This window comes from Camellia sinensis, chromosome 6 (genome assembly GCF_055761805.1).
Source record: "Camellia sinensis isolate YWXY chromosome 6, ASM5576180v1, whole genome shotgun sequence".
Classification (NCBI taxonomy): domain Eukaryota; kingdom Viridiplantae; phylum Streptophyta; class Magnoliopsida; order Ericales; family Theaceae; genus Camellia; species Camellia sinensis.
In genome coordinates, this window is record NC_138966.1 from 204,162,439 (window position 1) to 204,305,698 (window position 143,260).

General features: G+C 34.6%; 10 protein-coding genes, 2 long non-coding RNA genes and 1 other non-coding gene across 25 annotated transcripts in view; 5 read left to right on the forward strand and 8 right to left on the reverse strand.

Moving 5' to 3' along the window:
- LOC114317887 (uncharacterized) overlaps window positions 1-1,461 on the forward strand; it is a 2,552-nt gene extending 1,091 nt beyond the window's left edge. Inside the window, exon 3 of the long non-coding RNA XR_014331606.1 lies at window positions 1,145-1,461. This is a non-coding gene — a long non-coding RNA (uncharacterized LOC114317887). The remainder of the gene's footprint in view (window positions 1-1,144) is intronic.
- Window positions 1,462-4,474: 3,013 nt separating this feature from the next.
- LOC114317886 (ubiquitin-ribosomal protein eS31 fusion protein) lies at window positions 4,475-5,354 on the reverse strand. The gene has a single exon (XM_028264678.2). The coding sequence runs from the start codon at window positions 5,194-5,196 to the stop codon at window positions 4,726-4,728; it is 471 nt and encodes a 156-aa protein (XP_028120479.1). The 5' UTR covers window positions 5,197-5,354; the 3' UTR covers window positions 4,475-4,725.
- A 993-nt stretch (window positions 5,355-6,347) lies between these two features.
- On the reverse strand, window positions 6,348-17,772 carry LOC114317884 (ARM repeat superfamily protein). Its single transcript, XM_028264676.2, has 21 exons — window positions 17,350-17,772; window positions 16,681-16,841; window positions 16,403-16,573; window positions 15,884-15,994; window positions 15,701-15,778; window positions 14,817-15,013; window positions 14,657-14,717; window positions 14,158-14,232; window positions 13,883-13,960; window positions 13,512-13,574; window positions 13,353-13,436; window positions 13,096-13,271; window positions 12,600-12,639; window positions 12,375-12,518; window positions 12,050-12,169; window positions 11,741-11,956; window positions 10,908-11,084; window positions 9,060-9,744; window positions 7,627-7,826; window positions 7,234-7,369; window positions 6,348-6,740 (listed from the first exon to the last, which is right to left on the reverse strand). Exons 1-21 carry the CDS (start codon window positions 17,486-17,488, stop codon window positions 6,583-6,585), a joined length of 3,270 nt encoding a protein of 1,089 aa, XP_028120477.2. The 5' UTR covers window positions 17,489-17,772; the 3' UTR covers window positions 6,348-6,582.
- Window positions 17,699-17,771, reverse strand: TRNAA-UGC (transfer RNA alanine (anticodon UGC)). Its single transcript has one exon. It is a non-coding gene; the product is annotated as a tRNA-Ala (tRNA).
- A 952-nt stretch (window positions 17,773-18,724) lies between the features above and the next one.
- On the forward strand, window positions 18,725-21,099 carry LOC114317885 (wall-associated receptor kinase carboxy-terminal protein). Its single transcript, XM_028264677.2, has 2 exons — window positions 18,725-19,570; window positions 20,940-21,099. The coding sequence occupies exons 1-2, from the start codon at window positions 18,817-18,819 to the stop codon at window positions 21,038-21,040; spliced, it is 855 nt and encodes a 284-aa protein (XP_028120478.2). The 5' UTR covers window positions 18,725-18,816; the 3' UTR covers window positions 21,041-21,099.
- Window positions 21,100-29,593: 8,494 nt separating this feature from the next.
- Window positions 29,594-30,693, reverse strand: LOC145792218 (uncharacterized). Its single transcript, XR_014331607.1, has 2 exons — window positions 30,552-30,693; window positions 29,594-29,785 (listed from the first exon to the last, which is right to left on the reverse strand). It is a non-coding gene; the product is annotated as an uncharacterized LOC145792218 (long non-coding RNA).
- Window positions 30,694-36,303: 5,610 nt separating this feature from the next.
- Window positions 36,304-51,934, forward strand: POK1 (phragmoplast orienting kinesin 1). Of its 8 annotated transcripts, none has more exons than XM_082873000.1 (35): window positions 36,304-37,090; window positions 37,176-37,331; window positions 37,479-37,562; window positions 37,648-37,767; window positions 37,873-37,986; window positions 38,073-38,165; window positions 38,246-38,410; window positions 38,531-38,605; window positions 40,246-40,333; window positions 40,441-40,499; window positions 40,595-40,658; window positions 40,755-40,820; window positions 40,896-41,051; window positions 41,133-41,237; window positions 41,385-41,632; window positions 41,719-41,788; window positions 41,892-41,954; window positions 42,040-42,098; window positions 42,430-42,490; window positions 42,582-42,641; window positions 43,623-45,764; window positions 45,973-47,241; window positions 47,322-47,429; window positions 48,071-48,237; window positions 48,323-48,410; window positions 48,531-48,605; window positions 48,980-49,219; window positions 49,445-49,543; window positions 49,620-49,694; window positions 49,771-49,829; window positions 50,476-50,587; window positions 50,697-50,807; window positions 50,980-51,150; window positions 51,246-51,400; window positions 51,702-51,934. In XM_082873000.1, the coding sequence occupies exons 6-34, from the start codon at window positions 38,140-38,142 to the stop codon at window positions 51,255-51,257; spliced, it is 6,093 nt and encodes a 2,030-aa protein (XP_082729126.1). In that variant the 5' UTR covers window positions 36,304-37,090; window positions 37,176-37,331; window positions 37,479-37,562; window positions 37,648-37,767; window positions 37,873-37,986; window positions 38,073-38,139; the 3' UTR covers window positions 51,258-51,400; window positions 51,702-51,934. The 8 variants fall into 8 exon arrangements, with proteins under 8 accessions (XP_082729126.1, XP_082729119.1, XP_082729120.1 ...); XM_082872993.1 differs by having other exon boundaries at window positions 38,250-38,410; XM_082872994.1 differs by having other exon boundaries at window positions 38,250-38,410; window positions 51,707-51,934.
- A 1,308-nt stretch (window positions 51,935-53,242) lies between these two features.
- Window positions 53,243-57,823, reverse strand: LOC114264480 (S-adenosyl-L-methionine-dependent methyltransferases superfamily protein). 3 transcript variants are annotated; one of them, XM_028205101.2, is made up of 9 exons: window positions 56,432-57,823; window positions 55,577-55,690; window positions 55,083-55,151; window positions 54,936-54,955; window positions 54,809-54,861; window positions 54,677-54,707; window positions 54,446-54,524; window positions 53,733-53,872; window positions 53,243-53,569 (listed from the first exon to the last, which is right to left on the reverse strand). In XM_028205101.2, exons 1-9 carry the CDS (start codon window positions 56,607-56,609, stop codon window positions 53,522-53,524), a joined length of 732 nt encoding a protein of 243 aa, XP_028060902.1. In that variant the 5' UTR covers window positions 56,610-57,823; the 3' UTR covers window positions 53,243-53,521. The 3 variants fall into 3 exon arrangements, with proteins under 3 accessions (XP_028060902.1, XP_028060900.1, XP_028060901.1); XM_028205099.2 differs by having other exon boundaries at window positions 54,425-54,524; XM_028205100.2 differs by having other exon boundaries at window positions 54,425-54,524; window positions 56,441-56,731.
- A 127-nt stretch (window positions 57,824-57,950) lies between these two features.
- LOC114264479 (putative E3 ubiquitin-protein ligase RHA4A) lies at window positions 57,951-61,643 on the reverse strand. 2 transcript variants are annotated; one of them, XM_028205097.2, is made up of 4 exons: window positions 60,839-61,574; window positions 60,663-60,722; window positions 60,334-60,419; window positions 57,951-58,465 (listed from the first exon to the last, which is right to left on the reverse strand). In XM_028205097.2, the coding sequence occupies exons 1-4, from the start codon at window positions 61,064-61,066 to the stop codon at window positions 58,159-58,161; spliced, it is 681 nt and encodes a 226-aa protein (XP_028060898.2). In that variant the 5' UTR covers window positions 61,067-61,574; the 3' UTR covers window positions 57,951-58,158. The 2 variants fall into 2 exon arrangements, with proteins under 2 accessions (XP_028060898.2, XP_028060899.2); XM_028205098.2 differs by lacking the exon at window positions 60,663-60,722 and having other exon boundaries at window positions 60,839-61,643.
- Window positions 61,644-63,359: 1,716 nt separating this feature from the next.
- Window positions 63,360-70,268, reverse strand: LOC114264477 (signal recognition particle 19 kDa protein). Of its 3 annotated transcripts, XM_082873002.1 has the most exons (5): window positions 70,050-70,252; window positions 67,693-68,094; window positions 64,602-64,785; window positions 64,344-64,443; window positions 63,360-63,738 (listed from the first exon to the last, which is right to left on the reverse strand). In XM_082873002.1, the coding sequence occupies exons 3-5, from the start codon at window positions 64,776-64,778 to the stop codon at window positions 63,602-63,604; spliced, it is 414 nt and encodes a 137-aa protein (XP_082729128.1). In that variant the 5' UTR covers window positions 64,779-64,785; window positions 67,693-68,094; window positions 70,050-70,252; the 3' UTR covers window positions 63,360-63,601. The 3 variants fall into 3 exon arrangements, with proteins under 3 accessions (XP_082729128.1, XP_082729127.1, XP_082729129.1); XM_082873001.1 differs by lacking the exon at window positions 67,693-68,094 and having other exon boundaries at window positions 70,050-70,268; XM_082873003.1 differs by lacking the exon at window positions 67,693-68,094 and having other exon boundaries at window positions 64,602-66,135; window positions 70,050-70,132.
- Window positions 70,269-102,761: 32,493 nt separating this feature from the next.
- MTO3 (S-adenosylmethionine synthetase family protein) lies at window positions 102,762-105,863 on the forward strand. Its single transcript, XM_028205092.2, has 2 exons — window positions 102,762-103,165; window positions 104,374-105,863. Exon 2 carries the CDS (start codon window positions 104,384-104,386, stop codon window positions 105,563-105,565), a length of 1,182 nt encoding a protein of 393 aa, XP_028060893.2. The 5' UTR covers window positions 102,762-103,165; window positions 104,374-104,383; the 3' UTR covers window positions 105,566-105,863.
- Window positions 105,864-106,326: 463 nt separating this feature from the next.
- LOC114264475 (major pollen allergen Ole e 10) lies at window positions 106,327-108,093 on the reverse strand. The gene is made up of 6 exons (XM_028205093.2): window positions 107,776-108,093; window positions 107,547-107,578; window positions 107,197-107,282; window positions 107,022-107,082; window positions 106,685-106,943; window positions 106,327-106,584 (listed from the first exon to the last, which is right to left on the reverse strand). The coding sequence occupies exons 1-6, from the start codon at window positions 107,849-107,851 to the stop codon at window positions 106,550-106,552; spliced, it is 549 nt and encodes a 182-aa protein (XP_028060894.2). The 5' UTR covers window positions 107,852-108,093; the 3' UTR covers window positions 106,327-106,549.
- A 16,383-nt stretch (window positions 108,094-124,476) lies between these two features.
- On the forward strand, window positions 124,477-133,331 carry LOC145792219 (uncharacterized). Its single transcript, XM_082873004.1, has 14 exons — window positions 124,477-125,034; window positions 125,220-125,290; window positions 125,397-125,481; window positions 126,571-126,686; window positions 126,764-126,946; window positions 127,228-127,524; window positions 128,354-128,606; window positions 128,996-129,066; window positions 129,172-129,253; window positions 130,342-130,457; window positions 130,535-130,717; window positions 130,997-131,293; window positions 132,305-132,382; window positions 133,017-133,331. The coding sequence occupies exons 1-14, from the start codon at window positions 124,689-124,691 to the stop codon at window positions 133,071-133,073; spliced, it is 2,235 nt and encodes a 744-aa protein (XP_082729130.1). The 5' UTR covers window positions 124,477-124,688; the 3' UTR covers window positions 133,074-133,331.
- The last annotated feature ends 9,929 nt before the right edge of the window (window positions 133,332-143,260 follow it).

Genomic DNA, 143,260 nt, shown 5'->3' on the forward strand with positions numbered 1-143,260 from the left:
CCGGATAATGATATATATTTCTATTGTACAATTCAAGATGTTTAGATTTTTTTTTTCAATCCAGAGGAGGAAAGAAAATGAACAAATGGCTTTTATTTCATTCCCACAACTCACAATTATACTTCACATTGTCTATGCATCATATACTTAGATATTGATTACAAAGCAACTAAATTGATGGCAATATTTTTTAATTATGCAGGTGTGTAATTGGCTCTTCGCATTTATTATGTAAATGTTGGTAATTATGCCTTCTCTGCATGTATGTATGTTAGAGCATCTCCAACGGTAGTAGGCATTTTACCTATCTAAATATTACTATAAAGTATATATTTTATTTTGCTTATCAACTGTTTTATGTTTTTACTCCAACCATGCTCTTTATTTTAACTATTTATCCAAATACTATTAATTTTATAGAATGCCACGTCAACAACAAAAATGGAGGGAAATGATCTTAATGATTGAATACATTTTGCCTAGCGTTGAAAGCTAGCTACATGTAGCTAGTGAATATGAGTTGAGCCAAAATGCCTAATCATATGCCTAGTGCATTGGAATTGAAAAAAATGAATCACACTAGGCATTTTAACTAACAAGTATTATATGCCTAGTGCATTGGAGATGCTCTTAGTAATTATACAGACGTGTTCAATTGTTTTTGAATCTGAATCAAATCTTTTCAGCTGAATGAGTCGGCTAGGATAGACTTGGATATGGCGAAAGCGGTTGGAGAGGGGCATGCCATTGAAGGGAGGGGATGAGATTGGAGTACTTTAACCCATGGATTTGGAGAATTGTTGGGGTTAGCGAGAATGGGACTAGGGTTCAACTTTTCATGATTGTGTAGAGAGAGGGTGGGGTGAGGGAGGTGGCAGTGGTTGGTGGCCAGTGGCCAGCCATTACGGGAAATGGGAAGAGCACGTAGTAATGAGGAGAGGGTGGGGAGGGTGGGATGTGTTTAGATGAGAAAGGTTCTATATACTTGAGTGATAAATTTTTGTTAAGGCACACAATTGAGATGAGTTGGTCAAATTTAATTGTTTATACCGCAGATGAGGAGTTCTAAGGAACATCCTGTTTACAATTTAATCTCTTGTTGGTTAACTGTATATATGGAATTTTCTCATGTTTTGTAGCGCAGGTTTGACAGATTTGGTAAAATGAGAGAAGCTATTAAAAAAACAGCGTTGTGTCTGCTTGATTCCAAAATTCATGTGTGCAGATTGCAGATTGGGTTGCTGAAGAAAGAAGCTTGCTAGTAATGAATTGGTAGCTTAAACTTCATGAATCTATAAAGCATGTGGAGTTTTGTTTTCTTGATGGCTTTGGTACTCTGAATTTTGTACATTGTCATGGTTGTTATTATGTCCACCTTTCCAGTTGGTTTGCTTTGTATTGAATATTACTCACTCCTTCTGTTTTACAATTCTTTTTTAACATGTCCCATCTTTTCTGGTATCTGCAAGCAGGAAGGTTAACCAGCATTCTGGGGACTCTGTTTTGTATGCTTTTGTGAACACTTTCACTACCATCAGATTATTTAGATTCATTTCATAGTCACAAGTACAAAAGATTTGGAAATGAGCACAAAAACTAAAAGAAAAACTATTCATCTTTCTATTAACGCAAGTTGCTCCTTTTGTTCTTCCCATCATGGGAGTATTCTGTTCCAAAATTCTTCCCCAAGTTATTTGCCCCCATTCACTACCCCCAATCAATATAAATTTATATTTCTCATTTATTATTATTTTTTTTAAAGGAGAAATATTGAATTGACAAGGTTGAGGACAGATGGCGTGTCTTAGATGGATGGAGTCGATCGTTCATATCCTCTGCTGATTGTGGATGACTCAGCACCTTATCTTCATTGTCCTGTAATGGACAACGGTATGATTTAGGCTGGATGGTTGACAAAGCATCTCCTTTTGTTGAAAGAATAAAAAGTAAATATTCTGGATTTGTCGTTTTCTGCCGACGCTGTTGTAAAGTGAATTGAGTGGAGGACAAAGAGTCATTCCTCTTTTCCTTTTCCTTTCCTGTCTTTATCCTGGCTAATCTTTTCTGAAATGAAACTGGTCAAAAAGTCCTCAAAATCGCCAATGTTTGGTTCATTGTCGGCAGAGTCTTGGGATTCGCCAGCTAAGACTGCGAATTCATTTTCATCTAGCTCTAGATCTAGATGCTCTTCTGGACCTTGACTGCTAGTGCCTGACTACATGTTGACATCATCTCTAGATAGGGATTGCAGAAATTGTTCTTTCATAAGATTCATACTGACAAAAGGATTTTGAATTACTAGAGTGGTAGGGAGTAATTTTGGAACAGACTCCCAACAGGCCTTAGTGTGAGCCTGAATTTTTTGTAATATTTCTTGCTACTGTTTAAGGGTATCAAGCCCCTTAGTCCACCATTTGGTAAAGAAAACTCCGGAAAATTTTATTCTGAAAATCGCATTGGAAATCTCACTTTCAAATCCATAGAATTCCAAAGCTGTAGATTTGGACATTGATATATTGGGTATCAAGCCCCCCTTAGTCCACTATTTAGTAAAGAAAATTCTTTTTAAACGGGAATTTTATTCTGAAAATCGCATTGGAAATCCCACTTCCAAGGACATTGATATATCCCTATAAGCTGGAAGACGGCTATAGGTAATTTGCCATTCATTGAAAGCCTGCCTAATTAGTTCTGGAAAAACATCTAACTGTATAGGATTTGAAAAAATTAATTTTTAAAAATATATTCTTAAAAGGAAGAAATATTGAGTTGTTGGAAAAACATCTAACTGTATAGGATTTGAAAAAAATAATTTTTAAAAATATATTCTTAAAAGGAAGAAATATTGAGTTGACAAAAGGAAGAGAATTCACTACCCGCACATTTTGGCCTTGTTTGGTTTGTTTTTTTAAAAAAAATTTAGAAAAAATTCTCTACAAACAAATTTTTTCAAAAAAAATCTTAAAATTTTGTTTGGTTACCTACTTTTCAAAATCACTCTCTCTCATATATATCAAATCAATCACTTTTTTTAAAACTCTCTTCCCAAAATAATTTTTCAAAACCATTTCAAAAAAAAGACAAACCAAACAAGTTTCGTACTTTTTATCTCAAAAACTACTCTACAAACACAAATCAAACACACCCTTTATTTTTGTTTATTAAAATTATGTTTAAAAGAAACAAAAAAATATAAAACAAATTTTGTAGCACACAAATAGGTTTTGAAAACAAAAACAATGTGTCACTTCTGGAAACTCAAAATTTGTTTTGTATTGTTTTTCTATTTTTATAATTTTAAGTATTTATTTCTTCTATCTTCTCCATCATTTAGCCTAGAAATCTCCATTAAGGGTTACTCGACTTGTTCTATTATTGACAGATTTGCAGAATAAAAAGAACTTGGAGCTCATACATTCTTCCACCCACCCGTCCTCTGTTGTAGTATGCATCATCAACAATATGACTAGTGTATTATGAAATGGAGAATTTCCCATCACAAACATTCTCAAAATCAACAAAATCTGACCAAGAAAATGATTGTGTATTATGAAATGGAGGTTCTGTCACACAATTTCCCATCACAAACATTCTCAAAATCAGCAAAATCTGATCAAAAAAATGAATAGAGATCAGCAAAAACAAAAATAGAATTGGTTGAAAAGCAATGTGTTAAAACCACAACAGCATAAATCATTATACAAGTGAGCTTCTTTGAGAGCCGTTTTGGGTGAGATTCATAAATGAAAGGTTCTTCCATTCCAGGTTTACCAAAGAAACCCAACAAAAGGATGTAACCAACTAATTCAAACACTCAACATGAGTCCCCAAAGACAAGAAAATGAAACACTCTACACAAGAAAATGAATGATCACAAATAAGACTCATCTATAGGTAAAAAAGAGACAATCTTGGATTGGGACCATCTCTCTCTCTCTTTGGGGCATTCCGCATTAACATAGTAGAGACCATTTTTATACTTTGAACAAGCATAGCTGCAGGGCACATACCAGTTGATTAATGCCTCTAATTGAGCCAAGCTCAATCTTCCACTAATCCTAACAGTCTTGCTCATCAGAGACTAGACATACATTTACATAAGAAAAGAATCAAAGATACCTGCCTTCATCCTTACAAAGAGCTGGATGACTTTTCATCTTGGCAATGGCATTGTCTCTCTTATGATGGATATGAATCTAAAACCAGGTTTGACTCTTTCAATTACTAACTGATGGAATGGTATTTCTAAGTTCTCAGAAAATCAGGACCCCATAAAAAGAAGATATATCAAACCTAGAAAGTATCAAAAATTTCACAGAATTGCCATTCATTTGAACAACAAAACTACATCCATTCTAATCACCAACCATGTCCAAAGTTTAAACAAAAATTATAAGTGGTTACTCACACAGCTGCCGTATATATCTCTATACCTCTGCATATGCACATGCATATATATAATAAATCACACAGATAGAGGCAGAGAACATGTATATAACTGCAAAAATGAACCGAGAAATAATTTGTTCCAAAAACAGATAAAATTATAAGATTGTGATTAAGCTCATAACCTAACCTTGAAGCAAAGCAGAATTCAAACATTCAGACAAGACGCAAAATCGATCAAACCATATAAAATCCATTCCATTAAAGTCAAAATAAAACCTAAATTGACGATGAGAATCTTAAAAACTACCGCGATCGCGATATCATCATCACCAGCTTTCAATCACCACCAGCCTTCTGGTAAACGTAGGTGAGACCACACTTGCCACAGTAGTGACGGTCGAAGTGATTGGCCATGAACGTTCCAGCACCGCACTCGGCGTTAGGGCACTCCTTCCTCAGCCTCTGGACCTTGCCGGAGTCATCGACCTTGTAGAACTGCAAGACGGCGAGCTTGACCTTCTTCTTCTTGTGCTTGATCTTCTTGGGCTTGGTGTAGGTCTTCTTCTTGCGCTTCTTAGCGCCGCCGCGGAGGCGGAGGACCAGATGGAGGGTGGACTCCTTCTGGATGTTGTAGTCGGCTAGGGTTCTGCCGTCTTCGAGCTGCTTTCCGGCGAAGATGAGACGTTGCTGGTCCGGAGGTATGCCTTCCTTATCCTGGATCTTTGCCTTCACATTGTCGATGGTGTCCGATGATTCCACCTCTAGGGTTATGGTCTTGCCAGTTAGGGTTTTCACGAAGATCTGCATCTTTACAGATCGATGGAGGCACGAACTAGGGTTAGGGTTTCAGAGCTCCAATTCAACACACTTCGGTTACGATATATATCCTCGCATACATATCATATGTCTCGTTGGGAAATGCTAGATAAAGCCCACTAGCCCATGCAGGTCGGGTTAGCCCTGAAGGCCCACTTAAACCTTATTTGCTTTATTTAGCACTGCTGCAAGCCTTATTTTCATTATAAAAATTTAAAAATTTAAATTAGTCAAATTTTGCTTGTGCTAAAAAATCATTAACAAGGTCAAAAAAAGCTAAGATATACCAAATAACCATAATACCATTAAATTTTTACAAGTTTATTTTTAACCAATAATAAATTAACAATTGAAGTACCTTCTTAAAAAAAAAAAACTATAACAATTGCAAAAAATAACAAACGTTGCGTTCTCTTTTAGAGGAGATTTCAGAAATTGAAGTTAACAGTCAGCGATAACATTCTGAGAGATGTTTTGAAAAATTAGTTAAAAAATAATTTTTTAACTTTTATTTATTATTTTATATGAAAAGTGATGTAACTCAAAATAAATTAAAACTGACTTTTAACTTTTAACCCATATTCTCAAATTACAACCAATCCTTTAGCATTAAACTTCATGAGTTTGGTAGTGCTTTGTCATTTTTATTTCTGTATTCATCGGAATTCTATATAATACTCCCTCACTTTAAGTTTCTTCACATTTTAAATTCTTGCTCAAGACAATTAAAAGGAGTACAAATGTGGTCACATTTCTTTTTCCAAAAAAAAAACTGGCAGTGCCGAGTACTTGACCAAAAAATTTACTTTCTGTTTCAAAATATTAATTATTTATTCTATTTTTTATTATTTTATAATATTAATCCTCTTTCAAAAATCAAAAATTAAAATAATATAAATTTTCTATTTTCTCCTTATTTTAAATTCATTAACACTACAAAAGTACAATCACGACAATTCATATTTCTAAAAAAATGTATTATCAAAGAGTAATTTTGAAAAATTAATATTTTTAAAGTGCCATATTATACTATCAAAAAAAATTAAATTCTCTAAAAAGAACCATTATTTTGAGACAGAGAGAGTAATTTTTATTTGTAGTGGTCCAACTTAAAAAATGTAAGGGCCTTGCACACGAATAAATGATGCCAAGAAAGAAAATCCAAAAAAATAGCGACTCCAATGGGTCTAAATTACAAAAACAAGTAAATAACTAATACAACAATTCCTTCTCTTAGCAGAAAAAAAAAATTAAAAATCACTCTTATATTTTTTTTTTTGGGGGGGGGGGGGGGGGGGGGGGGGGGGGGTTTAAGAACTCTTATACTTCCATACAAAAATGTTTACAGAACATGAAGCACACCCAATGAACCCCCAATCAGCAATGTTGCTGGAAGTAAAAATTACATTCAGGGAAGGTGTTCAGGAAACTGGAGATGACTTGTGGTGGCAATGATTGTCCATGTAGGAGAACTTGGTGGTATCTCTTTATCAATGATAGTACGACACTCTCCTGATCAACCTCTTCCAAACCACCTAATTAATCACATTGCGACAACAGTAGAAACCAAAGATTTAGCAAAAAGTTGTCTTTACGATGTCCATTAGACAATAAGTAATCATTATGCATCTGTTAATCAAGTGTGAGCAGTTACATCAGTTTTTAGCAGTGTTCAAAAAGTCCGAGAATCTGATGGCTTAGATTAGATTAGATTAGATGTGCTAGACTAAATATACCTTTGGTTTGTGCTGGTTATGTTTAAAAGTTGTTTGAAGCATGGTTAATCTACCTAATAAGATGCTAGTAATTACATTTAACTAGATGATTCTGTGACCAAAATAATTTCTCTCATCTAGTTGTTGATAATACTCAAATGAACTTTGGAAAATGATAAGAGAATTCAATATACTTTCATCTGTTTATTAATTTATTTCAACAAACTAAACAGCTAATCTCAAGAAAATCAAAATTGCATTCTTAGCCATCCAAGTTCCAACAGACCACATGATAAAATATGAACGGGCTTACCCAATTCAAGCTCTTGCTCCTGATCTTCCACATCCCCCTCTTCCACAACAGTCCCATTTTCCAAGGCAATAGCTGCTTTGGCATACCGATCCAGGAATTCTTCTTCAGTTTCTTCACGTTCATCATCATCTGAGTCCTAAGACCAAGAAAGAAAAAGGAATCTGTCACCACCATTCTCTTGATGCATACGAGTGTAGTTACAATGACACCAAACAAAAAAGAAAAAAGAAAAAAAGAAGAGAAAGGGTAATGCATGAGAAGCCGGACCACCAAATATTTCAAGTTTTAGCCTTAAATTTCCATTTTAATTATGACAATTAGGGAGACTTGGACCAGATTTGGTGCAAACCTTATAAAACAGTTAAACATAACAATATACTATAATAGCCAAACCTCATCATTGTCGTCATCTTCAGTGTCTTCATCACCTGCATCCTGATCATCTCTGCTCTCCTCATCATCGTCCTCTTCTCCCTGAGCTTCTTTCAAGCTTACAGATGCCTCCATCAGAGAAGTAAAGCATTTTTGTAACAAACCAGCTTTCTGATTTTCCAGTGTTAGCAGCCGCTCAACCACTTTTGCCAATGTCATAACTGAAATTCATGCAACAAGCATTCCTCACGCCGTCTATTAGTCAAATGAATATTTTCAAAGGTCATAGGCTACATCTTTGTTATCGGAATATTACGATTCGCGATTCGATTCACGATTTTTGCAAAATCGATACGAATCTATGGGTGAATCTCTCTTTTATCAGAATCTTACGATTCGCGATTCGATTCAAATTTTTAAAAAAATCGATACAAATCTATAGGTGAATCTATTTTGGAAGTAAATCTCTAGTGAATCGCACGATTCACAATCGATTCACGATTCAATTTACTTTTTATGATTCATGTAATTTTTTAAATTATTGTGTCATGCATATTTTCGACTATTTTTTTCTCCATGTTTTTAGTGAAAATGACATAATACAACTTTTAATAGCGTTTAATACCAAAATAACCAACATATATACATAATTTGTTGTTATTTTAGTGATTATGAAGTTTTTAATAGAATCCAATCAGATTCAGCCAGACTCAACATATTTTTAACCTTTCTTCTCATTTTTTTTCCCTTTAAAAAATCATAATATATCTTCTAAAAATGTTTAAGATTAAAGTTACACTATGAATTATCTATTGTTATTTTATTAAATTGAATATAATTGAATATTACATATGTGAGGTCAGTTATACCTTTGAAAATGTTTTAGGTTTTAAAATAAAATATTCTAAATAATTCTTTCTTATTATTTGCTCACTGTTACTTAGAAAAGTACGTATGCTTATTGTCCAAATATCAATATCGTTGTTAATTATTGTTATTTTGGAAATTGATAATTTGTCTATTTGGTTATCATCTTTATTAAGAATGATTGATAAGAAATATCTAAAAAGAAAAAAAGTACGATAGTGATCTTGCATAAGAATCTTTGTTAACTTCTTACCTATTAAACTACGTGATTATCACTCAAAATAATATTTTCATTGATTTAAGTCTAAATATTTCATATTCATAAGATATATTTAACATCTAAATGTGTAAATATATATTTTTATGTAATTTTAAAAAAGTGACCGAATCTTTACAATTCGCGATTCGGTACAAGGTCATTTCGATTCACGATACGAATCTCGATTTGACAATTATGGTCTACATACATAATATACAAATGACTTCCGACAAGAAGCTATATTGATCACTCTATATAATGGCCATTCTGGAAACAAAAACGAGGATTTTATATAAGTTCCATAAGAGCCAGAAGGCAAAACACTAACCGCTTAACTTAATCTCAGACTCTGATGACAGACCATGTTCAAATGTGCTGGAGGAGATTAAACCAACAGCAGATGCCCAGACTGCAAAGCCTTCATGTTCATCCTTCTCCAAAATTTTCTCCACAACATCAGGATAACACAAATAACAAGATGACACAGCAAGCAACAAAGGTTTCCAAAGTGAACTAGGCTTGTTTCTAATATCTCTGAAACGAGAAAATGCAGAATGACTGAAAGCAATCACCAATGACTGCTTAATACCTTCTGCTTCAAATGTGTAACTTGGGACATGTAATAGTAAATGTACACATGAGGAAGCCCTCCATGTCGCAGACGGATACTGTGAAAAGGCCTCACTAACAAAAGTGGCAATCCCTTCTATAATAGAGCGTCGTGGCACGGGTGGAGCTGGGGGAGGTGGCATTTCCCCCATCATGAAATTTTGTAGCATAAATTTTTGGTGTAGATTAACAATGTCCTTAATGCAATTGAAGATTGATAAATCCTCCGTTTCTTCCCAAGCATTCCAGTTTGCAATTAGATCAGCCCAAACCAGTAATAATTCTGAAACTTTAAGCTTTAAAACCTCATTTCCTTCAGTAACAGATTGCATGATGAATCTGAGCAACGCGGATGAATCATCTATGCACGATGGAGGGGGCAAAAAAGGAGCAGCCTCTATTTCCTGGCCATACATTCCAGGGAAAAAGGCATAAATGAAGTAGAGGCTAAAAAGGTGGCAATGCACATAATTTAAGCCCAGCAAAAGGGCATGAAGATTTCCTTGTGAAGGGGGAAAATGGAAATTTACTAGGAAAAATGAATAACAAATTTACTAAACACCAAAATTTTTGTCTCCTAGGTTTCTGAGGTTGATTCTTGACTATAGTGGTTAATTCTGGATTTGGCTGGTTCAGGCAGAAAAAGTAGAGTTTCCCTTCCCCCAAACAGAGCCACAACTGGCAAGACAAGGTTCCTGTCATTTTTGGCCCCATTCTGCAAAAATTGGCTCTACAAATCCAGCAGAAGGTTGAGCAAAAAAATGCTACCCACACATTCATGAACAGGCTAAACACTTGTGCACATACTGGCATGTGCGCACACACAGACGGAGAGAGAAAAAGGGAGATGAAAACTGAATACAGAAAACAGGGGGTTGGGGCAGCACTTCTACTTTGTACAAAGATGGAAATCAAAAGGGCATTTAGAGAAAATGCGGTATGACATTAAAGAGATCATCATGGGTATTTTCAAAAAGAAGACTGGATATAACACGGTACATAAGCTTTGTTAATTTGGCCTTGATACCATTCACTCTTGTAGTATTGAAATTCAAAAACAAAATACCTAATAAAACCTATAACGATTGCACTCTAGTGAAAAACACAGCACCAAAAAATAAACATGTTCCAAAACCTGATAGGTGAAATGAAAATTGAAAATCTAAGAACCATAAAATTTCAGAGAGCTTAACTGCTGGCAAAATTTAGATTACTTGAGCAAGTTTAGAGAAACAATTAATTTCCAATATAGTCATGAGAAAAAGTAATAGCAAGAGCTGGAAGCTACATTTTATTTTACAATGCTAGAAAATTCAGACGGCTTACACTCTTTATTTCTTGTCTGACAGGCATACTTAAAAAGAAATTGTTGAGCATGTAACTTGCTATGGTGAGAAAGCAAGTGATTTATTGAATTTTCATTAACTGCAGTGATTATTCTTGAAAGAGCCTAAAAACATGTATAATTTCACAGGTACAGATATACACTAAGACCAAGGAAAATATTATTAAAATCTTGTATAGCCATGTTCACAAAGACTACAATTAACTACATTTATAGACTAACCATTTGCTGTGCAGGTCTAAGCCAACCCTGTTGTAGAAGATTAGACAAAGCTCTAGCAATGGTAGCCCGACCAGACACCCACACTTCACTTGATTCGTTGTGGTCATCTTCTTCAGGCATAGAGTCTTCCCAACATTGAGCCATTACTGCTAATGCTGCAAAGCCCTGTTCAACCATCTATTGTGAACCAGTGTCAGTTCATTGCTAAAATTCATTATTTATAGAAGCACGGTTAAGAGAAAACTATAAATGTCTTAACTATCAGGAAGAAGGACAAAAATACGCACAGAGTTAAATGACCAACTCTATAAATTGCAACCATTTCTGATATTCTCCATTTACCAACATAAAGTCGGGAAGCATGAATTGCAGCATTTTAGAAGCCAAAGAAGGTTAGTGTCAAAACATACTAGAGGAAAAATATATCATTTTTGTGTGTATACCACAACTAGCCAATTCTTTGGCTACATGCAAATAAAAACCATATTTATGATTACAACCCACCATTTGATCATACTAGATGTTGGATCCAGTGGTGCAAAACTAACCAACTGACTCTCTACAGCATTCAATCCATGAAACTTTCTGAAGTACAAGAGATTAAAAAAAATGCAATGGTTTGTAAGAACTACTTGAATCTGGTTTCTTTCTCCACGTTGGTTGAAACAAGCTCAGCCAAATAGTGAACCACAGTAAATTTTGCCATGTCACGGTATTGTTTTAGTAGTCCATTGAATGTGCAAGATTGAAATAATTACAAGTTTTTTTTGGAGAGAGATAGAGAAACAACAGAGAAACTTTAGCATGAAGATTATTAGCAGATAAACACATACTTGAGGCCATGGCTCTGGATTAGGAGGAATGCACTTTGAGATTGTACCAACCAAAGACGAAATAATATATGGGATATGAAGGGAAACATGTTCATTTCCAGCCTCAACCAAAGTACCAAGAAGCTGAAATAAAATGGAGGTCTCTTCACCTTCATCAGCAATCCGACTAACCACAATTTGAAGAAGGGGTAACCATTCAGGTGGCAAGTAGTCATTCTGCAAAAAATAGACCAAAAATCTTATCACAACTCAAACTTAGATTGCAGGCCAATTATAAAATTAAATATGTGATTTGGGAAACATACAAACCTCGACAAGTTCGGTAATTGCACCTGCAGCAGACACCCGAACAGGATAACAAGAAATATCTCCCATATCTGGCATACTCAATGCTTTCACCAGTGAAGAATAGATATCAGCACTCATCTCCTGAATAATTAAAAATGAACCTGTTAAGGACATGTTTAAATGTGCATGCTGTAATAACTATTCAGGTGGTTAGAGGATATATGGAAACATTCAAGAAAAGAAATGAAATGAAACATACAGAAGCAGCAAGTAAATAATTTTATAAAGACTACATTTGTACGAAAACAGCAAACAAGGAGATAAGCATGAACAAAAACAATCTCACTTCAGGAAGACAGGATGCAAGCTCCCCAAGCACCCAGTTCGCAGAGGCAATCAAATATGGTAAACATGTGGAGATCGTATACAGTGGTAAGACCCGCATACGAACAAGAGTTGCTGTGTATTCAGCTCTTTGCTCGCTTAGAAACTGCATAAGCAATGATAGCTTTGTAAACTCTCAATTCCTAGACTCTAAATAAACAAAATTAATAAGGTAATAGTTCCTTACATCTTGAAGGCTTCCATATGCCATCAAAACACCATAGTACCTGCAACAGTTGATATGGAAACCAAATTTAGGAGAGAAATGAGTAGCGTGTACACCTGAGGTTTATAATGATGAGGAAGAAAAGGATAAGGGTTGACACTCCGTAACATAATGACATTTATTTATTTAATAAGCCATTTATGAACAAAACTGCCTCAGAAGCACCAAAATTTAAAATAATAGAAATAATCTTTTTAATAAGAAATGATTAGATTCCAGAACAACGTATACTAATATATTTTTTCACCCATGTGTTTAAAGTGCCACAAAAGTTACATGTAAATGTCTTTATCCAAGGTTCCTAATTCTCTCTCTCAGACAGTAAGCAACTTCCTTAAAACTAATTTTGTCAAAGCTACATAAACAGTCATTCACACTGATGAAGTGATGAAATATACTGTAAGGCACACATCAATTTTCCACCATGGCCTAAATTACTGGATATATGTGAACTCACTCATTCAGAATCCTAGTTTCACATGCATTAATGTCTGAAGGGATAGGAAACTTCGACAAAAATGGAAGCACTAACAGCTCCCCCATCGAACTGCGATCCTTCCCTTTGGTCTTGTCACCTTTTTTACGCTTCGATGAAAGTGAAGAATTGTAACCAGAACCCACCACTGGAGGCCCCTGCAAGCATTAAAAAACAACAACAAACACTAAGATATAATGAAATATGGAAGGAGACATCGTTTTTCTTGGAATACCAACCTTTGACATTGATATAACACCAAGTAAATTTAATGCACTTTTTCTTGCTGTGAACAGATCCTCTTTCCATCCAGAAATTTCTTCCTGCAATACAAATCAAAATCAATATAATAAAACTGGAAAGTAGACTACTTAATATATCACGATTTACTTTCGTACAATTTCTGATGGCAGATTTTTCCGCATGTACTCCTCTGGATCTTCTTCCCACTCTGTAGTGTCCTACTTGCAAACAAAATAGAAAATCAAAGAAGTGCTTAATTTTCGACAGTGTGCTGTGCGAAATGTGACATCAAAGACAAACTCCTTAAAACCTGCAGAAGTATATAAAATTATAAGCACAAAAAAAATGACAATAAAATACATAAAACAAAGTTTGAATGCCTAAGAATGCTGATTGGTGCAACTATATGAACAAATGATTCTTTTTTTAATTGCAGACCACATTTAGAGGTGAAGGTGGAAGACCAGATACTTCCAAGACAACTTAGACAAGACCTATTCACAAGTGACGACGTCAGATATCATACCTTCTCATTCATTACTAATGCTGGGAAGATTGCAGAGTTCAGTAAAGACGAAAAGTGGGGTGAAACTAGCCTCCATCCCTGTTACCATATATTATCAAAAAACTTGCAAATTATACCAATAAAAAAATATAAAATAAATAAAAACACAATCAAAATAGCAGAGTAGCATTGGTAAAGTTTTTATGAGCTACCATAAAATCATGCATGCAGGAGCCAAGAACCCAAATCACTGGAGTGATAGAAACCATGAAAACAAAAAAGTTAATAGAACTCACAGGGCCTGTCTCTAGAACACGTGAGATTACATCAAAAGCTAATGACACTATTCTCTCAGATAGAAAATCCATCTTCTGCATTGTACATTTATTTTTATATTAGAAGACAATTTAAAAATAAAGAGTATAACAAAACAGAATAAAGGCAAACGAACAATTACAAGTACGGCTAATCTCAATGTAAGCAAATGAAACACAGATGGAGAATCATCAGAATCATATCAAGGCACCAAAAGCTTAAAAGTTCAAAGAAATGGGAAAAAATGCAAGTTTGTGTGAGAAGGCTACAAAAGTAAGTTTGGTGCTAATCCGCACAGTACCATACTATTGTGTGTACATAGACGTGGCATACAAAAAGTGCACCCAACAAACGTATAGGTGTAAGTAGAATTCATGACAACTGCTGTCAAGTTTTAAATGTGTTCAAATTAAAAACATCACAAACATGTATGGTACATCTTTCTCCTCTTTAGAGTATAAGAAATCATACAAAACTTACGCTGATATTTGTGCTATGCTTGACTATCTTTGAGACACAATTAATAATGTTGGGCATCAGCCTGGGAACAAAATATGCAACAAAATATGAGCAGCAAATCAAGCATATCTTATCAAACTCAAACTCAAACTCAAACTCACTACATATTTTACTGCATTACTTGTCGGATAACTTTCTATGTCGGGTGACTAAAGCACAAAAAATGAGCAAACTTCTCTTCCCAGTCTTCAGCCTCAACAAGTGTCCATCTTCCAAAGTAATGGCACCATCAAAACTTAATGAATCTAGAATCCCAAACAGGTCCCGACAAAATGAAGAAAGATGAGGAGCTAAAGCAGATGGCATATGTGACCTCACCTACAAAACTGACTCCAATAAGTATTCCTAGAAGAAGCATTAGTAACAAAAGAAACAATTAAGGATGGGTGTAGCCAATATGCAAATGATGGAATGGATGTTATGGTGAGACAATTGAGGGTAAAATTTAAAACGGACAAATGCAGAGATAGTAGAAAATAATTAAAACAATGAGGCAGAGTGTTATGGTTTACAATAAGAAATATGCTAACGTTATGGTTCACATAAAAGTAATTTCTTATACAATGAGGTACCGTCTGCAACTAGAGACAATTCATTCCTGTAAATAATTGTAACCCCGGTCTTTGCAGCCTTAGTAGCAAGGTATACGAATTCGTCCTTCCACCAATTCCAACATGCCTCATTGCTTTATGAAGAATTTTCAATATATCTCTTATCTTTCACAAGTTTTAAAAATATATATACAACTGAGGCTTGATGTGGTATCATAGCCACTAGCCAGTGCATCCCATTATCTTGCTCAATCTACAGATGCAAGTATAGAACTTGTCGGTAAAAGTCCATGCAACTGAAGCTTCAAACAGACTGCTGATGCAGTCTGACAAGTTTTATGCTCAAATTTCACCGAGCTATTTTTGTGCTGATTAAATTTCTAGAAGAATCAAACTTAAAAGTAAAATCTTAAATCCATTCATAATCGTAGTCAGAACAAGAACAAATACTTACAGAAAAGTACATACACTTGCATAAAATAAGGAGGAGCTTTTCAATTTCCTCTTCTCCTTCACCACTGAAGGTCAAAGCCTGTTTCATGCAGCACAACATCCATTGAAAGGAGACACTTCAAACATGGATAACCTGGCAGTAAATGTCAAAAGCATAACAATGTATTTGGAAGGAAGATCTAACCTTTTGAACACACTGATGAAACACATCAAATAAAGGTACAAGAATTTCTTGTGCAATAAGCTCCAGCTGTGGGGGAACGGGCTCCTTTGCAACTTTCGGGTTCAAGAAATACTGCAAAAGACATTATAACTTAAGAGGCACCAAGCACAGTGGATTCTGAAAGTACAGTACCAGGGAGGAGAAAAAAAGTAGGTATTAATTTCCAAGCTCTCTGTTTGGTACTGAGAATCTCCAGAAAATATGCAGATGTCACTTGATGACTTGTCGCGAAAAGAGAAACTAACTAGTCTAATTTTTGGAAAACAAGTAACCTAAAATTAAGAAAACAAAAACAAAACAAATTAAGAAACCTAGGATATCCCATATTACAATTACAAGCTTCCTAATAAAATACTATATCAAAAGTATCAAAAATAAAAATATAAAAACTTCTAAAATATTGTCATACATTGGTTTCTCCCCCAACTATTGCCGATGCTTCCTCCAATAGATGATCATAATGAGTCGAATTATAAATACCTGAAATGGTCTAATCAGTGATTGAAGAACCGTTAAGGCATTAATGGTCTTCCATTCACAATTTCCACTTCTATTAATCATGTCACTATTTTGAACAACTGCACGCAGTTCGGGTACAAGATCAGGCCATGAATTCTCCTTCACAAACTCAGCAGCAACAATCACCCGAAACTGAAAACCAACCAAATTTATACTTACAGCAATTTTATCAAAACACAAATGAAATTATTGCAAAAAAAATTCGTAGTTGCAGACAGATAATGCTCAGACACGCATACCACTTCAACCAAAACTTTCAGAACTGCAGAATCCACTTGAAGCAAAGCACGCAAAAGTGCATCTCTGAACTCCTTGCTGACTTTTGAAGACGGTATGTTTCGCCTGGTGAAGTTCTTTAGGTATGTAGCAGCAGCAATTCTCTGACCTGGATCATCACTTCCTGTATATAATAAACTGGTTAATGACTCGAATTTCAACAAGCGAATTTTTTATTTCTTATTTTTTAAATCATGCAAATTCAAAGGTAGCAACTAAGGGCATCTCCAATTCTTGACTGAAACATATATCAAATTTAAATTTGAGTAAAAATCACTCAAAACACTCTTCCTCTCCTTGACACAAACTTATACCAAATTGAGTTTTACTCGAATTTTTAACAAAACAATACTCAAATGTTTACTCAAAATTTTCAATGCTATTTTGTGGCTATAAAATTGATCACTCTACCATTATCGAAGGCTTTACTCAAATTATGCTTAAATCTGAGTTTTGGATTCACATAAAACAAAGTTTGAACTCAAATTTGAGGAAAATATTGGAGATGGCCAAGTAGATCAAAAATCCAAAGAAAATTAGTAAAGCAGTATCAAATATGTGTATACATACAATACAATACAATACAATACAATCCAATGAAATAGAAGAAGTTGAAGGGGGGGGCGGTTTACCGGTAGAAATGGAGAGGAGAGAGAAAGGGAAAGTGGGGAGGAGAGAGAGGCGGTCGAGGGCGTCGGTGGCGCTATGTACGATGTGGCCGTCGGGGCTGAGGGTTTGGCTCAGCAGCTGAGCGATCTGGTGAGCTTCCATACTCTGATTCGATGCAAACCCTAGTTTCTACAGAGTGAGGCAAACAAAAATTATGAGTGGATATGAACAAGGTACGGCGTAAAAATAAAAATATTGCGCGGGAAAATTGACTTCAATATCGTTGTTAGCTGCAATTTTGGCCAGCTGATTTTGAGAGTTCAATGTCGCAGAAGTGTAACACAACACAGAAAATCAGCGAACGGCCAAAAATGGAGATGCGGGGTATCGAACCCCGTGCCTCTCGCATGCAAAGCGAGCGCTCTACCGTTTGAGCTACATCCCCTGCTGTTTGTTGTTTCTAATATGTTATTTATTACTTCCTTTTGTTTTTTTAAGATTATTGTTTGGTAATAATGTGATTTTTTTAATATTTATTTTGGTTTTACATGTTTCAATTCATCTTTTAAGTTGAGAGTAATACTATTCGAATCAAAAAATGAGACTTATTAGTTTTTTAGATCAATGATCAACTAATTAATCACACTCATATTATTTCTCTCTCTTATATATTTTAATTATATATCATTAAATTTAAAAAATAAATCACAAGATTATTAGCCTAATGGGTGACGATTGAAATCTGGAGAATCTCCTGACCAATAATACATACCTTGGGTTTCGAAAAGCTTATTCGGACCGTAAAGACCTAATCTAATGCACGTGAGTTAGGCCAAGTTTGGCATTCTTAAAAAAATTTTAAAAGTCACTATCTTACTTAGGGATTGTTTGGGATGACCTAAATAAGTGTACTTTTTGTCTTTTTACGAAAAGATGTCCAGAAAAGTCGAGAGGTGATGTGATGAAAAAAGATAAAAAGATGGATTATTTTTAGGTTACCAAACTTAGCATTAAATCACATCATCTTATTTAAGTCACATCACCTCTCTATCATATCACTTCAACCTAACCTATATTTCATAAAAAATTAAAAAATACACTTATTTAAAATATCTCATACTTATACTTTACATAAGGGAAAAAAAATAAAAAATAGAATTGTATATAATTTTTCTTAATGGAAATAAAAATGGATAGAGAATTCGGTCATGAGAGAGAGGATCCAATAGCAGATGGATGGTGGTGCCCACTTCTGTTTTTAACTTTACTCTTTTTCAACTTCTGGATCCCACACCAGCCTGTCCAACCCACCAACAGTCAAAAAGCACCGTAAAACGCGAGAAAATTGCGGACATTTTGCTTTGTTTGTTTGAAAACCCAAGAATCAAACGGCGCGCCAAAAGCAAACTCCCCCTTCATTCCAAAAAAAAAAAAAAAAAACATATCAGAAGATCAAAAGTAGATCCTCTTTCCACCACCAACCAAAAACAATGACGAAGAAGTTTCACCACTTAACTCTGCTACTCCTCCTCCTCCCTACTCTCAGTCTCTCCCTCTGCCGCAACTTCTGCGGCAACATGGGCATCAAGTACCCATTCGGCATCGACGACGGTTGCGGCGCCCCACAGTTCTCGAAAATGCTCAACTGCTCCACCGACCTCTTCTTCCAAACCCCCTCCGGCAACTACAAAGTCCAATCCATTGACTACGACAAAAAATCTCTTATCATCTACGACCCCGCCATGTCCACTTGCTCCATCCTCCAGCCTCACCACGACTTCGTCATGACGGAGATTCAGTACGCCCTCATTCCCCCCTCTCCCGACACCGTCTTTGCTCTCCTCAACTGCTCCATCGACTCGCCTGTGCTCAACCACTACAAGTCTCTCTGCTTCAACTTCTCTGGCCACTCCTGCGACGAGCTCTACGGTGCCTGCACTGCGTTTCGTCTCTTCCACCTCTTGTCCAACACTACGCCTCCGTGTTGTTTTACGGGGTATAACACTGTCAAGTATATGACCATGGATATATTGGACTGTTCGCATTATACTAGTATGTATAATGTGGATGCTTTGAAAGGTGTTGGACCGTTGGATTGGTTGTATGGGATGAAGTTGTCCTACAGTGTTCCTGATACTGGCTGTGACCAGTGTTCAAAGTCTGGTGGGACCTGTGGGTTTGATGTCGAGACCAAAGGAATGCTTTGTATTTGCTCCACCACTGTCAATTCTACCAGAGAATGTGGTAAGTTTAACCAACAAACAATGCACCCTTTTGGAGTTGGCTAACAAATTATACTATGAGCAATGTTGTAAATAATTTTTTTTTTTTTTTTTTTTCCACCTATACTTAAGATAATGAAACTCACATTAACAAATATATCTACAATTGAGAAAATACGGCAAAAAATGATGTTGTAATTAATATTTTCTTTAGAATATTGGCTAAAATACAAAATATTAATGCTAACAAATTTAGCTTATTTGATATATTCACAACTTTTTGACTTCTCAAAAAAATAAAAAATAATTTGGAGCATAGGCGTGTTTTGGCAGCCTTATTAGTGTTTGGCTTTGTTTTTGTGTAAAATGACCAACTTGCCCTTAATTAATGCATTATAAAATGAAGATGGTATGCCAAATTAGAAAAATCATAGAAGTGAGTTTTTTATGTGAGAAAAATGTATATATAATCTTATTTCTTATCTCCTAAATACAGTCCAAGGATCCTTTGTCCCCAGATAACTCTGTCCCTCTATCCTAAATCACTCACAATCATTGATATGTCTGCAAATTTTTACATTTTTAGATTCTCATATGATTTAATGATTGTAAGTGATTTGAGACAAGATTATTTGGGGACATAAAAACCTTTGTCCTAAATACAAATGAATGGGTCTCGTGTGCATTTATTGATGCGAGTCTCATTGTTTTGTAACTTGGAGTGAAAATTAAGTAAAAAATTGAATTATATATAGCATTAGAGCATCTCCAACGGTGTACCAAATATTTCACCAAATCTGTGTAAAAAATGGGTCATTTCCTTAATTTGATACTTCGCGCTCCAACGGTTCAACATCAAATCCGTTTCATCAAATTTGCGCTGGTCAACCGGTTGGTTGACCGGCCGGTCAACCGGTAATGGCAAAAAAAAATTTTTTTTTTTTTTTTTACCCGTTTGAACCTTTTTTTTTTGAACTTTTTGAACTTTTGGTGGTCGACCGGGTGGTCAACCGGCCGGTCGACCGGGTGGTCGACCACCTAGGCAAAATTTTTTTTTTTTTTTTTTTGACTGGTTTGAACCTTTTTGTGAACGGCCTGAACTTTCTCCGGGGCGACCGGTTGGTCAACCGGATGGTCGACCTGTTTGTCTCATCCCAACGGTTAGGAACAGTGATTTGCTGAAATGCTTCGCCTGCACTCAATTTGGTACCATTTTTGCTGAATTCTGGATTTGATATCGATTTGGTGAAACCGTTGGAGCGTGAAAAAATGGGTTTTTCATCAAAATTTAAATCTGATGCTGGGTTTGGTTCACCGTTGGAGATGTCTTAGTAATGGTGGGATATGCTTAAGTTTGAGACTAATTTGATAGATAAATGGTTTGTGTTCAGCTGCAGGTAGTGTTACAGCCACAGGGGAGGCCCACATGCTATCTACGTTGCAACAAACTCTTGTTTTGCTTTTTGTGGCAACATACTGTATGATTCTATGACATGACTTTTATAATATGGATTGAGAGCGCTGAGTCTGTTTTCTCGTCTTTCGGTGATATATGATTTTTTTTTCTTTTTTTTGAGCTGGCAAGGAAGGCACTAATTTTTGGTGTACACTAGACTACTGATACGTACTAATCCTCCATTTATTTTGGTGACAAACATTTTCTGTGATTTTTTTTTTTTTCCTTCATAAAATTTTTTTGGTGATATAATAGAGGTGGGATGATGATAATGATGATGATGGGGTAACGGTATGATATTTTGGAAAACGCTTTTCACTTTTTAAAAATAAAAAATATTATTTTAAGATAAATTTGTTATTTATTGACTTTCGTTTTTTTATCATATTAAACGGACAAAAAATGTCGAAGACATTTAAAGAGTTGGAAGAAAAACTTTCCTTTCAAAAATATTTATAACATTTTATCGGCGGGTGATCCCATCATCACTGGCTTACACTCAATATTTATTCCCCCTCGACCTCACAAAACTATTTATTGTTATCCAATCTTTGAGCATGTATTCAAAAACAAAAAAACTTTGTATGGTACATATTGTATTCACAATTAATTCCATTTTTATAAATATTTTTTTAGATTTGTAAAGAAAAATTATGCCATGTAATATTGATAGTTTTAATATATAGCTTGTGTTAGCATTTAAATCAATATTTAATCGTACAATTTGTTGTCGGACGTGCAATCTATTAAGTATCGTACTTTTTCATTTTAAAAAAATGACACGTCTCTTTGTTCTAAATTATTATTATTATTATTTTATTTTAAAATATTCATAATCATTTGTGATAATATTTGTATATCTCGAGATTCTTACATAATTTATTAATTATGAGTATTTTATAATACGACTTTGTTACGTAGCTCGAAAACGAGCCCCCTGAATCGCCCGAAATTGAAAAAGGTGATTTTTGAATGTTTGGCCCAATTGCAACATTGGTCAATTGACACCACACGCGAGAAATAGAAGAAAATGGAGGAGAGGAGAGAGAGAGAGGAACCAGTCGAAGAAGAATAGGTGAGAGTGACCACCATTGAGATCGACTGGTGCTGACACTACCAACCTAGGTGACCACCGACGACTAGCGAAAAACTCTGCCGAGCTCGCCATCCGGAAATCTCTGCCTACCGTCAGTGGGAAAACTTGAAAGCCTGTCACTGTTCTTTCTAACCACCTCAGTGTCTCAATTTTATTTTTGAACAAACTAGATGAGCTAATCAAAGCATCATCAAAATATCTCATTTCTTTTGGAAAAGTTGCGGAGAGATGATATTGAGAACAAATAGATGTTCATTTCAATTTGGCCTTCATGAATATCTAAAATGTCTGCAGCTGAGTTCTGGAGTTTTGATTGTATAGGTGGAATTGCATTAGGATTATGTTAAAGTTAGTTTAATTATGTCCTTTAATTTTTATTTTTAAGCTCTTTGATTTGTAACATTTTTTATTCCTGATTCTGTCTACAAATCTTCTTTTCACTTGCATTTCTTTTTAATTGTAGAGGACTTGTGCAATATGCCTAACAACCATGAAACCAAGCCACGACCATGCCATTTTCACTGCAAAATGCTCCCACTCATTCCACTTCTATTGCATTACTTCTAATGTAAAACATGGAAACCAAATTTGCCCTGTTTGCAAAGCAAAAAGGAAGGAAATACCCTTTCAGAATACTTCCGATATTTCAAAAGAAAATGAGCTAATATTATACCCACATTCACATCTGTTGTTAGGGAAAATATGTGATTCCCCACAAGTAAATCAATCAATGAGAATAAAAACTAATGCGGAAAAATTAAATCAAAAGCAACACAAGAATTTTTACGTGATTCCCTCAATATGAGGTACGTCCACGGGATCGACATCCGATTCCACTATCAACCAAAGAGTTTTCAAACGATTACAAAGGAGACACCAATGGTCTCACAAAACCACCCTTAGGTGAATTCCAAATAATCACAAATAAATAAAGAGGAAAGACCTCACTAAATAGATGAACCAAAATCTTCCGAAACCAAAAGTGAAGAAGACCCACAAAAACGAACCCAAATCAGCCGAAACAGAGCAACTAGCCGAAGATCCACACCTTAACCAATTTGCTGCCACTGAATTGATTACCCAAGCCGAAACAGAGCACTAAATTGATGTTTCCACAAGGACTATCTCACCAAAAAAATATGAATAAACTTTGTTAACCCACCAAATTGATTTTTTAATCAATACAACTTGTAGCAGCCGCAGCACCTCGGAAGAGCAACAAAACAATATATATATATATATATTATTGAATCTTAGGTTTTGTAATCAAACCCTAATTGTATCCAAATTGAATTGGGTCTCCACAAAATTAGATATAATATATAAAAATATATTATACCTAAACCAAACCAAATTAAAACTCTTTTAATAAACCAATTGGGTCCCATACTCCAATAAGGAGGTATACCCAACAATTCTCCCCCTACCGACTTAGATGGAGAGATCAACCACACCCGTCAAAGTTCGACACTTTAAATGTTTGTCCCTCGACAAAGTCTTAGTCAACATATCCGAAATATTATCATCTGTGTAAACCTTTTCGAGTTACAACAGTTTCGAATCTAACACATCACGAATCCAATGGTATCTTGCATCAATATGCTTTGATCTCGAATGAAGAGTAGAATTTTTACTCAAGTGAATAGCACTTTGACTATCATAATAAAGCACATACTTTTCTTGCTTCAAACACCCAACTCTTGCAAAAATTTCTTCAACCATAACTCTTCTTTGCAAGCTTCTGTAATAGCAATAAATTCAGCTTCGGTAGTTGAGAGAGCAACACGTTTTTTATAATTTAGATTGCCATGCCACAGCTCCCCCTGCAAAAGTCATCAAATACCCCGAAGTAGATTTCCTAGAATCAACATCACCAGCCATGTCAGAATCTGTGAACCCATCAAGCATCGGCTTACCATCCCCAAAACACAAACATACCTTCGAAGTCCCTCGAAGATACCTTAGAATCCATTTTACCGCTGCCCAATGTTCTTTACCCGGATTAGAGTGAAAACGACTCACCACACCAACGGCGTGAGCAACATCCGGCCTTGTACGAACCATGGCGTACATCAAAGAACCAACTGCTGAAGCATAAGGAATTTTCAACATCTCTTCCTTGTCTTTCTCACTTGTCGGACATTGATTCGAACTAAGCTTGAAGTGACCTGCAAGTGGACAACCAACCGGCTTTGCTTTATCCATGTTGAACCTCTCAAGAACTTTCTCAATATAGCTTTCCTGAGACAACCAAATCAGCCCCTCTTTGCGATCACGAATAATTTTCATACCAAGTATTTGCTTTGCCGATCCCAAATCTTTCATTGCAAAAGACTTGTTCAACTCCAATTTCAACCTGTTAATCATGGTAGAATCTTGAACCACAATTAACATGTCATCAACATAAAGCAAAAGAATAATAAATTTGCCATTCGGGAAGTTTTTCACAAACACACAATGGTCCGAAGTGGTTTTAGAAAAACCATTATTCATCATGAAAGAGTCAAATTTTTTGTACCATTGCCGCGGGGCTTGCTTGAGGCCATACAAACTTTTCTTCAATTTGCAAACAAATTTCTCTTTCCCTTTCTCTACAAAACCTTCGATTGCTCCATGTAAATTTCTTCTTCAAGATCACCATGAAGAAATGCGGTCTTCACATCAAGTTGCTCAACGTCAAGGTTCATACTTGCAGCCATGCCAAGTACAACCCGAATAGAAGACATCTTCACAACTGGCTAGAAAATTTCATCAAAATCAATACATTTCTTTTGCCCAAAGCTTTTCACAACAAGACGTGCTTTGTACCTTAGATTCTTGCCATCATTCTTCAATTTGAAAACCAACTTATTTTTCAAAATTTTATTCCATTAGGCAACTTCACTAAATCATAAGTGTAATTTTCAAGTAAGGAATACATCTCCTCTTCCATGGCCTTTTTCCAATCACCTTTCTTTGCATGCTCAATTGCTTCTTGGTAGCTCTCGGTCTCCCCTTGATCAGAAATCAACACAAACTCATTAGGAAGATACTTTTTTGAAGGTTGTCGGTCCCTTGTAGATTTTCTCAACTCAAGTTGTGGTGGCGATTCTTGAGTTGGATGCTCTTCCTCAATTTCTGGCACAATTTCATTAGAATTAGCACCACCCTCTACATCTTCAATGGGTGGCTGCACATCTCCCCCATTTTCATCATCCACCGAAGATGAAGGAGATGGATCCATGTCAATGAGATCACTAGTTTTTGGCTCCGATTGATCACCTTTGCCAAACTCTTCAATTGTTTGGTCTTTAAGAACACAACATCATGGCTTCGAATGATTTTCTTGTCGACCGGATCCCACAATCTATACCCGAATTCATCACACCCATAGCCAAGAAAAATACATTGTCTTGACTTGCTATCAAGCTTGGACCTCTCATCTTTTGGAATGTGAACAAAAGCTCGGCAACCAAACATTCTCAAGTGCTCATAAGATACATCTTTGCCGGTCCAAACTCTTTCTGGAACATCACCATTCAAAGGATAGGAATGAGACAAATTGATCACATCAACTGCTGTCTTCATTGCGTCACCCCAAAAAGATCTTGGTAATTTAGCTTGTGAAAGCAAACACCTTGTTCTTTCCACAATGGTGCGGTTCATCCTCTCGGCAACGCCATTTTGTTGAGGAGTCTTCTTAACTATCTTTTGGTACCGAATACCTTGGCTGTGACAATACTCATCAAATGGCCCAATGTATTCACCACCATTGTCTGATCAGATGCACTTCAATTTCTGCCATGTTTCTCTTTCAACCATGGCCTGAAAATGCTTAAATACTTCTAAAACTTGATCTTTAGTTTTTAGTAGAAAAGCCCAAACTTTCCTTGAATAATCATCAATGAAAGTAACAAAATAAAGTGCACCACTATGTGTTAAAACTTTCAAAGGACCACAAACATCCGAATGAATCAATTCCAAAACATTTTCTTTTCTAGAAGCAACATTTTTATGAAAAGAAACTCTATGTTGTTTACCCGCCAAACAATGAACACAAGTTTTAAGATGTGTACCTTCCAAATCGGGTAGAAGCTCTTTCTTGAACAAAACTTGCAGCCCATTTTCACTCATGTGCGCAAGTCGCTTGTGCCACAATTCAGTAGAAGTATCATCTTCAAGTGCACTGATAACACCTTTACAAATTTTTCCTTATATCGAATAAAGTGTATGAGTCTTCTTGCACTTAGCCACCACCAAAGAACCCTTTGTGAGCTTCCATATTTCATTACCAAATTTGTTGTTGAAGCTTTCATCATCTAGCTTCCCGATAGAGATCAAATTGAGGCGAATGTCAGGTACATGCTTCACATCTTTAAGCAACAACTTGCAGCCCAAATTTATTTCCAAGCAAACATCACCCATGCCGATAATCTTGGACAAACCTTCATTACCCATTCGAACAGAACCATAATCTCCTTTGGTGTAGGTAGTGAAGAAATCAACTCGAGAAGTCACATGAAAATAAGCACCGGAATCAATCATCCAATTGCTCTCTTGGCCCACAAAATTGATGCAATCATCTTCACAAACGACCATGAGATCATCGGTAGTAACTGCCGTTGTGTCTTCTTACTTCTTATCCACACTTTTGTCACACATTTTCTCCTTGTTCTTGAGCTTTCGGCATCTTGCTTCATGTGCCCTTTCTCATGGTAGTAATAGCACTCAATGTCTTTCTTTGAAAAAGAACCATCTTTTGATTTGTCACGGCTTTGATCACGATCATGAGGAGTCTTACTCATCCCCTTTATTTTGCTTCGGCCTCTCACAACGAATGCTTCTGAATGAGAGGAACCCGCTGATTTTCTTCTACTTTCTTTATTCAACAGGTTACTAGTGACTTGGCCCATTGTGACAACTCCATCGGGCGCTGAATTACTAACGGTCATAACCAAAGTCTCCAAACTTTCGGGCAAAGAACTAAGTAGCATCAAAGCCTGTAACTCATCATCAAAAATAATTTTCATATAAGCAAGTTGGTTAACAATACTTTTTATTTCATTCAAATGTTCTGGAATGAGGCTGTCATCTGTATATTTTAAATTAACCAACTTACGAAATAGAAAGGCTTTATTTGTGGCTGATTTTCTATCATAAACACTCTTTAATTTTTTTTATAAATCATGTGCCGAAGTTTCAGTAGCAACATGATGAAATACACTGTCATCGATCCATTGACGGATAACACCAACGGCTTTTCGATTAAGCCTATTCCATTCATCATCTTTCATACCATCGGGTTTGCCACTATCACCCTCAGTGGGTCCATGCAAATCTTTACAAAATAATAGGTCCTCAATTTTAGTTTTCCAAGTTACCCAATTGCTTTCATTGAAGCTAGACATACGACTCACATTCCCCTCAATTGATTTATACAAATAAATAAACTCAAATAAACCGTAAGCTCTGATACCAGTTGTTAGGGAAAATATGTGATTCCCCACAAGTAAATCAATCAATGAGAATAAAAACTAATGCGGAAAAATTAAATCAAAAGCAACACAAGAATTTTTACGTGGTTCCCTCAATGTAAGGTACGTCCACGGGATCGAAATCCGATTCCACTATCAACCAAAGAGTTTTCAAACGATTACAAACGAGACACCAATAGTCTCACAAAACCACCCTTAGGTGAATTCCAAATAATCACAAATAAACAAAGAGGAAAGATCTCACAAAATAGATGAACCAAAATCTTCTGAAACCAAAAATGAAGAAGACCTAAAAAAAAGAACCAAAATCAGCCGAAACAGAGCAACTAACCGAAGATCCACACCTTAACCAATTTGCTGCCACTGAATTGATTACCCAAGCCGAAACAGAGCGCTGAATTGATGTTTCCACAAGGACTATCTCACCAAAAAAAATATGAATAAACTCTGTTAACCCACCAAATTGATTTTTTAATCAATACAACTTGTAGCAGCCGCAGCACCTTGGAAGAGCAACAAAATAATATATATATATATATATATATATATATTATTATTGAATCTTAGGTTTTGTAATCAAACCCTAATTGTATCTAAATTGAATTGGGTCTCCACAAAATTAGATATAATTTATAAAAATATATTATACCTAAACCAAACCAAATTAAAACTCTTTTAATAAACCAATTGGGTCCTACACTCCAATAAGGAGGTATACCCAACAACATCAATAACATATTCCTTGAATCGTAGCTTCGAATGAGAGATGGGTTTCATAGACAAGTTGAATCGCGGTTCTACTGTTGAATCGCTTCTCCAAATGATATGGGTTTGTAAACAGTTAATCGTGACTATGGAGGATTTGAAGAGTTGAGAGATGAGAGAGAGTGTTGAGGATGAGATGAGATTGAAAATGATTTTTTTTTGGGATTCAGGCTGTTCGGGGGGACAAAATTCGAGTTGAAAACCGTTTTCCTTTGTAATAAATGAACAAAAATTTAAATATAAAGGGTGCTTGGCCGTTAAGCTCTACCTCTTTAATTAAAGCATTCGTTTTAGACGTGTGTTGATTTTTTGACATTTTCATTTTTTTGTTATTTTAGCTTGGAGCTAAAGAGTCTAGCTTATGATAGACTTTTTGATTTTTTTGACTTTTGTGAGAGAAAAACTGAAATGATTATGGTTTGGATATGACATTTTGTTTCATTGGCTTTTTAACTTATTTTGTCTTTTTATGACTATTTAATCCAAATAGTCTATGCCAAACATAGCCTGAAGTTGTTAATTATTAATTTGAACTTGTTGGCCCCCCACATTTGTTTGGATTCTTTTGGAAATTAGGTTGACTTTTTAGCTATTTTAGTCTATAGCTAAAAAGTCTTATTTATGAAGGACTTTTTAACTTTTTTTGACTTTTTGTAAGAGAAATAATGTAATGATTATGGGTTGGATGTGATATTTTGACTTATTGGGCTAAAAAGCCTATTATGACTAAAATAGTCCCAAACCTAGGAGTGTATAAATGGTCTGCTACTCGAGGTAAGCCCAATCTGTTTAGGCCTGTTCGGGCCCCAGCTCGAGCCCTTGGGCCATCATTTTGAAGCCCGGTTTGGCTTGTGGGCCGCCCCGTTGCCCAGTCCATCGGCCTGCTTAAGGTCCACTTTAAGGCTCGTCCCAAAGCCCGTCCGGGTCGGCCGAGGTCTAGTGTCTTTTTTAATAGAAAATAATAAATTTTTTGTAGAAACAAAAAATTAAAAAAAAAAGATTAGGCTAGCCCAAGCCCGAGGCCCAAATATCCCCCCGGACTTGGGCCTGGACCTAATTTTTTGGCTCGTGAGCCGACCCGATGTCACACCCCAAATCCGGGCATGACCGGCCGTGGCCCACAGGGACTTAGCCCAAGGCACACGTAAGCCTAAACACGAATCCAATCACATTGAACAACTGAACAATAGTCTAATAATAAATAACCAAAACTCAATCCAGACATGCCACAATTATAAACGGCAAAATCAACCGTAATCAAAAGCCATCCAAACTTATGGGATATAAATAACCCACATATAAAAAATAATCCTAAATGAACTTCGATAAGAATAAATATAAATATGCGCAAACTTGACATAACACTCTAAACTAAAGGAATGCCCTAGAGGTCCATGCAATTGAGTCCCCGCTATGCCATGAGTCCACTCTAAGTCCTTCTAACACCTGGAAATGGTAAACAACTAAGTCAGCTGATAGCTCAGTGAGTAGCAACATGGATAGTAAATACAGTTTTGAAAACAGGGTTCAATTCCAAAATAAGATATATATCACAGAAACTAGATTGGCATACAGTTTGGTAAATACAATCTGTTTCAAAAAGAAGGTTCCACAATTCAACACTTAAAATACTCATGTCTCGCAAGAACATGATAAACGACATTTTTCATTTAAAACAGATTATAACATGAACACCAATAATTTTTTGGGTACCAATAAAAACAAATAATCTGCCACACATTTCTCAGGCTATAAGCCCCGTTGGATCCAATACCGAACTAAGAGTCATCCTCAGGGTGGCACCTGTGCCTTTTCTCAAAGACGATCCGATTGAAGGTCACCTAGTTGTTTTTAAAGGTCTGTTCCTTACAATCATTGAGCACTAGAGTCATCACGGCCCAACCCGGATCTGTTCCCTAGTGGCCAGAGTCACCACACACAGTGGAATAATTTCCCTAGACTAAATACACACATGGTCCCAATAATCAATACACATCAGTTTCGCAAAACATGGTAGTTCATCATTATAAACATGAGACCAAAACAAATAGTTTACAGTATGCCAAGTTCACACATGTTTTAGAAATAATTTGATTCAATTGATAATATAATAATTTATCAAAACAGTTTAATCATGAAACAACAATTTAATTTTTCCAACAGTTCAGGGTAGGGGAACATTTATAAAAATATGTAGCATGAAACTACTCACCTGAAACGCAATAATATAATCCTCGAATAGAGTGTAAAAGTCCAACTAGTGGCCTGAACCAAGTATAAAAACTACGCGTCACAACTAATTTAAAAATACTAAAAAAAATAGGAACTAAGTAACCTCAAACTAAAACGCACTAACACGGCTCAACTCAACTCACCGTTACTCTTCAATATTACCTAAGTTCATATTCTTCAAGGTCTAAAATCACCCAAGACATAGATTCTGATCGAAACTTAACTAAAAATAACTTTAAGATGAAACAGTGTTTTAAACAAGTTTTCTCAATCTATTCGCTAACTTTGAAAATTACAAAACCCACTCCACGCTATTCGAAAAATTCCAATAACCTCCAGATATGATCTAATATATCCTAAGTTTCAAACCCAATTGGTTTCACTTGATTTGCTTATCAAAATAATTTTCTACAATTTATTATATCCAAACAGGTTGTTTTCTGCAGCACTTTAAAGAAATTGACGGTTCTCTTAATATACACGAGCAATCAATGCAAGGAAAAAAACATACGAAACTAGTCTCGTAACCGGTTCTAATGACACTAATTTGATAATTTTTGGATTTATACCCAAAGAGAACAACAATCCCGAATTTACTGTTTCGGACTGGTTTCCTGGACAGATTTGAATACCTCAATTTATATCGATTTTGACTCCCAAAAATTATGAAAAAAATCAGATATGCAATTCAATATGTAATTGATCTACTGTAAAAATTTCAGATTAAAATTCATCCGTTTGATTTGGTTTCTTGATTTTTAAAGTTTGCGATTCGGTGCAGAATTTTTGAACTAAGAATTACACTCATTCTTTATACATCAATTTAACTCCTCAGATTTCTTAACAGCATATATATATACACAAAATACATACACCTACAATCTCTCCATCAATGAATTAAATAACAATATTATTAGGATAAAGAACAAAGAAAGAAGAGAAGAAAACCTAGGAGGCCACACAGCACAACACACCCAAAGCTCTCATTCTTGGCTACAACAATAATCTTGATGATTGAAAAACCCCTCTCTTTCCTTCATAAACCCATGGTTGCTAGGGCTGCTAGTGTTGTGGAAAACAATTATAACAAGAGTTAGGGTTTGTGTTTATTTTATTTTATACTAGTGGTAGGCACACTTAGGTCAAATAGATAGATAAATATACAAAATACATATATAAGTTACATGCAATTCAAATGGTAAGAGTCTAACTTATTAATTTTGTGGTCTAGAGTTCAAGTCACACCCTCTTCTCCATTTTTTTTTAATAATAAATCTTGCTTCTAAATCAATGACTTTCACCATAAATTTATTTTTGGTTTAAAATTAATTAAAATATCCTCCAATAATATTTAATTTGCACCTTAGAATTCACCACCAAAATATTTGAGATTGAAATATTATTATTATCTAATTATTTACTTAATTTTTATATTCGGGTTCTCACACCCGAAGTTTGGTAGGAGCTCGCAAGACCCGATACAAGCCGAACCGAACCAAATTTACACCCTTACCCAAACCCAACCCAACCCAACCCAACCCGTTTTTTCCAAACCAAGCCTTAAGGATTCGTTTGGGAAGTGAGTTGGTTTTTTAGCTATTTTAGCCTGGAGCTAAAAAACATTGTTTGGGAAGGATTTTTTTGACTTTTTTTTTAGAAAAATAATATAATAATTATAAATTGGATATGGTGTTTCATCTTATTGGATTAAAAAACTTATTTTATTTTTTTGTGACTATTTTAACAAAACAAAAACCTAAATCTCAACTTCCCAAACGTGCTCTAAAGAAAAACTTAAGTTAAGCTTGCAAAACAATTTCTTTATAGAATTTACCTAAGATATTGAATTTTTTAAAGAGTAACAAAATATTTGCACAAAATTATTATAAAAGAATGACGTCGTTGTTTTTATGACTCGATATAAAATGCACAGTCATATGATAATTTAAGCAAGTGTATTTTTTAATTTTTTATAAAAAAAAATGTATAAAAAAAATAGGGAGATGACATGATTAAAAAAAGATAAAAAAATAAACACTCCAAACAACTTTTAAACAAGTTTCTATACAAAAATTTTATTTGTGAAACATTTTGTTTTTTAAAAAAATGTGTATTTAAATTCTCACCATATTCTCTGTTGGTGGTGGTGTTTGTTTTGAGGGATTGAGGGGTGAGATTGAATTACGAGTCCATCTGGACTAATAGTTCGTTGTTTGGTTCAAAATTTTGGCATCAGACTATTAGTCTCAAATCCATTGAACTATTGTGTCCCATGGGGGGATGTGACATAAATGGAGGGATAAGGGAGATATTAGATTAGGTGGCGAAATGACTATTTTGATCTTCTACTATTTAATTATGTGTTATGTTTAGTAAAATTCAATAAAATTTAAATGAATCAATTTAAAATTAAAATAATTTTATATAATTTTATTGATGTTTTATTTATTTAATTTTTTAAAATAATTTTTTTATAAATTTTTTATTGATGTTTTATTTTAAAATATTGTTTATATTTTATTTTATTTATTATTTAATAATTATTATTTTTTAAATAAAATTATTTAAAATTTTAATTAAAAAAATAACATATATTTTTATTGATATTTAATTTATTTAATTTTCAATTTTTTTAAAAATTGTGTAAAAAATAAAATAAAATAAAATTTTATTTAATCTAATTAAAAATAATTAAAATATTAAAAATATGTTTAATATTGCTATTACAGTAAATAATTGAAAAGGGTAAAATAGTCATTTAAATATTTATCATTCTCCGTAATATTCCAGACAAACATAGGATTCATATCCTATCCAATCAAATAGTCATTTCTTGACATATAATCTCATTATTAAATAAATATGGGATACAAATCCAATCCAACCACCGAACTAACAGTCCAGAGATAATGTATTCCATGACTAATAGTCTGATGGATTCCAATCCCCCATTATCTATTTTGTCCAAACAAACACACCCTCGACTAGGGGTGTTCGTGGTTCAAATTTGGACAGTTTGAGGATCAGTTTGGACAAGCCCGTATCTATGCGGTTTGGAAAAAAGTCAAGCCGCAACCGCCTGCAGTGCGGTTTGTGCGGATAGGGTTCGCGGATATGCTGGCGGTTTGCGGATTGGATTTTTTTCTTCAAAAAATTATTTTTAAGTTTTTTTTTTTTTTTTCCTTCCCATTTTATAAATATTTATTTTAGGTCATTTTCCCCCCATATTCTAACATGCTCTAACATTAATAATTAATGAATTAAAACTTATCAAATTAAAAACACAACAAAATCGATTCGTAACACAAACAAATCATTTAAATCTTAAATTAAATCATAAACTAACACAAGCACATATTTCAAAATCCTAAACTAGAACTCTATATTTATTAAGAAATTTAAAATTCCAAATCACACTTCATCCATGACAAGTTTAGTTATGAAACAATAATAATATGATCAGAATTTATTCAGTTTCTGTTAATATAATACTATTAGCAAATGTAATGTTAAAGTAAGTTCAAAGAACAAAGGGTGTTTTGTTTTTGGCAAAAATATCTAGATAGGATATAGGAATGAAATCAACAGCTAAGATTAATAATAAAAATAAAAAGTGCGGACGAGTTCTTGCGGGTGCGTGCGGGTTAAACCCGCAACTCACCTGCAACCCGCAAACATGCCATATTCCAAACTGTATCCGCCCTCATTGTGTTTGCGAAACCGTCCATTTGTATGTGGTTTGGGCGGGTTGGGAGGGTTTTGCAGATCGGATAAACCGTTGCCCACCCCTACCCCCGACTATTTGGTTAAACTAAATTTGTATCCTATTTTTGTTTAGTCATGTGATTAAATGTTAGAAAATGACTATTTGGTTAGGTAAGTTATGAATTCTATGTCTATTTGGAATATTATGGAGAAAGATAAATGTTCAAATGACTATTTTATCCTTTTTAATTATTTACTAAGTAATAGCAATATTAAACATATCTTTAATATTTCAATTATTTTTAATTAGATTAAATAAAAAATTATTTTATTTTATTTTTTGCACAATTAAATAAATTTATTTTTAAAAAATTAAATAAATAAAATATCAATAAACAATATATGTTATTTTTTTAATTACAATTTTAAATAAATTTATTTTAAAAACTAATAATAATTAAATAATGAAATTAAGTAAAACATCTATTAAAATTTAAATAATGGAATTAAATAAAATATAAACAAAATTTTAAGATAAACAAAATTTTAAGATAAAAATCAATAAAATATCTAAAAAAAAATATTTAAAAAAATTAAATAAATAAAACATCAATAAAAATTAAATAAAATTATTTTATTTTTCAATTGAGACATTTAAAGTTTATTAAATTTTACTAAATATAATACATAATTAAATAGTAGAGAATCAAAATAGTCATTTCACCACTAATCCCATATCTCCACTTATCCCTCCATTTGTGTGCCACCTTCCTCCATGGGACACAATTGTCCAATGAATTTGAGGTTAATAGTCCGGGGTCAAAAGTTTGAACAAAACAATGGACTATTAGTCCAAATAGACTAATAATCCAATCCCAGCACCTCTGTGTTCAGAGCCAACATAACATGATTATATTCATACTTTTAATTACCAACTATTCTTCATGTGTGGGGACTATCTGTGGCTGGCTCCACTTGCAAAACCAGTTGCATTTTGAATTCATTTATTTAAGTGCTATGATTGTTGTTTAAGATTTTGGTTCCCCATTTCGATGTGTTGCTTTCTCTTTTGATCATCCTCGCTCTTCATTCACAATTTTAGTTTGAATTCAAATTCCTACCATTTCCTCAACTCCTTTATCATTGGATACTCTGGCAACGGATAACAATGTCATCAATGATTTTGTTTTTATTAAAAACTTTAGTATAACAGTGATACAACATTATTATCAACTTGCGAATTTTTGTTTTAAATTGTGTTTGGTTCAATAATTTAAGAGGAGATTTAGGGAGAAAAATTAAAAAATAAAGGGAAAAGTCAATGAAGATACAATTTATAATTTTGTCATGTTTCCATCGATTTTTTTATTCCTTCCACAATTTCTTGCTAAATTTTTTAATCAAAATTTAATCTTAATGACACTTGTTTTTTAATATAACCATGGCAATGATTTTCTAAAGGTGTCAATTTGCTTGCTTTTGTTCAATATCTTAAATAAACTGTAATTAGTTTTGAATAACTAAGCAAAGCTATAACAATTCTAATAACTGTTTGGGAAGTGTTAAATAAGTATATTTTTTGAATTTTCATGAAAATATATATAAAAAAGTAAAGAGATGATGTGATAAAAAAAGACAAAAAAAAAAAATTAAAGTACACTTTTGTAGGAGTTACCAAACAACCTTTCAAATTATAATAAGAATAGTTCATTTATTAGTAACTTAATTAAAAGATAATGTCATGAAAAAATTAGAATGATACAAAGAAACTTAGCATGACTCTTATGTAAGGATGACTAGCACAAATCGATAAATAATTTAAATTTTGTCTTTTATACCGATTATAAGTATAAATAAATAACAAAAAGGGAAACAAATATCTAGGGGATAAAATATACGTGTCAATAAAATTTGGGGTCATTTTAAGAATTAGAAAGAGATCAGGGGTATCCGTCCAATTATCTTCTGCAGTTCAATTTGAAAACGGGCGGGCTTATATTATCGTCCACTATTCTAATCTGACACTCACAGCTACAGCCTTTCTCTATCTATCTCTCTAGATTCCTCAAATCTCGACAATGTCTGCCATGGCAAAAACCAATCATTCATCATAACCATCATCATTATCATAATCATTATCTCATTGATTGGTCTCAAACCCTAATTTCATCAAAACCTCCTTGACTCGTTTCTGTAATGTTAGGGTTACTCCATTTATGAGTGACACCCAGCTTCTTCTTCTGAAATCACAGCTCATCGATGTCGAAGGAAGCCTCTTCTGTTCGATTCCTCGCTCGAAACGATTCGAAGAACACACCAACGGAAGGAAACGAGAATGAGTTCGAAAACGAATCAAATTTAATTAATTTTCCACCTCCGAGAACACCTCTGAACGCAATTCCAGATCCTTCTCAATACCAGAGAGAACCTCAAGAGCTCGATTTTGAAGGTAGCCGAGTAAATCGATCATCAGATAAGAAAATCGAACAAGTTTCTGATATTCAGTTGGCGCTGAACAAAGCAATCGGAAATGTGGGTGGTTCGAATTACGCAACTCCTAGGGTTTCTGGTCGAGGAAAAGCACATTCTGAGCCAAACTCAGCGCAAAGTACTCCTGCGAGGAGGGTTTCGAATATTGGAGCATCATCAGTGGTTTGTGCTGGGCTTAGGCCTCCTCAGCACTCTGGAGCTAGAGGGGGGAGCTCTTCTAGGGTATATAGAGGGATTCCACTAGTGAATTCTGAGCAGTTCATTGAAGTCCCATACTTTGAGCTTGTGGAAGATCCTTCATTCTGGAAGGACCACAATGTGCAGGTATGTTTCATATATTATATCTTAATTGGCATTTGTTTCACTATTGTTGGTGTCTATGTTGATGTGCTGAATGTTGATTATACAGGTTTTGATACGACTTAGACCTCTAAGTAATACAGAGATGGTATTTCAAGGATATGGCCGATGCCTGAGGCAGGAGAGTGCCCAGACCTTGGCGTGGCTTGGCCATCCTGAAATTAGATTTACGTTTGATCATATAGCTTGTGAAATGATATCACAGGTGATATTTCAATCAATGTCCATGAAGCATCCATAATTTATTTTGATAGAGATGCATGCAAGCACATAAATAGACACATACGTTATGATGCATTGATTGAAGGTTTATATGGGTTCTTACCTGAATTATTGTATGAGTTTTGTGTAGGAAGAGCTCTTCAGGGTTGCTGGATTGCCTATGGTTGATAATTGCATGTCTGGATATAATAGCTGCATGTTTGCTTATGGCCAGGTATTAATTGTCAGAAATGTTTGGTCATTTTTTGGTAATGATGTGTAATGCCATAGATTTTGAGGTCTTTAATGTTTTCTTGCAGACGGGTAGTGGGAAAACATACACCATGATGGGTGAGATATGTCAGATGTATGGCAAGCTTAATGAAGATTGTGGGATTACTCCCCGTGTTTTTGAATATTTATTCACAAGGATTAGAGAGGTTAAATACATAGCTTTTCCATAAGTTCTATGTCTAGATTATTTGCAGGCATTTGATATGATCTTTCATACTCCTATAAGTTATTTATGAAAATCACTTGTCCAGGAAGAGGAGAACAAAAGAGATGAAAGACTGAAGTACAGCTGCAAATGTTCCTTTCTAGAGATATACAATGAGCAGATAACAGACCTCCTAGAACCTTCATCGACCAATCTGCAAGTAATTTTAGCTATATGCGATTCATTTCTGGGAGTTTCATTTTGTGTTATCATATCATGAGTTATATAATTGCTTTCATTCTATAGCTCAGAGAAGACTTAAAGAAAGGGGTGTATGTTGAAAACCTTACAGAACATAGCGTGAAAACCGTTAATGACGTTCTCAACCTTCTATTACAGGTGTGACTCAATAGTGAACGTTTGTGTTCTATTATTACTTGTTAGAGCATAAATTTTACTTGGACATTCTTTTATCCTAGACAGGGTGCTGCAAATAGGAAAATGGCAGCAACCAATATGAATAGCGAGAGCAGCCGGTCTCATAGTGTCTTCACATGCACGATTGAAAGCCACTGGGAGAAAGATTCCATGACCCACCTTAGGTTTGGAAGGTTAAATTTAGTAGATCTAGCTGGTTCAGAAAGGTAAGTACAGATTTTATAGTCTGGCTATGTCAGTTCATTGTGCTTATTTGCTGTACTCCTTTTTTTTTTTTTTTAATGATTTCGGTTTCTATGCTGAACTCATGGTGTTGATTTAATTAGGCAGAAAAGTTCTGGTGCAGAAGGAGACCGTTTGAAAGAAGCGGCAAATATAAACAGATCTTTGTCAACTCTTGGGTAATTAGATCATAAACGGTTTTTCTGTTAGGTTGCACTGAACAAAATGCATTAAATTTGTGTGTTTGGTTTGAGTTTTTTGAATTAAGTTTTTTGAAAATTAAGTTTTTTGGTTTTCGTGTTTTTTTGTTTTTAGTGAATATTTTTAAAATTTTAAACATTTTTTTTAGTTTTTTAGATGCACCTTACTTAGATGTATCTAAAAAGTAAAAAATTTGTGAAAAAATATTTTTTAAAATTAATAAATACATAAAAATATAAAAAATGTACTGAATTCTTGTATTTTTTTTTTTGTATTTTTGGTATTTAGTGAATTTTTAAAAGGTTTTTTTTCAATTTTTTTTACTTTTTAAGTATATTTATGTTAGGTATGTCTCAAAATTAAAAAAATTGCTCAAAATATTAAAAAAATTCAGTAAAAACAAAAAAACACGGAAAATAAGAAAGTAGAATTTTTTAAAAAGTGTTTTTGAAAAATGATAACCAAGCATATACTTTTCATAATTATGCATGTGTTTTTATATGCTATTATGGGCCCAGTGGATGTCATACCTTCCTGACTTGAGGCACTATGTTCTGAAGGAATAACTCAACTCCACTCAACAAGTCTTAATCCAACTTACTTGTGGTAGCTACATGAGGACTATATTCTAAAGGACTATTCTTCTTAATTATTTAGTTGATGAAACATGTTATACTTGACTATGTCTTCCAAAACATTGAGAGAGAAGTCGAGAACTCTTGATGAAGAATTAGAAGTGATACCTTTAAATTAAGGATTCTACATTGGTTAGTTTTTAGAAGAGGATTGAAGGATTGACTCAAGAACTATAATGTTCTATGAAATAAAAATCAATGAATGAATAAGTAAAATACTTCTATAGACATTCAAGGTAGAAACTTTCAATAATCGAACATATATACAGAATGAAAAAAAAGTATGACACATATAATTATAATCTTTAAGTTCAAATGCAGCTTAAAGGGTAGAGTACTTACTTTCTAGTTGAAATCTCTCAGTTGAAAGTTGTGTGCATACATACAGATCACAGTTTGAATCCGTTCATCTTCATGTATCTAACTTGTGGCTTCTAAGGTCAGGGCAATGTCAATTTGATACATATTTGCTCCAGGAAAATAAATAAGTTAATTATGGGTTGCAATGTGGAAATCTATGATTCTATTCATTCTGCGGACTAGGCAAGTCAAACTAAAATAGTTAATATTCAGATCTTATGATCCATTGCTCTTCTTCAAAATGATGGCAAGACACATTTTCCCTTGTCTCTGCCATGTTGAGGCGGTTTGGAAACTGCTTTATTAAAGGAGTGCCTCCATGAAGATCCAACGAGCCAAATAAGAAGCCTCCCTGAATTAATTTCCTTGCGATTTTTTTCCCAAACAAGCTGTAAAAAGTGCTCTTAGCAGGTTTGCTGTTTAATGGATCCTTGGAAAACTCAGCCTTATCTGAAACTTCTCAAACACAATCATAAAGGACAGCTTGATCGGAAATTTGATTCTGCATTCACTAACTTCAGCACAAAGTTGAATCATGATTCATGAATGTAGTGTTGGAGGCATGAGGTTTTTTGGTCTTCTAATCTGTTTCACTGTATCATTTCATTATTCTATGCTTGTAGCCTGGTGATAATGTCCCTGGTGGATTTAGCACATGGGAAACATAGACATGTACCGTACAGGGACTCTAGACTTACATTTCTACTTCAGGTCAGAGAATTAAAGCTACTACAAGGTGACTTCTAAATAATCATCGTAGGTACCTTTTGTTATGAGATATATCTCAAACTGGAGATGGCATTCATCTTTGGATGCAGGATTCTCTTGGTGGGAATTCGAAGACAACCATTATTGCAAATGTTAGCCCATCTATTTGGTCTGTGTTAAGCATAAGTCTTCTTTGTGTGAATAATTTTTTTAATTTGTTTTTTCTCTGTATTTTTTGTTGATTTCTTTTCATCATACCCGCAGCTCTGCAAATGAGACACTGAGCACTCTGAAGTTTGCTCAACGTGCCAAACTTATACAGAACAATGTACTGACTTTTACTCATATATTTCTGTTCCAATGGATCCTATATATAAATGCAACCTCTTTTGGCTTGTTTTTAATTTTTCTTCTAATTTTTTAGGCTAAAATAAATGAAGATGCTTCAGGTAATGTAACAGCATTGCAGCGGCAAATCCAACAGTTACAGGTATGGATTAGTCACAGCTTTTTTGCATGACATCAACATGTTAATGACACTAAGGTATTTATCTATTTGAAACAGGGCCAGTTGTCTTTCTTGATGAAACATTATGACATTTCAAGGTCTGTGCCAAGTTATCAGCAATCTAGATTGGCTGGTTTATCAGAGGAATATGAATCATCAGGGGAAAGAAATACATGTGATGATCATAACACACTAAGCATCCCCAAAAGGAAGGTAATCTTTATGTGTACATCGATAAGTTATTTGTTCCTGTCCAAAGCTTTGCATAGCATTCTGCTAATTTATATGTGGCAGGCAAAATGTTTGGAAGCTTCTTTACTTGGTGCCCTCAGAAGAGAGAAATTGGCTGAGACTGCAGTGAGGAGATTAGAGGCTGAAATCGAACAAATGAACCGCTTAGTATGTCTAGCTACAAAAATGAGCTCAACTTTCTTTTAACTTGAGAAATTTTAGAAAATTCTACTAGCCATTATTAGTTACTGCTGTGTTTCTAGTTTTGTATCAGAACCAGCAGTGGGATCTTGAAGGTTTAACTTACAGTTGTAGATTCTGTTGCAGGCTCAACAAAGGGAAGAAGATGCTCAGCGTGCCAAAATGGTGCTAAGGTTCCGCGAGGAAAAAATTAAAAGACTTGAATTGTTCGCAGACGGTTTAGTCTCTGCCGACAAGTATCTCATGGGGGAAAATAATAATCTAAAAGAAGAGATTCAGCTTCTTCAAGAAAGGATTGATAGAAACCCAGAAGTGACCCGGTTTGCATTAGAGAACATTAGGCTCCTCGACCAGCTAAGATTGTAATTCTCATGAATATGTTGCCTAATGTTTTAAAAGGGTGCTATCCATTTCCTTTGTCAGTGTCACTTATTGCTTTTACTGCCAGGTTTCAAGAATTCTATGAACAAGGAGAGCGAGAAAAATTGCTTGCCGAAATTTCAGAGTTGCGAGATCAGGTATTGGGAGATTATTTTCTTCTTATTTTTAGTTTCTTAATTGAACACCAAAATAAGTTCATCTAGCCAAGGGCAGCGTTTTAAAACATAATCTGTTCTGCAGCTTCTGGAAAGTCTTGAAGGAAACTGTGGCAAGCATAAATTTCCTTTGAGAACAGAAAAGCAGGTTTGGAATGCAATGTGTGATCAATTCCATTTGTTTGTTTCTGAACAGTTGCCATCTTTAATCTCTAAAGCTCCAAAAATGTCAGGATAATGATGCTGTGAAGGAGCTGGAAGACTACAAGAATATCAACTCCAAACTGATAAGGTATATTTTGCTTTATTTGATTATCTTATTCATGTTTATGAGCCTACATCTTCCCATTTGGCTGTGGGGCAGCTCACAAAACATATTGATATTTCAATTTACATGGACAATGCCTGGCTGGACTGATCATCTGAACACTCTAACAAGAACTTACTGTTTTGCACATGTTCTTCCGTAAAATGGAAAAGTGAAAACTGTTCTGTTTATTTGAACTTTATTATTCTATTGAGTTGAATTTGAGTACAAGGATTATAATACTGACCAGTGCCATTGACACATTCTTTTAACTTTTAAGTTGCTCCTTTATCCTTTTCCTTTCTTATTTATGCAGGGAAGTTGATGAATTACAAGCAGAACTGAGAAAATACAGTAACCAAGTTGTATGTGATTCGGTAAAGATAGCTTATAAGCTATTCAAAAATGGTAACTGAGATGGATTAAACTTTGTCATTTGGTGGTTTATGCTTTTTGCTTCCTTTGCAGGTTACAGATTCCGTAGTCAAGGATCTGGAGGAATTCAAGCAAACAGACAAATACTCATTGGTTAGAAGGCAGACTACTCTTGCATTTTGTGATACTATTATCTTTTGCAGTTCTTAGTTGCTGTTGCATCTCTGCTTATTTTCTGTTGAGTTTGTATACCAAAGTGGATTTTTTTTTTTATTGTGATATATTTCTTAACATCAAGTTGCTTCAATAGTTCATGCAAAAATTCACGAAACTTAAAATTGTCATAGCTTGATTTTCTTGTGTTCTATTCTGTAATCTATCTCAATTGCTATACGAACCAGATATACTTGTTTTTGCAGCAACTTATATGTATGTGCGTATGTACAATACAAATTATCAAATACACTTGGAATATGAAGCACCGGCACTTCAAACAAGTGCCATAGCGGTGTCGGCCACGGGGACATGGCGGGGACGCGTATGGGACATGCCACGTGGTGTGTCCCTTTATTTAATTAATTTGTTTTCAAGGGACATATGGGGGACACTTCCGGGACATGCCAACTGGTTTTTTCCCCTTTATCTTTAGTACTTTTGATGGATATTGAATGTTTATTACTTTCTTTTTTAGATTTAAATATTTAATTGATCATTCATAAAAAAGATATAAACGATAAGTGTTAACTTTAAAGTGATTTTTTTAATATCGAATTAGTATTAATTTTAGTTAATTTTGATTGTTTGTGGATATAATAATAATATGCATAGCAAATAAAAATATATGAAAAATATTTTATGCCCGTGTCCCCGACATGTTCGTACCCCAATTTATTTGAAATCACTGTATCCTGTGTCTGCATTTGTGTCTTTGCTACTTAGTTGGAAAATATGTTCCTTTTCTTTTACGACATCATATCAATTTCAATTACAAAGTCTTCTAAATCATGCCTGAAATTTTTGATCAAGTGTCTGATAAAGAAAACAAATAATTCCATGTGAATCTCCGAATATTTTACCCTTTCAATTTGAAATTTCTTGGTGATTTCAATTAATAATTAGTCTCCTCTGTTCCAGGATGAAACCATATCAATCAGAAGTGATTCAGGAGATGATATGACATCTTACAATCAGCCAGAGGATGAAATTCTGCAGAATAAAAATGACGAGAAGATTAGTGATGGTTTAGCTATGCAGTCTAGTTACCCTTATGAAGAGCTGATGCTTGCAAGATCCTTAATTAAAACAATGGAATCTGAGCAGGTCCGCTTAATCAAAGAGCTGCAGTTTATGCAGAAGGAGAATCATAGATACATGGAAATCCTAAGCAATAAGGACGTGGTAGACAGAGAATCTGTGCTTAAGCTTGAAAGCCACTGTAAAGAAACAAGTAATTTAGAAAATCAAAAGCAGGCTTTGGTGATGGGAAGCAGCAAAGACATCAGCACAGCAGCTTTGCAAGCTAAGTTGGACAGGGTGACCAAGGAACTTGAGGAGGCTCAATTACTTAATTGCCAATATCAAGAGGATCAGGCATTGCAGCTATCTCAGAAGCACCAAAGTGAATTAGTCTGCGAGCAAGTTGAGATGGAAACAGCAAAAACAATTCTTCATTTACAGGAAGAGGTGGCTGCTATTCAGTCAGAACTTGAGGGGAGATTATGTTACACAGCTGAAGAAAATATGAGACTGAGAGACACAGTAGCAGCTAAAGAGGATGAAATAAGGGCATTGTGCATGGAGTGGGAAAGGGCAACTTTGGAGTTAACAAGCTTCCTAATAGAAGGCTCTAAATCCCTCAGGGATGCCTCTGGCCAGATAGAAAGTATTGCTTATTCATTTCCTCATGTTAATGATTGGCTTGGTGAACATGTTGAAAGAGCTGCTAAAGTTTGTGTCGAGAAGGAAGAAACAATTCTACTGTTACAAAAAAGCCTGGAAGATGCACAAAATATGGTATTGGACATGGAACAGAAGTTAAATTCCTTGAAGGGAGCAACAGTGGCTTTAACTGAAGTTCAGCAGAGAGAAAATGATGCAAGCACTACGGAGACAATTCAGTTGTCTGCGCTGTTAAATTCTAAACTCAATAAGATAGATATGCCAGAGAACAGACTCATGTACACGGATGATCAGATCACTGAACCAGAAAGTAGTGCCAATGCTGTATTCCTAGGGGAGAAGAGAATATCTGATAGTGTGGAGGTTTCTCTCAGAAATACTACTGAAGGACATATTCCCATGTCAAAATCTGCTACACCATCTGAAATGGGAAGCCAACAGATTTCTGAGATGAAGGTTCATGGAAATGCTTTGTCACTAGAAGATATCAAAAGTCAGGTTGAGCTGGCAAGGCTGGTACTGTTGGAAACTGAGAATGATATTTACACATCGTGTGCCGATGCAGAAATGTATATATCATCACTTCAAAGTGACATCCACGAAGCTTCTTCTCTTTATAGGGAGTTGGTTCGGGGTTTTGTGGAAAACATTCATGAGATGAGAAAGAACTTTGTGGTGTTGAAGGAGAACTGTAGAAATCGTCAAGTTCAGACAGTGAAAATTCCATCACTGGAAGCCCGTGAGATTCCAAAGCATGAAAACCAGTATTTTCTGCTACATCAAATAAGAGATGAACTAGCTGAGACAAATGACAGACTGAATACAATAAATGCTTGCATCAAAAAAATATTGAATATGTATGATTGCCCAGTTAGAGCTGAAGATTTAGTAATAATAGATAAATGGAGTGCAATTTGTTCGGGCTCTGATTTTTCAGCTGAATTTGTCGCTCCAGAATTGAGTTTGGATGGGTCTTCATCTACCTGCTGCTATGGTACCCCTGGAGAAATAACTGAACAAACTTTGGACCAAGAGTTCAGAGGAGGCTCAATTTTGTCCACTGATGATCAAGAATCAGAGAAGTCAGAAGGACTTGTCCAAAGTTCAATTTGCGACGAAACAATAATCTTGTGCTTGAGAAAGGAACTCAAGAAGGCCAATGATGCTTTCAATAAGTTAAATGTTCAGTTAGCTGCCCTTTTCCATGAGAAGGAAATTAGAAATTACAGAGAATCACTTGGTTTTGTGAATATTAATGAACAACAGATATGTAGGAATGGGCTTAATCAGCACAAAAACTTGGAATTGACTCCAGCGCTTCAACCTTCTGAGTTGATACTGCTGGAAGCTGAAGCGGACTACTGTAATATGAGAGAGGTAATAATTTGGGTTCAACTAACACTGCAAATCATCTTCCCAAATATTATTTACAATGAACTAATAGTTGCATTTCCTTTACTTTTATATTTTTGAAATATGTCAAACTCCTTTAAATAGCATGAGAAAATCACTGATCTTTTCTTTTCTTTGTTTTGTTAATGCAATTTTTTGTTGTGCATTCGTCACTAATGAGAAAAATATTCAGGCCAGTGGCTTCTTCACCAAATTGGAGGAGGCTGGTGCAACCATGAAAGAAGCTGATGTTATGTTAAATACATTGCTGAAGGCAAATGAAAGTGCAAAACAATTGACTGGTATGTGGAAACAAACAGGAGAGGAATTGATGACGGAGAAAGCAAGCTTGATTAATGAAATCGAACGACTCCAATTGTTAATCCGTTTGAAAGATGGACAGAACGAAATGCTGCTGGATCAGATTCATTACAGTTTGCAAGAAACTGCGGATTCAATATCCTTACTCGAAGGGTCTTTTCTGCGCATGCAAACAGATGTGGATGAAATGTTCAAGGTAATATACGGTGATGCATTGACAATGGCACAGGTCATATTGAATTGCTTTTGCAAGTCAAGATCATCTTTGGAAGACATTTTCTGTGAGACAATGGGGCAAGGATTTGCCTCATTTGTGCTGTACCAGTGCCATGTTGGAGGATCTTTCCGCAAATTCCCCAGCTTCACAGTAGATCCCGGTTTCCATCAAGCCAGACCCCAAGAAGGCTGTTTATTAATGAACAGCTCAGGAAGTGAAAATGATACTCTGGTTAATGGTGTGAATGGTGGAGAGAAAGCGGATCAAAGTGCAGTTTTCAAAAGATTGGATGAGAGGGAGTTGGCACATGATAATCTGTTGGATGAAAATGTGTTGCTAAAGAAAGAATTGGAGAGGAAAGAAGTTGTATTGAAGGGTTTGCTTTTTGATTTTAGCTTGTTGCAAGAATCTGCTTCCACCATAAAGGACATGAAAGATGAAACTGAAAAATTAATAGTGGTTTTGAGCCAAGTACAGCAAGAGCTACAGATGAAAACAAATCAGCTCAATGATGTGTTGGTTCAGCATACAAAACTTGAAGATCAGTTGGCTGATACTGAAACTGCTTTGTTTGTCTCAAATTCTTATCTTGAGCAGGCTAAGGGAACAGTAGACATTTTATCAAACCAAATTGCTGAGTTGAGAGTGCTCTTGAAAGATCTTTACCTCAGAAAATCAGAAGTTGAAGAGCAATTGGAGGAACAGCAGGAGGTTGTCAAAAGTTTAGAAGAAGAAATTCTCCGTATGAATTCTTCGATAGAGAAAAAATTAATCTCTTCAATTGAAGATATGGAGGATGATTTGAGGAGGGTTACCATTGAGAGAGACCAACTCCGAGAACAAGTTGGCACCCTCCAAGATAAGCTTGAAATGGCCTATGCAATAGCTGATGAAAATGAAGCTAATGCTGTTGAAGCCCGGCAGGTATGCACAAATGAAGAACTTTTACAGTTGCAGCTAATTTCTGTTTTTCCCATTTATTAAATTTGGCATAATTTTTCTAGGACTCGGAGGCAAGTAAAGTATATGCTGAGCAAAAGGAAGAGGAGGTTAAGATTTTAGAACATTCAGTCCAGGAGCTTGAGTGCACCATTAATGTATTGGAGAAGAAGGTTAGATTATCCTACATAACTATCGTCTTATTTTTGCGGAACAGTGACAAAAAAGATAGTTTTCAGAACATTGTGCTAATATATAATTTCAAATTTTGGATGCCTACATTTAGGTGGTTTTTAATGAATTGCATGGCTTGGTTATTATTTTTCAAAAACACTTTTAAGAAAATTCTACTTTCTTATTTTCCGTGTTTTTTTGTTTTTACTGAATTTTTTTAATATTTTGAGTAATTTTTTTAATTTTTAGACATACCTAACATAAATATACCTAAAAAGTAAAAAAAAATTGAAAAAAACCTTTTAAAAATTCACTAAATACCAAAAATACAGAAAAAAAATACGAGAATTCAGTACATTTTTTATATTTTTATATATTTATTAATTTTTAAAAATATTTTTTCACAAATTTTTTACTTTTTAGATACATTTAAGTAAGGTGCATCTAAAAAAATAAAAAAAATGTTTAAAATTTTAAAAATATTCACTAAAAACAAAAAAATACGAAAACAAAAAATTCTCAGTTTTCAAAAAACTTAATTAAAAAAACTCATCTTTACTTTTGGATTTTCTGGATACTGATTTCTTACATTTTTCCTGTTTGTTTTTCAACCAACTGAATTACACACATTCTGTCTTAGGTGTATGAAATGGAAGAGGATGTAGAAAAACATGAGTTGATAAGAGAGTCCCTAGAATTGGAACACCAAGCGCTGAAAAGTAGAATGCTAACAGTTGAAAACTTCACTGAAAGTATGGGTTCTGAAAACTCAAATGTCGAACAACAACCTGAAGATCAACTGTCTAGGTCAGAAGTGATGCTTGCTTTCTTTGTACAAATTGTTGGTTCCTGTTCTGACTATTATTTGGTGTCAATGAAATTATTGCTGCAGACAGCTGCATAATAGATCCCTGGAACTTCACGAGGCACGCAAGCGGATAAGACTTCTTGAAGAAGAAGGAGCAGAGCAGGCTAAAGAGGTGCAGCTGTTATTTCTAGCACATTTGAATCTCAATGGGAAAAATTATCCTAGTTTACGATTGCTTGTTTATAACCTGATTTTTTGCTGTTCTAATGGGAATTGTTACCTTTATATGTAGATGAAACAATGCAAAGAGTACATCTCTGAACTAGTTTTGCATGCTGAAGCACAGGCATCACAGTATCAACAGAAGGTACAAAATCAGATAAGCAGGCTGAAGCTGTTTTTTTATTCTTTTTTCTTTCTTCTTCTTCTCTTTGTTCCACCAAGCTACCATTTGTATAAATTGCTGGCCAATAATGAGGATACCTTTGTCACAGTATTTGAGCTTTTCTCACTGAACAGAAATGTGGCATATTACCACTATTTTCTTGGACCTGAATATTGCCAAGATTCAGAATTGTTTGTATACAAGCTTTTTCATAAAAGCCACTCATGGTGGGACCTAACCTCACTGAACCATTGCTCATGTTAGACATAGGATATGGTTAGATTGGTCTGTTCACCTCAACCAAAATGTGCTGTGTGTTTGAACTTGTGCATATCTGATCCATGTCCTTTGAACAGTACAAAACCTTGGAGGCAATGGTTCGTGAAGTGAGAAGCGATTCATCAACGTTGATACCTGCAACATTGACATCCGATAAAACAGAGAAAAGCTCAATGAGGCCAAGGGGTTCTAGCTCACCATTCAAATGCATTTCAAGTTTGGTTCAGCAGATGAATTTGGAGAAGGATCAGGAGTTGTCAGTGGCCAGGTTTCGTATAGAAGAGCTAGAGGCATTGGCAGCTAGTAGGCAGAAAGAGGTAAAGTAGCTGTCTTACTGTCTTACGTAATTGTCCCGCCTGTACAAGTCCTTTGCTTGCATTGCAATGATCATATAATTTAAGTTTTGCACCCTTCTGAAAGCCAATAGTTACCTGACTGGAGAATTCATTTATTGTTTGATTCCAGAGTTTTCTTTTTGTTGTTTATTTAAAAGATATTTGATAGTTTGTTGCATTGTATTGATCCATTGTGTGCCACCACAGTTATGTATGTTGAATACTAGATTGGCTGCAGCTGAGAGCATGACACATGACGTCATTCGTGATTTACTTGGTGTTAAGTTGGACATAACTAATTATGCAGTAAGTTTCAGACTTGCACCTTGAAACAGGATTATTTGAAATTGCATTTCTCATTTGTGTGCATATTGCTTTCTAGAACTTGATAGACCAATATCAGCTTCAAAAATTAGTGGTGGACGCTCAGCAACAAGCACAAGAGTCCATTGCAATGGTACATTGTCTAACATTTGTATTTCAATATTTATTGGTTTAACTTGGCCTTACATATGTACTTTTTATTGTGTTAGGAGCAAGAAATTCTCAATCTTAGGAGGAAGATCAATGATTTAGTTGAGGAAAGAGAGGGGTGAGTTGATCCCTATCATCTTTTGATACGGAACTCTTTCATCTGCTTTCCCAATAAATTGAAAATCAGAACTGCACTCTGGTACTTGTATACGAAGTTGGGGTCCTCATATGCCTTTTGATAAAGTTGTAGACGTATATTTTGAGGTGCTTAACTATAAAGTCTCCTACCCTTGACCCTCTAATATGAAACCATTTCACTTCGCATAACAATAGAAATAAGATAATTTTTGGAGCAATAAACTCGGTTCTATTGCCAACAATAGACAATTACGTGAAACAACAATGAAGTCATATTTTCTTACTATATATTAAAATGGAATCTGCATAGAACACAAGAAAATTTGATATATGTTTGCATATGCCATGATTTGGCCAGTGATTCTTGGACCTTTCTTTTATTTCATACATATATAAAAAAAAGGAATTCTCCAGCAATCTAATACTTAGCGTCTATATTAATATTAATAATTGATTAATTGTGGACACTAATGCTTTTAATTGTTTCCCTAGAGTAAACCTAACACTTCATTCTATTAAGCTTACTGTCTTCATTCTATTAATTAGTGGAGAATTGGCCATTCACTGCCCTAAGGTATACCCTTGAATTCCATGTAATATGATAGTTTGCATGGATTTCTATGTAGAAGCATATCAGAAGTAAATAGAAGACATGCAGATATGCTTGATGCTCAGATCACTATTGAACAACTACAAGAAAGAGATCAGTTGCTCACTGCACAAAATGAAATGTTGAAGGTAATACATCCGTAGACACTTCATTCCAACAACAGTAGTAACTTAATCTGAAATGTTATTAATTTAGCCGTCAAAAAGTTCCTTCAATTTGCTGCTACCTCTTCATTAGGTGGACAATAGCAATTTGAAGAGGAGGATTGTGGAATTGGATGAGATAGTGAAGAAACTATTTGCAGCACAAAATGCCCCGCTGCGCTTCCAACAGCAGATGAAGATCAAGGCAGGATTTTAATCTATTTTCTCTTCTGTCTTTCTTCAAACCCCTGAACCCTTTCATCCAATCCCAAACAACCCCCCCCCCCCCCCCCCCCCCCCCCCCCCCCCCTCTCTCTCTCTCCCTTGGAATGTTGGTTTTCTATTTCTTATGTGCCAAAGTTTTCTTGGTCCAATAGGAGAACAACTTGTTGAAGCAGCAAGGTGATGCTGATCTTAACAGGCGGCTATCAAAGTCTGAAAAAATTCTTTCACGAGTGAACAATGAACTGGCTCAGTATCGTAAATCTGATGGCAGAGATGCACACGACAAATTGGACGGGCCTGTGATAGAAAGAAGAATCAGGCAAGTAAAACGTCAAATATGCTGACTGAAATTTGTGCAGAAAAGCTCGCTTATCAAAGTATATGTTTGATGATCTGGTCAATTTTATGAAACAGGAAGCAGAAGACCTAGTTTTGATTATATTCTTCAAAGGAACTGCGTAAGGCTCATTTTGGTTGAATTGCAAATTCGTATGGCATGCCACCATGTTTTTTCATTCATGAGTGATAGAGGAGAGGGGACTGTTTAGGCTTGCTCTTCCATACAAATAGAAGGTAATTATATTACAGTTTCTTCAATATTTTCCTGCTAATTGTTTTTAGTGCTGTTCAGAACATCAATTCCGTACTCAAAACCAAGTGGATGGTTACAAAAGATAATTGTTACGACCGAATTATCAGCTTCTGGCACAGGATAACAATACAATAAGATTGCTCCATGACGAACTCCCATGTTCTATTTAAGTTAACCTTTTTGTTTTTCATTATTTATATATGTAGTTTTTTTTTCCCTTCTTCTAAAGATTCCAGTGATTTTACCGAGCAACTATTAATTACCTTTATCATTTTGATGCAGATTAGACGATTTTATACTATAAGGTGTCACCTGTACATATGATTCCACAGCTTGTGATTTTTTTATTTTTTTAAACTTTTAATCTTACCCATTTTTGAATGTGTGAGAGTGGAAATGTGGTGATTTTGTGTGCTATTGTATTCAAATATGGTTTTGGGCAAACGTCACATTATGCTTGTTTAGTTTTAAACTTTGTTTGATCGCATTGAATGACCAATTCTGATTATCTACAATGTCCACACGGAAATTCTGAAAGTAATTCTTTTCCACTTTGATGGTCATGGTGTCAAAAAGGAATGAGCTACTTAGGTGATCTACACTTTTAATGCCGCCTCTGAAGAATTGAGTTTGTGAAGGAAAAAGAAGAAAAAAAATTCTGGGGAAAAAAAACAAATAGCTTCGGTTTTATTTACGATAAAAAGACTTAAAAAAGGCTACAAATATATTGAGTCTCCTCTTACACAGGAAGTTGGGCAAAATTTTCATTGCACGCCTTTTTCAAATTATAATTCAATGCGGATAAAATTGCAAATTAACATGATTAAGAATTTTATGTACTTTATTAACTAGTGATATTTTAACATAGTATGATCGTTATATTTAATATTTATTGTTTGCTCATATTAGTTACCTCTTTTGACTTTTTGAGTCTCACTTAAATTATGATTTGATTATGAAAAATGACATAAAATTAATAGTACCATGAATCTACTAAAAAGGTGAGATTAGTATTCCATGAATAATGTGGGATTAATAATCCTATTCCGTGAGATTGGAGATGAAAATACTATTTTGTTCCTACTTTACAAATATAATGTTTCATTTTATATAATGAGCGGTTTTATGTAATTTCACATATTTAATCTTAATTAATTAATACCTTACACTAGTGCACAAAAAACACAATTTATCTTAGCATCTATAATTTCATACCACTACAATAATAATCCCATAACTCAATCTCATCATAGTCATAATCTCAACCAACCTAATTTTATAATCAGACATAACCTTGCATCATTTCAGTTTATGGAAACGGAGAGGCTTCTCAAGTGAACTAGCCTCATGGGATAATCTAAGTCATTCATTTTTAAAATCTTTGTACAAATTAACCATGAAAAGATTCGTATTAGAAATTCACAACCCTCTCAAAACTTTCCAATGTCAATCAAATAGGATTCCTCTCACCAAGTTGCACTGAACCTGCATTCAAGGCACACAAGTTTCTTGCCAAGCCAAAGATCTCTCTCCAAACTGGGGGGCTTCCCGATATTACTTGAGTTAATAATCATTCAAACCATCAAACTCAACTGAACAAATCATGTAAATCCATACAAAACCACCCAAGCTGGTGATATAAATTTTATAAATACATATTTTCCCCATTCAGTACAAATTAATATTCAAACTACATACAAATAAAAATCCACTCATTGGGATGTGAATAGAGAGGGTATTTAGATCAACAAAGGCACTCAAAATCAAGTTGCATCAAGAATACAACCTACATATTTGTGCTCAAGATGCCAAGAGCAAAGATAGGAAATCAACTCTGCCAACGCATCATGACTCGATTAATATTGATCACCCAAAAGGTAACACAAATATAAAGATTTGTGAAAACAAATGAATGTTACAACACTCAACAGGTTATGTCTGGATATTAATGATAAACTGAGGGTAAGTTAGATTCTTACAACATTCAACTTGTCATAGTCGAATATTAATAGACAATCTTAGCGTAAGCTACATTTGTCAAGATATCCAGCAAGAAGAGCTTAAAGAATCCAAATACAACAGGCTGAAGATGCTGATCTTCTTCAATCCATTGCCGTTTCATGATCCAAGCTTGGCCTTAAAGAATTCTCCTAAAATCAGTGGAAAGAATAATAAGAACCAAATTGCTATTGATGTATCCGAATCTTTCCCAGCTCATACTTTCTCCAAGTCAGGTGTATTTGTAAATGCAAAAACTAAAAAAGGATGTTTGGGCAAGCTGATGTGATGCGAAGAGACACTGCGCAGACTGACCTTAATACAAACATAGATATAATGGACGTCAGGGTTCTTTCCAAGAGCTGCTTCTACTGAGCTTCCCCCATCATCCAATGGAATAGGAGAGGTCAGCTCCCATTTCTGATGTCCAGAACCTCCCTCTGACATAAGTTTGTCTGCGAATGTGGTCACAATCAGCCAGAAAACAAGTAATTAACTACAAGGAATAAGATGTCATGTAATGAATGTGATTAATAATATAACTACATCCAACAGGTTATAACAAACTGCACAATTGCAAAAGAAATTTGGGGTTAACTCTTTAGGATATGCAGATCCTAAGGACTGAGAACTGAATGGATCCTTATTTAACCAAAACGTGACTCGGGATAATCAATGAAATCACATATTGCAGCATAGTTCAATATAATCTCTGTATCAGCGGTTAAATATATGTGCATGAATTTAAGATAATACCACTCCTCTTTGCAATTGACACATACTAGGGAATAAGGAATTTGGATGTTCTAGCTATAACAAGTCATATTTGAGCTCCTTTGCCTCAACTATTTTGCAATAGCAAATTTTCAATTTGTAAATCAAAAGGGCAAGAGTAACTTGACTGTTTTAAGTGAATGCATACACATTATGTGTGATTTTGTAACACAAATTGGTGGAAGCACTATGCTGTGTAAAACTTTACTTTAAAATGTAACATGATCCTTAACTGCAAAGGGACTTTAGCTGACCTATCACATGGAGTTTTATTGTCCATGAACATGAATCTCTCAACAAGCGTAAACGGGAAATTGGTACTCCATATGTAATCTGCAAGACACGAGAGACTCGTAAAAGGCAAAGAAAAAAAATGTGAAAACATAAATCTATAAAGCTGCAATAAATAATAATTTCAGAGAAAATGATAAATGTAAACAACGTTTAATTTTTCTGATCTGGAATAAATAGTAACGTATGATTACCAGAATATAAACTCCTTTATCCTTGAGGACCCTATAGTTTGTCATCAACTGCTTCAATATATTAACAGATCAAGAAAGAAAAAGTAACAGGATGGAAAAAAATACACAATGTTGGAAATGATTTCATTGTACCTTCCAACCTCCTCAAGCATCCTAGCAGCATTTATTTGTGAATTACTGCCACACTGGAAACACATATTCGGTTTGAGTAATTACTCTTTCAAAAAATAAAAGTACTATTACCAAACACAGAACTCACCAAAAGAGAATCTAGAGTTCCTGGAAACACCAAATAAAATAACATCAAGAATGGTTCCAAAACCATAGCAACAAGATGCAATTCAGATCTCATCTCATAAATGTTAACGGGAGACGTAACAAAAAGACAAAACAAAAAATTAAATACCTTTGTCAATTACAGCATCAAAGGAACCTGTTTGAAATGCACTCATATCTCGGGCATCCATTTTAATATCTGCTTAACATTGAGGAAACTGCACTTGCAATATATAGCTCATCATTGCAGAACTTTCTAATAAAGAAGTTCCAGCAATTTTGTGGAGTATACCAATATCAACCTACATGCATCTAGAGCTGAAATTTTAAAATTAGTTAATATTAAGTTCTGATGTTGTTAGCCTTACCTGTGATTCATCCATTATATTTGTTTGTTATTTCCCATGCATTATCAGGACAAGTGCCTCGAAGCATAGCTAAAAAAATGTTCAGTGTGACTGAATTCAGACTTTAATAGCTCCACATCAAGATCAACCAACTGAAACACTGCTAGATCAAGTAATACTGATCAACAGTACAATAATGTACCATTTTGAGCACTTTCCACAATACAATTCTAAAAGGCAGATATTATGCACTACACACAGAATAAACAAAAGATACATTTCAGTTGCGGATGATTACTGTATTTCTTTTGCATAGCTTCAATCACCACAGAGGATATATCAATGTTGACAACGTCCCCATAGCCATCATCAGTCATGCCTTCACTAAATGCTGCAAGTAAACACAAAAACCATGATCAGCGGGTGCATGAACATGTCAATCTATAAAGTTGGTTTGTCAAGGATGCATCTAACATGAATTTTCCCTAAAAGAACATTTGTTGCACATAACATACTTCTCTTTGATGTTCAAATGCAAAAGTTGAAGTATCAGCTGCAAATTGTAAATAACAAATCAAAACTGTTAATAATTGTGAAGGAGTATTAGTTATTCCTTTTTTTTATTTTGTAAAATTTGAACATGATTGTTGACAAGTAATCAATCTGTCAAGTGGCAAGCATCAAGATCCATTATTACGAATTAAAAATCAAATGATTGGTACGTTGTTCTTTACGAGAGTAGGTGTTCTAAGGAATCATATTTAAGAATTGCTTAACCAAATGTCCTCAGGGCAATTGATAACAATAAGCTTTTGAAGATTACACTAGTGGGATGGGATTTGTACAATATCAACTTAATTAGTGAGAAACTTGAATCAATATCAATAAATTATTTAAGCATCGAAAAAGACATAGGTGCATCCAACAAGGAAAGTGCAATTTTTATGAACAAAACATAATGGATAATAACAAAATCAATCAGAAATTTCTTAATCCAAGAGAACAATGAGAGATCTAAAGACAGAGATCACACAAACATATATATATATATATAAGAAAAGAGGGATGTATATATAATATATATGAATGGAGAGAGAGAGAGAGAGAGAGAGAGAGAGAGAGAGAGAGATACCGGAGTTACCAGAACCGACGACGAGGACACGGTGGTGAGAGGGGACGTAGAGGCGGAGGAGGGGGGACAAAGAAGGGTACTTTTGGTACCAATCGAAGGGACCTGCCTCTTGTGCGTACCTATTGTCCCAATACCACGCCTCTCCGTATGCCTGCGTCGTCGACGTTCCCAGCGTCATCTCTCTCTCTCTCTCTCTGTGAGATTTATTTTCTTGGTAATGTCGTTGTGTGTTGAGTTACTGTTCAAACTCTGATGTCGATCTGCCTGTGAGATGATGATGATGATGATGATGATGATGGATGATGGATGAAGAAGATGCCGGTGGACACGTGTCACACTAATATTTGTTAGTTACGGTTGACTCGGCTGGCTTTTCAATTCTGTAAACGGTAATTAATTAAATCTCTAATCCGAATTGGGACACATATAGGATTTGCGTGAATCTTACGCTTATGTAAGAAATTTGATAATTTATTTAATAGTTTATTTGAAATCCGAACCTTACTCATCCGAATTACCATCACATAATTGCGCACCTACCGTTCGTTCCCACCTAATCTCCTAAATCGGGCTGTCATCAGTTACTATCACAAGATCTGTTTTAATAATTAGGAATATTAAATTTTTTATAAGTAATATTAAAGACTTAAAAATTTTAGCAAAAATTTCTATGCAATGTCTTATGGGCGTGTTTTCACACCATACCCATACCCATGTAAGACATTTGATAAATTTTTAATAAAATTTTTAAAATTTCTAATATTTTTTATTATTTATTAAATAAATAACCAAATATCTTATATGAGTATGGGATTTGCAATTTTGTGCACTATATATCCATGTGAGACATTTGATTATTTATTTAATAGAAAATTTGATACTTATAATATTCTACTTTAATAATTTGAATTATTTATTTTATAATTTTTTATATATATTTTTATTCATTAAAAACAGTAAAAGTCGATTTGATAATATGTTCAATTTATTAATTTGTCATAAAAAAATAAACAATTTATTTTCAAAATATAATAATTATTATTTATGTTTTTAATGATAAATGTAATAAATTAAACATAATATGATTATTGAATTTGCCTTTCATTATTATTATCATTATTATTTTTAATGATATACACACAAAAAAAAAACCTCTACATCTAAAATTAAATATGACTAGAATGATCTTACTGTTACATCAAAAATTTATTCCATTTGTATGATCTACTCTAGTTGCTTTCTTCCTAGAGTCATATTTTGTGATGTATTTGATTGGAAAATTATTGAGTATTTCTTAATTATTATGTGATATTGTTCATTTGGTGATCAAACTAATAACATTGTAGAAAATTTTACAAGTGAGATAATATTGACTCATCTTTGTTAGATAATTGAAATACAAGTTTGCAATTTTTCATTTATTTAAAGCACAATGTTACAAGGTTACTCTAAGACTATCTAATAATTTTCTAATAAATTTATATGCTTGATGATAAAAACATATGCAAAGGCTTTACAATTCCAGAGTATCATTAGTCAATTTAATTATTTTCAACTTGTCAAAAAAAAAAAAAAAACACAAGGCACAGCATGGATACATTGAAGGCCCAAATTCAATTCAATCGGCTTTTCCTTGAGCATGTACTACTGATATAGTGATTACTACTACTAGCACATGGGATATTCTATAACTGGCATATATATTAGCACCACCATGGTTGTTCTCCTCATGAATAACCATGATTTGTGATACTTGAGCCATAACCGATTTCTGCTTCTTGTGGTTGATCCTCTTGTTGTGAATACGGCCTCCATCGGTAGTGGTGGTGGTGGGCAGTGGTGGTATCACCATCCTGTGGGTGGCTGAGCTTGGTGGGTGGCGGTGGGTGGGGATTAATGGAGGATCTACAAAGTGGGCAAGTGGAGTTGGAGTGGAGCCAGTGGCTGATGCAGTCGACGTGAAACACATGCTTGCATGATGGCACCTGATTCAACTCCTCTTTCATCTCAAATTCTCCCAGGCAAACACAACATCTGTCATTTTGGTTCACTCAAAACATTAACACATTTTTTCATAAAATCTAATCAAACAAGAACATGCTATACATAAAACAGGTTACTTCAAAGAAATTCAGCAGCAAGTTGAGGAAAACAAAAATGTTATACACAAAAAGTCGACCTTTTTTTCCTTTCTTTTTTTTTTTTTGGGTGTGATTTTTGTTTCAAATTGAACTAAATTGACACAATGTGAAAAATTCAAAATAAAATTGATATAATTAGAACTACAATGACCAAGTTAATTCAAATCAAAAGACAAATTAAAAAGACTAGGGGTGAAATTTGCTCCTCTACTTTTTAGGCAATCTTCGAATAAAATTTTCTAAATAACTAGGATTATTAATAGTAAGAAGTATGCTCAGTTTCACTGCACCCTGCAATATTGCTCTAGCACCCAAGTTTAGATGAGAATGACAGAAGAGATTCTTTCATATCTCAAAAGAACAAAATGATCATGTCCTAATTGCATATATATCACTTTAATCTTTATATCATTATTATAAATTCGTAGTGGGAAAGAGATAATCACCCACCTTCTAAAGGCATAAAGCAAGATACTAAATTTAAGTCTGAGAAGAGAGAAAAAAATGATCTAATCATTTCGTTAATAGTTTATTCATAATTGTGTCTTTTTTGTGGAACCTTTTGATTATTAATCCTCAGTATCTGCTACCAAATCACACCACACTTACAATGCATATAGTAGTGGCACACTGGTAAGAAAATCTCTCCATTTCAAAATGCTCCAAATCTTAAAACTTTGATGACAGAAAAAGAAATTAGTATTTTGATTAGTCTTCCTTCTCTGCCCTCTACCATGTCTTTTCTCTAGAAGCAAGGACAGGAGTGAGGAGTCATTTAATTTCTAGCTTTAATTTTTTCAGTCTTTTAGGGTATTGATAAAAAAAATTTAAAATATTTGTATATTCTTTATAGAAACACACTTTTATCAAGAATGTATAATTAATTAAAGTTTTTTAACAAATATCCTTAGACCCTGTTTGGTGCAATTTATTGGGTTGCGTATAAATTTTTTATTTTGAAAATTTGTATAAAATTGTTTAGTGTAACTTTTGCTTATAATTAATATGACAAAATTAATTTAAATAAATTGAAAAATCTAGTTATTGAAAAGTTAAGAAAGATACTTATACTTTTAACTTACGTTTTTTTAATATCAACTTTCAATTTGAAACAAGTTACACCAAATAGACCTTTGGTGAACTCATTAACAAAATTTTTAATTTTTATTATTCATTTTTATATTGGAAATATATATGCAGACCCTTTTAAGATGCCATTGATCTTCGATACTAGATTGAATACTTTCGTTCTAACTGAAATAATTTAGAGCCGTGCACTTCTTGAAAAAATAGTGGATGCTATTAGAGATTCTAACTGTCTATGGAAAAAGATAGAAGTTTATAAGTAGTTTTATCAATGGAGGTCATGATTGGTTGCAAAAATAATTCTCCATGACTATTTTTTTGTGCTTTTGGAGATATATTATACATGACACTTTCAAGTGTTTACTGAAACAAACTTTGTAAGTGGTCTATTTTTGAGATACAATCATAACAGCACTATATTCATGATGATAAATTATATTATGTGCACTTTCTTTTAAAAGAAAAAAAAAAAAAAAAAAAAAGAGAAGATTTTGGATTGTTTTTTTGGTGGACCCACCGTGTCAATTTGATTGATCTAGTGGAACTCTCTATAGAGAAGCACAATTATGATCATAATAATGTTAACTTCTCAAGTATCAAGACCTTAATTAACACACTTTAATTATGAAGTTGTAGTATGAGATGAAGAAAAGAAGAAAATGTAAGAGAACTTACTGTGAGTCCTTCTCCCTTAAACCTTCATCAAACAGGACAACTGGAAGCTTTTCTTTCAGCTCTCCCTTCAACCCCATCTCTGCAGTCTGTGCAAACACAATATAAATAAAGAAAGAAAAAAAAAAAAGAAATATATCAACAGAAAAACAATACAGAATGATGTGTTTGCATGGAGACTTATCATTTTAAAATTAAGCATCCATATAAATAACATTTAATTACAAAATGCTACCACCACATCCTGATGAATTCTATATAAAAATTATGTATGAATAGCAATTTTGTCAAAAAATTAAAAATCAGATTGAATTTTGAAGTAAAATTATTACATATACTTGCACTCTGCATGCATCTATGACTCCACTGTATGGCAAAATGATTGTATGCAGCTGGATATTGTACACAAGATAAGCATCACAAAATATATATTGTTGATGAACACACAAACACAGAGAGAGAGAGAGAGAGAGAGAGAGAGAGAGAGAGAGAGAGAGAGATGGCATACCAAGGGGGAAAAAGTAGCAGCATGATGATGATTCAGAGTAATTGGAAGTATTGGGGGAGGAGAAGAGAGGGTAGAGGACCTCCTCTTGAGGTAAAACAAATAAAACAAAAGAAACAAAATTATGGAAAAGAGGATTGGTATTGAAAATATAAAAGCTTGGTAAAGCCTAAGTTGAAGTTCTTGGGAGTATAGGTGAGCAGGAGGGCTTGGATTTTGAGAAAGACCCATCAATTCTTATGCGTTGATGATAATCTCCCAAGAGATCTCAAACAATACATATAGGATAGAGAGCAAGAGGGCCTCGTTGTTGAGTATACTTATGTGTATAGAGAGAGAGAGAGAGAGAGAGAGGGTTGAGAGACATTTAATCATGCATGAGCTTGGGGAAAAAGGCCTATAAATAATGTTAAGATTGTTAATGGTTAGAGAGATTAGGAGGAACTTTTTAGATCAGCAATATCTATTTGCGAGTATGGTAATGATGTTACAAAAAAAAGAACATGTTAGTTTGAAATGAGAGAATCTTTCATGATTTTATTTATTTTCTTTCTTATATGAAATAAGGCTTCATAAAGGTTAATAAAGAAACAAGAAGGAAAATTTCAAAAAAGTGAGATCCATCACTTATAAGATAATTGTATCTAATTTTAAATACAATTTGTGTGATATCTAACCTTAATCTTTTAGTCCTTCAAAAAAAAAATGCTTAAGTTTTTGAAGTCCCAACTCCTACAGTGATGGGATACCCATATACAAGCAAGTTAGAGCTGTGGGATGTGTGTGAATTTATTGTGGGCGTTGGCCAAATTACATTAAATTCAAATTTATAATATATTATACTTTTTTTTTATTACATCTTGAGTTTTTTTGTTTTTCTTCCTATCTTATGAGTGATGATGATTAAATTTTGTATACCTTATTAAGACTATTATGTGATTGATGGAATTTAGTGGTAAGTGTGTAAGTTACAATTTTGATTCTCCTCCAATCCCCCCCCAACTCAAATGTACTAAAAAATAAATAAATTAATCTATCCAATTATTCCATGTATTAAATACAAGAACAATTCCTCATTAGAAAGTATAAATATATATAGAGAGGGATATGTTCATCCTTTATGTATGATGGGACAAGCCACTAAGATATAGATCCCCACCTAGCACCATGGGCCCATTCATCCTCATCCATCACGCATGCATCATTTTACATTTAGCTTGATGCTCTTATTACATTGGAAATTCATTGCTCCATTGACAAAAGAAAGTGAAAATGATTGGTTTTGGTACACACATACATGGTTAACCAAAACAAATGCTTACTTTCAAGTTGCACATCTTTTTGTTCTTTTTTTCTTATTACCTTATAGGGCAATAGAATATCTTCTCTCTCTCTCTTCTAGTTATCTTATAAAGTAATAGAAAAGGTAGATAGTTTTGCACTTTCCTGGTCATTTCTGACCATTACAAAATACAATGTGAAATAGAAAATAACTAGTACTAATTCAATTAGCAAAATTTAATCATCATCACTCAATTACAACTTTTAAGCCATGTCTATTTGAACGGATTGGATTAAGTTGGATTGACATTCCCATGACTAATAATCTTAAGACCACGAATTCCTTTTAGATTGTGTATCCTATTATATGTTTGGATTGAGTTAAGATTATAAGAAGAGATTAACAAAATATTATCCAATCTGACGTTTGTTTAAGAAGATTGGAATGAATATGACATGACAAGACATAGGATATCTAATATATTTACGATGATACTTCTATTATGACCATTTGATAAATTAATCCAGACTTTGACTTAATCCCCAAATTTATATCTCACTCCTTATGTGAGATTGAATAGTCCATCATATGTAGCATACCATATCCTGATGAATTATTAATTCGTACTTTAATTTTTTTACCAAACATCGGATTAATAATTTTATTAGACTATTAGTTTAATTCTAAGCACATGTCCGCTTAAACAAATATGACTTTAATGTACCAAAAAAATTAAGGAAAAGAAAGAAAGAGAGTTTGGACTTTTCACAAAAGGTAGTCATGAGAAAGATACAGAACAAGTAGCTGACTAGCACCTATTAGAACTATGGTTGGCAGGTCCATGGCATAACAACCTTTTTTTTTTTTTTTTTGGGTTCGTGGCAAGTAATGTCATAAAACAACTTGCAGCCTTACAATAAAAATGGAATTGACAAAGTTGGTTTTAATTTTAACTTCAGCCAACTTACATATGTTTTACCTATATCTTTGTAGAGTATCTCAACCTATCAGATCTAAGATCTACCAGGCATAGAGGACATGCACAAGCTTTACTGCCAATGCATATGCTGAAAATTGTCGCAGAAACTTTTAACATGCCCAAAACTCATACGCAACCCGGCTCCCATCATCCAACTGATCAATGTGGATCAAGTCAACAACATTTACCTCGTGACTATTGTTCTTATTGATCCGGAAGTACCATGTCAGCATGTTCCCAAGATTACTGGATAATTTTACAAATTGCACTATAAAGTATTAATTATGCATTTCTCCTTTGAACTAGTTCACGACCACAATTTCTATCCCCACAAAAATGCGGCTGCTCTTTTCAGGGGAAAAAGAAGAAGAGTATCTTTAAATATTCCAAACAAATAAAAATATGGTGACTAACAAAAACACAGGGAGGGTTTTAAAAAAAAATATTTGATGTAGAAGTTTTAGAGCCTAACATTGACAACGGGGAAAAACTCAAACTAGTGAAGCTATCTCTTCTTTTTTCCACCTTTCCCAGATTTTGAAGGTCCAGCACCCGAGGTCGATGCAGCAGCAGGCTCCTGTTTCTTGGTCCTCCCAGGATGTCTGGGTACCAACTCTGCTATGCGGAGCATTAGCTGTTTCCCTGCAAACAACCGCAACATAAATAAACAAGAAAATGCAAAGTTAAAGTCATGATGTTCAATTATTGTTTCAAGCCCAAATTTACATTTCAGATCAGACACCCATGGCAATGAAATTCATTAACTTCATGTGTTTCATATTCTTGTCGATAAGATGCGTTCCAGCATAATTCGAGGTGTGGGAAAACAAGATTATAACTCACCTACGTTTTGCTTATGAGTTCTGTAAAAGTGATCAAGAAGGCCATACACACTTTTTCATCTTTATCAAGTTTTTGCAGCCAAATGTTAATAGAAGCAACCCATTCGTTTCAAATGTCGTTGACCAGACAAAGAGAACATTGTACTAGTGTTTTGGTTTTCAATGGGGGTATATCACCAATCAATATTTTGTGGTACCTCTCATTTCCACCACATTGAGGCCTGAGGCTGTAGAAGTTTGGTGGAAAGGATTACAGCTTCAATGAAATAATGGAGTCATAAATTCTTATGTTATGCAGGAAGGTTACATTTTATAAATGTTGTGTTGTTTAGCATGCAATTACAAAGAGAATAGCAGCAAAATGCGAAATTTAATGGTACTCATATTAATAAAGCTTATCCTTACTTGAAGAAATGGCTGGATTAAAGAAAGTTCCATCCTCCTTTTTCAGCAATACCCTCACCCTTCCTCGTTGCATGAAATCTCGTGGATATGCCTTATCAATCTTCAACAAGAAATCATTTCACAGAATATGTAAATAATTAAATATATCCACCCATTATCACAATGCCACCAGACTCGCTTTAAAAAAGTGAGACAAGGGCAGTGTCAATGGTAATAAAATATTTGACAAAGATTATTGCAGATTTCAAAACAACAAACCTCAATTGCAAACGGGAGTTTAAGATGAGAGCAACAATCACCAATCTCAGCACAAGTAGGATTTTCACAGGCTTTGCTTGTGCTTATTCGCCTTCCCTCTGCTATTGTTTTCTTTGAATTTATGTAAATAGGATACAATATGATCCACTTCTTTATGTTAGAGATTTCTCCATCCATGCCTCCTCTAAAGAAAGTGACAGATCAGATTGTCAAGACAAACCCATTACATAACATGCTAAAAGAAGCTCAAACAGATAAAGGTGCTAATTAAAAATTATAGTAGAAAAGCAGCACCACATTGAACGTTTGTAATCACTATATAAACAAGTAAATCATTTTCCTGGGAATACTAGAAGAAAAGCTTTTAAATAGTGAACCCAAAAAAGATAATATCATTGAACCATGAATATGGAGGGAACTAAAGGCAAGAGAATTTAAAAATAAAAAACAAAAAATAGAATGCCATTGGAAAACATAATGGGATAGATCTAACAGTGAAAAGAGAAATACCAGCGCACTTTAAGCACTAAAAGCTCCCGTTTATGGACAGTTACACACTTGAGGCTTGAGCTACACCATACACTTCGGTATTTGTCCACTGATATTTCAGACAATAGCAATAGACTAATCCCTACTAATTAGAGATTCTGAGAACCTAAGAATAGAGGTGCCTTTGTTGCATGGTTGCTTATATTTCCAAAATACAGATAAGACAGAAGATACTTGTTTTAATTTTCTTTACATACAACATTTTTGGTTACTGGAATAAGAGAAGCATAACACATCAATTGAATGGTTCAAAAACCCATTCCTTTCTGCGTTAATACAGGTTGCCTCGTAACCTATATTGTTATTTAAATGCATAATGAAATAAATAGTATTCAGTCTTAGGCCGGTACACTACTGCGCGGCATACGTCAATGTGCAATATCTCTCAAAGTCTTGTCTGAAGTCTTCTTTTTAATGCACAACATATATCTGAATTTTGATTCATCTAATCACTCAGATACGTACCATTCTCAATAAGTAGTAGTGTTTCTTAACCTGAATGGCGAGTCAAGCTTTCCATGTCCATAAATCCACATCTCAATCCTTAACAAAAAAAAAAAAAAAAAAAAAACACACCCTAGCTCCCACCTCTGCCCCCAACCAAATGCCAAAAAAAATAAAATAAAATAAGAAGGCAACGGAGACATAGGATTTCCACTATTTAAACTAATTTTCAAACAAAAAAAAAAAAATGATTTTTTTAACAGATGAAATGAACAATTCCCTGGGCTCAAACACATTAACAAATTCTAACCTTTCCTCTGCATTTGAAATTACAAATTATTTTTTTATGGTAAAATTTAATGGCACGAAATTCGATCATATAAAAATCCAACATATGTAATGCAGCCACTTAAAAGTAAGGGGAGAAAATCACGAGACACTAATGCACATATAAATTAATGTACAGGTAAGGATAGACAGATAACTTTGAGCAAACCGTTCAGCAACTGTTTTAATGGCCCCATTGATCAGGACGAAAAACCTTCAAACACGAAGTCAGTGGTCAAAATCAGATTATTTGATTGCATTTTTCAGCCTTGTAAATTAAGATGGAAAAATGATTTCCAGAACACAACATGAAATTCCATAACCTTCGCATCTGTCTATCTAAGCTCAATAGTAGCACAGTTTCAGTGTTGGCAACAATAACAACCGAATCAGAAGATTCAAAAACTGAAGAGAAAACCTTTACAAGATGGAAAAATGATTTCCAGAACACAACATGAAATTCCATAACCTTCGCATCTGTCTATTTAAGCTCAATAGTAGCACAGTTTCAGTGTTGGCAACAATAACAACCGAATCAGAAGATTCAAAAACAGAAGAGAAAACCTTTACCTGAATCTTAATTGTCGATTGATATGTTATGTGACGGATGGTAGGAATTGTCCTACAGCTAGCTAATGCCTTACATAATTGCTAGAGGATGGTGGGCAGTAGTAGCGTGGGTGTCAACGGTTTTTCTAATGTGGTATGGGTACTACCGAACCAACTTAAACAGATGTGTGGATCTAAGAAGCTTTCTAGGCATTGATTGGAGACTTGCTTAAACTAGAATTTTTAATATTTTTTTAGGGAGACTTGCCTGGAGCTCTTTAGATTCAAAGAAAGAAGGGATGTGCATGAGTCAGGTTGGGGGGAAATTTTCAACTCTGGCAAGTTGGGAATATTCCTACACACCAAACCACCCAATCCTCTAAGCTGGTGGGTTGATTGAAGCATTCTAGGGGTTTAGAAAACGTATTTTCTAAAATCATTCATCATGAACCTTGATTACAAACAACAAAAATACACAGCAAGATCATTAGCAACTCAAATTAGTTGCAGAACTATTGAACTTCGTTAGGCAAGGCAACAAAATATTCCATACAAACAAACACATACTAACTAAGGGCCTCTTGTAAACAGTCAAAGAAAAAAAAAAACAATTGAGAGATCAAAAACCTATCTCTTCGTGGATTTTAGTCCATTTGAAGAATCTATACACATACATGCATACATAAAAAAAAAAAAAAAAAAAAAAAAAAAAAAAAAAAATTGAGAAAACCCATCTCTGGCAAGTTGGGAATATTCCCACAGACCAAACCACATAATCCTCTAAACTGGTGGGTTGATTGAAGTATTCTAGGGGTTTAGAAAACCTATTTTCTAAAATCATTCATCATGAACCTTGATTACAAAAATACACAGCAAGATCATTAGCAACTCAAATTAGTTGCAGAACTACTGAACTTCGTTAGGCAAGGCAACAAAATATTCCATACAAACAAACACATACTAACTAAGGGTCTCTTGTAAACAGTCAAAGAAGAAAAAAAACAATTGAGAGATCGAAACCCTATCTCATCGTGGAGTTTAGTCCATTTGAAGAATCTATACACATACATGCATACATAAAAAATAAAAAAACAATTGAGAAAATTTCTAAAAAATTTACACACGAGACGGAGGGGAGCTGGAAGGGATAGATCTATGAGAAAAATAAGAACTGAGATGGGAGGATGAGAGAGAGAGAGAGAGAGAGAGAGAGAGAGAGTACCTATGAAATGATTCCGATCTGGGAGAAAGAGAGAGATCAGTAGCTGCAAACCGCGGATAAGGGCGTTAATGGTGGCGGAACATTGAGGGTTAGGCTTTAGGGGTTGATGCAGAGATGGAAACAAGAGGAAAGCCTGGGGTGTCTGGAGTAAGGATCCTCGGCCGCACTTTCTTGCGGCCCTCCCTGCCGCCCTCGCCAAAACGACGTCGTTTTGTTTAGTTGTTGTTTTTTTTTTCCCTCCAAAATTTGAGTTTCCCGCTTGTTTATTTCACTTTCATCTTCGTCTCTCTGTTTAGCCCTAACCATTACGACATATAGAGGTGGACAAAGAGAGAGAAGAGAGGCCCAGCTGGACAAAGAGAGAGAGACGATCAGTGAAGACTGCAAGACGATCGGCGGAATCTGCGAAAATGAAGAGAGAAACGAATTGAGAGAGATGGTGGATGGAGGCGACAGAGATGGATAGAGGATGGAGGAGGGACGCGAGTCCGGCAGCAATGCGACATTGCAGCGATGACGAGATCCATTTCATCTCTGTTTCATTTCTCGGCCGCTATATAGATATATACGTATATATAATTATTTTATGCAGTTCTTTGAAATTTTCTTTCACTTTCAAACCATTGAAAGAAAAATACTAATAAATATTGGTAAGTCTTCCAGAGACTTATAAAAATACTTACAAATATATTAAACAGCATACCAGAGACTTAAAAGTCTTCCCAATGGCATTGAGTTCACGTTATTTATTTGTTCTGACAGAGAACTCGGTTTAGGGGAGGTGCGTAAATTCGAGATTCAAAAACTATCCCTTAAGCCTATGACTAGGCAAACAAGAGGGAAATTTCGAGTATGAAAACTAGGAAGGTTTAGTTAGTTAGCCCATATACCAGGGATTTTTGTTTTAATTTTTTTTTTTTTTTTGAAACCGACAATTCAGCCTAGGCAGGCTCTGTGCACCCACTTAGTTGTGTAAACTGCCAATTTAGAAGCTACCCCTTAAGCTTATGAATTGGACAAATTGCGGGAAATCAAACCTCAGACCTCTTGCAAAGGAACCTAGGCAACTGAGCATCCTTTAAAAATAACATCTTTCCTTCAAAATTAAGGAACAGAGCATTTATAAATGATGCTTCAAACTCAAGCTTTTAAACTGAACTACTAGATATATTAATTTAATATTTTTTAATATTAGGTGATCTGCTTCAATGGTTATCTGCTTTTGAAGCCAAAGTTCTGTTTATTTCCCTATATAAAACATTTAGTAATGCTATACCAAAGTTCTGGTTATCTGCTTCAGGGATAGACCAACAAAAAGAAGAAGAAGAAGAAGAAGAAGGGAGAACAGAACTAATAGAAACATCAAGAATAGATGAGCCATTGGCAATACAAACAGTAATATGAGAAGAAGGAAACCAACACAACCAAATGAAGAAAAGAGAACATTAAATCTGGAATTAGAAAGTTTACTAGTAGATAATATAGTAAGAGACAATCGAGGAATATAGAAAACATCAGGAAGAAGAACACAACAAATAGAAATGACATACATAGGTGAGCCATCAGTAGTGCAAATAGTAATGGAAGAAGACACAGAAACAATGACTAAGAGAAGATAAATTTGATATCATATGATTGGAAGAACCAAAATCGAATATCCAAGTATTATGAAAGATACCTGTAGCATGAGAGAACCATGTAAACATGAATATGCAGTAGTCATGGCGAACATGACTGTGCAGTAGTCATGGCGGAAGCATGAGTTTGAGTCATTGAAGATGATGTAAGCATGGATTGAGTCAATGTGCTCATAGTGACGAGGCTTGTGTTTAGATTTATAGATATGTAATCAACCGATTTGGAATTATTCAGATTTATAGATATGTGCTGTGGGATTAAGGATCACATTCTATCAAATCCAAAACGCTAACAAAATAGTGAAAAAAACAGAGCTTATTCAGATTTATAGATATGTGCTGTGGGATTAAGGATCACATTCTATCAAATCCAAAATGCTAACAAAATAGTGAAAAAAACAGAGCTAAGGTTCACAAAATTTTATAAGTAGATTCATGGGTGTTCAATAATCTTTTTTAATGATAATAAAGAATAATCACTATATAATTACATATATATATATATATATATACGAGGGATACAATTCTCGGCATGGGTTTGAATGGAAGAAGAGAACCCTAACCCTAGAGAGGTTGTTTTTGGATGAATATAAACGCAATAGATATGATACAGGGCCTCTCGCCATGAAAATAAAGTTACATATAAGGAGATGAAAAACAAAGAATGAAATCAAAAACACAAAGCCAGTGATTGTGGGGATAATTGAAGCCGGAACATACCTGGATAGGATGAAAACGAAATTCGAATGGTTGAGAGAGAGAGAGAGAGAGAGAGAAGAATGGTTGGAGTTAACCCACCCAAAACCCTAAAAAACTGAGAGTAGAGGAGGGTGGAGAAGTACCCCCTTTTGCTTGATAAACCGTCTATTATTGGTGAGTTTAATCACAGGACTTCCTTCTATTATTATTAAATCTCGGGCAAAATACAAATAAGTTTGTGCTTTCAAAACTAATTACTAACTGTCACACCCGGTGTGTGTATGTTTTTCAAATAAATAAAAATAAAATAAAAAATTATTATTTATTATATGTTAATCAAGTCGTAAGAGTCTTATTCATTTGATATAAATTTAAGGTTCAAGTCTCTACTATTCATCTATCTATTTTTTTGTTCACTTTATAATAGTATAGATGGATAGATAGATATATTTGTGCACAATAATAAAAATGATTTTTTTTTCGTCTGTTTTTGAAAACATGTGAACCAATTTCCGAAAAACTAAAAATGATACAAAACTAATCTATAATGAAGACCAAAGGGAGAGAAACGAACCTCGTCACCTTCTCTTTTCGTCTCTCGCCAACTCTCTCTGTTAGTCTATCGCTGCTCCAGTCGCCCCACCACTGCCTGTTCTCGCCTCGCCTCGCCTCTGTCGTCTCTCCGTTCGTCGCCTCGCCTCTCCTCTCCGTTTGTCACCTCTATCGGTCTCTCGTCCAGATCGTCGCCTCTGTCGGTCTGTCTAGTCTAGGGTTCAAAAACGGAAAGAGGAAAGCAAAATAAGAAAGAAATGAGAAAAAGAAAAAAAAATACAAAGCGACGTCGTTTTGTAGGGCTATAGGGAGGGTTGCAGGAGTGTGCGGCCGAGGATCTGAACTCGGGTGTCTATACACTACGGTTTAATGAATAACTTGGGGCTCCGTTTGGTTGAATTTTTCAATCAATTTTTCAAAATCGAAAATTCATTGGATTTAAGATTTTTAAAAACTTATTCTAAAATTCAAAATTTAAAATTTAAAACTTAGAATTTTTAAAAACTCATTTTAATACTTATAATTTATTTGGTTTAGTATTTTTGAAAATTTATTTTAAAATTCAAAATTTATTTGGTTTATCATTTTCACAAAATTGATTTTATTTAGTTTTACAAATTGGCTAAATAACTTTTTATGTTTTAGATCTATATGATCTAGATAGACTTACACAGTAAGCAAAATGTAAAGAATGCAAAATAATAATAATAACAAATACATAAAATATTAAAAATGTATTATTTTTAAACTTGATCAATGTTTTTTATTTATTTATTTATTTTATATCTTTCTCATTATTCAGTAATTTTATAAAAAAAGTTACATTTAAATGTGAAATGTATGAAATTTGACTAACGAAATGGCCTTTGATAGAGCCGCATAGAGAAAAATGATTCATTTAGCCGATCCTATTTGATGGGATTTAAGGCTTGGTTTGGTTTGGTTTGATTTATGTTTTAAATGTATGTAAATTGAGTGAATATAAAACTAGAAAAAGAAATAGTAAAAATTTTAAAACATCCATAAAAAATATGAAGTGAAACTTTGTCCTATAAATTAGATTAGATGTATCTAAAAAATAAATTTAAATTAAGTATATGTAAAGTAAACAAATTTAACTATAATATTGTAAAATTTTTTTGACTACAAGATAAAATAAAACACAAGTCTCAAAAAAATTCAAAAATTAGTTTTAAAAACTCGTAACTAAACAAATTTTGAATTTTGCAATTTTTAAAAAGTATTTACAAAATATACAATTGAAAATTAGTTTGAGATAATCAAATAGATTTTGAATCTTGAAAACTCTTATGAAAACTGATCTAAAAACTATTTTTAAAAAATAATTTCAAAATTAAACGAAATGTATGCTTGGTGTGGAGAGGTTATTGGATGGTTTAGGGATATTGTACCACACCCCTAAACATTTGACACATGTCAAGTTGTCCCCACTAATTTAACATAAAAATATTGAGTCTTACAATTTCAACCAATCATATTGAATCACCACATGATAATGAATAAAAATTGAGAGTTCTAATTTTATAACTCTAAAGAGAGTTCTAATAATGTGATAATAAATGACATCTACATGTGATGTAATGTGTGTGCCTAGTCATCACGAAAGAGATGCTATTTTGCTTATAATATGGAAGAAGGCAACGGTAATGGATTATATCAGAAATATCCCCACATTGCTCAGTGAAAAATGGAACTTAGTCATATTTACAATATTTACTATTTTTGAAAATCAAGAAATCTATTTCTAAGTGTGATAAAAAAAAAAATAATAATTCCTCACAATGTTGGATGAGAGAAACTTCACGGTACAAAACTTAATACAATTTTTTATAGTTTATGCATGCGGTGTGAGAATACAATTTTTTATAGTTTATGCATGCAGTGTGAGAGGCTTTTCCCAAAATAGGCCTACCTATTAAGTTATTTCTCAAACTAAGTCTTGTTTGGTCGAAATTCTCAAAATAAGTTGAAACGTGTTTACAAAATACGCTTTCAGCATGTTTCTGGCCCAAGCGCACAAAATGAATAAAATCATAAAAGCGTGGTTATAAAACACGCTTTTAATTAAGAAAACGTTATTCCTATTAACGTTTTCATCTTTAAGTGAAAGCGCGATTTGGAAACACGCTTTTCAAAAGAAAGCGCGATTTGGAAACACGCTTTTCAAAAGAAAGTGTGATTTGTAACCACGCTTTTAAAGAAAATTTACTTTTAAAAGAAAGCGTGGTTTGTAACCACGCTTTTAAAAGCCCCTGAAATTAGTTTGTCCAGCATCTGAAATTAGTAAAAAACTATTTATTATTATTATTATTTTGATTGATTTCTCTTCAATCCACATTCTATAATTCACTCAGTCATCTTTTAGATCTCTATATAAATTATTCATATATATAAAATATCGTATTGATAAATAATCTTAGCTACCAAATTTTATTATTTTAATATTTAAAAATAAATTATCTAATTTGAAATTATGTTTTTCATCCATTATTTAAAAAAAATGATAAAATTATATATACGATTATAAGATCAATTTGATATTTATATAAATAATTTATACATAAATTTTTTAAAAAACAAACAGCATGAATTGTCTAAAGAGTAGTGATGAAGAGCTCTAAAACTAAAGTTCTGATTTAAGCTGCAACGATGTGTCATAAAAAAATAAAAAGAAAACTACAAACAAGCAAGTATAAACATCATATCAAAGATTATTAGACTAAAATTTTACTATTGAATCAATGATCACCGCTTATGACTTTAAAAATATAAAAGTAAAAAAGAATATGAAAAAATATAAATTAAATATTCGCTTAATTTACCTGATTATTTTGTTTTTTTAAATTTTTATTTAAATTTATAATTCAAATATAATTTAAAAAACATCGATGATGGGCAAAAATAAAAACAACAAATAAAAAATTAAAAATTAAAAAAGAAGAAGAAAATAATGGCCTCGACACACGCACCCTCCCCAGAGAACATTTTGCGCAGTTTTAGAGAGATTTTGTTGGGGTTTTTCCCAAACTAAGCCCTTATACTAATTTATTTCCCAAACTAAGCGTATTTTCGCGGAATTTTTGAAACTAAATATTTGTTGTTCCCTTAAATATTTGTTGCCAAGAAATATTTAAATAAAACTTCACGCATCATATACAAAGTATCTAATTTGCGAATTACTACTACGAACAGCAAAACAAAATAAAAGTATGACTATAACACTTATAACACTTTAGAACGATGTAACTAGTTCAAACATAAGTATCCCACAAAAATAATTTGTGGAAACATTTAACATAACACAATACATAAAATAAAGCGACAAGTATAATACATAATTATCTAAAGAGTTATTTTAACACACACAATACATAATTATGGATAACCTAATATAATTTAGTAGACAGATAGACGCCTAATCCTCGCTCAAATCGACAATCTCAGAGTCCGAACAATCTGAGAGCTCAGGTCAGAAAGAAGTGCAGGATCTGTAAACATAAATTTCAGAACATGAAACTTCATGTTTCGGATCATCTACCATGTATATCATCAAGAAAACAAGACTAAAACGACATACCTGAATCCATCGATGAACGGTTAAACGGAAGCGTCTGATTGTCAATAAAACCTTAATATTGACTTTGTTAGAGCCTTCTAATCCTTTCCCTTATGTGCCTTATGTTTCTCCTTGAGAGGATTTAGAAAACAAAACAGTATTCTTGTTTTTTTTCACTCTTGGGAAGGAATAGGGACCATAACCTTTTAAAGGTTGTAATTGGTTTTCATAACTGAAAGGTAATGAAAACCAATAAATTAACCATTATTGGTTTCATAACTGAAAGGTAATAAAAACCAATAAATTAACCATTATTAGTTTCATAACTGAAAGGTAATGAAAACCAACTTTAACCAATATGTTTTAATTTCTATTTCTGCCCCTCATAGAAATAGAAATTATACAACTAGTATCTACACATTAGGTCCATAACACATATATACCCTTAAGCCTATTAACTAAATTGAATCACTTAAATTGTAGGCTTCTTATAAATGATAACACCACATTTAATTATGTGGTCCCATTGAGACATTATCTAACAGGATCCTCCTTGATAGCCTCACCATTTGGTGCTGTTCCGTTCTTCTTGGCATCCGACTTAAGTATAGATAGTTTCATATCGTGGGCTGACCTACGGCGCATTTGAGAAATCTCTCGTCGAAGTCTTTCATATAGTCGATCAACATTATTTGGATCTTTTATTTGGATCTCAACTGAATGTGCTTTCGGCACCTTCAGTCGATTTTCTCGACAAAATCTTTCCATTTGCACACGCTCTATAAATAGTGCGGGCCACTTCAGAAGTGTAGCGTCTGCTAAACCATATCCTATTTGATTAACAAATGGATCCTCCACAAAATCACATGGATCTCGATAGTACTTGAGCATGACAAAATGTCGCTTCCTAAACCTATCATGATAAGTACAAGAGGCATCTACCAAAGCAAACGGTGTTTCAACTTCAGCATCGCCATTTCTCCTTCCCGTTCCTCTTCATCGGTGTGAACTCTCACCTCTTTCGAAGTTCCTACCCCCTGCGAGTCGCCTTCCTGTTCCTCTTCCTCGTCGTGAACTCTCACCTCTGCGATTTCTACCCCTTGCTGTGAATGTATACTCCATTTGATTTTTTCTCAATAAATGAATGATAGTTTCCTAGGGAGAACTGAGTGGAAAGGTTATGTATTTACCATCACTCATTCAGTCCTTTATATAGTTGTTTGTCAACACTATTGCCATGTGGTCGTATTAATGTGATTAATAATTCAAATATGAAATGTGAGAAAAAAACAAAGCATCTAAGTCACACTGCACAAAGTCACATGCCATTAAAAGTCCACATATTTATAAGTAATAAATAATCAATGCTAAACACGCTCCACACAATCAGTACTTTAATCGTCACTCGAAAGTGACTACTCACTTTTTCAAAAAAGACCAATCATCCGTACGCTGTTTACTGTGGCCATTTCATTGAGTCCTTTAATTTATTATGTCTGTTAAAGTCACTGCATCACTGCATGACTGAGAAATGTTGGACGTATCACTGCAACGACTTTGACGAGACTACTCACTGTATGAAAAAAGCAAAAGGTCGTACCATAGCTACTATGCCCATGTGAACTTCAGCAATTCATAATGGGATGAGGGGGTGCTAGAAAAAAACAACAAAACAATTAAACTTTTTGTGTTTAAAAAGCCACCCTATGCAGCTTCAAATAGATTCATAAACCTTGAAGAGAAAATATTATAGAGTTGAAATGTATTGAAGATTAATTTGTAGTAGAGTACTTATAGATGAGTTTTTCGATGTATAGAACTTGAAAGTGTTACAGATAAAAGCTAGCCTAGTATGTAGACAAAAACAACACCGACTTAAATCAATACATAGTTAACTTGATATTAAATTGGTTAATTTTCTCTAATTAAATTAAATTAAACATGTAAGGTAAAAAGTGAAATTAAATATATTGTTAAGGAAAAATAAATTGAATTATATTTGTAAGCGGAAAAGTGAAATTAAATTTCTAAGCGGATTTGAACTTTGCTTAAAACTTTCAGATATGCATTGAGTAGTCAATAAAAGTCGAAGCGACAACTCCTATAAAATTGATGCATAGTTGTTCAGGTAATAAAAGTTACCATGACAACTCTTTTACAATAATTTTAAACATACAGCTACCAAGTGAACTTCCTGCACCTCTTGAAGACATTGTTCATAAAAAAAAATAAAAAATAAATAAATAAAACTTAGGCCTAAAAGAATAATAATTATAGATATATTACTATTGTTATGACTTGAACAAACATCATACTTGGAGTAGCGCTATTTATAGACATGCAAAAGAGATGACATGGTGACGATAATTGAGATGTTGGGGCACTGTGGAAGAAGTGATACCCGTGATATTATTTTATCTCATTCATTTCATGCAATCCTGAGCAATATGTTGTCCGTGACTTTGTGTACTTGTGATACAGTCACTTTGGCAAACTTAATCACCATTCTATTCATTATAGTTGCTTTTCTGACATCCCTTATCCCACTATGACAAGCTCAAGCAACATGGCTTGTTTTGGTGTCGCAATGAGTAGTTGCATCGGACATGCACTTGCAGACCAAAATTACAATTTCATAAAGTTAGAAACAAAAGCAGAAAATGAACGGACATGGCTGTCAAATAAAATAATAATTGTGGGTCGTCTTTTTCACAATGCAATCCCTTCATATTCGAGCAGTGAGTTATCAAATTAATCAGTAATGCAATGAGTTGTCACATCGTCACAGTAAACTGTTTTTTGATGCTTGCTTTTTAATACATTAAGTAGTCATTTCGAACTGACGATTTTAGTACAAATTGGTGTTTGCAAAAAATTATAAATTAAAACAACTATGGAATAGAGTGCAAGTAAATACACAACCTTCCAACTCACTTCGACCTACAAAACTATCGACAATGCTCAAAACAAAACAAAACAAAGCAAAATAGTTGTCTTTATGACGCCTGTCATCCCACTACAAAACAAAATAATAAAATGGTCACTTGATATGTAAAGAATATTGGCACTGCATCCTATATTTTATCTTATTTTCACTTTTCGAAACTTCACAATCATTCCATTTTCTCATCTTTGCATTTTCTTCTTCTTTTTTTATTCGGTAAATTACACTTACCTCCCTTGAGATTTTTGACAAATACAGAAATCTCTCCTGTAATTTTAATAATTACAGAAGTCTCCTCTACTTTAACTGACAATATCAAGATTCTCTCATTTTTGTACTGTTGTCCACCCAACTAACCGAAGCTGTTGATGTCACCCTCAAGTGTCTTGAAATTCTCATGAGCTAAGTTACAGGAGATAAAACGAAATTATTTTCTCAATCGCAGACACCACTGTGAAACACACCCACAGTCAAGTACCTAGATATAGAGCATGTACCTCAGTCAAAAACTTCTGCTGCTTGGGGTTCTTCCAATACTGAGGGAAGTAAAGTTGAAATACAATCTCAAACCAGGCATGCGAATGAGTCACCTACTAATATCTAGAGTTGTAATAAAAATAGTGAGTCCAATGGTGGCAACGAGTGAGATATTGAAAAAAATCAGATTTTGGGGAACGACACAACGTCAAAGGCAAATGGCTGAGGGTCTAGTAGAGGGGGTTGGGGTTCTTCGAGTGAAGAGGGCCACAGTAAAGTTGAATTACAATCGCAGACAGGATGACAGAAAGATTCACTAGGCGATTCCTGGAAGAAGTTGAGTAAGAACGATGACCATAGTGATGATGGGAAGAAAGGAATGTGGGGTTGGCAAATTACAGAATTTGGGAGCTGAAGAAATTGTTTATTATTAAAGACAAAATACTGGCTGCATTCCAAATTACAGAGAAGCTCAATTCTCTTTCACAAATAAAAAATTTCTTCTTTATGATTGAACTTTCATTAATTAAGAACCTGTTCATAGTACCAGATGAACTTGTTATGCAAGCTCGTAACCCAGTTGACATGTGAATATAAGAGATAATTGGGGGTCAGGGCCTACGATGTCCAAAGCAAGTAGTTGGTCCAATTGCGGAGCTCACACAGTCAAGTAAGAAGATGTGGAACATGTACCTCAGTAAAAAACTTTTACTGCTTGGGGTTCTTCGAATACTGAGGGGAGTAAAGTTGAAATACAATTTCAAACCAGGCATGAGAATGAGTCACCCACTAATATCTGGAATTGTAATAAAAATAGTGAGTCCAATGGTGGCAACGAGTGGGCTATTGACAAAAAATCAGATTTTGGGAAACGACACAACGTCAAAGGCTAATGGCTGAGGGTCTAGTAAAAGGGGTTGAGGTTCTTTGAGTGAAGAGGGCCATAGTAAAGTTGAATTACAGTCACAGATAGGATGGCAGAAAGATTTACCAGGCGATTCGTGGAAGAAGTTAAGTAAGAACGATGACCACAATGATAATGGGAAGGAATGAATGTGGGGTTGGCAAATTACAGAATTTGGGAGCTGTAGAAACAATCTCATTTGCAAGTTGTTGGTCCAGTTGGGGGGTTCATCTATTCTATTATTAAAGGGGAACACCAATTTTGGTGTCATGAAGCCTGGCTTAGAATTTTTTTTCTATTTTTCTTAAAATGACCATAACTTGTTAAATAATATATTATTTTAAAACTTATATCAATTTGTAATTAAGGGTCAAATCGTAAATTACTAACTCAGTAAATAACTTCCACTTTTCCACTTCCCACATTTCAAAAACTGCTGTGCAGTTCCACGCTTCACCATCTTGTCTCTTTTTTTTTTATATATATATTTTATATTTTAAATTTATAACAAACTGCTGTGTAAGTTCTACATTTCAGCATCTTCACTCTATTCAAAAACTAAAATTTGTTTCTTTTTATTTGGAGAAAGGCTATTCAAGTATTCAAGAACTTTTTTCTTTCTTTCTTTCTGTTTTTTTTTTTTTTTTGGGTGTGGAGAAAGACTATTGAAGAACATTGCAATCTTATAGTTTTTTTGCAAGCTGATAGAGTGGTTGTTCAAAATATATATCTACTGCTCATCTTGTACGGTAAGTGTAATATTGTTAATTATAATTTTTATCTTCATCATTAAAAAGTTTCATTATGTAATCAGGTTTTGGGGGGAAAAAAAAGTAGAGTATAAAAAATTTGTGTGTTTGTTTTCTTAATGTTGCATGTGTGTGTGTACGCGTGTTGTTTATAAAAATCAATGTTCTTAAAATTTCTATTATATTATCAGGTTCTGTGCCTTTTTTTTTGTGTGGAGAGTTTTCTTCAATCTTAAATTTGTGTGTGTGTTTCAAAAAAAAAAAGTGTTCTTAAATTTTCCATTATGTTATCAAATTCTTTGGGAAAAAAAGTACAGAATAAGAAATAAAATTTATTTATTTATTTATTGTGTTTTTTTGTAAAGAAATAATTCATTGTTCTTAAAAAAAAATTAAAAAAACTGTTTAAAAAAATATATAGTTTATTATTGTAAAACGAAAATTCATATGGTACCAAATGTAGCACAACTTCAATCTCTTATGTATATAATCACCCTGTTTAAACCCATTTGCACCATTTTCTTTCTCTCAATTTTTTTTTTTAACTGAAACTTTTTTCTCTCTCAATTTTCTTTTTATTTTAACTATTGAAGCAAAATATATTAGTTAATAACTATGTATTCACTTTTTACGTGTAATTAGTCATATTGTTTGACCCATTGTGACATCATGATTTGAATATTTGAAGTATTTAGGAAAGCCTCAGAATAAGTAAGAATCATAAATTGTAAAATTCTATTTTGGAATAAATAAATATAGCATATTTGCATCCTCTGTACAAGTTTGATTTACAAAAACTATAAATAAAAAATACTATACACTCCATATCACACCCTCTAATGCCTTAACTTGCCCTCAGTCCCACAACCTCGATCGTGGACCTTCCTCCTCGGTCTCCTACCATAGACTCTCTGAATATGTGGCTCTCCCAATCACAACTGCGGATCCTATGGCGCTCCCTCCCCTGCATGTGGCCCTCCAGCGACTGTCTGTGGAGCCTGTGACTGTGACCCTTCCTCTCCTGCCTGTACTGTCTCTGATCCTCCCTCTAGCCCAACATCGGATACTGCTGTGAGCTGTGAAACTCCCTCATCTGGTGCAACTGTATCACGATTTGTAGTTGGACCTCGACCTCTGCCTTTGCCCGCACCCTGACCTCGGTCGCGACGTCCGCCACAACCATAACCTCGACCTTTCCCTCGCGCTCTGGGGGGGCCTCAATATAGACCTTATCCTAAACGTGGGAGATGTTAGTGAAAATTGCATCATGTGTAGTCATGGTCGCGGTCGAACTAGTCCCCACAAAATTAGGTGTATATAGTGTGGGAATATGTGATGTACATGTATCAACTCCAACACTACACACCTGAACTGTGTAGTGGTGGCAACTAGGTGGGTGGGGTAACAACCTCATGCATATATGGGGGAGGTGTCCAATCAAGGTCAGCTACATAAGGTATGCGAGTATGCTAGGTAAGATGTACATGGAGGGAATCTGGAGATATGTATGGGGTAGCATGCAGTGGGGTCACTGATGTCCAAGGACCTGATGTGGCCGGCGCTGAAGTGGAAGGCACTGACATGGATAGCATTGATGTGTCTGGAGCAGCTGTTGTACTCTGTACACCATAGTGGCCAAAATGTAGACGATCCCCCTGATGGGTATACTGGATCGCCTCGTACAATAAGTCTCGGATCTCTTCAACGACCTGCAAGGCATGTTGTCCATCATGTCTCAATAACGCGTCCTCAGCCAAGTGATATGACCTCCTAGCTCCAACCACTTGAACAAAAATTCGGACGTATTAGGCTACAGTTGACTGAAAGTAAATCAATTATGATCTTAATAATTATCTGACACATACTATGATACTCACCAATGCCTCAAGAGAAGGCCCAACTCCCTAATATCCGGACTCAAACAGGTGGCTCAGATTACCGACTAGTTGACGTGTATGTCGCCGATACCATAAGATGTAAGGGTCGGACGACGGAAGTACCTCATCGCTCCAGTCAATCTGTACGATAGTGTCCCGACGGGCATCCCACTGCTGTATATACTGCATGTAAAACAGACTCCAATCAGTGCCAGCTCGGCCACGCCTATCAGTCGAATGCAACCGCCACTCGGTATCGAACAGGTCCGGCATGGACTCGACCCGACCAAACTGTCGGAGGACACGATCAGGGAGATACCACTCAACCACGTCAAAACGAGTAGGTGGCACTCTCGCCATCTATATCTCCCGGCCTAGTTGGCAGTAGTCTGGCAGCGTACTAAGGACCCCAACATACGGTTGCCATATAAACTACAATAATGACAAGTATATTAAAATTCACTCATGAACTCAAAACATATACAATGAACAAGACAACCAAAATGCAATAAATTTCAAATCTCGCCCTCGATCATCCGGTCGAACTGGTCTCTATAAACGACGACTACATGGGTCGATACGACCTCGTGGCCGAAGTCAACCCTCCACCGGCTGCCTCGAGGTCCGGGTGGCAACTGCTACTCTCCCTGTCCCATGGAAAACTCCCCAGGCACAACCGCTTGCCGCCTAGACGGGACAATACGAATGAATCTTTTCCACGCCTAAATCTGCAATAGTTTGAACCCAATTACAATACTAATATATGTCATACAACATGAATTGACATGTACTAAAATTCTTACTAACCTGTAGTAAGACAAGTAGTCCTCCGATCTCCTTCACACCTACCTAAGCCGCTTGACACAACATCCTATACAAGCATGCCAAAGCTGCGCCACCCAAGCTGTGCTCGTCAATCTCATCGATGTCTCTCAGCAGTGGCAAGTACATAAGCTTGAGTAGGTTATGTGACTTATCAGAGAGAAGTACCCCCCAATAAGCCACATAATATATGCTCGGGCATGCTGCCGTACCAACTCATCTGGTGCCTGCTCTGGAAGAGGACCAAAATGCTCGGCTAGCCACCTCACCCTCAGTCTACCTACCTGTAAGTCTGCAGGTTTAGGTGTTACTCCCAATAGCTCACCACATAGAGCTATCCACTGGTTTCTCGTAAATGCAGGGTCAATACCAGTAACTGCTCGGCTGTCAATTCGTAGACCATATATGACAGATACATCCTGCAATGTGACCGTGGCCTCTCCGATCGAAAAGTGGAATGTATAAGTCTCCGTGTGCCACCTCTCGGCCAGAGTAGTGATGAGTGGGTGGTCCAGTCTAATATGACTGATACGATAAACACTATAGAATCATGCGCGTAGTATATACTGCAGGACTCTATGGTCCAATGGATGCTCCTACAGGCCAGAATCTGCCCGGCGGCATGTCAACGTTGTATGTGCCTCCTCCTGCATAACAGAATGACTAGTTTAAATAATAGCATTATCACGTAAGATAGAACAAAATGAAGGATATTTTAATTGGAAGCGTAAAGTCCAACAAACGTTATTGCATACCGGATGCTCCCACCGATGTGGATGAATGAGAAGTGGGACCTCCTTAGGTAAATGTGCCATGAAGCCTGTACAAGTGAAATACTAGATCATAACAATAAAACTCTCATTTAATCGTAACAAAAAAACTCTAATTATTCCATAAATTACGATTTGTAAAAAGAAAGTATACTCAGCTCTTTTAAAATTTAAATTTTTGTGATACTATATATGGAAGCAATTCACTAAAATGTAATTAATTTTTATTTCAAAAAATTCTATTGGTTAACTGTAATTTAACTATAACAATTAAACTCTAATTATTCCATACATTACGACTTCTAAAAGAAAAATGTGCTCAGTTATTTTAAAATTATAAATTTGTGTGCCACTAATATGGAAGCAATTCACTAAAATCTAATTATAATCATAAAAAAACTCTACTTATTCCATAATTTATGATTTTTAAATAGATATATATATATTTCTATTTTAAGATTTAAAATTATGTGTCATTAAATATGATAAACAATTCAACAGAACCTACCGTTATCTATGCTATAATTAATATAGAAATCTTTTTCAAAATAATTTTAAGGCCTCAGTTACATAAGCTTAATAATGACCATGAACATAGTACAGTAACATGTGGATAGTTTTCCTACATAAATATTTGCCAAAAAATTGAATGAGAAAATTTTGTTTAAAAAATAGGCTGATGATTACATTTATGGCATATTTGACAAAACTTAATTATTGATTTTCTAATGCTAAAAGTTTCAATAAAGTATAAAATTTTTAAATTACATAAATTTATTCATAAATTGTAAATGTGAAAAATGCTTGGAGCATTTGAAAATATTAAATTTATTCATAAGTATTAAATTTTCAAATGGTAGAAGAACTATTTGATTAAGTATAGAATTTTTTAATACACATTTTCCATTAAGTACACAATAAAAAACTTAGGCCTATGTGCTACAGTTAATTTTTTTTGCACAAATATTTAGTTTAATTTATTTGCTTAGTATATTAGTTGTAAATTTTTTTTAATATAAAACAATTGCAATATATAAAAAATTAAAAATTAAAAATGATCTATTTAGAGTTCAAATTAAGAAAATGACTTTAGGTTTTGCAAAATGTTTAATTGGTCTAACCTTTAAAACATTAGTAAATATAATTAATTAATAGTTTAACATGGGGGTCATTTGCATTACAAGCTAAAAATTCACATGGGCTGTCCAGTTACAATCTCACAATTAAAAAGCGCAACCATTTTACAATTTCACAATTCACGAAACTCATGTAAGCATTACATAGTCTTCATCGACCAAGCCGCGCTGGACATGTCCGCTTGTCATGACCTGTCTGCTGGTACTCACTGCAACGAGCGGTCAAACGCCTATCTGATATATCCATCTCATTTGGAATACGGGACATAGATCTCATTTTACTTCTCGCAGATGAAGTACATTAGGCATTAGGGTCCACTGCGGATCATCTCAATAATCTTGATACGGTATTGGATTGAATTTAGTTTCCCAAACCCTCATGCATACAGGAAGCCTATATACTGGATCAACATACCGAATGGATTGTCACCGCACTCAGACATAACAGCGAGCATATAGGAACATGGATAGTGTCTTATCTCGTATTTGCCACAATTGTATGTGGGTTGATTCATGCGCACAATCTGTGTATTGCGACCTCGTCTATGGCGAAAAGATGTTTGCACCTCAAATACACGGCGGGGCCTATCAGACATTATTGATAGAAACTAATCAAGTTCATGTTTTTAGGTGTAATTAACTTCACAACATAATAAACACAATTTAGTTTACATTACAAACTAACTTGTCGTATGATATCAACTGAAAAGTATTTCCCTTTGCGATGCCCTCCTCAATAATTTTTTGTATCTCTTTAGGGTATTGGAACTCATTCCGTGCATCTATTTCTGCTTGGGCTCCCATATCGTCAAAATATTTTACGAGCCGTCAAAATGTAAACTCAACCATAGCTGAGATAGGTAGGTTCCTTGCACCTTTCAAGACACTGTTGAAGCACTCTGCATCAGTGCTGGTCAATACCCCCCACCGATATCCACCGTCATATGCAAGGGCCCACTCCACAAGATTCATCTTGCGGATCCAATCGATGGCATCTTGGTTAATGGCCTATATCTGTTCTAAGTAAGCATTACAATTTCGTCGTTGATGAGCACTCCTTGCTTTCCATAGAAGTTGTTTCAACTCCTTATTTTTAAACTTTGTGTTAAAGTTACTACAAACATGTCGAAAGCAGTACTGATGATATCCAACAAATTGGAGCGAGGGATTTAGCCAATGTCGCCTCACAGCAGCTAAAATACTCTCAGTTCGATTAGATATCAAAGTGACTCATTATTGGTCCATGACAATATGTTCCCTGATATTTGAAATGAAGAACGACCAAGACTCCAAACTCTCCGTGTCGACAACAGCGAATGCAAGCGGTAATACTTTGCCATTGACAATGACGATCGTTGCTATAAGTAACACACCAGTGTATTTACCGTATAAGAATATACCATCTATGGTTATAACAAGCCTACAATATTTGAATCCATCGATGATGGGTTTGAAAGACCAGAAAACAAAGTGGAAGACGGGCATAATGGTTATACCTTAGGTATATCTATGCTTCCATTGAATGATGGTGCCAGGATTAGATGTCTGTAATGCATGCATGAATTTAGGCAACTGCCTATATGATTCATTCCAATCCCCGAATACCATTCTAATTGCCTTTGACCTTGCATGTCATGCCTTCTTGTATGATATACTGTAGTTCATGGTCTTTTTGATATCTTCGATGACATTCTTAATTGGCATATGAGGTTCATTCTGCATACGACAATCAAATATGAGTTCGATTATTTGGATGTGAACACTATAAACAAACATGTATATATATATATATATATATGTGTGTGTATATAAATTTATTTTTTATACTCACTGCAACTTGTCCCAAAAGATGAGAAGGAATGTAACTAGGGTCAATATTAGTGTGGTCCATGTTCATTCGTGGGTATAAATAATGGTGAGGACCCCAGTACTGCTTTATTTTAAAAAGACCATGTTTCTTATTAAGAGATGCACGCAACCACCACCTGCAATCGTGCTTGCAAGCAGACACCCAAAGGTCTCGCTTGGAGGTTACGACCTTATACTCTCGATTATTTATTGCGTCGTACAATTTCACAGCATGTACAAGCTGCTTCTTATCGACGAAAACCATCCTTTGTCTAACTTTGCATTTTCAGCGTTCCAGATCCGGTTACGGGGAACAATATCACGGCTACTCATGTCAAAATCACCACCCATGTGAATGTTCTCATAGAAAGGGATTTCAGGTCTAGGTGGGATGGGGACATTTTCAGGGTCAATGGGGCCGTCGGCATCATCTTCATCATCATTTGATCCGGCCAATAAATTTTCTTCATCACACATTTCATTTTCATCATCGTCTAGGGCGACATCAAGACCATGCATGTCATTGTTAGCAATATTGTCAGCAAACTGCACATAGTTCACTGTTTCCACTGTACTTCCAGCAACTTCAACTGGAGTGGTATGATGGCTGCAGGTGGGCACATCTTCTGTGTTATTGTGAAATTCATAATCATATCCACCACGTGAACTTGATTCCACACTATGGCCCTCAAATGTCTGTTATGTCACGCCCCAAGCTCCGCGACAACACCACACACTCATTTAAGTGAGCATGCAAGGCTAATAGTCCAACCACATAACCCACAATGTAAAATACTCAAATTAAATCCTTAATTATCATAATTCTATACTCCATAAAAATAAATAATTTTTATCATATGAAATTCTCCACCAAGCCCACTAATATAATCCACTAACAAATATAACCCAAGTACTTAAATCATAGTGCGGCACTCCCACAAGTAAAAATCCCGCGCAGCTCTACTCCTCAGAATCTGAAAAAAATAAAATAAAATAAGGGTAAGCTAGACAGTCCAGTAAATAACCAACCATCACTGCTAGCTGGATCAAGTATACAAAAAAAAAAAAAAAATAGTGGATAACCAATAAATATATTTGCGCTACCATTTAATAAATGAACAATTATTTTGTAAGATGGTTTCGTAGCTGAAAATAAACAGTGTAGCAATACATTTTAATTGAAAAGACAATGAGGTAATTCGATGAAATTTCGTTGTTTAAAATTGATGGTTCGATATTCAAATGGTTCAATGATGCAATTCACAAAACCCAAGTTTTGGTGACTACGGTCACTTAGCCCGTGACAAGGCGCAAAACCACACATAGGCCGGTGGTAAAGCCCCAAAAGAAACTAGTTTCTGTGCCAATAAATAACCCCCATTGGCTAGGATCCAAATCATAGTCAGACTAGAGTGATGTTCCGTATTCAAACAATACACAACTTTTAAATAAAATATTCGATATTTTCAGAATAAACATTTGGTACAATTTTCAGAATAGTTTCACCAAATATTCAAATAATTTTCATAATAATATTCGATGTTGTTTTATACTTAACCCATATTTTATTTTAAAAGAACATAAAGGCTATAAATAAATATTTATGATTTTAAACGATTCGATAGGAATAAAAATGAACCAACAGTGATAAAGGGTTACTAACCTCAAATGCTTAAAAACAATATTCCAACACCAACTCCAAACACTCAGCTCCACCACTTTAATCACACAAACCTAATAAACAAAACCTCAAATAAATTAATATTTTTACATGTTATATACACCCACAAAAGCCCCACCATATTAGATTAATGTATTGCTTTAATATCCAAGTGATCAAACCATTCAACCCAACTTTATAGCCAAACACACCCTTACCCATGATATAAAACTCCATTGTTTCTATTACCCACCCAAAGTTACACTTACACATTGCACCCAATTCTCAAAACCTAAGTAGGCACCTATAGATCTTCCAAATCCCCTTAATGCATTGATTGTTAAATTCCTCAACATAAATTTAATAATTAACAGTAAAGACAGATTTTACCTTAACCAATGGGTGCCCCAAAATCACCAACGTGCTGCCTCTAATCCCTATTGCAACCTCACTTGAACCTCTCTTCTCTTTTTCTTTTCTTTTTTCTTTTACCTTCTCAAACCCTAGCCGTCTATGGAGCAATTCCCAGCCTCTGTTTTGTTTGTTTCCCAAGACTTAAAGCCACAATAGGTGGGCTTATTAACCTAATTTCTCAAAGTTACAAAATTACCCATCTAAGAATAGAAAATATAATGCCATCTCATAACTAATTTTTTGATACTAATAAATGACCCATATAAATTAATTTAATTACTAATCTATCAAATAAAATAATCCTACACACAACTTGGGTTTTACATGTGGTGTGTAGCCCATTGAATTACGTTGATATGATGCATACATAGGAGACCGAAATGCAGTCGTGCCAATCCCCTGTGTAAGCAATGTAGTGAAGGGACGAGAATCCATATGTGTCATATTCGGGACATTGTGTACAACCTCTTTATCAATGTATACTTCCAAACAATTTGGTGGTCGGAAACTTGCACCTACTTAATACGGTGTTCAATGTCTTATCGTTATCGATCGATAATACCTTGTATTTGCTGATTGCTTGCCACTGGCGATAAGGATATCTACATTTGAAGTTCAATCGGATACTTTCCCCGTAACTTGCCACCTTGGACATGAACATCTCCTCCAAATTGTTAAGCGTGGTGCCAATTTGCACCTCATATATCCCTTTCGGTTCAGCATCATATGACACACCTTCATCGGGATCTCGAATTATGTTTCTCTCCTAGTAGAAGATAATTGGAACACTCTCCATATACTTGCTTCAATGAAACAAAAAAACATTAAAATATCAACAATATACTTATATTGGATTTTACTTCTAAAAGAATTATATGGATTTTAATTCATTCAATTACAATTACTTATGAGTCAAAAACTTTATTTAAGTAATCATTAATTGTAATCTAACAATCATTATTGATTTTTTAATTAAAATATGAGTTAAAATAATTATTATGTTTTGGATTTTTAGCTTTTTAAGAAAAAAGTTTACAACACATAAAGAATGTTGGTTTGTTTTGACATAAAATAATTTTTTTAAATAATTACATATTTTTTATTATTTGGTTAAATTAAATCTAAGTAAAATATTTTTTGTCATAGTCTCTAAAATAACTTATCATTACAAATTTTGTAAGCTAATTTTTAAGAAGTTTACTTCCTACCTTGGTAACATAGTGATCTTTAGGCAAATTACACTTCATTTTACTTTTTTCCCATTGAACTTAAAATTATAACAACCCCTCTCCCCCTCCTCTTCCCCTTCCCCTTCCCCTCTTATTTTTTTTTTAATTTTTTTTTATTATTTTTTTTTCTCAATTTGGACTTTAATATTCAAGTCTAATCAACGTAAAATTTTAATTTTTTCAAAAGTGGTAAGGGGTCATGTCTATCAATCGTAATATTTTTTGAAATCTTAATATCTTAATTTTGATTTTATAGTATATTATTTCAAATTTCTTTATAGTTTTCATAAATAAATTAATTTTCTGAATGTATTTAGCTTAAGTGTTGATTCAGGTGGAAGAAGTTAAATTTATTATAAAGACGTTATTTTAAATTTTTGTCAATCAATTTAAATTTGATTGGTTCATGAAAATTTTGAAACTTTTTAAAATTTAAGAATAAATTATTGTTTAATATGAATAAACTTATGCAAAAATCATAATTCTTGCTATAATTTTTGTTTCAATCGAAAGATGATTTTTTAGAAGTATCTTCAGTTTATAACATGAGTTTATAAACTAAATTGTGAAAGTTTAACTGATTGTAAAAAAATTATATAAAATCAATGATTAAATGACACATGAGTTTTTTATATTTTTATAAACTCAAAAAATTGAAAACATTGTCTAGTATAAATTAGGGTGATGCACCAATGAATTTAAAATAGTGATCTTATGAACTGTTTGATTATTTTTTTTGTTATTTTTATTTTTTTGTGGACCCAACGGTCTGGTTCTAGTATAAATTACATAACAACAAAGTATAAATGTGCGTGTGTTCTATGTTGAGAGCAAATGTGGATTTCCTCATAATGTTGAAATTACTAAACGTAACACTTCAAAAAAAAGATATCTACAACGTATTTTTCTACAAGGTATTTCCTCATAAAAATTAGTTTTTTGTATTTTTAATCCCAAAAGTAAAAGATATCTACAAGGTCTAGTACAATTAGAAAGTTTGTCACAAAAAAAATTATAAATTGCCTTAAAGATAGTTTTAATAACATAGAACATGAGTCTCACCATTCAAACCATTCACTAGGTGCAACATTCTTAAAAAAAAAAAATAGTTTTGGATACATAGTCTAAGATTTTAAAGATAGTTTAACATCTTATTTTTTAAAAATACTATATAATATGCAATATATATATATATATATATCATGACGCTTCTCTTGTCCAACTTTTGGATACATAGTCTAACAGATGTAGGTTTATGAAGAGTTTTTACTACAAATCTTTTACTCACTTGCCCATATTAGAAGACTATAACTTTACCTTTACCATATCACAAAAACGGTATGAGATCCCAAGAGGAAAATCAACAATGAGTCAAATCATGGGCATGTTTTTGTGAAGAACTTGTTAGACACATTAAAGGAATGGAAAAGAGTTGTATAATTTTATATTTTGCATATGTTTCCAGATACAACTGTCTATGGAAAAGAGTTGTTTGTAAATTTTTCTTTTTTCATGTTTCTTCTTATTTGTTTTGGTAATATTTCAGAGAGCAATAATTACACAGACCAATGATTTAATTACAGAGACCAATGATTTAATTTACAATTTAATTAAATTTTTTATCTCTCTTTTGTAAGAGATAATTGGACACGTATTCTAACATGAATAATGTAGACTAGTACTCTAAAAACACTAAATAATGGAAAATTTAAAATAAAAAACAAATGGTTTAGATTATTATAATGAAACAATACTCTTCAATACATATTGAGGACTAAATTTTTTATTTTTTATTATTTTTGTGAACATTTGTCTAACAATCATAAAAAAAATAAAAAATAAAAAATAAAAAAACCCTAGCCCTAATTTGTGAATTCAAATTCAATTCAAAACCCTAGAATTGGGTTAGGGCTCCGGTTCAATTTGCATTACAAGCTTTGGGTTAGGGCTAGGGTTCAATTTGAAACCCTAGAATTGGGTTAGAGCTAGGGCTAGGGCTAGCGTTCAATCTATAAATTCAAAACCACAATTTCAATTCACAAACCCTAATACAGATCTAGATTAGTAGTTTTAAAGGCTAAAAGTGCAAAAATAAATAAATAAAAGAAAAGAAAAGAAAAGAAGAAGGAAAAGTCTAGAAAATTGACATGTATCTTGCATATGTCATCTCAAATTTTGATTCTATTCGAATTTTAATTTGATTATTATGTGTTAGTTAATCCAAGATTTTTGTAGATAGGAGTTAATATTTTTTTTAAATTAATTTGTATATATATTTTTAATATCCTTCTCAATTAATATTATGGTAAATCTATTTAATTTTTCTTCTGACATAGTTGTTCTCAATAATAATTTTAACAATTTTAATTTTGAAAATTTCATTTCAACAAGAGCAACTGTTAAAGTATTGTCAAAATACATTATAAGCGATGCAAACATTATAAGCTTCTATTTGAAGTCATAAGTCCCAATTTATTTTGAATGCTTTTGTATAATTGGGTGCTGTATATCTGTTGGGCTTGCATTTAATATTTTAGGATAAAAATTCTCTTCAAAATAGACAAAAGGATTAAAACATATATTAATTTTAATAAAATACATTAAATTCAATGCAAATCGCATTTCTTGATCCCTGTGGGTGCTTTTTAGCAACAGTCATATTTAAATATGGTTTGAGTTTTTTTTAAATTCAAATATAAACTTGACAAAATTTGAGTGGATATCATTTCGATAATCTAAACTATTCTTTAGTTCTAAAACTTTTTGTACATATAATTCATGAAAAAAATTAAGTCAATCTGATGATTGTAATTTTTCATTTTATTGTATTTATCTTTAAAAAATGGATGTTCTATTTTTAAAAATATAATTGTAGTCCATTTTTTCGGTAACAAATACAATAAAAGAAAAATAATATGATTATCAGATCGACCTAATTTTATCCATGAATGATATACAGTGAGGGTCCTCCAAAATAAAAGGCGTAAATTATCGAAGTAAGACATGTGATAGGTCTCACCACCTCCTCAAGTTCTCTCAAGTTCAGCGAAATTAAGAAAAGCTCACCCCTTACATATAAGGTAATCATGTTCACATTCTATTTTTAGTGAAAGGTTATTTAGTGGTCTTCAAGTAATGTTTCATACCATTAAACATGTATAACAAGCTACGGTATGGAATGATATAGTGAACATTTTTTTTTTGCCAAATTTTTTTGGGTTAAATGTTTGTTATATGAATTCACACAACCGTAGCCCTAATTTGTGAATTCAAACTAAATTCAAAACCCTAGAATTAGGTTAGGGCTAGGGTTCAATTTGAAACCCCAGAATTGGGTTAGGGCTAGTATAATATTAAATGAATTTATATCTCTATCATGATTTTTCTCAGTTGGTAGAGAGTAGCCTTAGAAGTTTTTCAATCTTTAGCCAACAATATGGGGTTTTGGTTAATACATTTTTAATTTTGTTTGAATTTAAAATGAAAAAATACTAAAAGTAAAATAAAAGAGGAATTAAAGTAAAACTTAGAATCAATTATAAAAACTATCAGTGTAATATATTCATTATATTATTGGTCTTTATAATTTGTTTTAAATATTATTTTGATTTTTCTAATTTTGTACTTAATTTTTTCTGTTTCAATTGTTAACAACATTTGATGGAGGGACCTTCTTATAACAAAATTTCAAATGTAAAGACCAAAATGTTCAAATTAAAATTACGATAACTGAAATAATACTTCACTTAAATTAGAGAGACCAATGATTTAATTTACAATTTAATTAAAAAAAATTTCTCTCTTTTGTAAGAGATAATTGGACAAGTATTCTAACATGAATAATGTAGAGTAGTATTCTAAAAACACTAAATAATGGAAAATTTAAAATAAAAAACAGATGGTTTAGATTATTATAATGAAACTCGTAATGCACTCTATGTGTTCGAACAATACTCTTCAATACAGATTGAGGACTAAATTTTTTATTTTTTATTATTTTTGTGAAGATTTGTCTGACAATCATAAAAAATAAAAAAAATAAAAAATAAAATTTAATTTGCCAACCGATAGCCTTGGATCTTCCATGGAATGAAGATAGGGAAACTAGTAATATTTAGTGGATAAAATTAACTTAAATTGGTAGTTTTTGTATTTTGTCTCATATATTATTTTGATTCATATATTTTTAATTGATTTGATTTAAAATTTTATATTAATTTGATTCAATTAATAACGTTAATTAGTGTTTTTGAAGTAAAATCGTTAATCACATGATTGAGATTGACTCACTTACTTAAGAAAGTGACAAATATCATTTTGGGTTTATCCATAATTTTATTTGCAATATAAAAGTTTAATTTATTTGTGTCCTGACCCAGGTTTTATGAAATGGATTCTGTCTAAATCGGCCTATCTACACAAAATTTGAATTTACAAACAAACACAGAGATTGGTGCAACTCATAATTAATCAAAATTTGAATTCACAAACAAACACAAATGCATATAATAACCAAATTTGAATTCACAAAACCCTAGCCCTAATTTGTGAAATCAAATTCAATTCAAAACCCTAGAATTGGGTTAGGGCTAGGTTCAATTTGAAACCCTAGAATTGGGTTAGGGCTAGGTTCAATCTGTGAATTCAAAACCACAATTTCAATTCATAGAACCCTATTGGTATTAAAATGGTATCAATTCTAGGGTATCAATTTAAAATGGTATTAAAATGGGTATCAATTCACATAACCCTATTTCAATTCACAGAACCCACATTGGTATCAATTTGTATTCACAAAACAATTTGAATTCACAAAACTATTCTTGAATTCACAAAACCCCCAATTTGAATTCACAAACTATTCTATGTACCCACATTTACATTTTCACAAACAAAATCAACATAAAAAAAATTCAAACTGAGAGAGAGAGAGAGAGAGAGAGAGAGAGTGCACATACCAGCAAGAGAGAGCAGAGAGCAACCGACGAAGAGAGAGAGGGAGCAGAGATCAACAGAGAGAAGAAGAATTGGTTCGGGCTATGAAAGGAAAAAAAAGATAAGAGTATAAAAAGTGTGGTTGCAAATGAGGGGGGTAGGCCATTTTATATGGCTTTTAAAAGCGTGGTTACGAACCATGCTTTCTTTTAAAAGCAAAATTTCTTTAAAAGCGTGGTTACAATTCATACTTTCTCTTGAAAGCGTGTTTCTAAATTGCGCTTTCACTTAAAGCTGAAAACGCTAATAGGAACATCTTTTTCTTAATTAAAAGCGTGTTTTGTAACCATACTTTTATGATTTTACTCATTTTGTACGCCTGGGCTAGAAACATGCTGAAAGCGTGTTTTGTAAACACGCTTCAGCCTATTCTGGGAAATTTGACCAAATTAGACTTAGTTTGGGAAATAACTTAGTAGGGAGGCCTAATTTGGGAAAAGCCTCTGCAGTGTGAAACAAATGCTTTTAGTTGATTGAAATTATGGAACAGGTACCACTCAATGCACTTCAAAACTGTTTTATAATCCTCAAATGTATTAAAGACATATGTATATATTTAAAATTTTATGGACGCTATTAAGGGTATCTCCAATGATTCACCAAATATTTCATCAAATCTTAGTAAAAAAAGTATGAATTTTTCTATCTGTGAGTAGTCACTGCAACGGTGAATTTGTAGCTGTCATCAAAACAAAGGTCGACCGACAAGAGTAAATGGGGAAAAAAAAAATCTATTCTGTGTTATATATCCAAAACTAGAAAAACGATGGTTTGCTCAATCCATAACCCATCTCATGGTTTGCTCAATCTGGGTATCAAGAAAAACGATGTTGTACTTATTTTCGCCCCAAATTCAATCCAATTCCCTGTTTGTTTCATCGGAATCATCGCAATCGGCGTTATCGCAACTACTGTAGATCCTATGTACATAGTCTCTGAGCTTTCGAAACTAATCAAAGATTGCAAACCAAAGCTTATCATCACTGTTTCTCAATTGTGGGAAAAAGTTAAAGGCTTTGGTTTACCATCTATTTTTCTAGGTTTTGAAAAATCCGCATTGATGATTACGAACTCAAATTCAAAAGTTACATCTTTTATTGATTAGATTAGGAGTGTTGGGTCGGTTTCAAATTTGCCTGAGGTTTCAATTAGATCAAATGATGCAGCTGCTCTATTGTATTCATTAGGGACACAGTTACAGAGAGGAAATGAAATAGCTTTATTTCGTTAAAGAGGTGGTCAACTGGGGGGTTGATCTCCAAGTGTAAAATTTTCACAAAATTTTGCTTGAGGTGGTTATCTAGGAGGACATCCTGTCGGTCGTTCGGTGGGTCCACACACAACAGCTATGCACAGTAAATTGTTGAAAGGTGCAAGACATCTTCAGTTTGGTGAAAATTTTGGGGCGTTCTTAATTTGATATCGTTTTGATAAAACCCTTGGAGCCAAAAAATGTGTACTTTTTCACCAAATTTAAATTTGGTGATGGATCTGATGAACTGTTGGAGATGACCTAAGTTGGAAGTATTTGAGTAAATAATAACTAAAAGAATTGCATAGAATTATCAAAGATATACATACAAAATGGGAATTAAGAATTCCAAGAGTTATGTAAAATAAAAAAAATCAGATCAAATCTAGGATATCCAATGGAGGAAAATAAATGAACATAAATCAGCTTAGTTATATCACAAATGAATGGATTCGATCAAAAAAGGAAAAAAGATTTGATTGAATTGAACAATTGAAGTTGAGTAACAGAGCACCAACTAACCTACCAAATAGTGTTCATGGTAGTGGACTTCGGAAGAGTGAGAGAGAGAGAGAATGGCCATTGATTCCTGAATTTCTGAGAAGCATTGAAAAGCCACACAGATTTGACATTATGTTTGGATTGCGTGATTTGGAGAGAAAAGAAAAGAAAAGAAATGGAGTGATATGTATTTCTTTTATTTGTTTGGATAACCTAAGTAGAGAGAAATGAGAAGAAATGGAAAGAAATGGAGAAAAACTCATTTCTCTTATAAGCCTCATTTTCAATCTTCCCAAAAGTGAAGAGATTGGGAGAGAAAAGAAACACTATTTTCATAATACCTATTTTGTCCTTATAAAAATAAAAGAAATAAAATGATTAAAAATATAAAAAGATTATTTTGGTAATATAACATAAAATAATTTCTTTTCTTTTCTCTTAATGAAACCTAACCAAACAAGAATGAGAGAAATCACAATCATTTATTTTATTTTATTTTTTCCTTATCCAAACAAAAAGGAGAGAAATCACAATCATTTTTTTTTCTTTTCTTTTCTCTTATTACTTAAGTAATCATTTATTTTCTTTTCTCTCCTAGGTTCCCAAACATAGTGTGAAAGAACGAAGTGAGATCTTGACGAAGTTCAAATTGCGAAGTTGAAACGTTGATTTGGTCAAGAAACAACACAGATTTGAGGGTTTCTGAAGAAACAACATAGATCTGGGAATCGGAGAAAGTGGAGTCCCGCCGACGTGGATGAAGGTTGTTCGTGATCATCGACGCCATGAGGTGGAGGAGAGGAGAGGTATAACCATGATCTAAGCTGAAAGAGAGAGAGATTCGCTCAAATTTGAAGTTGTGCACTGCAAGAGACGATGACAGCGACTAGAGATCGTCACTAGAACCGTCGGCACAGAGTGGCGGAGCTATGGAGCTTCGGTTCAATGATGAGGAGCAGCGCCAGAGGAGCAAAGAGAGAGAGAGAGAGAGAGAGAGAGAGAGAGAGAGTGACTATTTGTGATTAGGGCTGAACTGAGACGTTCGGAGCTCGTTCGAATCCGATCTATTAAATTTGTTTTGCATTTGAACTCGAACTTGTTAAATTTTTAATAACAAAAATGATTTGCACCCCCAGTTTTTCAAACCCCCAGTGACCCTCAGTGTTTTCTTATTGGCTGGAATTTTTTTTTTGTTTTCTATCTACCAATCACAGAGCCCCATGTGGAGTGGGGGTGCTGGGGGTCACCCCCCACTGGGGGTCCCCAGCACGGTTGTTTTAATAAATAAGTCCAAATATTTTAAAATTTGACTCCTAAGTTTGGGTCCTCATTTAATATTTATTATTTATATATTAAATTATGTAAAATATATATAAAAAATAAGATAAATATGTTATTTATATATTTAAAAAATATAAATATAATTAATAATTAATTATGGATAGTACATTTATATAATAGTGGTAGCAGATATTATTATTTTGGTAAAATATTAATTTTTTTTAGTATGTTTATATATATTATATATATAATTGTATTAGGTATGAATTTATAATTTTTTTTGCTCTCGAGTCAAGCCTAAGCCAACTCGGCTCGAGTTCGGTTCGTTATATTTTTATTGAGCTCGAGCTCGAGTTCGTTAAAATATTAATAAACAAACCCAAACATACTAAAGCTCGGTTCGGCTCGTTTGCAACCCTATTTGTGATGGAATGGAACCGTGTATATGATATATAAGGGTATTTTAGACATTTTTCTTAAGCTGAACCTTTTGAACAAAGTATTTCAACACCTGAACTTTTGACCAAACAAAATTGAATTTGAATTTATAGGCTGAATACCTTTTTATTTTTATAGTAATATTAACATTTTTTTATTATATAAGAGAAAATTACAAAGAGTAAATCCAGAAAAAATTTCTTACAAATTATCTAGAAACACTCATGTGTGGTTCAGATTTATTTTATATATGAATCTTACAATACACGCTTTCAATCTCCACTATACATTTCATTCTTGCTTCAAATCTAGAATACAAATAAAATCTTAACTTTTAATTTATCGATTAAATCATTTCCCTTCTAACGAGGGCGTTTGAGTCTCAAAAATTGATTTAAAAAAATGGTTGCCAAATATTTTTAGATGTTATATTAGTCTATAAAAAAAAACTAAATTTAAAAACACCGACAAAATTAGATAAATATTAAAAATTAATAAATAGTTGATGCGGTGAATTATGTAAAACTAATAAATAATTATTTTTATTTGAAAAATTTGAAGGGATATTTATCAATAAATCTCATCTCACAAACAAGTACTCTAATTAGTCCTAATTTTTTTCTATTAATTTATTAAGTCCTATTAGTGAAGAGTTTCTTTCTGAATAGTTCTATTTTTTATTTTGGTGATGTTTTGGTGGACTACTATACCATTTTATTAATGTGACATGTATAATGTGATACTCCAATGTAGCAAGTATTAATGTGACACCCTAAAAAAACTAAAAACTCCTTATTATACTTTTCCCAAATGTGACAATGTGGCAGGTATGATATGACACTCCAAGACTTTTACTCCAAAAAAATTAAAAACTCTTTAGTATATTTTTTCTAAATGTGACAACTTGACGGATATGTTGTGATACTCCAAAAAAATTAAAATTTCGTTAGTATATTTTTCTCAAATGTGACAACGTAGCAGATATGATATGATACTCTAAAAAAAATTACAAACTCCTTAGTGTATTTTTTTTAAATGTGACAACGTGGTGGATATGATGTGATACTCCAAAAAAACTAAAAACTCGTTAGTATACTTTTCCCAAATGTGACAACGTGACGGATATGATGTGACACTCTAAAAAAAATAAAAACTCCTTAGTATACTTTTTCTAAATGTGACAACGTGGTGGGTATGATGCGACATTCAAAAAAAAAAAAAAAAACTCTTTAGTATATTTTTTCTAAATGTGACATGTGACACTCCAACATGGTGGATATGATCCAACATGGCAGATATGATGTAACACTCTAAAAAAAATAAAAAACTTTTTAATGTACTTTTCCCAATGTGACACTCCAACGTGACGGGTATGATGTGATACTAAAAAACTCCTTGGTATACTTTTTTCAAATTTGACACTCCAATGTAGTGGGCAAATGAGTCATTACACATCCAAAAGGACTAAATGGATTACAAGAAGAAATATGAGATTATATGAATTACAAGTTCAAAATATGAGACTTATTGGTCAATCTTTCAAAATTAAAAAGCATATTGATATGATGACTTATTTGAAATTAATGAATGGATGAATGTTCCCTAAATTTATAAATTATATATAGAATACGATTAATTATATTAATCATAATTGTTTTAAAAAAAATCAAATTTGAAATTGATTAAATCTTATTTTGAGTCAACTATTTCACAACAAAGATTAAATGGATTAAAAATTTTATCCATTGAAAAATATTTAGTTGATAACTTTGATTATGCAGGTTTGATTAGCAATTTTATGGCTAAAAATGTGAGAATTGTAATGTTTTAAAAATATTTTGTTACAATTCACTTACTTTTTATTTATTATTTTAGTTTAGATTATTTTAATTATTTTTCTTATTATAAATTTCGTTATATATTTAAGTAAATTTTATGTCAAGAATAAATAAAAAATAAAAATTTGTCGAATAATCTTTTGATTATAAATTTTTCCCCTTAAACGCATAAAAGATTTCTCATGGAAAACTCGCTTCGGACCTAAAAAATAGAAAAATGGGTGGGTGCTCGAAATTCGTGGGTCGAATTTGGGTTGAATTCGAAGAGGGAGAGAAGAGAGGGAGAGAAGAGAGGAGAAGGAGAAGAGAGGGAGACGGCGGGTGCTGGTTCTGCCGACGCCGTCGCCTCGCCTCGCCATCCTCGTCGCAGCCCTCCTGTGCCTCCGCCGCGAGGAGCTCGTCGCCTCCGCCGCCTCCGCCCGCCGTCCTCGTCGCAGCTTCGCAGCTCGTCGCCTCTACCCCCCGTCTCCGCCTTCAGCCCTAATAATTGGGCCCCCTCCAGTCCTCTTCCTCCTTCCTCCTCCCTTTCCTTCTTCTTCTCCCTTCTCCTCCTCTTCTTCTTCTTCTTCTCCCCTCTTCTTCGTTTCTGATTAAACACAGGAAACAGAAAACAAACAAAAAAAAAACAGACACCAAAACGACGTCGTTTTGGTGTCGAGCCAAATTCGACCCACGAATTTCGAGCTACCAACCGGGGTTGTAAAAAATATCAAGCCTTGCATCTAATTTGATGCCAATCATGACCCTTTTTCACCTACCATTTTCATCTCTAGGATAAATAATATCAAATTCTTTTATTTTATTTGAATTCATAAATACAAAATAACTTTATAAATTCATATTAGCAACTGAGTAATTTTAGGAATAATTTTTTTATGTTTATTTCTAGAAAAGTTCCACAAAAGTTATAGTGAGATAATAGTATTTGAAATTGAATATATTTAAAACAAAGATTATTCTCTTAAAAAAACAAAAAATGTTTTCGTGGTACATAAATATTTTAAAAATAAAATTAAAAAACATATATTTGGTGAATCGTCAAAAGTGTTAATTAGGTAGTGGAGAGTGATCAAATGTGCTAGTGGTTGGAAGTGATCGTTAAAGGTCATAGACGGTGATTGTGCAGTCATTAAAGTCAGTTAAAGGATTGTCTTGTCGATTTATTGAAAAGTTATTGACAGTCAATTGTGATAAGAGATGGTAGGTGAGAGAGAAAAAGTAAGAATTTGTTATAAAAATAAATGAAAAAATATATATTTTAAATTTTAAATTTTTTAGAATTAATTCAACTTTTTTAAAAAATAAAATAATATATTAAATAAATTTTTATATATAATTTTATAAAATAAAAACAAAAATGAAAGCCTCACCAAACCACACCCACCAAACCACAGCCACACTTTGGTCTCTCTTTCGATGTCCATTTGACTTTTGAAGTCTCGTCTAGGGGTCACCCACCCGAATTGGGATCCTCCCCTTGAGTCCCCTCCTTAATTCCCTCCTTGCAGGGCCTTCGGGTCCACTTTGAGGCCTAGTTTTGATAATCCGAACCGTTAATATTTTTAGATTTATTCAGTATATCATACCTGTAAAAAATCAAATTGATCGAATATCATAAAGTATGTGTTCGGAAAATTGTTTATTAAAAAATAGTTTGTAGTCCCAATTTTCTGAACGCATACTTTCTGATATTCGATCAACTTGATTTTTTACAGGTATAATATACTGAATAAATCTAAAAATATGAACGGTTCGGATTATCAAAACTGGGTCTCAAAGTAGACCCGAAGGCCCCTGCAAGGAGGGAATTAAGGAGGGGCTCAAGGAGAGGATCTGGACTCCACCCACCCACCCCCATTCAAAATAAAAAACAAGTGTCTCACCAACCCACTTTCTTACCTCAAAAATATATTATTACCACGTCTTGCATCTGCCAAACAATATTTTCTTATTTTAAAATACAAAATAATAGAATTAACATTAATCAATGCACATGAAATCTACAAATTTAAAAATAAAAAAAACTCTGAAAGTTTAAAAAATAAAATTCACACATTTTTTAGTGCTTACTTTTGGTGATCAAAACATGCAAAGTATATATTAGATTGAAGACGTTATTTGGTAATTTGAAAATATTATTATATGATATTTTGAATTAAGAATCATGCAACATGTGTGTCTAGGACATACATTAAGAATGTTTACAAAAATAAAAATTTTATATTCCACATAATTTGAACATAATATATATATTTAAAAAAAATTTATTAAAAAAGTCTTTAATTTGATGTGATTAATTTATGGGCAAATTACACTGATTGTCCTTACAATTGCTCCTCATTTTAGTCCATCCATTTCCAATTGGCTCAATTTTGATTTTTAATTTTAAGATTTGTGTCATTTTGGTCGAATTGATAATACCGTTATTGTTTTTGACAGAAAATAATTACAGAATATGTTGAGTTTAATTTACTGAGTTTAATAAATTTATAATTTTACTCTTAAAAATATAATAGATGCACTTATATGTATGTATTTTTTTTTTATAAAAAAATGTTAACAGTTGTAATCAATTGGATCGAATTAAACTAAAATCATAAATTTAGAATCAAAATCGAATCAATTAAAATTATGGGGACCAAAAAGACACAAAGACCAAATTAGAAAGACTACTATCGCAATTTGCCCTTATTTTATACATTAAATTCAATTAATGACTTTTTAAAGTTAATATTTTTAAAATTTTAAGAAAAAATATGTAAAAAAATGACAAATAATAATTGATAAGTAATTATGTGTTTTATAAAGGGACATTTTTTCATAAATCCATTTTCATCTACTTATATTCTATTTAATCCACATTATTTTCTTATATTCCAATAAGTCCTATGAGTGACATAGTTATCAAATACCCCTAATAATATTTACATTTACAGTGTGAATGTTCCGTAATGTGAATGTTCACACCGTCAATGTGAATATTCATACGTTAATATAAATATTTACATTGTAAAATATAAATATTCACATTACTAAATTACTAAATACTTTAAATATAAAAATTAAAATTTAATAAAACAAATATTTAAATAATAAAATTTAGGGCAAATTACATATACACCCCTCGAGGTTTGGCTAAATTACAGATGCCCCCCTGAGGTTTGAGAAATTACGAATTCCCCCCTGAATGCTATATTTGCATAAGAAATTAGGGGGCAATTTGTTATGAAATATAAACCTCAGGGGGCAAATTGTTATAAAAATACAAACCTCAGGGGGCGGGATGTAATTTCCGAAACCTCAGGGGTATCTATAATTTAGCCAAACCTCAAGGGGTGTATATGTAATTTGCCCTAAAATTTATTAAAATATAAAAATATTTTATAAACTAATTTAGATACAAACACTTAAAAAGAATTTTCTAATACATCACATTTTTACAAATAGTAATTAATTATTAATTAATGTGTTTTACCAGTTCGATGACAGGAAGGGCCAGCTGCCCGCAGGTCGTAATCGGCCACCGACCCCAAGTAGTAACCCGAGGGAGGAGTGGGGAACATCCAACGGTCCAGCTTCAATCTGACTAACCAAAAACACATGAGCCGTCGATTGTTTGTGTACATCATCCTCACCAATACCAAGACCAAGACCAAAACCAAGAGCGAGACACGTTTGGAATGAATCTAGCCTAATATTCGACTCACAGAGAGGGGGCTTTCGTTTCGCTTTCTCTTTCACTTACCCCCTTGTGTTCGTGTATATATAGACACATCCCTCTTCTTACAAACCACACACACAGAGAGAGACAGAAAGAGAGAAAGAAGCAAGCAAACAAGCAGCACAAGGCAAAGCTAACTCTCTCTCAGCAAGGTGAGGATTGCTTTTCTCTTTTCTCTTTTGTCTGCTGATTTGTTTTTATGCTCTGGTGTTTAGTTGAAATTTTGTGATCTATCTTGTACTAACTAATCTTCCTTTCAAAATCACTACTTTTAACTGCTATCCTATTAACAGTGTGAAGAGTTTTGGATTGCTATGCATTATGCTCTTGTTCTTGCTCTTTGTGTTTTGATTGATCTCAGGACTCTAATCCTAAAGTTGTGAACTGGTTTTGGAATATATAAAATAATAAAAAAATCCAGAATTTACGCTTCTTCTAGGATTTAAATTTGGTTAATCCATCTCGCTTTCTCAATTCAATTCGTTATCTGTCTCTGAACATTCCTATTTCGCTGAAGTTACTTGATCTTTGTTAACAAGTTTTAACCTTGCCAGATCTCATGGGTTTTTTTTCTCTCATGGTTGTTTGTTTGGATTTTTTCTGCTTCCAATTATTTTTCTAGGATATTTTTCTGATTCTATATCACATCACAGCATATTACTTACTTCATTTTTGTGCGTTTAGTAGTTTGATTGATGATCTTTATTTAGTAAAAATGTTTATTAATAAGACTTGCTCTATTTCATGTACCTTGATAAGTTTTGATCTAGATTTTTGATGATGGAATGGAATGGAATAGAAAGGAAATTAAATTCATAGAAAACAACCAAATAAGAAAAATGATTTATTTTTATTTATTTTTTAATAAAAAGCATGTTCATCTTCTTCTTATGTTATATCCCAACCAAACAAAAGTGAACAATTTTTTTATCTGATTTTATTTCTCCTTTTCGTGTTTCCCCTGATTCTTTCCCTTTCCTTTATCAAATCCAGGTTTCAAACATAGCTAAGTGTTTCTTTATTAAGGGGGTTAATAAAACGATTCACACTTTCACCACTAAACTATACCCGCCACATTGTGATTATTTGCTTGATATTCTGAATCCTCATTACTAATGGAATCCTATTATGTACTGTTAATGACTTACTTTAATCATTTATGATACGATACATCCAAACAAGCACAAGCGTATTGCTAAATGTCTCCTGTTACAAGGACCACCTAGTTGCAAAGCTTATCCAAGGGGTGTTTTTTATTTGCGTTAATGCCTTGCGAAGTTGCTACTTAAGTGCCTTTATGTTTGTTTGTGCTTGGTACACCTGTTTGCTGAGAGATCATTTTCACTTTTGCGCCGTGCAGCTTGAACAAAATGGAGACCTTCCTATTTACATCTGAATCAGTGAATGAGGGACACCCTGACAAGCTGTGCGACCAGATCTCTGATGCAGTGCTTGATGCCTGCCTTGCCCAGGATCCTGACAGTAAAGTTGCCTGCGAAACTTGCACCAAGACCAACATGGTCATGGTTTTTGGCGAGATCACAACCAAGGCCAATGTAAACTATGAGAAAATCGTGCGTGACACTTGCCGTGCTATTGGGTTTATCTCTGATGATGTAGGTTTGGATGCCGACAACTGCAAGGTCCTTGTTAACATTGAGCAGCAGAGCCCCGATATTGCTCAGGGTGTCCACGGTCATCTAACCAAGCGACCTGAGGAGATTGGTGCTGGTGACCAGGGTCACATGTTTGGTTATGCAACTGATGAGACCCCTGAATTGATGCCCCTCAGCCACGTTCTTGCAACCAAGCTTGGTGCTCGCCTGACAGAAGTTCGCAAGAATGGTACCTGCCCATGGCTGCGACCAGATGGTAAAACCCAAGTGACTGTCGAGTACTGCAACGACAATGGTGCCATGGTTCCCATTCGTGTGCACACCGTCCTCATCTCCACCCAACACGATGAGACCGTCACAAATGATGAGATTGCTGCTGATCTTAAAGAGCATGTCATCAAGCCTGTTATTCCTGAGAAGTACCTGGATGAGAAGACCATCTTCCACCTTAACCCTTCCGGTCGCTTTGTCATTGGTGGACCTCACGGTGATGCTGGTCTCACTGGCCGCAAGATCATCATTGACACTTATGGTGGGTGGGGTGCTCATGGTGGTGGTGCTTTCTCTGGAAAGGACCCCACCAAGGTGGATAGGAGTGGAGCATACATTGTCAGGCAGGCTGCAAAGAGCATTGTGGCCAGTGGGCTCGCCCGGCGGTGCATTGTGCAGGTTTCTTATGCCATTGGTGTTCCTGAGCCCTTGTCTGTTTTTGTAGACACGTACAGGACTGGAAAGATTCCGGACAAAGAGATTCTCAAGATTGTGAAAGAGAGCTTCGATTTTAGGCCTGGAATGATTGCCATCAACCTGGATCTTAAGAGGGGTGGCAATGGCAGGTTCTTGAAGACTGCTGCATATGGGCATTTTGGCAGGGATGACCCCGACTTCACATGGGAAGTTGTGAAGCCTCTCAAGTCAGAGAAGATTCAGGCTTAATTAAGGCGTCATTATGGATTACCGAACCATATTACTTTTTTTGGCTGCTTATGTTTGCTTATCGGTTCATATCTTTTTTTCTTCTGTTGTTGCTATTCATTTTTTTGGCTATGGGAGGTGAAAAACAAAAGAAGTGGGTGTGGATTGCCTTTGTAGTCTCTATGTATTGCTTATTGCTGCTGAGAGACATAGTAATATCCACAAGAAAATGAGTTCACTAGACAGTACATTGTGAAATTATGTGATTGTTTACAAAGATTTTATTTTAATACTAATCATAAGCCGGCTCTTCCGTTAATTTTTTCTTTAATTGCGATCTTATTGTTTGAATGGAAAGTGAAACTACATTTGGGCAAGTCGGTGGCTTGGTTTAATGATTGGTTTCCACGAAAATTGGAGAAAGGCAAATAAAAGTAAAACAGAGGCAGGTAGCTATTTTTCTCACGGTTATGATCATCTGTTTGAAACTCTCTCAACCACCTTCAATTCTTGTCAGCTAATTCTACTCCCAACACCTTTATGATTTAGTCCAAAGGACCTGGTGAAAATCATTGCACTTTTACTATCTGTTTCTTCTTTTACCAAGAGCTTTGCATTGCTTGGTTGATCAAACAGACCGACCTAATTTATCAACTTGTGCTATGATTTCCAAAATAATGGATGAAATCAATTAAGGAGATACACAATTATTGTGTCGATTTTAGAGTTCCAATTTGAACCATATCCTTGTCCCCATGAAGTAAACGCAATACCAATCAATGTGAAATAAAATCGGCTAATATTTAAAACCCTGGATGGAACCCCATGCATATATGATAAAAAAAACAAACTGTGACATGTTCATTGGCGAAACACTTGTCCATCTCATTCCAATCTATCATTTCACACTATTTAAGTCATTAAACTAATGATGGAACTAGCTATAATACCATCCAACCATCTCATCTCCCACCAATTTATTCGGTTTATTCGTAAGCATCGCTTTTACTCACCAAGCTGGTATATGCATTGGCCAACAGCTGCAAAAAGCGCGCACAACACATTAGAGCACACTTCAAATGAATTAATTTTTTGGGAAAAAATGAATAAAAAAAATCGTGTTGTGACATAAGTGATTACATGGGTCTTGGGTGATTATAAGTCCGCTGCCACCAAAATTGCAGTCGTGGTCGAACTGTCCGGCAATTTGGTAGTACATATTCATGACAACTGATGCATCGGAGACTTTGTTGGTGGCCGGATTGTAACACATGCCGCCAACTTGGATGGCACTGCAATCAACTTCAATTTGGATGCAGCAGAACTGAATAATATCATCGAGTTTAGCAGCCGGAGTGGAGGGCTTTACAATGCACCATTTTTCCTGAACATCTTTGATCTGTTGTTAAGAAAACACTGAGAATACTGACAGTAAAAGAAGAAGAAGAAGAAGAAGAAGAATAACAGAGTATATCACCTGATATGGGACAGATAGTGAACCCGCGTTCTCCACTGGCAGAGGGCTTGTTTTTTGATCACTGGGTAATTGTTTTTCGAAGTAAAAAAATTAAGGACGACTCATGACAAGGTTAGAATAGAAATGAAGAAATTAATGAATTACTTTTTGTGGTTTATAACAGTGGTGCTATTACCTGACACTAACTCCATTTGGAGCATGATTCGGAATTTGAGGCTTGGTGAACACATTGTTTACACCAACAAACACAAGTGGTCCAGCCTGCCCGGTTAGAGCACTTACATCAACAGTTATTACAAGACACAGCATTGGCTGTTTGGTTTTGGTTTTCGTTTTTTTCAAAAACAAAACAATGAAAACAGCTTTTGGAAAATTGAAAACAATTTTTGGTGTTTTCTTAAAAAGTGGTTTTTATTTTAATATTTTAAATATCATAGAAAGGAAAAGAATTGGCAGCAAAATTCTGCTAAAAATGCTTTTTCTTGTAGTGCTTGGACAAAGATTCAGAGGATGAAAGAATTATACCTTTTTTCCTTCATGTTGAACGTCCTGTGACTCTGCATAATTTTATGCCACAGTTAAAAGGTGATCCATGGAAAATTCTTCTACTTCTAAGACTCTTAAACAAGCATCAAATCAACATTTTCAAAAAAATTAGTAAAAAACAGAAAAAATAAAGATAAAACAACTAAGTTTATTGGAAGTTGCAGAAATAAAAAATAACATGGGGCAATTGAAATGAAATGTAAGAGACCTGTGCAAGCACTGAAACACAGAAAACAAGTGAGAGCAAGAACAACAAAGGCTGAGGAGTGCCTTGTCATGACCATTTTTGGAGCACTGAAGCAACAGAAGACAGAGAGAGAAGGAATGCAAGTGTTTTGAGAAGCAAAGAGCTGGTTGATATTGGCTTAAATAGAGGAGATTTCACCAGCCACAGAGAGACCCCTCACTGACTAGCCCTTACTACTAGTACGTTACTAGGATGCAACATGGTCGGTCTAATTTTTCTTGGCGGTAGGTAGGTTGCAAGAGGCAGAGCCCCATTTCCCCAAGGTGAGATTTTGGGGCCAACTCAATTTTGGAGTTTGGTTTCCTTTTTAGAATTTGTTTTTAAAATTATTTTTTAAAAAATTTAATTTGATAAAAAATAAACATCAGAAAAATATTGTTGCCCTAAAAAGAGAAAACCTGTTTTTTGTGAGTGCTTTTATTTTCAATTTTTTTTTTAGTATACTAGTTTTAGATTTGAAAAAAAAAAAACAAAAACAAAAAAACAAACATAAACAATTTTTGCATAGGAAAGTAAATAGAGTGAATATTTCTACACTTGAGACCTATGATCTTGGTTCAATGTATAGGTAGTTGAGGGGCTGCTAAATCTGTATTTCGTGTGTAATATTTTCTCATCATAGTGGAATTGTTGGGACCGTGAATATAACTATAGTTTTAAGATGAATCACGTAAATCTTGTATTATTGTGTGTGTGCTTTACAATTCATATATATATATATATATATTTTGGAGTGTCTCAGTCTCCAATCTTATTATTAAGTGCTAGGACTTTCCAACGGTGACTGCGTTGATGCAACCATTGATCAAAATGGCATTCTTGATTCTCCATTTGCACAGACCAACTTTACTTACACCCCAAGGCAATGCCATTACTGGTTTTCTTCAGAGAAAAGTAGATATTGACTATAAGGCTACAATGAAATTGAAAGGCACTGCAAAAACAATTTTCAATTAATGTGTATGTATTACCAAGTTTAGGACACTCTTTGCTCTTTAATGGCCTTTAGGGGAGAGAGAGGGCAGTTGAAAAAGGTTTCAAGAGCAGGACTATTTGATCTATATTGGCCCCATTGTCTTTGGACACGGAGAAAATCTCCTCTCATTTCAGGCAACAAAATAATGTGAATCAAACAGAGCAGCTGCTTGTGTCAAAAAAAAAGAAGCAGGGCGGTTACTGGTTTGAAAAACTATAGTGTGCTATTTTGCATATAAACAAAACACAAGAAAATGTGTGGCTGAGATTCATTTTGTGTATAATCCCCACTACATGCAGAATAAAATCTAGTCCACACCTCAACTTTTTTATGTATTTTTCTTATTTTGTTTCTGTGCAACTAGAATTTGTTGTTTTAAAAAGAAAAAGAAAAAGAAAAAGAAAGAAAGAAAGTCATTTTTTGTTTTACAATTTTTCTACGTGCACATAAACTCTTCATTAAATTGGACAAAATCTTGTCACATGAATGTGGAATCCACGAAAAGGTAAGTCTCACTTCATATCGGAATTTGTGACCGATTTCTACACTGCTAAAATTTTTCTTATTTAACATCCCTTTGTGTTTGTTGGTATTAAAGAAGAGTTGTTTTATGAAAGTTATCCCACTAGAAATCATATTATTTGCAACTCCACAAGCCCACAGAAAAATGAGGACAGTGAGGAAGGTTGTGTGAGGGCTGTTTTGATGTTTCCATATACCATTTGAAGCACCTATAATAATGGACAAACAACTACATTGACCAACTCTTTTGCTTATAAAACCAGCAGCTCCCAGCTGTGTTGGAGGGTGACAAAATTTCCCTTTGAGCTCTTGCCTTATATCTCTCTCTCTCTATATCTCCAAGCCCCAAAAACCCTCAAGTTCCTACACCCTTCGCTACACCACCACCTAGCACCATACCTCCAACCTCCATTACAGCCATTTGAAGTTGTTTTCCAGAGCCTAGGAGTACTGCAACTCAAGCCAAAGAGCTGCCAAAGACAAGTCTTCAAGGGTGAGCTTCCATTTTCCCTTTTCTACCCTTTTCTTGATCTATTTGTAAGTCATATTTGCTTGCTGTTTTGGGCTCCGACCTTAACTGAAACTAGGCTTATTTTGAGCTATTTTTCATGTTTGTTTAAGGGTATTTACCTGTTTGAGGTCTCCTTGTTGCACTTGCTTCATTATCCCTCTTGTATGCCATCTTCTTGTGTAGTATTTTTGGCCTACGTGTAGACTGTTTTGAGGCATGTCATAAACTGTAAAGTTTCTTATTTTGAGCCCTTCTTCAATATTGTTGAAGGGATCATTGATGTTTGAGGCTTCTATCTTCCACTTGCCTTTATATCTCTATTTTGGCCATATTTTTGCATGATTTGTTAGCCTCTTTTGCTTCTGTTTCTGGGCTCTGGTCCGAACTACAAATGGCCTTATTTTGACCCCATCTTCATATTTCATTCAGGGTCTTTCACTGTTTAAGGCACTCTTTATACACTTTGTGTTATATCTCTCTTTTTGGCCTTATTTTGTGTTGTATCTTAGGCTTGGATGCATACTGTTTTGGGTCTGCTCATCAATTGTAAAGTGCAATATTTTGGGCCCCTCTTCAACATTGTTGAAGGACCCCTTTGTGTTTGAGGCCAGAAACCACCACTTGCTTCTTTGTCCCTCTTTTGGCCCATTTCTTGCATGAGAGCTTTGCCATACCTGTGCTGGTTTTTGTGGTTTGCCATAAACTGTAAAAGGTCATATTTTGGACCCCTATTCAACATTGTTGAAGGGTCCTAATCTTTTTGGGGTCAGCAGCTGTGAGTTGTTTCTTTACCTCACATTTAGGGCCATTTTTGCATGCTAGTTTTTCCCTATTCGTGTTTGTTGTTTGGCCTTGTTTAAAACTGAAAAAATGCTTTTTTTGGGGCTGCCTTGAATCTGTCTTCACATGTCATGATCAAATAATGCATGTTTTGTATAGCTATAGGCCAATGCATATGTCTAGTTTTGCATTTCGGTTTCATTTCATGCATCGGGAGCCATGCTTTTATGATTCGGGACTGTTTTGGGTCATATTTGAGCGCTGAAATTTGCATGCTAGCATATCATATTCCATGCCTTGCCATGTCTGGTTAGAGTGGCTTTTTGTGCCTAAGGGTCGGTCCTCGGTTTGCGTGCATGTGTGCGCGCATTCCGAGTTGTTTCATTTCCATCTTATGGCCTCCTATGTGAGTGTGGCTGAGGTCCACTCATGTTGGTGTAAGCCCATATTGCATTGTGTATGCCATCTCATTCCATAGCATTGTGTATGTTAGGTTGTATGTTAGCGCATTGTGTATGCCATGTTACCTCGTGCATTGTGTATGCCATTTCATAGTATTGTGCATGCTAGGCTGTATATTAGTTGCATTCATGCATGTCATGCATATTGCATCGTGTTTGGGGTAGGAGTTAGCCCGGGCACGGGAAACGAGGTACGTTCCGTACTCCGAGTGACGGAACATGTCTCAATTCCAAGTCACCGACACTCCGGATTATCCATGATGGAGTTAGGTTTTGTTGTGTTTATACGTGCATTCATTCTATATTGAGTTGCACAATTCGACTCCTCGGCCATCATGCATCGATATGCGTGATTGGTGGCACGAGGATCGAGGCATGCATACATTTGTGAAAATACATTGCTATGCCCCTTTCCTGCTCTCTGTTGCAGTAAATTAAGAATCAGCAACCTTTCGGAGCTTGGCGCGCTTTCCAAGGATAATTGCAAAACAGAGGCTAATCGGGGCATCCCAGTGGATTTCTGCACAAGGCAGTCCAGACATGCATCATCCATAATCTAAAGAAGAGTCAAGGCAGTCCCTGGCTTGCATGCCAGTTTATAGCTTTCTTAGTTAATTTGTAAATTAATTAAGAATTTGTATATATTTGGACTGTATTATTTGGACTGTACTATTTATTCGGACCCTCTGCGCGAGGGCACAACTGTAATAAGTGTGCGTGTGTGTGTTGTATGTCTTCCAACCCCACGTCTTTCTCCCTTTTATTTATCCGCTTATGATGGTTAGGTTAGGGCATATTTCAATTAGCATACAGTATGATAGCATGTTTGCATCATTCATCTGTTTTGCATGCACCGGGCTCGGTGCATCATACTAACTGTATTGTATTTTCAATTCCAAGTTGAATACATGTTAGCTATAGCATTTCATATGCTATGTTTAGAATAGCCAAGCCTGCTATAGTTGCATTTTTGCATGTGTTGCATTAGGCATTTCTGTATAATTACGATCATGCATGAATTTCTAATGAGCTTCTTTTTTGGCTTGGAGTACTCGGTAAGTTTTATGCTTTAGCATCCTTACATGCGTGTGAGTGACTGCCATGAATAGCATGCTTACCATGAGGCTATGTGCTTATGTGATATACCTGCCTGAATGCCTGTGGGTGAAGGTTGGGTTGTTTGGATTGGAACAAATCATTGACTGTGAGTTTTAAGCCCACTAGATAGTGGCAAAACCATCTTTCCTAAGCCCACCTGAGGGTGGCAAAATCTGCATTTTAAGCCTACTTGCGAGTAGCAAACCATCTTTCCAAAAACAAACATGAAATGTTTTGTTCCAATTCAGGCGACCCAGTCTATACTTGTATGCTGTGCGCATCACATAGTAATCTAGGCTAATAACAAGAATAAGAACACATAAAGTTTTCAAAAATAGATATCATGGTTAGTAGAGGCCGATCTTTGATCGGGCGAGCGGGGGTGCTCACGAAGTGACCTTCCCCAATCGTACCCAAGTTCCCGAGCCGAGGCAACTTTGGTGATGACGGACACGTGGCCTTAGGCAACGAGTCAGGGTTTCCTAAATTTCCCAAAATAAAATATTTAGGTGGCGACTCTGTATCTGGCAAAGCAGTCCATGTTTGGCACTTCTTTCAAAATCTGTTTTTTTTTTTCAAAACGATTTGCCGGATTTGGACTCTTTGGTTCAGATTTAGAACCATGACAATTTGAGAGTCCTAAGCTGTAGTGACCCCAAATGAACAGAACGAGACTCACCCTCCCGGGGCGTTCGGGGACGTCTACAGTCCCTTAGCACGTACGGGCTTTCCAAGATTGTGCTACAAATGCTTATAGTCCCCTAGCACATACGGACTTTTCAAGATTGTCATCAAAACAAGATATATTTATTGCAACTAGGAATAATCATTCATGCTTGTAAATATTTTCCGAACAAGGCAAAACAAGGTTTTATCAAAGCTTTATAACATATCTTTATTAAAAATACCACTCACATAGTTCTTCAAACGTCGGGATCGAGGCAAGTCCAAGTCCTACAAACACACGGCAAGTTTATTGAATGCACTTTCAAACGAACTTTATATGAATGCAAATGATCTCGGCATGCTCTGAAAGCCAAGGCAAACCAAAACCAAACACTGTTTCTCATCTCGGGAAAACATGCTGGGTACCAACTAGGTCTAGGCCGAGGTCCCACACCTTCTTGCCGAGGTGTGGTCCTGATGGCCACAATCAAGGAAATGAAGTCGGGAAAATCTGGGTTTCTCTCTGCTCAAGAATATGAAGAACATGAACATGATGAATGCAAAGATCAAAACTTGTTATTACAAGGTCTGGGATTTCATGCTATGAGTTTGAAAACATGGACCTGGATACCCATACAATAAGATCATGGGAAAACAAACACAATAACATGGTTTCTGATACAAACTTCCGGATCAAAATAAGACTTTTCATGAAGAATACATGAACACTATTTTCTCTTTCTAAAACCAACTTTAAATCAATGCATGGCATGCAGCACAGATTCGATCATGCAATGCAGCTAGAGAACCAATAAGAACAACGAGAGTAAACCAAGATTCTAACCTCAAAACTCGAATCTAACAGTTTAATCTCTAGGGATCAAGCTTGAAGTCTACTCTCTTGCTCAAGAACTCCTTCTTCTTCCCCTAGAGCTTCTCTCTCCTCTTCAAAAACAAGGATATAGCAAATGATAGGTTTCTCTCTCTGCCAGCTGATTTAACACTCAGCTCGGACACGTGGCAACGGCTGGTTGGTTCTCCTCAAAAAGGTGATAGATTGACAAGACAAGGCTATGACAAAGCGTATCTAACAAGATTCATGGCAAGGCACTCCGGCAAGTAATGATCTCGGCTAAGGGCAAGACTTCGGCAAAAATAATATCGGCTTGGAAGGACAACACTTGACTAAGCTGTGCCACACCTTGGCCTAGATGTGCCACACCTCGGCCTAGGTCGTACCATTCCAGCAACAAGGTCTCTAGGTATAAGGATAAACATCTCGGCCTAGATAATACACATCTCGGCCTTGGTGCTGTACACCTCGGCCTAGATAGGGACATCTCGGCCAATATGTCAGGGTGAAAAAGGAGGTCAATCAAAGTGGTTCCAAGTGTAAAAGGGTTCAAAGGTGACTAGGCTTAGGATGATCTCGACAACACACCAAACAAGAACAAAGCATGCAAGCAACATTTAAGCAAAACAAGACAAGATTACACATAAATGTATGCAAGTATGACTAATGTAAGGTGAGGGTTGCTACAAACGGTGTCATAAACAACTAGATAGACAGATTCTCACCAAATATATAGGGTATGCAAATATGGGGAATGAAACTTTAAATCTTAGGATTTTGGTAGATTTATCCAAAGTCTTGTATATCTTCTCAGGCAACTATAATCATAAGAGTAATTAATTAAATACTAGCATAACTCCAAAACCAAACCCTTTGTTACACCAATTTCAGACCTTAACAGCCCACAATAGTCACTCTCGAAGATCCTCTTTGAGAAATCAAAATCAAACTTTAGATCGGAGTTTATAAGAGTGTGCTCCGCCCCATCAGTTTCATGATTTTCTGTTAGTCAAAGAAGCAGACCACCAAAAGGTCCCACACTATTATTTAAATGCCCAGCATTTGGTGCATTTAATTAGAGCTAATACTTTTATCCTCATGTTGAATTTTGTTATCCTGAACTTAAAAAGAAAGTAAGCACGCTAGTGCAGTATTAAATCATAAATTCATTAGAGTAACAATGTCCCATTCCATAAATACACATGTATCAGTAACCCAACACCAAAAAAATGAATACAAATGCATCAGTATGACTAATAGATGCATAATGATTTCATCTAGTTAGCACATGCACAATAAGATAGATTTATAATTTTATATGACAGATTCATGTTAATTAAATGTGTCTATTTCACTTAAAAATATCATGCATATGTATGTTAATTTCCATGAAGCACCTTGAACAAAAAAGTCAAAAGTTGTGTTTTGTTATAAAGATTAGATTTTATGTTGCACTAAGAAACTACATGAAATCAGATGGCCATTCTTTCTATCGATACTATGTAATCTAGTATCAGTCACATTTATCAAGCGCAACACATGTGCTGAAAGTTCTGCATCACGTATTTCATATGATTCCACACTAAAAATGAAGAGATGTAACACATGCTAAGACATACAACGCACTCCGGAAATGTTTGACTACAATTAATAGGAGTATAATTACCTTACACCACTAAATTGCTTTGTCTTAAGAATAGCTGCAATTATATGTACTATCCAAGAAAGTTTGGCTTCAACAACAAGAAGTTCACTATTATCTGAGAGGGTTGGGGCGTTGTCTGCTTCCTATACAAATGAAATTAAAATAATGGAAGAATCATAATCTTCACATGGAGAATTTCACAAATATCAAGAACGATGATGGAATTGCACAAAATGCTACTGGGCCTTACCATATATATACATTTGGAAGATAGGATCAGTAATCTGCATTATATATGTGCTATAGATCTCATACTGCAATCAAATGAAAGATTTTAAGCCAACAGAGAAACAAAAATAAAATTTTGATGAATAGAATCATCAGCTGAAAAAGCAAATGTAATCTAACCTAAATAGAATCAAATTTTGATGAGATAAAATGTTATATGATCTTAGGCACAAATTCGTTCAGTAGGTTTGGTGCATTGTCCTTCAAATATGGCACATAATTCACCAATCTAGACCATCGCCCAAGAAGGTAGTAGACACTATTGCTTGCCCACTGGTCAAAGGCAACAATTCAACAAGATTTATATAAGAGAAAATCCTTTTATGTATAGAAAAGATTGAAATATAAATAAAACCAGTTCAAATCATACTCAAAATCAGTTATGTATATTATTGTTTTTACATGCATTTGTTCACAAAAATATAAATCTGAAATATCAGAGCAAAATACAAAGCTATGTAAAGCAAGAAGATACTCTTTGAGGATTTATCCCAGTAGCAGCAACATATAAATCCAGCTTCCCAATTGCAATTCCAATACCATGCAGTCCAAGATCACCGAGACCCAATATTCTATTTCCATCTGTTACAACAATCATATCAACCTACAACAAAAGGTTCTGTATCAACACTCTAGAACAGTGATCAAAAATCAAGTACAGTAAGTAAAGTACAATGTTTGTAGCGAGCTAACACTGAAAGATAGCAAACTTCATGGTAAGCAACTAGTAAATGAGATCTGATGAAAGCCAAAAATGAAACATTCAGGCATCTAGCAAAAGTGAAATTCAAGATTGGAAATATGAAACCAAAATGAAAAGGACACAGAAGCTAATAGCTGTTATATTTTAGAAACACTTCGAAGAATGGGAGAAATCAAAAAAAATTAAAGCTAAGGTATTCCCAGTCCGTCATAGATGGAAAAGAGTAATGGAACAATCTTGCAAGTCAAAACAGTAATAGATATTATGAGTCAAAAGTTTGATGTCTAGAAAAGCTTGAAAGGTTCCAATCTACAACATGATGCATCAAACAATCATTATAAAGCTTTAACAAACAGATTGTTAATCAAAAGTACTGCAGACCTGATCAGCTGGCCAATTATACACCATTGACATCATTTCCCCACGATCAGCAGCACTGAAATACATCCTCCTGGTCCTTCTAAACAATCCATTATAGTTCTGGCAAACAAGACCAACTGTAGGAGTGTAGACTATAGGTGCATATTCCAATCAATCATTTCTTCATAGAAAAAAATAAAATAAAATGCTAAGTATGTAGATGTCATAAATGAGGAGTTTGAGGAAATAAAAACTTTACATATTAGAAGGTTAGAAAAAATGTAACTCAGATTTCAGGTAAGCTAAATAGTGACATGGTGGAGGGAAAAAAAATGAAGAAACCAAACATTTATATATATGTACACATACATACATACAACACAAATAAGCAATAGATCTGAACAACAAAATCGAGAGAGACGGGAAAGAAGAGAGAGAGAGAGAGAGAGAGAGAGAGAGAGAGAGAGAGAGAAATCAATACCTCGTAGTGAAGCTTCCAAATCGAGAGAGAGAACTTCAAAATCAAAATCGCTTTGAGACCGATCTAAGAAATCAAGCATAGCCTCTCCTGAGATCACTTTCTCTGCGATCGAAACCAACTCCTTTTCTCTCTTCTCAATCTCCCAGAGCTTTAGATCGATATCGTAGAAAACAAAGGATGAATAGAGAGAGAGAGAGAGAGAGAGAGCATCAGAGCTTCAAATCGAAATAGCTCTGATGAATCTGTATGAATCTCAAAGATGAATCTCAAAAAATCGCTTCGAATTGAAATCTCTCTCAAGGGTTTAGAAGCAATTGGGGGGGGGGAGCAAGAGAGAGGCGTGAGGATTGTGAAGGCATGAGGATTCAAAATAAGGGTTTACACAGCTTTAACATGTATTCTCAAAATAGGTGCGTGAGACATAACGCATTTGGAGGCGGTTTTAACCGCCTCCTATTTTAAAACGGTGTCATTTTATTAAATGAATGTGCGACGTTTTTATAAAACATCGTTAAATATTAATAAAAGTGACGTTTAAAAAAAAGTCGTTAAAAAAACGTCGACTAAACTCATTTTTCCTGTAGTGAAGCTAACTTATTTGCCTCACCTAGTTTGCTCCCAGGAAATAATTAAGCAAATACCTTAGCATTGTCATTGACTACTTGCATAGCAACTCCATCCAATCTTTTCAACTTCTTTGTTGAGCCTTGATTCATGTTGTCTGATGAAGTAGAAAGCATTTGTGCACTCACAGGAGTTGCAACCTGCATGACAGTCGCCGAAGTAAGACTTTATGGTTGTAGAGCAAACTGCTGCTTCAAGTTAATCATCCTAGCCCAAAAAATTCATAAATCATCACACTTCTAAGCAACGAGAATATTGTGCAGATTTCGCCTCTAAAGATTTTATGGACAGATTAATGGCATATTGGGAATATTGCAAGCATGGAGTAAAAAATTTCTGCAACAGAACAGACTACTTTAAATGATGAATCTGACTGGAGGAACTGTTTCCCATATCAGCAAGAGAAAGAGGGATGCAATGTGGTGATGTAAGTGTCATCGCACTAATAGTTTGAAAAGTACAAAAATTTCAACAATTGTACGAAACTAAGTCGCGCTAATCATAATTGTTGATGAATTTTGAATAGTATACGTTTCTTGCTTCTCTAAAGTAGAGAAGGTACTCTGGAACTATTTTGTGTTTACAATTCACTCGGATTTAAAACAACCCACAAATAGAAGTTTGCAAGTGGGGAACTGAAGTTCTAAAGAAAAAGCATGACTTACAATAGGAACTGTAGGATGAGCATAAACAACTCCAGGAGAATAGATGGCAGAGGCACCCCATAAGGTGGAATCACATGCTGCAGTAGTTATATGTCAAATAGAGAATGAGTTCAACAAATATTGCATTTGGAACATAGCTCCAAGCTAGGCATACAGAAATGCCATGTGCAGAAGATGACTATAGAAACTCAGATAACTCCAGAGTACCTGTGGTGGTGCCCACACATGAGGATGAGGAACATGACAAACCATGACTACAGAGTTCAAATATGATGGTGGCATGGGTACTCCAGGCCCATAATATGCCTAAAAGTGAATCAAATTGTTAAATTGCTAGTGAATTAAGAAAATTGGCAAAAACAAAATTTTCTGAACCTAAGGTCCAACTAAAGTAATTGTCATGCAACAAAGGAAGATGCGCCATAAAGAGAATAACCTGAATAGTTGCCTAGTCGGGATAGAGATGAATGTTTGTCTAGTCCTGCCAATGCCAATGTGTGGTCCAATTTTAGATCTTGAACTCCAAGAGTTAATCCGTCAAAGAAACAATGCAACAGACCTCTCTCTCTCTCTCTCTCTCTCTCTCATGCAGGCACACATGCATGTATGTATGTTGGATTAAATTGTACATAAATAGTAGTACTGTTTGCTTATTGCAATCATAATTCATAAACTATTTGTACATGTATTTAACAAAAAGGAGAAAAATCATTCATTTGTTGTTAATAAAGACATTTCCGACAATAAAAACATATCAGGAACACATAACCTGTTTAGGTGGAGATGCTTTTTCTGATTTTGGACATGCTTTTTCAGAGTTTGGAGATATCATGTCTTCACTTCTTCCCATCGAATATAAAAGTAGATGGAAAAAGGGAAAATAAAACTGCAAAAAAAAAAAAGAAAAAAAAAATCTGGAGTGAAAAAGAAGAAGAAAGAATACAGCAAAAAATACATCAACTTAGCTTTGGTGACAGCTTCCTAATCAAGTCATCCAATTTTCTTTCCCTTTTTCTTTTGGTTCTTTTCTAATCAATCATTGAACATGCCAAAAATGAAATTGTTCACATATGCTCATGTAGTGTCCAAGAGCACAAAAAATGTAAGAAGGCGAGAAATATGACTACAAACAAATTCTTAGACTTGTGGGAGGTTTTTGGAATTAAAGCTAAAAGTATAAATTCCTAACATAAAGATGATACAACCTGACTTAAAAACGGAAGAAGAGCATAGGGATAGAGAAGGCTGAAAACATAACAGAGAGTGATGCCACTTGTGCTGAGATTGTTTGAGAAATGAAGTTAAAATGGAAATGTCAAAACTTTTCACATTGATACCCCTAACTTAGAGAGAGAGAAAGAGAGAGAAAGAGAGAGAGAGAGAGAGTTACTAGTGAAGGAAATGAAGTTGAAATGGAAATGTACTAGTGAAGGAAATGAAAGTTGAAATGGAAATGTCAATAAAATTAAGATTGCATCCACTTGTTCAGGGAAAAAAATATCTATACACTTCTGTGAGTACGTATGAAACCAAAATCACCTCCTCTTGTTATTCTTTTTTTTTTTTTCAATTATTTTTTCCTTTTTATGTTTTTTATATTTTCCATGTGTTGGTTATAAACATAAATCACCTTCCAACATAGGCAAATTCTCAAAATCTTTTACAATGCAAATAGCAATCATAAAAAATTACCATATTGTGCAAATTTAACAAGAAATCACCATAAGATATAAGTTGAACGAAAAAGCGAAAAAGAAAATAAAAAGGGATATAACATACTGTAAACTGTAATTTGTAAAAGGTAACATAACAGAATATATATATTTATCTTATAAACGTAAGAATGGAGGCCTGACCTAGTAGTATGTCAGCAGCTATCCTTCATAAGCAAAGTGGTGTACTATGTTTTGTGATGCAATGTATTAATTTTAGTAGCTAGGTGAACTATTTATCGCAATTATTATAGAAGGTAATCAGTGAACGGAATCAACAGACCGCTTGCCTCTTTTTAAGCATACCTCATTAAATCAAACGCAGTAAATCCTTGATTCTTGGTCAAAGAGGAGCCATTAACGGATTGCCCCTTACACAATTACTATCTATAAAGAGCATAAACAACATTCATGCATAGTTTGAGATCGTTCTGAAATGCTGAAATCATGTCAATTTCAAATAACCATGTTTAATTATCATCATTCCTACTTCGGAGCTTTTTAATTGTATTTTCAATGTCAGAAGAACTATCTGCACTATCAGAACCATCACCCCCATCTGTAATCAACTCTTGAGTTTCCTTTGTTTTAAGTTTACTAATTGGAGTCATGTCATCATCATCATCATTCTTACTCACATCAATATTAGTGCGTGGACCTCTTTTTCTTTTGGTACTTGAATCTAGGAGGCGATTCTCTGTGCAACTTCTCCCATTTTCATCACTAGTCTGATGAAAATGTGCACTTCCTATTTCTTTATCACTCAGAATAAATTCTGAAGCAACAGCATTGGGCACGCTAGTTGTTCCATCGCTTATGGGATCTCATTATCACTATCATCCAAGTCAATGAAAACTCCATATCCAGTTCTCCCCACAGAAGTATTTTTCACTTTGTTGGAGCTCCCTCTTTCAAGCACCAACTGATTTTGGATGGGCTTTTTGTTGTTGCAAGCCATGATGACAGAATGTGCACCTGCAACAGACACAGCCAGATCTTTATCATAAACAGTTTCCAGTTGGCACTATTAACTTAAAAAAATAAAATAAAATAAAAAATTGCAACGCATTCGTAGGAAATATACTATAATATGGTTAATGTGCTCCAAAACTGAGTCACTAAATAGATGGTTCTTTGAACCACACCTCCAATGTTATTTTTTTGGTCTTTTCAAGTAATTTAATTAGTGCCAGATCCCAACTGTAATACAAGGCCAACTCTGGTTGCCCACCAGTATCTAAAAAATAATTCAAAAAAAGAGAGAGATAATTTCTAACTAATTTAAAATAAAAATAAAAAAAACATAAAGGAACAAGTGGAACCTAATAGGAGATAAGTATACAAGTAGATCACCTTAAGCCACACCACCAAATTATTACACTTGAAAAAAGAAACATGAGTTCACGAGTCACAAGTTAATGTACAACCACTAAATCTAGTAATTCAACTACAAGCCTCTCCTTGAAAACAAAATGATTCAGAAAAGACTTTGGCTAAATTCAACACAATAACACAATAGGAACTTAACTAATATTTTAAAATCAGCAATTTTATTTTAATTTATTTTCAACACAATAACACAATAGGATGACTATAACGAAATTTTCATCTCCCATTACCTCCAAAAAATGTTAGCTACTCAGCTTACTTTGCAATTTAAGAAATGTTGATCATGAAATTAAAAAATTAAACTTAAACGTAATGTTGATCAGTAAATATGTAATTTCACATTTGGAGAAACCCACTTTTATCTCTAAAAAATTAAACTTAAACGTATAAATGACTACCATTTTGTGCAATTTCCACTTTAATAGGACTTTTGGGTTCATAAAAAAAAAAAGAGGACTAAACCATTTACAAGATCATATTTTGAGATTTATTGGTGCTTTACCCTTAAATTATTAAATTCAATTGGTCAAAATAATGGAATTTTTATTAATTATTAACCTTTTTCTTTGTTAAGCATAGTTTTTTATTTTTTTATTTTTTATTATTATCGGCAAGTATATTTGTTGTTAGTCTTATTTTAAAGGCATTGGTGATAACCCTTAATAGCGTACTAATTTTTTTTTAAAAAAATTGATGAATGTATAAAAGTTCTTCAAATTTTAAAAAATTAGCATACAATCTAAAATCAATAGACTGATAAGAATAATGTAAGAATTTTAAAGTCCTTAAATTTTTTGGAAAGATTTTTAAATTTATTGGATCAGACATTTAATTTCTAGCCTATTTTGAAAAGCGACATTTTTTTTGATTTTTTGACTTTCTAAAAAAATATAGAAAAAAATAAATAAATAAATAAAGAGGTGATATAATTCAAATAAGTCGATAAATTAGTAAATTGAATTTTTTTTTTTTAATATCTTCCTAAACAAGTTCTATATATGAGTGGGTCGAGGTGATAGGTTGCATTTGGTGTAGCTTTGAATGCTATTTAAAATCACTAAGGATCCTCTAGAGTGAAATTTCCCTAAAGTTTCTTAGAGTGCTACATTGTGTGGTTGAGATTTATTGGCAAGTCATATCAAAAAAATTGATGTGACTTATCAGTAAATCTCAACCACACAATATAGCACTCTAAGAAATTTTAAAAAAAAATCACTCTAGAGGATTTTACTCATTTAAAATGATGCTAACCCAGAATACACAATGTCGATGTGCACACCTTGTCATCGAAGTTTTGGGTCCACTTTGTGGATGTTGTGCCATTATTTATTTATTTATTATTATATATTTTTATGAACTTATACTAACCTATATTTATGGGGAAAGAATAAGGGGATTTGATTACCATTTTTTTATTATAAAGAATTTACCCTAGGTGGACGTTGTCCCATTATTTATTTATTTTTTATTATATTTTTATGAACTTATCCTAACCTATATTGATGGGGAAATAATAAGGGGATTTGATTACCATTTTTTTATTATAAAGAATTTACCCTAGCATGTATTTAAGGGAAAGAATATGGGGATTTTATTACCCTTTTTAACCGTATGGCCTATATCTAAGGAGAAAGGAAAATAGAATCACTCCCAACGTCTTACACGGGACTTAAATTCACAACTTACGATTTGAATGGTTTATTTTATATAATTTTATGGTAAGATTAGTTATAAAAAAAAAAAAAAAAAAATTGATTTCACAATTGTAATCAAATAATTTTATTATATTTGTCTTTATAAAACTAGGGCAATATTTTTGGTTTTTAGAAAAGGAGAATTAGTGAAATATCTCTCTCTAATTTTGGGTAATAAGCAGGGCCGGCTCTAGCCTAAGGCCAGTAAGGCCTGAGCCTTGGGCCTCAAAATTTGACCTAAAAATAGGGCCTCCAAATTTGATAAAATATTATAGGCTCAATGTTTTTTTTTTTTTTGGATTTTTGGATCAATTTAAAGGGTCTCAAAATATTTTATTGGGTCCATATATGGTTTAGTCCATATTTATTTATAAGTGTAGTTTGGTCTATATTTTTTTATAAGTGTAGTTTGGCCCATATTTATTAAAATGAAAAAATATATATATAAAAAAAAAAGTGTTTGGGCCTAAGAAAAATAATACATATAATATATGGGCCCAAAATTTTTTTTACCTTCTTTATCTATTAGATTTTAGTGGAATAAATAATTTTGTTCAAATTTTTTTACCTAGGTCTTTATTAGTTTTAATTGAATAATTTTTTCTTAATTTTTTTGTCTTAATTTTGTTTCATTAAATTGTTTTGTTTATAATTTTAATGATTATATGTACAAGTAAATTTTTTGTGGTTACAAATAAATAAAAAAGTTATAACTTATCGTTTTATCCATAAATTTTCTTTTTAATATAAGAGGGGCTCCCATTTTCAAAATTCGCTTTAAGCCCCTAAATCTCATGGCCGACCCTGAGAATAAGAGAGGTTCAACATGTTGTTTTTATTAGTTAAGGTTTGTTGATGAAATTTTTTTGTGAAATCAGAAAAATTTCTCTGTATCAAATTTTTTCTCTGTAAAAATATTGAGGAACCTCAACTATTAAAAAATAATTTTTTTTAAGGTATCTGATATTAAGATTTTATAACATAAAAGGCATACAATATTTTCATATTAGTTAAGTTCCCTCAATATTTTAATAGAGAAAAATTCAATTTAAAAAAATTTCGGTCGACAAAAAGAAATTTATTTTCAATACAATAATACAATAGGATGATTAGAACGAAATTTTCATCTCCCATTACTTCCAAAAAAAAAATATATATATATATATATATATATTAACTACTCAACTTACTTTGCAATTTAAGAAATATTGATCATGAAATATTTCATCTCCCACACACACGCGTACACACACACTGAGAGAGAGAGAGAGAGAGAGAGAGTTAAGGAAACGTGGAATGGAAATGTGAATACTTCCCATTTGTGCCCCAATTTTATATGGAAAAAAATGAACTCCCTCTGACGATAAAAGCCACTCACTACATCTCTACATCTCTACCGCAATCTCTACAACTCTCTTCTGTCTTTTTTCCCAACCAAGAATTACAATGGATCAGCAACCACAATCCATTACTAAAAAACCCTCAAAGTTTTCCCGGTTTCTACGATCGATTTTTGGCAGCTGCGGCGGGAAGTCGGTGGAGAAGACATTAGTTGAGGATGAAAAAGATGGGAATAGAGATTATTCTTTTTCTTTTTCTTCCTCCGGCTCGGACTCGGATTCAGCTTATTCTTCAAAGGAAAAGGGCAGTAAAAATGGAAAATTGCAAAATGAGTTTCAGAAGGTGACAGATGACATTAAGGAAGAACTTCAAGTGGCTGACTTGAAAAGGAAGTTGACAGAAACTACTGAAGAGCTTTTAGAAATTCATCCCCGTGAACTCAAGTTCATATGTGAGTCTTATCAATCTCGATCATCTGTTTTCCTAGTCTCTCAATTCCATACATTTGATTTTGTTAATATTAGTACATATTACATTTTATTTTATATATACTCTTTGTTCACTTAACAATTGGTTATCTAAAGCAATCTTTTTGAATAACATGCCCTAATATTATTCCTTTTTTTTCTTTTATAGTTGAATTGAAGAAGCAGTCAACGTGCTCTGTTCGACTCTTCAATAAGTCCAACAACCATGTTGCGTTTAAGGTACAAACAAATCATGTTTTATTCGCATGAGTAGTACTAGTGAAATATTGCTGCATTTTCTAAATGGAATGGTGGGTGGAAATATAATCAATGGATTTTTTGGCAGGTTAAAACTACATCTCCAAAAAAAAAATATTCCGTGCGACCGAACATAGGCATTATTAAGCCAAAATCAACTTGTGAATTCACCGGTATGTCTTGTAACTTTTATTGTAAGTGAAAGTTAATGTATCATAAGGTTTTTCAGAAAAAAGAAGAAAAATGAATAAATACTTGCTGTATTTTCTAAAGCACACATACAAATTGGTTACCTATATATATTGGTATCAACAATTGAGTAAGGAGTGCATACTTCTCATTTTATTAGTAATTGAATTGAAAAAACTTTATTAAAGGGTATTTGAAATTAGTTGGATAGCAGTATCTGATGGGGATCCATCATTCATACCTATGTGAGGCAAGGACGGAATATTTTTGGAATTGATTTATTTATTTGTGCTTTATTTTAGGATTTCTTATTTTAGGACAGATGATCTTGAATATGCATATAGACTATTGTCATGGAGTGATAATTCAAACCTTGAATTAAAATTGTGCAGATGTTTCATAGAAGGCCGCATGCCAAGCTATTTTAGTTTAAAAGCATAGGGGGTTATCCTGGGGTGATCATATTAGGCATCATTGTTGTTTGGAATGCTAGTTGATAAATATACTGATGATAGGGGTGTTGGGAGCATTGGACCAAATGAAAAAAGTTATAAAGTTTATGGATTTTTATGGAATTTTGTTAGGAAAGGAAGGAAAGGCCATGGCTTTCACTTTTTGTCCCTCTAGCTCCAACCAATACTCATTCAGATGATTTTCCGAGCTTCTCGGGCTCTCCAATTTTTCTTTCAATGTTTGTGCATTATCAGAGGCAATTTTTTGGATTCTTTTTGTTTTGGTTAAGGTAAAAGGACAGTTTTCATTTTCGTGGATAGAGATAAATTTATAGACTCAGATTAGTATATCATTATTTTCCCATCACTGGGAAATGTCCTTAGATAAAAAAGAGGAAAATTAAGAAAAGAAAGGCAGCAAAAGTAATCTCTTTGCACATTATTAAATTTACACAATCTTTAAACTGCCATCTGAAATAAACTTGATATATTATTGCAGATTTTAGAAAATGTTGATACATTCAAATATTGTGTTCACATCTACTACATTCATCATACTATCTAAATGTTTGTTGTCCTTGTCTATGGTTGTTCATGGTTGACAAATTTGGTGTTATGTAGTTAAGATGCAAGCACAAAGGGTGGCTCCTCCTGACATGATATGCAAAGACCAGTTTTTAGTTCAGAGCACAGTTGTTCCTGCAGGGACCAGTGATGATGATATTACTCCTAGCATTGTAAGTTGTTTTGTAGTTGAATATAAAGTTGTTGGTCCTGATTTACTATTCTGGTTTCTCACGGTTTAGTTTGGCAGTTTGCCAAAGATGATGTCAGATACGTTGAAGAGAACAAGCTGAAAGTGGTCCTTGTCAGTCCCCCCAATTCTCCGGTACTTTCACCAATCAATAGAACATTGAAACAGGTGCCGGCTTATGAACCTTCAATACTGAAAGATCAAGTGCTGAGGAAAGTCGAAAGCCTTACCCAACGTCACACAGTAAGAGATTCTCCTTTTACTTTGATATCGGCTCATCTATGTACATTTTATATGTGGACATCAACATGATGTAAGTCTATTCGGGGAATTGTACATGTGAATCTAATGGTTACATTGGAGCTTCATTATGTTCTGGAAATTGACCAGTTAGGAAAGAGATTTGAGTTAGGGATTCAGCATATGACTCAAGCTATCTGTCATATTATAATGAAGTTCTTTTCCCTTGGTGTTGTATCTGAAAATATAGTATATTTGTGATTTTGATTTTTCGTTTGTGTCAGGTTACTGAGGATGTGGAGTCCAAAGTGGAAAATAGTGAGGAGGCAAATTCAGCAAAGAATTTAGAGTATAAAACAAGGAAGGATGCGGATGAGCCTTTAATGGATGTCGGGTATAAAACAAGGAAGGAAGTGGATGAGCCAACAACAGATGTAGAGCATAAAACGAGGATGGATGTGGATGAGCCAATAACAGATGTAGAACATAAAACAATGAATGATATGGAGGAGCTGAAGTTGGTTAAAGATGTTTCGGAAATGAAGTCAAAACTAAATGGACTTGAATCAAAACTAAGTGAGGTCAGTTTTCTCCCGGTTTTCTGGTTTCCAACTACTTGTATTAATCATGTGGCTTTCCTTGTTCGCTGGTTAGTTGCTAGGGTACCTGGGTTTAATGAGACTTCTCTGGCAGCTATACCTAGTTTGATATTTTATGCCTCCAACATCTCTTGTTTTTTTTTATATGAGGGATACATTTATGAGAGCTTGTTAATATGGAAGCTATACCTAATTTCTTGTAGATATATTTTATTTTCAATCCATGTGAAAGATATGATAAACTGTGGGATCCTTGTGGACTTGGTTGCCCTTTTTATGCGGACAGATTGGCTTGAGATACCATAAAGATGAGAATATTATACCATACAGCCTTGCACTTTACCCCTATAGTTATTTCACTTTGGTCCTTGCACTCCCAATTGTGACAGTCAAAACCTTATATTTCTAGTCAAGTTTCAATATCAATATCGATACTTCCGTCAAGTTCCGTATAGAAAATGATCAAAACTGGCCAGATGAATGTCACGTGAATTAAAAAAGTTTCCATCAAAGCAAATATCAGTGAATAAAGTGAATCTTCATAAAAAAAAACTTGGGAGATTTAAATTGCCAAATGAGGCCATGTGCTGCTACATGTCTAATTCCAGTCAAATTTACTGGCAACCATTGACCGAGGTTTGACATGGCAACTTGACCAAAAGTCAGTTTTTTGACTGCCACAATTAGAAGTACAGGTACTAAATGAGATTTGAGGTAAAGTACATAAGCGCAAAGTGTAATTTACCACATTAAAAATGCTTCAGCATCAATTATGGACTTGGCTTCATTTCCTGCTGTGAACACTTTGTAGGATGAGAATGCCTGCCAGTTGAGGAAAAAATGGAATAGAGATTATTCTTTTTCTTTTTCTTCCTCCGGCTCGGACTCGGATTCAGCTTATTCTTCAAAGGAAAAGGGCAGTAAAAATGGAAAATTGCAAAATAAGTTTCAGAAGGTGACAGATGACATTAAGGAAGAACTTCAAGTGGCTGACTTGAAAAGGAAGTTGGCAGAAACTACCGAAGAGCTTTTAGAAATTCATCCCCGTGAACTCAAGTTCATATGTGAGTCTTATCAATCTCGATCATCTGTTTTCCTAGTCTCTCAATTCCATACATTTGATTTTGTAAATATTAGTACATATTATATTTTATATATACTCTTTGTTCACTTACCAATTGGTTATCTAAAGCAATCTTTTTGAATAAAGAGTACAATTCATTGTTGATGTATTATTTTTTTATTTTGGGAAAAAAAAAATAAAAATAAAAAATTGCCGTGACTTTCTTATCATGTTAACAAGATACCAAAAATGAAAACAAATTGGTTTAATTTCTTACTGGGAGCGAATTTGTTTTATTTCAACATATTATTTCATTTGCTTTTGTTGTGTTTCGAATTTCAAACTAATTGATTAACATGCCCTAATATTATTCCTTTTTTTCTTTTATAGTTGAATTGAAGAAGCAGTCAACGTGCTCTGTTCGACTCTTCAATAAGTCCAACAACCATGTTGCGTTTAAGGTACAAACAAATCATGTTTTATTCGCATGAGTAGTACTAGTGAAATATTGCATTTTCTAAATGGAATGGTGGGTGTGGAAATATAATCAATGGATTTTTTGGCAGGTTAAAGCTACATCTCCAAAAAAATATTCCGTGCGACCGAACAGAGCCATTATTAAGCCAAAATCAACTTGTGAATTCACTGGTACGTCTTGTAACTTTTATTGTAAGTGAAAGTTAATGTAACATAAGGTTTTTCAGAAAAAAGAAGAAAAATGAATAAATACTTGCTGTATTTTCTAAAGCACACATACAAATTGGTTACCTATATATATTGGTATCAACAATTGAGTAAGGAGTGCATACTTCTCATTTTATTAGTAATTGAATTGAAAAAACTTTAGTAAAGGGTATTTGAAATTAGTTGGATAGCAGTAACTGATGGGGATCCGTCATTCATACCTATCTGAGGCAAGGACGGAATATTTTTGGAATTGATTTATTTGTTTGTGCTTTATTTTAGGATTTCTTATTTTAGGACAGATGATCTTGAATATGCATGTAGACTATTGTCATGGAGTGATAATTCAAACCCTGAATTAAAATTGTGCAGATGTTTCATAGAAGGCCGCATGCCAAGCGATTTTAGTTTAAAAGCATAGGGGGTTATCCTGGGGTGATCATATTAGGCATCATTGTTGTTGGAATGCTAGTTGATAAATAGACTGATGATAGGGGTGTTGGGAGCATTGGACCAAATGAAAAAAGTTATAAAGTTTATGGATTTTTATGGAATTTTGTTAGGAAAGGAAGGAAAGGCCATGGCTTTAACTTTTTTTCCCTCTAGCTCCAACCAATACTCATTCAGATGATCTTCCGAGCTTCTCGGGCCCTCCAATTTTTCTTACAATGTTTGTGCATTATCGGAGGCAATTTTTTGGATTCTTTTTGTTTTGGTTAAGGTAAAAGGACAGTTTTCAATTTCGTGAATAGAGATAAATTTATAGACTCAGATTAGTATATCATTATTTTCCCATCACTGGGAAATGTCCTTAGATAAAAAAGAGGAAAATTAAGAAAAGAAAGGCAGCAAAAGTAATCTCTTTGCACATTATTAAATTTACACAATCTTTAAACTGCCATCTGAAATAAACTTGATATATTATTGCAGATTTTAGAAAATGTTGATACATTCAAATATTGTGTTCACATCTACTACATTCATCATACTATCTAAATGTTTGTTGTCCTTGTCTATGGTTGTTCATGGTTGACAAATTTGGTGTTATGTAGTTAAGATGCAAGCACAAAGGGTGGCTCCTCCTGACATGATATGCAAAGACCAGTTTTTAGTTCAGAGCACAGTTGTTCCTGCAGGGACCAGTGATGATGATATTACTCCTAGCATTGTAAGTTGTTTTGTAGTTGTATATAAAGTTGTTGGTCCTGATTTACTACTCTGGTTTCTCACGGTTTAGTTTGGCAGTTTGCCAAAGATGATGTCAGATACGTTGAAGAGAACAAGCTGAAAGTGGTCCTTGTCAGTCCCCCCAATTCTCCGGTACTTTCACCAATCAATAGAACATTGAAACAGGTGCCGGCTTATGAACCTTCAATACTGAAAGATCAAGTGCTGAGGAAATTCGAAAGCCTTACCCAGCGTCACACAGTAAGAGATTCTCCTTTTACTTTGATATCAGGCTCATCTATGTACATTTTATGTGGACATCAACATGATGCAAGTCTATTTGGGGAATTGTACATGTGAATCTAATGGTACATTGGAGCTTCATTATGTTCTGGAAATTGACCAGTTAGGAAAGAGATTTGAGTTAGGGATTCAGCATATGACTCAAGCTATCTGTCGTATTATTATGAAGTTCTTTTCCCTTGGTGTTGTATCTGAAAATATAGTATATTTGTGATTTTGATTTTTCGTTTGTGTCAGGTTACTGAGGATGTGGAGTCCAAAGTGGAAAATAGTGAGGAGGTAAATTCAGCAAAGAATTTAGAGTATAAAACAAGGAAGGATGCGGATGAGCCTTCCATGGATGTCGGGTATAAAACAAGGAAGGAAGTGGATGAGCCAACAACAGATGTAGAGCATAAAACAAGGATGGATGTGGATGAGCCAACAACAGATGTAGAACATAAAACAATGAATGATATGGAGGAGCTGAAGTTGGTTAAAGATGTTTCGGGAATGAAGTCAAAACTAAATGGACTTGAATCAAAACTAAGTGAGGTCAGTTTTCTCCCGGTTTTCTGGTTTCCAACTACTTGTATCAATCATGTGGCTTTCCTTGTTCGCTGGTTAGTTGCTAGGGTACCTGGGTTTAATGAGACTTCTCTGGCAGCTATACCTAGTTTGATATTTTATGCCTCCAACATCTCTTGTTTTTTTTTATATGAGGGATACATTTATGAGAGCTTGTTAATATGGAAGCTATACCTAATTTCTTGTAGATATATTTTATTTTCAATCCATGTGAAAGATATGATAAACTGTGGGATCCTTGTGGACTTGGTTGCCCTTTTTTTGTGGACAGATTGGCTTTAGATTCCATAAAGATGAGTATATTATACCATACAGCCTTGCACTTTACCCCGAATTTATTTCACTTTGGTCCTTGCACTCCCAATTGTGACAGTCAAAACCTTATGCTTCTAGTCAAGTTTCAATATCAATATCGATACTCCTGTCAAGTTCCGTATAGAAAATGATCAAAACTGGCCAGATGAATGTCACGTGAATTAAAAAGGTTTCCATCAAAGCAAATATCAGTGAATAAAGTGAATCTTCATGAAAGAGAAAAACTTGGGAGATTTAAATTGCCAAATTAGGCCATGTGCTGCTACATGTCTAATTCCAGTCAAATTTACTGGCAACCATTGACCGAGGTTTGACATTGCAACTTGACCAAAAGTCAGTTTTCGACTGCCACAATTAGAAGTACAGGTACTAAATGAGATTTGAGGTAAAGTACATAAGCACAAAGTGTAATTTACCACATTAAAAATGCTTCAGCATCAATTATGCACTTGGCTTCATTTCCTGCTGTGAACACTTTGTAGGATGAGAATGCCTGCCAGTTGAGGATAAAATGGAATGGTCAATAATTTGAAGACTGAAACATTCTGTTAAATTTCCAAATTTAATACACTTAATGGATTTAGAAAGTGGTTTATGATTGCCTTTCCACTGCTATATGTTCAAAGAACAGTGCTCATGATTTTTCCGAATTCACTTTTGCAGGCTGAAGTTATCATTTCAAAACTAACAGAGGAGAGGAGATTGAATGCTCAAGAGAGGGAAAGTTTATGGCAAGAATTGGTACTACATCATTGCATTCTCTTCTTGTTTAGTGTTTTCATGTACACCAGCAGTGTATCTAAGGGCCCGGTTACTCTATTCTATGATATTTAAATGGAGTTCCATTATATTGTCTTTATTTAAAGACACTGTTGATATTGCTCTTGGGAGCAACTTAAATGAAGGCTAACAGCAATGACCGTTAAGATGAGTTATAAACCCAATTAGCCATTGAAACCCTTTCCTACCTATGAATCCAAGATCCAGTGGCTTAGTTTGTACTCGCAAAAGTTGCATAAAGAGTATCTGTATTGGATAGAGAACCATTTTCTTAGAATACCATAAGAACCAATAGGTGAAAATAGTCATTAATAACATCTTTAGACCTCTTCAATGGACCTTTGCTTAACAAACTTGTATGGTAATCGGTTTCTAGTTGTTTCTTGATCTCCAAAATTTTCATTTTGAAACTCTTGTATTTTGTGCTATTTTCACTCTCAAAACAAATAACCCAAGTGGGGGGTGAAAATTTCTAGCAAATCTATAAGATAGTCAATGCATCGCTTTTGCATTTTTGCTTTTTTTCTACGACTTTCACTTTTGGAGACATACTTGTTGGATTTGCTTCTTGACATTGGCTTAATTGCTTTTGCAGGCTTTGTTGATGAGCAAGAGAGTTGTACGAAAAGTTTATGCCCTCCTTTTAGCATGAAGAACGTCTGGGAGATTCAATATATGCCTGCCTCTACATGAGAGAATTGTTTATATAACCAGAGGTTGTTGATAGAAGAAGACATAGATCACTAAAATTCCCTCCTTTTGGTGCCTTTTTGTGGCTTTTGTCACTTTGCAACTTCGTAGTTGTTCACTAATCTGAATTGAAGTTGGTGAGTTCAATAGAAAATCTCATCAAGGTGGTTTTAGTTGTATGCATTTACATTTTCAAAATCAAGATATAGATGTTTTTGCACATTGTATTTGTGATTTTGCTTGGCAACTACTTTTTTTCATGTGATAAACCTTGCAATCACGAAATAAGTTGCTTTTCAACTAAGAAAGTCAAAAAGTAAAAAATTTATTTAACAAAAGGCTTTACAACATTTTAAGGGTAATGTAATGTGATAATTTTTCACAAAAAAGTAACTAGTTAAAAAAGTTTCACAAACTATTTTTTCATAACAGAAAGTAAAATTTTAAATGCACCAATTTTTTTTAGATTTTATAAAATAAAAAATTATTTACCAAAAAATTGCCGAATCCAATAGGATGACACTGAAAAAGCTAACTAATTTATTTTTATGTTAATTTTTTTTAAAATTTTTCTAATTTATTGTTTAGCGAGATATATATATATATATATATATATATTTTCCTTTTGTAATATGAAAAATTCGAAAAAGGAAAAAAGTTTTAAACTAGAAAAGCAACGCTACAAGATCAAGGGTCCCACTTCTTCCCGGTAGGCATAACGTACCAAAAAAACAAAGGTCGGTTTTGGTAGAATTTTTTAAATATGATTTGAGAATCGAGTTATATTTTGAGTTTGTAAGTTTTATAATTATGATTTGAGTGTAAAAAATTTGTTTAGTTATGAGTTTTGAAAAGAGTTTTGAATTCAGTTTTGAGTTGAATGTTGAATTGAGTTTTTAATGTTTAACGTGACATGTGAAATAAGAAAATTTATTTGGTTATGAAATTTGAAAAGAATTTTTAAAACTTAATTCAAATTGTTATAACTCATAACCAAAAATACTACTCAAAATTATATTGAAAATTCTGAACAATAAACAAATTCTTTTTAAAATTCAATTAAAAAAATTAATTATTAACAGAAAATAATATTAATCGATTTTTTTAATTGAAAATATTACAAAGGCAATAATTTTTTTTTTCAAAATAAATATTCAGTTACTGATTTAAAATAACTTTTGATTGTATATTTGGTTCGAATTTTTTATAAATATTTTTCAGTTAAAATATTTTTATAGTTTTAATAATTACTGTCACGAATTATTTGCTATTTATTGTTTTGTTATTTTCAAATAAATAGCCAAAAATATTATGTATGTGAGAGTCAAACAAAAATTAAAATATTATTTTGTTAGCATCTACACAGTTTACCACACACAATTCAATTTTATTCAATTTTTTTATTCGCTTTCGACAGAAAATTAGTTTACAATAGCACAAACACATGTATGTATGTATGTATGAAAGAGTTACCAAAAAAAAAAAAAAAACCATTGTAGTGCTCAACTGGCTGGACATCCGGAGGGATGTTCAGGGGATGTCCCATAGACTCAAAAAATTCAAAAACTGTATGAAAAGGAAAGAGTTTTGCATTGGAACTTTGTTTTGGAATGAGCTCTGCCAAACGTGAAATAGAAATGTATTTTGAAATGTGTGGTGAAATTAATTTTTGAAAAGCCCATCCAAACACCTTGTTCACGTGAAGAGGTGAAATTGTAATTGAAAAGCTATACCAAACACAGCCTTAGTTTCTCGCAATTAAACCAATGTCATTGTGGAATGTTAATCCATTCATAATCGCGATCAACGGTTGTTAGCCCTCCTTTTAAGTAGCTCAATTCCTGTTTAGAGAGAAACATGAGATTGGGGGGAAGGTTTTTTTTTTTTTTTTTTTTTTTTCTTTGAATTGATTAAAACTAAGCATATTTGGAAAAACTAAGAACAAAAAATTGTTAGTACCTTTTCGCGGTACCAAGGAAGCTTTTGTTCATAGCCATGGTGATGCAAGTAAGTAACGGTGTCATAAACAACTAGTTAGACAGATTCTCACCAAATATATAGGGTATGCAAATATGGGGAATGGAACTTTAAATCTTAGGATTTTGGTAGATTCATCCAAAGTCTTGTATATCTTCTCAGGCAACTATAACCATAAGAGTAATTAATTAAATACTAGCATAACTCCAAAACCAAACCCTTTGTTACACCAATTTCAGACCTTAACAGTCCACAATAGTCACTCTCGAAGACTCTCTTTGAGAAATCAAAATCAAACTTTAGATGGGAGTTTATAAGAGTGTGCTTCGCCCCATCAGTTTCATGATTTTCTGTTAGTCAAAGAAGCAGACCACCCAAAAGTCCCACACTATTATTTAAATGCCCAGCATTTGGTGCATTTAATTAGAGCTAATATTTTTATCCTTACGTTGAATTTTGTTATCCTGAACTTAAAAAGCAAGTAAGCACGCTGGTGCAGTATTAAGGCCAAGTTTGGGAAGTTGCCAAAAAGTCAAAAAGCGAAAAAGTTACTCAAAAAGTTAAAAAGTTATCACTATTCACCAAAAGTCAAAAATTGCGGCTGCATAACTCCCAATCCTAATTTTCTCCTACACACTAATTTATACAATTTTTTAATACACATTTTTCCATAAAAAGTCAAAAAGTTAACCCGAACAACCATATTTTTTTCCTCAACTTTTTAGTCTAAAAAGACAAAAAGTACATTTATTTAGGACACTCCAAACAACCCCTAAATCACAAATTCATTAGAGTAACAATGTTCCATAAATACACATGTATCAGTAACCCAACACCAAAAAAATGAATACAAATGCATCAGTATGACTAATACATGCATAATGATTTCATCTAGTTAGCACATGCACAATAAGATACATTTATAATTTTATATGACAGATTCATGTTAATTAAATTTGTCTATTTCACCTAAAAATATCATGCATATGTATGTTAATTTCCATGAAGCACCTTGAACAAAAAAGTCAAAAGTTGTGTTTTGTTATAAAGATTAGATTTTATGTTGCACTAAGAAACTAAGAAATCAGATGGCCATTTTTTCTATTGATACTATGTAATCCACTATCAGTCACATTTATCATGCATATGTATGTTAATTGTACTTTCAATGTTAGAAGAACTATCTACACTGTCAGAACCATCACCCCTATCTGTAATCAACTCTTGAGTTTCCTTTGTTTTAAGTTTACTAATTGGAGTCATGTCATCATCATCGTCATCATCATTCTTACTCACATCAATATTAGCCTATACAAACCATCTTCAAAACGAACATGCAATGTTTTGTTCCAATTTAGGCGATTTGGTCTATACTTGTTTGCTGCGCGCATAACATAGTAATTCTAGGCTAATAAATGGAATAAGAACACATAACATTTTCAAAACTGGATATCATGGTTAGTAGAGGCCGATCTTCGGATCGGGCGAGAGGGGGTGCTCATAGCTGACCTTCCCCAATCGTACCCAAGTTCCCGAGCCGAGGCAACTTTGGTGATGACGGACACGTGGCCTTTGGCACCGAGTCAGGGTTTCCTAAATTTCTCCAAAATAAAATATTTAGGTGGCGACTCTGTATCTGGTAAAGCAGTCCATGTTTGGCACTTCTTTCAAAATCTATTTTCTCAAAACAATTTACCGGGTTTGGACTCTTTGGTTCAGATTAAGAACCGTGACAAATTTAGAGTCCTGAACTGTAGTAAACCCAATATGAACAGAACGGGGGGACTCATCCTCCCGGGGCGTTCGGGGACGTCTACAGTTTCTGGCGACTCTGCTGGGAATAATAGAGAACTTGACTCGAACTCATGATATCTTGTTTTGACAGCACTTATGTGTTTCTTTGCGTTGCATGTGCATTGGTGCGCCTAGGACACCGTGTTTGCCATCTGCCATTCCTGAACGGTTTGTCGGAGGCTTGTCTTGTCAAGGCATGACCAGAAGGCTGACCGGTTATGGGCTCTGACAGTATGGGAACACAAACCCCGATTTTACTGGGGCACCCTTTTTGACCATTCGACCTAGTGCATATTCGAAATCCATAGTGACCATTCCAAACTAGGACAGGTTGCTTACCCGTTTATAGTTTGTTTGAAACCGCTGCGTGCGTAGTGAAACCCTAGCTCTTGACAAAATAGGACAGGGAAACCCTACCCCAACATAGGGGTGTTTTGGCTCTCATTTGCCTGCTATGTGCTGTCAGAGTGTGTCTCTACAGGTTGTGTGTATCAATTTGTAAGTCTGAGTATTAGGCCTACGGGCATCAGTATCTGGGAATCAGTTTTACCTGAGGGTATCAGTTTACAAGCAAAATTTTGGGGCAGAATTCAGTAGAGGGCACAGTTATCCTAGTGCTCATATCTGTTTTGGTGAAATCAGGCTGAGGTGCTGTCTGTTTTCTCTTTTGCAAGGTAGTCCTAGAACCATAGCTTCAGAAGGCTCCGATATCCCCCGAGGTTCATCGGACTTGTGCTGATAGACTTTGTCAAGTCAGAGATTCAGTCCAAGGGCAATCAGTGCTCCTTTGCCAGAGACAGGGTAAAAAGGCCAGTCAGGCACAGATCATCAGTCTTCGGATTAGCAGTCATTATCCATCTCACTTGTGCGCAGTTGGGTTAAGATATCTGTTTTTACCTCAAGAAGGTATACCGGTTGCTCAGTTAGATCGGAACAATATGTCGAGTCTGGAAGAGATGGTGCGCCAACTCCAGGATAGTATGAAAGCCATGCAGCAAGACACAGTCCGTCAAGCAGAATTCGCCAAGCAACAGGCTGTGGTCATAACCCAACAGGCAGAGACAATTGCCAGGTTGGAGCAGCAAACTGGAGTATCTACTTCACACCAGGCTCCTCCCCCACCAAGAGTTCCAACACTCGGGGAGACAGCTAATGTCCAGGAAGATACGGACATTCCGACAGGGCCAGCTCCGCCCCCGGTTCTACCCCAGCTATCTAAAACACCCACCAACCTACCAGACCTCCCCTTTGATATCAAGACAGACCCCACAGCATTGAAAGTGAGCAAGCTTGAGAAATTGTTCAAGAAGTCTCAGGGGGCCCACTCCATTCCTGACATTGAAGACGGGTATACAGACTCAGCTGTGACGCTGCCTGACAGATTCAAAATGCCGCATATTGACCGTTTCGATGGGTCCGGGGACCCCATGGTGCACCTGAGACTGTTTTCAGACATACTAAGGCCGATGGGCCTCACCAGATTACAGAAGCTATCATTGTTTGGCCGGACCCTGTCTGGGATAGCCGCAATCTGGTATGCAAAATTGGAGAACTCTGTGAAACAGAATTGGGAACAGATGGCTGAGGCCTTCAGTGATCAATACTCCTACAACGCACAGATTGAGGTCACAACTCGTGATCTTGAAGTCACCCGCCAAGAGCCAAAGGAGAGCTTCTCAGAATTCGTGGCCCGCTGGAGGGCCAAGGCCTCAATGATGACCATTAGGCCAACGGATAAGGCTCAAATACGGATGGTTGTGCGCAACCTCTAGCCCAAACCGATGCAGAAAATAATCGTGCTCCCCTTCCCTACCTTTTCAGATTTGCATGGGATGGGAGTACAGATCGAGGACGCTATGAAGCAGGGCCTCATTGACCAGGAGAAGGAACAGCCTAGGAGGCCGTTTTCCCGCAGTTCAAATGCGACCGCCGGTGGTGACGCAGTTGCTAGGACCTCAGACGTGGGCATGGTCGCCACCACTACACCAAGAGCAACCACCCCCTTTGTTGGTGCATCCAATCCAAACCCCTGAACCTCAGACTATCTACCCCGGGGCAAAAGAATTTTCGCCCCGCTTTATATGCCTTTGTCTAAAGCTCTAGGGGTCCTACTCAGGAAAGGACATCTGTAACCGTTGGAACAACGGCCTCTACCCGATCCTCTCCCTCCAAAGCATGACCCGACCAAGTACTGTGCTTTTCATCAACAAACCGGTCATGACACCGACAGTTGCGTCCGTCTCCGCCACGAAATACAAAATTTGATTGACAACAAGGTCATCCCCGCACCAGGTCCTGTAAAGTCTATCGGCACTTGATCAGTGAACTTGTGGGGGATAATGCGATGTGATCGAGGGATGAACCACCTGCGGGCGGCGCTCAGTTTACTCCGGATGTGGCGTATGGCACGCACTGTTTTGAGCATTTTGCGAATGCTAGTTTTCGTGTTTTCTGACTTGGGTATTGGGTCAGTCTTGTCATTTTGTATTGAGTCAGTCGATCTGTCTTGTTGTATCGAGTCAGTCCTGTTGTGTAGGAGTCGGGTGATTTCGGGGGTGTTACCTCGGACATTACTATCTTGTTTTGTGTTTGTCTTTTTGCTTTCTTTTGAGTCTGTTTCTGCCTTGGAGCCAGTTATGCCAACAGATTTGAATGGAACAACAGTGATTTTCACACTCTTGTGTTTGCTTCTGCCGTGTGCTAGTTGTGCCAGAAGTTTGAATGAAATGACAGTGCTCTTCGCCTGCCTTTTCTGTGCCTTTGAAGTCATTGTAATGACCTAAGTTTTTTAAAACTTTTTTCGAAACATTGTGATAAAAACGAAGAGAAAGGAATTCCTCAGGTTTTGCAAAACTTGATCAATTGAGAGAAAGAGAGGCATGCTAAGCCCTTAATGATTGAGATCGTGCTTGTTAATGTGAGTACTGAGAAGGACCCTGGCTTGATCCAGATTGGTTCTACACTGTCTTCGGCGCGAGCAATTTGTCACTTTCTTAAAAAATTTCAAAAAATATTTTGCGCGGTCCTGCGAAGACTTGTGTGGGATCGCTCTTGAGATTGTGCAACTTAGGATCGCTCTCAGCCTCGAGATTCGACCCCTCACTTTCAAACCTTGAACCAGAGTTCAGAACGTTCAACGGTCAACCACAATGTGAGGCTTGTGTGGCCATTTTGAAGCAGCCCTCGAACAAGAGGCACCAAAGTCAAATCAAGAAGATCAGATCAAAGGAAGCTTGTAAAGATAGATCAGAAGCCCCCCTCAAACTAGGAGCAAAAATGTCAGATATGCTCGAAGAGCCGAAGATAGATCCTTCAGTAAATCAATACAACAGCCACTCTCCTGGATACGGATGGCTTCAAAACCCTAAAACCATTTGGCATGGACTTGTTACACTTTTACCCTTTGAGAGGCTCGCTGGGCCGAAAACCCGGAAGGGCGGCCCAGGCAAAAGTTAGAGCAAGAGAAAAATACAAAAAAAAAAAGCAAAAAAAAAAAATGCAAAAGAAAAGAAAAAAAGAAAGAAAAAAAATGCAAAAAAAAGAAGAGAAAAAGAAATGAAAAAAAAAAAAAACAAAGCTCGCAAGGTCGAAAACCCACAACGGGCGCCTTGGCAAAAGTTAGAGCCTAAAAAGGAGAGGATAATACCCGAGTGTACCTTACCCCGAACTACGTGAGGCTTGATTCCCATCTTTGGGATACGTAGGCAACTTCATTCTGAAGTCCAGCCGTAAAATACTTCAAATTCAATTGTGTCCATGTGATGGTTCTAGTCATCTTTGTCTTTTCTGTATCCGGGAGTTCGGTTGCAATCATCGCTCTGAGGACTGATTACAATACACTACGGTGCCATTCAGACAAGGGGCAACTTTCCGTTGCCATTTAATGCACCGCGGTGTCATTCAAACAAGGGGCAACTTTCCGTTGCCATTCAATGCGCTGCGGTGCCGTTCAAACAAGGGGCAACTTTCCGTTGCCATGCAACTCTCTTCGAGCAAGGGGGCAATTTTCCTCCAAATCCGAGGTTGTGCGTCTCAAGAGTAGGTTCCGTGCTTGTTAAGCATTGGCCATTTGCAAAAATAATTTTTGAGAATTTTTACTGAAGTTGACTAATTTTCTTGAAAATTGTTCCATCTTTTCCAAAAACTGAACTATTTCTTGGACCCAAAAAAGGAAAATTTTCTGTGCTCATAGCCTGACTTGCATGATTTCAAATCAAAAATCGAACAAGTGTGTTAATCTAACTCTCATATCGGTCAAAATTGTTTTAGTAGAAAACCAAAACAAAAAATGGTCAAAATGATGAACTAGGGGCACAGTTGAGTCAGGTGTCCTGTCTTTCCCTTATTATCAACATACCTGCCAGAAAGAGCACTCTACTTGCCAAGAAGGGCACCCCCGAAGCTGACCACAAAAGGGCAGAAAGCTCTCACATCCTTTGATCAATGAGGTATCGAGCCAAGTGCGAAGCACAAACTGGAAAGGATCAAGATATTCCACTCCCTCATCTGGACAGATTTGATCACATCCAAACTCCCCAGCAAAGCATCGTCAACCGATGTCAATTGCAAATCTGCTGCACATCCAGCCGCATCACAACCTCTCCGTGGGAGAAGATCACTGTTGTGAGCAGAAGAAGAGAATCTAGCAGAATGCTAGGGGCAAGAGCCCGTAACTCCTTGTTTATCCACCAACCACCTAGGGGAGGAATAAAAAATGAGAGATTGAAGAATAGAGAGATGTGCGCTGAGAGAAAAAGTGAGAAAAGGGCTTTTTCAGAAAAACAGAGATTGAGTGCCAGAGTGACGTGAGAATCACAAATGAGAAAAGGGTGGGAAACAATACCCAGAGAAACTGGCTCCTCGTGCGCTGAGAGGTCTCTCGTCTTTCTAACACGTCTGTGTGTCGTGTCTCTTGTTTTGTTTGTCTCGATTCTGGATTTGAGTCGTTCCGAGCGTGTCTCGATGTGTTTAGGTTATTTAGCTTTTGTTTTTCGTTGTTGAGTCTTTTTCGCTGTGTTCAGTCGCAGGCTCAATACCTGGTCGAGAACTCATTTTCTCAATTTCAAAAAATGATTTGTTGTGTGCTCAGAGTGCTGTGCCATTCTCCACATTTGTGCAAAAAAGGGAATTTGTTCTTTTGAAAACTGCAGGGTTCAACCCAGGTCATGTGAGAACAGTAAAATCAGGATCTATCTGAAGCTATATAGGTTCCGGACTGCAAAGCAAAAGAAAAGAGGGAAAATCGAAGCATCTGAGTGTGTTCCACCTTCAGCAAATTCCGTGATTGTACTCCGGATGTACCTCTTCAGGCCTTGTCACTACTCCGAAGTATGGGTGTGCCTCTACCTCAAGCTCAAGATTAGGTCTGCTTCAAGCCAGAATGGCAATCAAAGTGCTCCCTCAGAAAACCAGTCCTTGCCAGAGGCATCTTGGTTGTGTTTACAATGAGTTCCTAGGAGACCAACTGCGACGGTGGAAACTAGAGTTCGAACGGCTATCACCTAGAACACAAAGGTTCGGGATTTCCGAGACTAAAGTCTGGTTTAAATACCTAGGGGTGTATCCCCGGCTTGAAATTTGTATGGTAGCCCCATAGATTGAGATAGCGTGTATGCACCTCAATTCTGGATACTGAACCAACCTAGTCTGTCACCCCGTTGGAGAATAGGGAAAGTTGTGAACATGGCCGGGAAAGAAAGGTAGTAACTGCGTTTTGGAAGTATAAGCAAGAGAAACCCACTTTTCAGCTCAAATTGTTTCTGCGGAATTTTCAATTCATGTCTTCGATGCGTAGCTCATCGTCAGTTGGCATACACAAGGTGTATCCTTTTGAAATATATTGTGACCCCTCCGAGAGGTAAATCGGAGGTTATGTTTGAATTGATCTTGTTAAGGCTTGCATTCCCTTATTCGGCATTTTGTTTCAAATATGCGTTGTCACGCACGTTCCACTTGCATTGTGATGTACGTTCCAATTGCATTGTTATGCACCCACTTCACTTGCATTGTGATGCACATTCCAATTGTATTGTTATGCACCCACTTCACTAGCATTGTTACGCTCATTCATTGCATTGATTTTGCACATCTATCTAGCATTGTCACGCTCATTACTTGCATTGTTATGCACCTTTTCACTTGCAATTATCATTCTTTCTCCTCGCGCGTGCGACGGGTTAGACCTTCTCTGCTTAAGAGCATTTGGAATACGTTTCAATGCTCACACCATTCCGAAACACCGGAATACGTCCCTATGTTTCTCCTTTCTTTTGAAACACCGGGATACGTCCCTATGTTTCTCTCTCATTTTGAAACACCGGGATACGTCCCTACGTTTCTCTCTCTTTCCGAAACACCGGGATACGTCCCTATGTTTCT

What these genes read in the sequence shown, in the direction of transcription:
- LOC114317886 (XM_028264678.2), bottom strand. Translation starts at nt 5,196, where the DNA reads ATGCAGATCTTCGTGAAAACCCTAACTGGCAAGACCATAACCCTAGAG.
- LOC114317884 (XM_028264676.2), bottom strand. Translation starts at nt 17,488, where the DNA reads ATGGAAGCTCACCAGATCGCTCAGCTGCTGAGCCAAACCCTCAGCCCC. An exon ending in TTCATCAGTGTGTTCAAAAG is followed by an intron (nt 15,779 to 15,883) that starts GTTAGATCTTCC and finishes TGCATGAAACAG; the next exon opens with GCTTTGACCTTCAGTGGTGA. An exon ending in AAGATGACGACAATGATGAG is followed by an intron (nt 7,370 to 7,626) that starts GTTTGGCTATTA and finishes TCTTGGTCTTAG; the next exon opens with GACTCAGATGATGATGAACG.
- LOC114317885 (XM_028264677.2), top strand. Translation starts at nt 18,817, where the DNA reads ATGACGAAGAAGTTTCACCACTTAACTCTGCTACTCCTCCTCCTCCCT. An exon ending in CAATTCTACCAGAGAATGTG is followed by an intron (nt 19,571 to 20,939) that starts GTAAGTTTAACC and finishes GTTTGTGTTCAG; the next exon opens with CTGCAGGTAGTGTTACAGCC.
- POK1 (XM_082872993.1), top strand. Translation starts at nt 36,536, where the DNA reads ATGTCGAAGGAAGCCTCTTCTGTTCGATTCCTCGCTCGAAACGATTCG. An exon ending in AATGTTAGCCCATCTATTTG is followed by an intron (nt 40,500 to 40,594) that starts GTCTGTGTTAAG and finishes TCATACCCGCAG; the next exon opens with CTCTGCAAATGAGACACTGA. An exon ending in ATGCTGTTGAAGCCCGGCAG is followed by an intron (nt 47,242 to 47,321) that starts GTATGCACAAAT and finishes TAATTTTTCTAG; the next exon opens with GACTCGGAGGCAAGTAAAGT.
- LOC114264480 (XM_028205099.2), bottom strand. Translation starts at nt 56,609, where the DNA reads ATGACGCTGGGAACGTCGACGACGCAGGCATACGGAGAGGCGTGGTAT. An exon ending in ATGCTTGAGGAGGTTGGAAG is followed by an intron (nt 54,708 to 54,808) that starts GTACAATGAAAT and finishes GACAAACTATAG; the next exon opens with GGTCCTCAAGGATAAAGGAG. An exon ending in TCAGCTAAAGTCCCTTTGCA is followed by an intron (nt 53,873 to 54,424) that starts GTTAAGGATCAT and finishes CCACATTCGCAG; the next exon opens with ACAAACTTATGTCAGAGGGA.
- LOC114264479 (XM_028205097.2), bottom strand. Translation starts at nt 61,066, where the DNA reads ATGGGTCTTTCTCAAAATCCAAGCCCTCCTGCTCACCTATACTCCCAA. An exon ending in CTGCTACTTTTTCCCCCTTG is followed by an intron (nt 60,723 to 60,838) that starts GTATGCCATCTC and finishes TACAATATCCAG; the next exon opens with CTGCATACAATCATTTTGCC. An exon ending in TTAAGGGAGAAGGACTCACA is followed by an intron (nt 58,466 to 60,333) that starts GTAAGTTCTCTT and finishes CCAAAATGACAG; the next exon opens with ATGTTGTGTTTGCCTGGGAG.
- LOC114264477 (XM_082873001.1), bottom strand. Translation starts at nt 64,778, where the DNA reads ATGGATGGAGAAATCTCTAACATAAAGAAGTGGATCATATTGTATCCT. An exon ending in AACTCCCGTTTGCAATTGAG is followed by an intron (nt 64,444 to 64,601) that starts GTTTGTTGTTTT and finishes TTCTTGTTGAAG; the next exon opens with ATTGATAAGGCATATCCACG. An exon ending in TAATCCAGCCATTTCTTCAA is followed by an intron (nt 63,739 to 64,343) that starts GTAAGGATAAGC and finishes GGTTGTTTGCAG; the next exon opens with GGAAACAGCTAATGCTCCGC.
- MTO3 (XM_028205092.2), top strand. Translation starts at nt 104,384, where the DNA reads ATGGAGACCTTCCTATTTACATCTGAATCAGTGAATGAGGGACACCCT.
- LOC114264475 (XM_028205093.2), bottom strand. Translation starts at nt 107,851, where the DNA reads ATGGTCATGACAAGGCACTCCTCAGCCTTTGTTGTTCTTGCTCTCACT. An exon ending in CCAAATGGAGTTAGTGTCAG is followed by an intron (nt 107,083 to 107,196) that starts GTAATAGCACCA and finishes ACAATTACCCAG; the next exon opens with TGATCAAAAAACAAGCCCTC. An exon ending in CACTATCTGTCCCATATCAG is followed by an intron (nt 106,944 to 107,021) that starts GTGATATACTCT and finishes TCTTAACAACAG; the next exon opens with ATCAAAGATGTTCAGGAAAA.
- LOC145792219 (XM_082873004.1), top strand. Translation starts at nt 124,689, where the DNA reads ATGGATCAGCAACCACAATCCATTACTAAAAAACCCTCAAAGTTTTCC. An exon ending in ATCAACTTGTGAATTCACCG is followed by an intron (nt 125,482 to 126,570) that starts GTATGTCTTGTA and finishes GGTGTTATGTAG; the next exon opens with TTAAGATGCAAGCACAAAGG. An exon ending in AAAGTTTATGGCAAGAATTG is followed by an intron (nt 132,383 to 133,016) that starts GTACTACATCAT and finishes TTGCTTTTGCAG; the next exon opens with GCTTTGTTGATGAGCAAGAG.